The sequence below is a fragment of the Mya arenaria genome, chromosome 2 (assembly GCF_026914265.1).
Source record: "Mya arenaria isolate MELC-2E11 chromosome 2, ASM2691426v1".
Classification (NCBI taxonomy): Eukaryota; Metazoa; Mollusca; class Bivalvia; order Myida; family Myidae; genus Mya; species Mya arenaria.
The window spans coordinates 47,139,090-47,283,268 of NC_069123.1; the positions used below are offsets into that span (position 1 = coordinate 47,139,090).

General features: G+C 35.4%; 3 protein-coding genes across 6 annotated transcripts; 2 read left to right on the plus strand and 1 right to left on the minus strand.

Moving 5' to 3' along the window:
• The first annotated feature begins 4,060 nt into the window (after nucleotides 1-4,060).
• On the plus strand, nucleotides 4,061-15,428 carry LOC128241650 (heterogeneous nuclear ribonucleoprotein A0-like). Its single transcript, XM_052958674.1, has 11 exons — nucleotides 4,061-4,104; nucleotides 5,786-5,849; nucleotides 6,235-6,382; nucleotides 7,999-8,138; nucleotides 8,444-8,503; nucleotides 8,810-8,930; nucleotides 9,287-9,402; nucleotides 9,638-9,823; nucleotides 11,544-11,592; nucleotides 13,862-13,986; nucleotides 15,077-15,428. The coding sequence occupies exons 2-11, from the start codon at nucleotides 5,792-5,794 to the stop codon at nucleotides 15,148-15,150; spliced, it is 1,077 nt and encodes a 358-aa protein (XP_052814634.1). The 5' UTR covers nucleotides 4,061-4,104; nucleotides 5,786-5,791; the 3' UTR covers nucleotides 15,151-15,428.
• Nucleotides 15,429-23,414: 7,986 nt separating this feature from the next.
• On the minus strand, nucleotides 23,415-60,661 carry LOC128209167 (uncharacterized). 4 transcript variants are annotated; one of them, XM_052913084.1, is made up of 11 exons: nucleotides 59,544-60,661; nucleotides 41,275-41,455; nucleotides 39,123-39,241; nucleotides 38,652-38,835; nucleotides 37,547-37,665; nucleotides 35,632-35,652; nucleotides 33,550-33,649; nucleotides 31,529-31,584; nucleotides 28,699-28,801; nucleotides 27,132-27,279; nucleotides 23,415-26,510 (listed from the first exon to the last, which is right to left on the minus strand). In XM_052913084.1, exons 1-11 carry the CDS (start codon nucleotides 60,013-60,015, stop codon nucleotides 24,891-24,893), a joined length of 3,123 nt encoding a protein of 1,040 aa, XP_052769044.1. In that variant the 5' UTR covers nucleotides 60,016-60,661; the 3' UTR covers nucleotides 23,415-24,890. The 4 variants fall into 4 exon arrangements, with proteins under 4 accessions (XP_052769044.1, XP_052769037.1, XP_052769063.1 ...); XM_052913077.1 differs by lacking the exon at nucleotides 31,529-31,584 and adding an exon at nucleotides 32,620-32,687; XM_052913103.1 differs by lacking the exon at nucleotides 35,632-35,652.
• A 19,488-nt stretch (nucleotides 60,662-80,149) lies between these two features.
• Nucleotides 80,150-81,380, plus strand: LOC128222834 (uncharacterized). The gene has a single exon (XM_052931970.1). The coding sequence runs from the start codon at nucleotides 80,177-80,179 to the stop codon at nucleotides 81,263-81,265; it is 1,089 nt and encodes a 362-aa protein (XP_052787930.1). The 5' UTR covers nucleotides 80,150-80,176; the 3' UTR covers nucleotides 81,266-81,380.
• Nucleotides 81,381-144,179: the final 62,799 nt, after the last annotated feature.

Here is a 144,179-nt window from a genome sequence, read left to right on the forward strand (position 1 = left end):
CTATGCTAACACCAACCCTAACTGGTAGTGTATATGCTGCCTTAATGTTTCTTTGCTGCCACCATTCTAAGCCTGTAGTGTATATGCTGCCCGAATGTTTCTATGCTGCCACCACTCTTAAATAGTAGTGTATAAGCTGCCTTAATGTTTCTTTGCTGCCACCACTCCTAGCTGGTAGTGTCTATGCGGCTCGAATGTTACTATGCTGCCAACACTCTTAGCTTGTAGTGTATATGCTGCCCGAATGCGCCCATGCTACCACCGCCCCGAGCTTGAAGTGCATTAGCTCGCGAAAGTGTCACTGCTGCCACCACCCCTAGCTTGTAGTGTATATGCTGCATGATTGTGTCTATGCTACTCCCACCCCTAGATTGAAGTGTTTATGCTGCATGAATGTGTCTATGCTACCAACACGCCTAGCTTGAAGTGTTTATGCTGCATGAATATGTCTTTGTTGTCACCACTCCTAGCTTGTAGTGTATATGCTGCCTGAATGTGTCTATGCTACCACCGCCCCGAGCTTGTATTGTTTATGCTGCACGAATGTGTCTCTGCTGCCACCACCCCTAGCTTGTAGTGTATATGTTGCCCGAATGTGTCTATGCTACCACCACCCCTAGCTTGTATTGTTTATGCTGCATGAATGTGTCTTTGCTGTAACCACTACTAGCTTGTAGTGTATATGCTGCCCGAATGCGTCTATGCTTCCACCGCCCCGAGCTTGAAGTGTATTTGCTGCCTGAATGTGTGTATGCTGTCACCTACCATAGCTTGAAGTGTATATGCTGTCCGAATGTGTCTATACTACCACCGCCACTATCTTGTATTGTTTATGCTGCATGAATGTGTCTATGCCATCACCACGCCTAGCTTGTAGTGTTTATGCTGCATGAATATGTCTATGCTACCACCACCCCTAGCTTGTAGTGTATATGCTGCCTGAATGTATATATGTTGCATACACTCCAAGCTTGTAGTGTGTATGCTGCCTGAATGTATCTATGTTACATACACTAATAGCTTGTAGTGTATATGCAGCTCGAATGTGTCTATGCTACCACCACCCCTAGTTTGTAGTGTTTATGCTGCATGAATGTGTCTATGCTGTCACCACTCCTAACTTGTATTGTGTATGCTGCCCGCATGTGTCAATGCTAATACCACCACTAGCTTGTAGTGTACATGCAGCCCGAATGCATCTATACTTCCACCACCCCTAGCTTGAAGTGTTAATGCTGCATGAATGTGTCTATGCTACCACCACTCCTAACTTGTAGTGTATATGCTGCCCGAACGTGTCTATGCTACCACCACTCCTAGCTTGTAGGGTATGTGCTGCTCGAATGTGTCTATGCTACCACCACCCCTAGTTTGTAGTGTATACGCTGCATGAATGTGTCTATGCTACCAACACTCTTAGCTTGTAGTGTATACGCTGCCCGAATGTGTCTATGCTACCACCACCCCTAGTTTGTAGTGTATATGCTGTCCTAATGTGTCCATGCTACCACCGCCCCGAGCTTGAAGTGCATTTGCTTCACGAATGTGTATCTGCAGCCACTAACCCTAGCTTGTAGTGTATATGCTGCCCGAATGTCAATCTCATTAAAATCATATCGTGACGTTCACTTCGTTTCATTACGTTATGTACATAGCGTAACGTCGTGAAGCGTGTATTGGGGATCTGATTTTAATGAGATTGCCCGAATGTGTATATGCTACCACCGCCCCAGGCTTGAAATGTATTTTGGTGCCTGAATGTGTCTATGTTGTCACCTACCCTAGCTTGTAGTGTATATGCTGTCCGAATGTGTCTATGATACCACCGCCCCAGCTTTTACTGTTTATGCTGCCCGAATGCGTCTTTGCTACCACTACCCCTAGCTTGTATTGTTTATACTTCATGAATGTGTCTATGCTACCACCACGCCTAGCTTGTAGTTTATATGCTGCCCGAATGTGTCTATGGTACCATCACTCCCAGCTTTTAGTGTATATATATATATATGCTGCACGAAAGGGTCTATGCTACCACCACCCTTAGCTTGTAGTGTATACGCTGCCCGAATGTGTCTATGCTACCACCACTCTTAGCTTGTAGTGTATACGCTGCATGAATGTGTCTATGCTACCACCACCCTTAGCTTGTAGTGTATACGCTGCCCGAATATGTCTATGCTACCACCACTCTTAGCTTGTAGTGTATACGCTGCATGAATGTGTCTATGCTACCAACACTCTTAGCTTGTAGTGTATACGCTGCCCGAATGTGTCTATGCTATCAACACTCTTAGCTTGTAGTGTATACGCTGCATGAATGTGTCTATGCTACCAACACTCTTAGCTTGTAGTGTCTATGCTGCCCGAATGTGTCTATGCTACCACCACCCTTAGCTTGTAGTGTATACGCTGCCCGAATGTGTCTATGCTACCACCACCCTTAGCTTGTAGTGTATACGCTGCCCGAATGTGTCTATGCTACCACCACCCTTAGCTTGTAGTGTATACGCTGCACGAATGTGTCTATGCTACCACCACCCTTAGCTTGTAGTGTATACGCTGCACGAATGTGTCTATGCTACCACCACACCTAGCTTGTAGTGTATATGCTGCACGAATGTTTCTTTGCTGTCACCACTCTTAGCTTGTAGTGTATATGCTTCCCGAATGTGTCTATGCTGTCACCACTCTTAGCTTGTAGTGTATATGCTGCCCGAATGTGTCTATGCTACCACCACCCTTAGCTTGTAGTGTATACGCTGCCCGAATGTGTCTATGCTACCACCACTCTTAGCTTGTAGTGTATACGCTGCATGAATGTGTCTATGCTACCACCACCCTTAGCGTGTAGTGTATACGCTGCCCGAATGTGTCTATGCTACCACCACCCTTAGCTTGTAGTGTATACGCTGCCCGAATGTGTCTATGCTACCACCACCCTTAGCGTGTAGTGTATACGCTGCCCGAATGTGTCTATGCTACCACCACCCTTAGCTTGTAGTGTATACGCTGCCCGAATGTGTCTATGCTACCACCACTCTTAGCTTGTAGTGTATACGCTGCATGAATGTGTCTATGCTACCACCACTCTTAGCTTGTAGTGTATACGCTGCATGAATGTGTCTATGCTACCACCACCCTTAGCGTGTAGTGTATACGCTGCATGAATGTGTCTATGCTACCACCACCCTTAGCGTGTAGTGTATACGCTGCCCGAATGTGTCTATGCTACCACCACCCTTAGCTTGTAGTGTATACGCTGCCCGAATGTGTCTATGCTACCACCACTCTTAGCTTGTAGTGTACACGCTGCATGAATGTGTCTATGCTACCACCACTCTTAGCTTGTAGTGTATACGCTGCATGAATGTGTCTATGCTACCACCACTCTTAGCTTGTAGTGTATACGCTGCATGAATGTGTCTATGCTACCACCACTCTTAGCTTGTAGTGTATACGCTGCATGAATGTGTCTATGCTACCACCACTCTTAGCTTGTAGTGTAAATGCTGCCCGAATGTGTCTATGCAAATAACTCTCCTAGCTTGTAGTGAATATGCTGCCCGAATGTGTCTATGCCACCAAACCCCATAGCTGCAACGTATACAATTTTCTTCCCTTTTCTTTTCTTCCCATTTTTTCACTTTGCATATAGTGTATACATTTGCTTCCCCCACCCCTACAGCATGTAGTGTATACATTTGCTTCCCCCACCGCTAGCATGTTGTGTATACATTTGCTTCCCCCACCGCTAGCATGTAATTTATACATTTGCTTCACCTCCCCCTAGCATATAGTGTATACATTTGCTTCCCCCACCCCTAGCTAGCATGTAGTGTATACATTTGCTGCCCCCACCCCTAGCACCCCTTGTGCATTGGTGCCTACACCCATAGCATGTAGTGTATATGCTGTGCACCTTTACCTATTACTTACAAGCTTTGTGATCACGAGTGGCGTACAATTACCCACAATTTATCTTATTTTCCTAGCTTTGTCAAAACCAGAATTAGTGGTGTGTGACCGAACAAACTTTTTCTTTATGGTAATTGTTATTTGTGTTCATACGTTTTCTTTGCTTAGTCCGGCGTGGAAAAGACAAAAGTAGGTGTTGGTTAAAATCTATTTTATCTTACAAAATGATGCTATTTAAATTAGATATCATGATAAAAAGAATGCCAACCAATTTGTCTTTGATGTGCAAATAATATTAAACACCTAAGATTTAATGTTACCGACATAAAGTCAAATAATTACAACTTCCGGTTTTAAGTTCATTCTTCCAAAAACATTAGGCCTAAACAATTTGTAGTAATTTCACTAATGTTTGTGTAACCGGGAATTGAATGTATTGTGGCCCTTATACTGTCTCGCTGCTGAGCTAGTAAAGTAAACTTGGGTGGAAAAGTGTGCCATGTGGGGGTTGCTCGAACTCATTGCCACCAGTGCCGGAACACTGGCATGGCGCTCTTACCAAATGAGTTAACCGGGTGGCTGGTTCTTACCTACACACACACAACCCTCCTCCCCAATTGACCTATGTGGCTGACGGATGCACTCCTGCCGTTTACAGCTGCCACCATTAATCGCAGAACTTAAGTTTATACTCACTTTCAAGCTATTGAGCTGGCTCTTGTTGCAAACCAAGGGTTGCAGGTTCTTTCCCCCCCACCAGAGGTACAACAGGCTAGTGAAACTTGTCAAATCAGGACCCATTGCTCGGTGTTGGAATTATTGCATGATCAAGCAATAAATAGAACAAAGAGTTTTGGCGTAAATTATGATGAAACATTAAATATAACTTTTTTTTTCTTATTATTGCTCATTCTGGCAATAATTGCCAGATTGAGCAATATTGCCTGATTGGACAAGTTTTATCACCCTGCACAACGCATTTTGAGGAACATGTCATTGCTCAATCACCAGTGCATATTAGATTTTAAAATAAAAGTTAAGTCTAATGAGTGACATTTTTCTGTAAAAGGTTAGAATATTTTAATCAGTATATTTTTCCACCAAGGCTTACTTGTTTGATTATTGTAAGTAGTGAAAGATAGCATATACTTGGTGTTTGCAATTTTGTGTTGGCCAATCATGAATGACAATCCAGGATTTTTCAAATTTTCCGTTTATGAATTCTACATAGATGGATTCTAACAAATGCACCAACAAACATCAAATAAATTACAATTTTGATGATGTTCATAAAATAGAGGGGGCTCCATCAGAATGTGGTGTATATATGGTTCCTCGTAGTTCCAGCTCCCAAAGCTGTCGTCAGAATATCCAGTGTCCGCTGTTGCCTTCTGTTAACCTTTGTTTAGTTAACAACTTCACAGTATCTTATGAGTTATCTGGTAAAGATGTTTAATCGTAAGGCCTAAAAAAAATAATACATTTGGTTCGGGTTACCCGACCCTACCTACGGAATAGGCGCCGACCCTACCGTTTTTTATAGTCAGTTTGAAAAAAAAATGAAAAACTAAAAAAAAAATAATATTTTTTTTTTCGTTTTTTTTAATTGCTTTTCAATATGTAGTTTAAACGTTAAATGCTTATACAGAAGATAGCTTTAACACCATTCTCCAATGATGAAAATGATATTCTTATATAAAGCCTAATAAAAAAAAATAAAATAAAAAAAAGCCTACCTACCCCTACCTATTTTTGAAAAGGATGTAACCCTAACCAAACAATTTTTTTTTTTAGGCCTAAGACCAGGATTTTAAGATGGGTTATATTAAGCATGAATTTCTAAATGAAGCTTTTTTCTACAATTTTTCAGAAAATCATGGCGACTTCTGCTGAAAATGGGGTTGAGGAAAAAAAGCCTGGAGTTGTGAGAAAGAGTAAGAAGGAAATCCTATTCGGATTCAAACTATATAGAAATTAAAGTTTATTTCTGAAATACATCAAGGCAAAAAGCCAATGGGTATTACTATACATAATATTGTTGACAAGTAGATTTATAACATAGCTAAGGCAAAGATGTATTAATTTATGGAAAGAACTAAATATTTTACAACAAATCATATGAGTAATTGGTATTAAAAATAGGAAAAATATTTTTTTGTTAAAATTCTTTTGCTATCAAGGGGGTCATATTATGTTTTTATAAAGGTTATTTTGGCATCATATCATTTAATTAAGCATTTGATGGAGAAGGCCCTTGTGGCAGGCCTTGGATTGATAAATATGTTTCATACCAAGTAAACATTATGTACATGTTTTTAGTCACGAAGATCACATTCACGGTGGGCCCAATCCGACAGGAGGATCTGTCAACACCAGAGCTGAACAAACTGATGGCAATGGCCCAGAGGTTCGAGATCACATTCGACACCATCCCTGTGCTAGACTCCAACCAGACTGATAAACTGGGGTGAGTACACTCACTTGTAGAATGATTGTTTCCTTTTATATTTAAATGAATCTTAAGTTGCAGTGTCTGGTTAGCAGTCGTTAGCAAACTCGCTTCTCACCTAGGTGACCTGGGTTCGATTCCAAGTGTTGTGCATATGAGTTTGGTTTGTGGTCTGCCCAAGCTGGACAATTGTGTTTCCTCAGGGTACTCAAGTTTCTCACACAACACATGACCACTTTCTCGCGTAATATCTTGCCGACGAGAGTGATTAATATAATGTTTTAATAACTTGTTTCACAAAAGTTAGTAAACTAAGTTGCAGTGTTTCAATTCCATGGCCATGTGATTTTATAAGTAATAATTAGGGATGGAAACCGGATACTAAATTGGTATCCGAATATTCGTATCAAGTATTCGAATACTATCCGGATACTCGTATCAAATTGTTTTCATAATAAATAAATTCCCTATTATATGTCACCCACCTTCTGTTATTTGACATAATTGTCCACTTAATTTATAATTTGTCCTATGACAATTTCACTTTTTCATTAATTCTTTCTCAGTCTTAATAATTTATAATGTTATAATCAAAGCTAAACATCTCATTTTACGTCATAAAACTCATGATGAATACCACATGAACACCTCGTGAATTTGATAGTCACTTCGGCCGAGGTGGTTGCTTGGTTACTGCCACGTGCTATCAAGTTTGTTATTTATCAGCAGGTTTCATGTTAAATGACGCTTTGATTATTTGATAGTCGATTGTAATTTTGTTTCATTACATTGTTTGATTTAATGCAATACCTACAATTTCTGCGGTGTTTTGTAATGAAGGATATAATTGCGGAAAAGATAAGAAGACAAAAAGAAGATCTGATTTTTCTTAATTTACATGCATGTCCTTTTTTTAATTTATCAATAGACTAAACATGTTTACATATCGTATGAAAAATAAAATACACTACACAAAATAAAACGTGAATAAATACTAAATAGGAAATAAATCATTTATATATTTGATAATTTAATTAAACACTGTACACACACTACTTTCAAGTCCGAAATGTTCGAATACTTAATAATTCCTTCATGCATATTCATCAAAAATATGATTGGTCATTAATAGCTTTGATTGCACGACCCTTATCTTGTGATTTGACGATCAATTAGTGTCAATTAAGCACATCTGAGATCATAAAACAACACTTGTCATTGTAAACAAGGTGATAGAACTTTACAGGGTGCTGCACAAGGACACAATATCACGCCTTGTGCAAACACCCAATTAGCAGACAATGTTTTACACATTCCCACTTCGCGACAGACACTGTTGATCACCTGAAATATTTCACCTGTAAAGTTTTATAACAATTGCTATGTCTCTGCTAAGCTATTTCATTGAAATTTTAATTCTTAACGAATATTCGAATACCCATTTTGGTATCCGAATACTTGCGTGATATCCGGATATCCGGATACTCGGATATTCGCTTCCATCCCTAGTAATAATACATATAAGGTATCGCCATTGGTGTGTTGGTGAGTTTTCTGTCTACACCCTTTACCATGCTCTAGTGTCAAGATTATGAAAGCTCAAGGCTACTTATAACTATTGTTTTGTGTTGCAGATACATTACCCTGCCGTTTGAGATCCGAACACAGGACTACCTGCTCGTGATATTTGACCGGCTCCACAACCTGAAGCTTGGACGTGGAGATCGTGAAGTCTCTGTCAAGTTCCCTGACGAGCTGCGTAGGCACGTTGATGGTAAGTCCCTCCATGAATCTCAATTAAGTCAGGCCAAGATTGGACCAAAATATGACAAAGCAAACTCTCAATCTTTTCACATTTGACCACATAATTGCAAGGCAGGATTTGTGTATGGCTTGTTATCCTTTGTTTTGTTGTATATTTTAAGGTATTCAGACTTTTGCTTCATACAATCTTTTAAAGCATACTTTGAATAGCCTTGACTTTGAAAGTCCTTATAAATACCTTTAAATCTTAATACTTTCTATTTGTTATAACCTTATAGCTGTTGAATTACTAGGCATGTTATTTGACATTTCCAGAGTGCAGGGCTCATAACTACGAGATGAAAAAGAAAAGGATAGAGGAATACAAGGAGAAAGGTATTGAATTAGGAAATAACACTCTGGTCCCAATATATCAAATGTTTTAAGCGTAAACAAACTTAAGAAGCATATTTTTATCAAGCCAAATTTCTTACTTGTGTATTTTTATTTTACTAAATGAAAATATAAGCAAAATTTATCAAAACTAAAATAATTTCATTTTAATCTTGTAATAATGTTCACTTATGTTCTTGGAAATATCGTTCATGGCATATAGTCCCATGGATTTTATGTTCTAGGAAATATCTATCGTGGCACATCCCATCCTTGCACATGTTACATTGTTATTTATTTTGTTTCCAGAGGAGAAGTTGAAGCGATCACTGTTTGCCACATTTGTGGACAAAGACACAGGACGGGACAGTCTTGTGGAGAAATTCCCGGAGGCAAAGGATATCACAGTCCGTCAACACAACTTCCAATGGTAAATGTAGAAATGTATACAAAAACAATGTTAAGTTACAAATAAATGTTACATTTCCATTTTAATGGTGTAGTAAAATCAAATTAAATGATTGTGAAAATAAACAAAAATATCGGAGCTTTAATAGATTTAGGACATATAATATAAATAAGGGTTATAACATTCTTAAGACGTATGGTAAGGTATATTATATATAAAAATGCACCATACAAAGTCAACTGCCTACCTTATCTTACGTCTTAAGCCTTACGTCTTAAGAATGTTAACCCCCGACTATCTATATTTCAGAGTACATTTACCTTGGTAGTGTTATATCAGATCTTCTTGTATTTGAATGATTGTTTTAACTGTTACAGGTTTGGATGTATGGAGTTTGAAAATGCTGACGAAGCCCTGGCAGTACTGAAGAAAGGCAACCAGATTGAAATAGAAGGCCAGAAAGTCAAGATTGTACGCCAGCCTCCAGACTTTGGTGAGCTTTGCCATACATGTTTCTGTTAATTACTATAACCTTAATAAATCATCAACTTTGTGGTCTGCTATAAAAGGAAATTTGTGAATAAAATGTAATGACCTGCCATTTATTTTAATAATGAATAGATGTACTTCATCTTAATGATTTGCAGGACCCATTACTGGGCATATTAATAAGATTGATTTGATGACCCCATAAGCATTTTAAATGGATATCCTTTTTCTGTCATTAGAGGAAATGCAGAAAAAGCAGAGGGAACAACAGCAGCAGTATCAACAAAAGGGTCACCGGGACAAGCCTCGCCCCATGTCGAGCCCTGGGGGCATGAGGGGAGGTGGGGGTCGTGGAGGAGGACCCCGTCCATTGCTCTCCAACATGGGTGGCGGTGGGGGATATAACCAGAGGGGTGGCTTTTCTGGTATGTTCTAGACTTAGTTATGCATCTCTTTTATTTGATCAAAATGTTGGCATTTCATACTCAGATCTAGATTCAGGGCTCGACGTTAACTTTAAAATCCACTGGTCCATTCGGACTAGTAGATATATTTTCTACTGGTCCTGACCTGATATCCACTGGTCCTGACCAAATTGATACTTTTTGATGATATGATTTTAATTCTTTGCCTGTGAAGGTTTATTATATACACACATGATGAAAATAATAGTGAGCTTTTAATTTTAATATAAAACTTTAACTGGTTAACATTACAACAATGAAACAATAGTATGAGGATTGACTAGAATATACGTTGGATTATCAGGCAGCAATAAAAGATATATAGTACATATCTGACTTGAATGTACATTAAAATTTGTCAATCACATTAGCAAATGGCAATAATTGAGTAAGTTCAAAACATATATAATGGTATGACTAGAAATCTGAATGCACATCAATACTGGTTAGAAAGTTACATAAAATCATGTAAAGCAACAACAATCATACATTGATGGACTAGTATAAAACTTCAATGGTCAGTAATAACAGAATGTATACCATACGATAAATACTTAAAAACCAAATTCAATGCTATTAATATGGACGAAATGATTTGCTAAAATAAGTTATTGGAATTTTACATCGTAATAAAGATTGACCTAATTCCGATGATTTCACAGCTATAGTAAACTGTTCTGTGCTGTTTACTTCCGGTCGCAGATGTAACGCATGCGCAAGGGAATGTAAATAAAAACAACGAACGCTGCTTGCACTGCATTTATTTGTTGGATTATACATATTGTCAGATTTAGTCAGGGATCTTGCTTAACATTTCTGATTAAATTATTTCTTCTTGGAAATTTCACTGGTCCAGTCGGACTAGCCAGAGCTGGTTTCTACTGGTCCGGACCATGAATCTGGTGGTCCCGGACCATCGGACCACCGTTAATGTCGAGCCCTGAGATAGATAGCATAAATGTTATAAGGGATTCATGTTGTCCAGCAACATCATGCGCAACCCCAGCACCAACTCATTATCATATCGAATCTATTATAAAGTTACAGTGCAATAATATGCTGATTGAGTTTGATATATACCACCAGGTACAGCTGTCAAAGTATATACATGTAGTGCATGAGATTAAATGATACAAATGCATTACAAATTACTGATGTGATGTTGATTTTTTTAGAAACTCCATTTATAGAGTTTCAACATGTCACATGTACATGTACTGTTACTACATATTTTAATCTGCAAGCATGTTTTAAAACTGTTCTTTTTTCATTTGCATTTGTTTATTAATTATTTATGGAATGTTTCAAGTTTATTTCCAAATACTAATTAACAAGTTATTTCATAATCCTGTATTGAAGGCACAAAAGAAAATCATTTTTTATTGTCAGATATACTAAGTGACTTGTGAACACACACTTCTCTGATACAGCTTCACAGGGAAGTGTGTGTTCACAAGTCACATTATGTATATCAATAAATACCTTGATTGAGAGGAAGAAGAAGTCACTTCTCCATAAAATTTGACCCTAGGATGAGCCCAGTCTTATTTGAGTAAAGATTGTTTCAGCATTTTTTTTCTGTTGAAAAGCAGGAAGCAAATATTAGTCAATAAAGAAATTTATAATTATCATAGAGTCCTACAAGTTTACATGTGATGTTTATTTTGTTTATCTGTTACAGGTCGAAGTGGTTTTGGGATAGGAAGTGGGATGGGAGCAGGTGTGACTGCGTAAGTATCTCACCATAACACACATGCATGTACATCTGTGAGATTAATGGGCTCAACAGTGAGATGTTTGATCAACCCAGGTAGCAATAAATATTATAAACTATATAAGTTGTAAGCAAGGACAACTTCATGGCCTATAATCTTTTTCAAATAAGTCTAATGCACAACATTTTTCTGTAAAGTCTGATTGAAGTTATCTACTATTTTAGGAATGAAAAGATAGCCTAATACTCTATTTCAAAACAATGTCTCATTGGTTGATTTGTTTTGAGCAACAAATAGTAAGTACTGTTTAAAATCAGTGTTTGGTATGATCAACAACATTGCAGATTTAGAAAACTAAGTCAATTTTTAGCAGACCAGAAATCATGTCTTAGCCATTGAGGGTTGAAAAGCTGTGTGTTTTGCAATTTTTTTATGGGTACCAAGTTTGGGGGGGGGGGGGGCAAGAACATGTGGTACATTTTTTTTCTGTTTTGACTGTAAACTGTACATGTATGATTTTTAGCTCGACTATTCGAAGAAGATGAAGGTCTATACTACTCACCCAAGCGTCGGCATTGGCGTCACCCCTTGGTTATGGTTTTGCATGCAAGCACACATAGGTTAATATCTCAGCAACTACTTGAGGCATTGCATTGAGACTTTATACAATAGTACTCAACCATCCAACCTACTTAATTAACCAAATTAGATAACTACAGTTTGCATTTAATGCAAATAATAGGCCTTTATTATTCAACTTAGAAATTCTGGTTAAGGTTTTGCATGTAAGCACACATAGGTTAATATCTCAGCAACTATTTGAGGTATTGCATTGAGACTTTATACAATGGTACTCAATCATCCAACCTACTTAATTAACCAAGTAAGATAACTCTAGTTTGCATTAAATTCAGATAATGGCCTTATTTTTTGACATAGAAATTCTGGTTAAGGTTTTTTGCATGTAACCACTTTTAAGTCAATACCTCAGCGAATACATCATGTATTGCATTGAAACTTTACACACAGGCTCCCAACCATTTAACCTTCTTTAATCAAGTAAGATAACTCTATCTTTCATATTATATAATTTTTGCCCCTTTATTATGCGACTTAGAAATTCTGGTTAACGTCTTCCATGTTAGCACACATAGGATAATATCTCAGCAACTACTTGATATACTGCATTGGGATTTTATACAATGGTATTCAACCACCCAACTAATTGAATAACCAAGTTAGATAACTGTATTTTGCAAATAATGGCCCTTTATTATTAGACTTAAAAAAAATTGTTAAAATTTTCCATGTAGCCACATTTATGTCAATATCTCAGCACATCATGTATTGCATTGAAATCTAATCTAACAGTGATCCATGCATGTTTCGCCAAAACATTTCAATCCTTAAACTGAACAGCGGCGGAATAGTCGAGCGCGTTGTCTGTGACAGCTCTTGTTTATCAAATTAGGACTTCCTTGACCTTTGTTAAATGAAACGCAAAAGCCCTCTTGAATAAGTGGACAACACTAGTCCAGCTACTGGAGCAAAGTTTCACTGCAATAGCTCTGATAACATTATGATTGTCTAATATAGTCCAAAATTAAGAAAAAATATCCTATTTTTAGCTGAAATCTACTTTACTGTATTTTTATACGAACCATGAAACTGTTGAGTGTAACACACCAAATCTACTTGTTATTTGAAGGTAACATTTAAGGACATAAAACTGTTTCTGAGAATGTGTCGGATACTTTTATAACCCAAACATGATTTGTATCTGAAGGGAAGTGGTAATATAAAAATGTTTGTATAGAAAGTGTAGCTATATTTTACACATAATCATTATCAAGACTGACTTTGATGGCAGAATATTTTGTAAGAGAAAGATGTCACACAGATATATCACCACAATTTACATTACTATATAATCATCATTTCTTGTTCTATCAATTTCTATTAGTATAAATTAGTATAAGCATATTTTGTGACAGTTTGCTCTTTTGTTTTCAAAGTGAAACATGCTAAAATGAGACAATACTGGAATCAAATTTAGATTATCAACAGTTTCTAATGGTGAGTTTATCAAGATTATAATCCTCAATTATTTTTCAATTAACTCATGGAAAGCATGAAATAATGATACATATATATCAGGGCTATCAACTTTAACAGAGGTTGTGTCAGTCCTTTCTGTGAATTGTCTTTTAAGTGTAGCTCCAGTTGATGTATGTTTCTAGAATGTTTCACGGTAGTGCGTTCAAACTGCCATCCTCTGTTGCAGGTTTAATCAGGGCTACGGCGGTGGCTACAACCAAGGTGGAGGAAACTATCAACTAGGTAGCAAGCGCAAGACTGATATGGGAGATTTTGGGGGGTCAACTAAGAGACCTTATGATAATAAGCGAGGTAAAGTACGGGTGCCACAATGCCCCGTTACCTGCAGTCTTCCATACTCTGGACAGTTGATGTACCTAGACTCATGTAGCTTTTTAATCCACTTACATGCTCTCCAGAGGTTAATCATCCAAATATACATGTGCTTTTATTAAAACCAGTTTACACTCCTGATTTAGTATCTAGACAGAGAAGCATAGAAACTTCATGGTTGCCTGTTGGTACCTGAGCAGTAGTGAAATGTTTTACAACCTGTTTTGTTAACTTAATATTCAATGTTAGTCAGTACTGTGCGGCTCTGATGCAAATAAACAAAGAGATCACCACCCCGAGTCTGTCTGATAATTTAAGATGCAACTGATGTTACCACTGTACCCAACATTGTGCTTAGTATATACTATTTTTTTTAGCTTGATAGCTTATAGAATTACTCTCGAGTCTGTTACCTGGGCAGAGTCCAGTACAGTGTCTTTTTTAAGAGGCATTGAGATAGTACCCCTAGTGGGGATCGAACCAACAGCCTCGTGGGTGAGAGGCGGCCCCTATACCAATAGACCACTGTCACATTTGCTGGCCCTGTATTTTCTATTGTCATTGTGTACAAGACTCAAAGCTTCACATCTTCCATGTTATTGTATTAAAATGCTTAAGCTGGCAATATACCTGTGTATGTAGCATATACAATATTTAACAATTATTTACGCATTTACTGTCAAAAGGAATTTCATTAGTTAAAGATACTTTATGACCTTTAAGAATACATTTTTCTGAGTTTCAAACTTAGCCTCCCAACAGTCCTGTTTTCCATGTACTCCGTAGTCCATAAGCTCATGTGTTTTAGCTCTTCTGTTGTTTTGAGGATTTCTTACTCTGTAATGTGATAGCCTTAGTGTTGTTGTAAGTGTCGCAAACATGCAGTAACTTGAAGTCTAGCCATAACTGAAAATACTTTAAGATATTCACATGAACTTATGTTCCCACATGTGTAGCAAGGCCCACAACTCTTATTTGATATTATGGATGTGAAAGACATTGAAAATAAATAGTGTTATGTAACCAAACCTGGTGATTGTAACTTAATATATGCCTGCTTATTTTCAAGGTGGGTATGGCGGTGGCGGTGGTGGTGGCCGAGGTGGACGTGGGGGATGGGGAGGAGGAAATAGCCGCTGGTAGCCCCCTGGGATTCAAAGGCACACAAACACAGCACCTGCAGTAACCTAGCTACTGAAAACTTACAGAAGCAGACTTCTTTTGACAACTTTCGGGGAAAAAGATCTTGACACTTTGTTTCATAAACAATATTTGAATTATCATTTCAATTGTGTGAAGAGTCATAAGATGTGTAAGTTAGGCTACCTTATTATGTTGTATAGTATCCATGTTGTTTCAATGATTTCTGTGTATGGAAAGCCATTTTGTACAATTATGTGGAATAAATGTTGTATATTGTTTGAATTTGTCTGTCGGTCTTTGTCTCTTTTGTATGGTATATGCGGATATCAGTTTATAGGAAAAGCGTGACATTTACTAGTGTCTACTTAAAAAGTCATGGCGTTGTGAACGTTCACCGACTAGCACTGAAAAGGACTAGACTGGTAGTGCACAGTTCTCAGTCATGAGAAAGCGTTTGGTCGTGGGATAATTGTAATTGTAAGTACCATCGTGATTGAAACTATACATAACTCGTTTTCCGTAAGTATTAGTTAAACCGCCGATATGAGTATATTGCAGTTGAGTAAGTGTTCATCTGTTTTTTTGTAACGTTAGCAACCTACTTCTATAAATTGCTGATAAGTATGTGGGTATTTGTATAATGCTGTTCTGCTTGGATTGCACAATATTTGAATATATGCTAAATTTGCTGTGAAATCGACTAGGATGCATCAATCGTAAAACAAAAAACAAAAGCTTTGAATGCACACAGTTGTTGAAGTGTGTCTTTTTTATCCTATATTTCAACTGAAATAAGAGGTAAAACCATCCTTGCCATCTTCTTAGGCCAAAAAAGCTTGCTTCTAAAATTGTTTTTTGGTATTAGATTAACAAATTATCCTCTTCACTTAAAACCCATTCAAACGATACCAAATTACCAGCTGAGGCATCCAAAAAACACGTTCTTTTACAAATGATGGAGAAAACAAAAAACAACAATAATTATTATAAAATGACAAAACCATCAACAAAGAGCAGCGGCTGCAGTCGTATTGCTGCTTAGTTCTTACGCGTACACATTTCAAGGGTAAAATGTAAGGAAAGTGTCCCAACTTATCCATTTGAGAAAAGGGCTTATCAGTTTATGGAATAATCAGGAAATTGAACCAATCAATTAATCAACATTTAAGATCTATCCTACTGGGCTGTTTATCTTGTCTTGTGTTTCTTGTTTTGACCAATATTGCAGTATTTGAGCATTTAGTTGTCTTGTTTTAATTGTCATCAGATCATCTAGAGGGTTGAATACAGCAAGGCGTTGGTGATGGATATGGACGGCTTTGTCAGTAAAAAATCAACATTTAATAAATAATCATTGATTTGGTGGTCTAAGTTTGTTATATCTACGTAATCTCCTTTTATGTAGAGTTGATATTTTCAGTATTTCATGGCATTCGACACGATACTTCCGGCTATATCCATCTCGAAGAACGCGCACAAAAATCACTCTGGTGAGGAGCACAAACATCATACATAAGTCTATTAAGTTAACACCAATAAAAGTAAAATTTGAAATGGAAATAATTTGACCTAAAATCTCTTTTTTAAATTTTGCTTACATTGACGTTAATTTCTTCGCTAAAGTAAGACATTAATTTCAGTAAAAAATATTAACGCAAAAAACCTCATTAAGCTCACGTTAGCTATAACCGTGAGACGATACGCACTGCATATGCATGTAGCTCATACTCTTTATATCAGGAATTATTTCTCCGTCCTTCCGGGGAAGACATTGTTTTTGTCCTATCCGTCAGTCAGTCAGTACGCCACACTTCATTGCCTCTCAATAACAAAAGAACGCTTCGACCCAGGAACTTCAAACTTGGTACGGAGGTTGGTCATGATTCATATTGATTTTGAGGTCAATGGTAAAGGTTGCGGTAATCTTTATGTGAAAAAGGGGTTTCCGCCCAATAACTAAAGAACCTTGGAACTTTATACTTGGTATGCTAGTTGGTCATGATAAGAAGATGATCCCTGTTGATTTGAGGTCAAGGTCACACTGACCTCCAGGTGTAAAACGATTTGTTGGTCACCAGTCCGTACGATTTAGTTTCTGCTCAAGAACTAAAGGACGCTTGGACCCGGTAACCTCATACTTGGACCCAAGTCGTGTCCAGTCCAAAAGTACAAATTTCATGTCCACCATTGATCATTTCTCACTCACGACCACACAATCGAGTGACAAGCGTTGTTTTTTTTTATTTTACATAAGAGCTAACTCTAGTCAATCAGGCGGTCTTACAGCGCTTCCGACAGAATTCCAGTTCTATGCAATAACAGAAGGGCTTGGGTAAGATGGGTGGAATACTTTTCGCTTTCTAGAATAAAAACGCAGAATAACTCTTTGTTTCAGATTTCAAGAATAACTCCAGTAAATCATAATAGAGAAGTGTCCAGTGGACCAATTCTCCACTTAAGATAAAGCCAGTACGTGCAATCGAGGTTGTTGACTGTTTGTACATATTTAAGGGTAAACAATAGTGTCTGTCAGGAGGACAAGGGCATCCTCAACAACACTAACAATATCAACTATGGCACTGAAATAACACACGCCTTTCAGCGCTTAGTTTTTAGTAATAGCTACACAGATATACTTGAGTTACGAAAGTTCATTCAAACTCGATAGTTAATGCTTTGCTCTTTTAAATGGGTAAACATCATCAAAGACTGTTATCCGAGTTTTTATGTATTAAAACAAAAGCACTCGTGTACATAAATGCACACAAATTTCAATGAAAAATATGGCCTCGACATGAAGATTATGTACATGTATGGTCGTTTAAAGTACAATTTCAACTACAGGAATCACATACATGTAGTCGGATAAACACTCTTGGGGGAATCATTTTTAAGTGTCATGCTTGAATGTTATTTCGTAAAAGTGCGTTTTCTGACCACAGTTTCGTTTTATATTTATCACACCTACAGACCAGACCACATCCCCATATGCGATTACACACAAACACGTATCTAACGTAGTACTAGTATTCGTTTTATCTTCTATTGTAACCTTGGTTCTATGCCGTAATTTGATAGAAAGTCATCCCCCTGAATTTATTTTTTGTGCACATTTTTATAATATTGCGATATATTATAATTTTCAGTGGGCTATTATGATCGAATTCTTTGTGGTTGAGGCATCCACATTATCTGAGCTCATTCTATATATTTACTGAAGGCCTTCTAGTCAGGTCCGCTTTTGATGATTGTATGGAACAAGCCCATGTGGACTTTCTTAGGCTACCACACATTCAATTCGGATATAAAACCTAAAAATGTTCTAGTTTTATTAATTGTAAAGCATGACCCCAAACTCTTTCTTAAGAAGTTGTCGAGTTCTGCCCCTTGTTCGACTAAAGAAATAACACACCCCAGACGGGCGTTGGTATTCGTTCCGTGGCGCTCTCGTCTAGTTAACGATTTTTATGGAACCTGGCCAGAATTTTGGTCTTTAAATTTGTATTCGTCCTTCAATTATCATATTTGAAGAACATTGGCTGTCAGCTGCAAAAAGAGAAAAATAAATACACTTGTGTTCGTCCTTCAATTATCATATTTGAATAACATTGGCTGTCAGCTGCAAAAAAGAGAAAATAAATCCATTTTTTGGTGTTTCTAAATTTAATTAATGCACACGCGTTTGAAATAAAAGCGTTTTCCATTTTATAACATTCAGGAAATATTACAAAGCAACGTAAGGAACCTTTATGATTAATCAGAAAAGTTGGCAAAATCTATTTTTTGTTATGATACTACTTACATAGTGACCGTTGATATTACTTACATGATAACAGTGAGCTGTTAGCCGATGATATCGCTTACATGGTAAAAGTGAGCTGTTAAGCGTTGATATCACTTACATGGTAACAGTGAGACATTAACCGATGATATCACTTACATGGTAACAATGAAGCATTTACCGATGATATCACTTACATGGTAACAACGAGGCATTTACCGAATATATCACTTACATAGTAACAGTAAGCTGTTAACCGATGATATTACTTACATGGTAAAATGAGGCATTTACCGATGATATCACTTACATGGTAACAGTGAGCTGTTAACCGATGATATCACTTACATGATAACAATGACGCATTTACCGATGATATCACTTACATAGTAACAGTGATCTGGTAACCTATGATATCACTTACTTGGTAACAGTAAGCTGTTAACCGATGATATCACTTACTTGGTAACAGTGAGCTGTTAACCGATGATATTACTTACATGGTAACAATGAGGCATTTACCGATGATATCACTTACATGGTAACAGTGAGCAGTTAACCGATGATATCACTTACATGGTAACAGTGAGCTGTTAACCGTTGGTATCACTTACATGGTAACAGTGAGACATTAACCGTTGATATCACTTACATTGTGAAAGTGAGCTGTGAGCCGGTTATATCACTGACATGGTAACCGATGATATCACTTCCATGGTAACAGTGAGCTGTTAGCCGGTTATATCACTTACATGGTAACCGTGGGCTGTTAGCTGGTTATATCATTTACATGGTAACAGTGAGCTGTTAGCCGATGCTATCACTTAAATGGTAACAGTGAGCTGTTAGCCGATAATATCACTTACATGGTTACAGTGAGGCATTAACTGTTGATATCACTTTATGGTAACAGGGGGGTATTAACAGTTGATATCACGTACATGGTAACTGTGAGCCATTAACCGTTGATGTCACTTACATGGTAACAGTGAGCCATTAACCGTTGATATTACTTACATGGTAACAGTAAGCCATGAACCGTTCATATCACTTACATGGTAATAGAGAGCCATTAACCGTTGATATCACGTCCTTTGTAACAGTGAGCTGTTAACCGATGGTATCACTTACATGGTGACAGTGAGCTGTTAACCGATGATATCACTTACATGGTAACAGTGATCTGTTAACCGTCTATATCACATACATAGTTACAGTGAGCTGGTAGCCGTTTATATCACTTATATTGTAACAGTGAGGCATTAACCTATGATATCACTTACATTGTGACAGTGAACTGTTTACCGATGATATTACTTACATGGTAACAGTGAGCTGTTAAACGATGATATTTGTTACATGGTAACAGTGAGCTGTTAACCGTTGATATCACTTACATTGTAACAGTTAGCTGTTAACCGATGATATCACTTACATGGTAACAGTGAGCTGTTAGCCGTTGATATCTCTTACATTGTAACAGTGAGCTGTTAGCCGATTATATCACTTACATTGTAACAATGAGGCAATAACCTATAATATCACTTACTTGGTAACAGTGAACTGGTAACGTTGGAGATCACTTACATGGTAACAGTGAGCTTCTAGCCTGTTTAAATATTTAAATGGTTACAGTGAGCTGTTAGCCATTGATATCACTTACATGGTAACAGTGAGCTGTTTAGCGTTGATATCACTTACATGGTAACGGTGATCTGGTAGCCTATGATATCACTTACATGGTGACAATTAGTAGTTAACCGATGATATCACTTACATGGTAACAAATAGGCATTAACCGATGATATCACTTGATGGTAACAGTGAGGCATTAACCGTTGATGTCGCTTCATGGTATCAGTGAGGTATTAACCGTTAATATCACTTACGTGGTAACAGTGAGATGTTAACCGATGATTTCACTTACATGGTAACAGTGAGTTGATACAACTTACATGGTAACAGTAAGTCATTAACCGTTGATATCACTTCCATGGTAACAGTGAGCTTTTAGCCCATGGTATCACTTACATGGTAACAGTGACCTGTTAGCCGTTGAAATCTTTTACATTGTAACAATGAGCTGTTAGCCGATATTATCACTTACATTGTAACAATGAGGCAATAACCTATAATATCACTTACATGGTAACAGTGAACTGGTAACGGTTGATATCACTTACATGGTAAAAGTGAGCTGCTAGCATGTTAAATAATTTACATGGTTACAGTGAGCTGTTAGCCATTGATATGACGTACATGGTAACAGTGAGCTGTTTAGCGTCGATATAACTTACATGGTAACAATGAAGCATTTACCGTTGATATCACTTACATGGTAACAGTAAGGTATTACCGTTGATATCACTTACATGGTAACAGTGATGTGGTAACCTATGATATCACTTACATGGTGACAGTGAGCTGTTAACCGATGATATCACTTACATCGTCACAGTGAGCTGTTTACCGTTGATATCACTTACATTGTAACAGTGATCTGGTAACCTATGATATCACTTACATGGTAACAGTGAACTGTTAACTGATGATATCACTTACATGGTAACATTGAGGTATTAAACGTTGATATCACTAACATGGTAACAGTGAGATGTTAATTGATGATATAACTTACATGGTAACAGTGAATTAATACAACTTATATGGTAACAGTAAGCCATTAACCGTTGATATCACTTCCATGGTAACAGTGAGCTGTTAGCCGATGATATAACTTACATGGTAACAGTTAGGTATCAACCGTTTATATCACTTACATGGTGACAGTGAGGTATTAAACGTTAATATCACTTTATGATAACAGTAAGATATTAAATGTTGATATCACTTACATGGTAACAGTGAGATGTTAACCGATGATATCACTTACATGGTAACAGTGAGACATTAATCGATAATATCGCCTACATGGTTACAGTGAACTGTTTACCGTTGATATAACTTACATTGTAACAATGACGCATTTACCGATGATTTCATTTACATGGTAACAGTGAGCTGTTAATCGATGAGATCACCTACATGGTAATAGTGAGCTAGCTGTTAACCGATGAAATCACTTTCATGGTAACAGTGAGCTATTAGCCTATGAAATCACTTTCATGGTAACAGTGAGCTATTAGCCTATGATATCACTTACATGGTGAAAGTGAGCTGTTAACCGATGATATTACTTACATGGTAACAGTGAGCTGTTTTCCGTTGATATCACTTACTTGGTAACAGTGAACTGTTAACTGATTATATCACTTACATGGTGACAATGAGCTGTTAGCCGATGATATCAATTACATGGTAAAAGTGAGCTGTTTACCGTTGATATCACTTACTTGGTAACAGTGAACTGTTAACTGATTATATCACTTACATGGTGACAATCAGCTCTTAACATATGATATCAATTACATGGTAACAGTGAGCGTTTAACCGATGATATCACTTTCATGGTAAAAATGAGCTGTTAACCGATGATATCACTTACATGGTAACAGTGAGCTGTTTACCGTTGATATCACTTACATGGTGACAGTGAGTCATTAACCGTTGATATCATTTACGTGGTAACAGTGAAGCACTAACCATTGATATCACTTACACGGTAACAATGAGTCATTAACCGTTGATATCATTTACGTGGTAACAGTGAAGCACTAACCATTGATATCACTTACATGGTAACAATGAGTCATTAACCGTTGATATCATTTACGTGGTAACAGTGAAGCACTAACCATTGATATCACTTACATGGTAACAGTGAAGCCTAACCGTTGATATCACTAACATTTAACAGTGAAGCACTAACCATTGATATCACTTACATGGTAACAGTGAGCCATTAACCGATGATAATACTAACATGGTGACAGTGAAGCACTTACCGTTGATATCACTTACATGGTAACAGTGAAGCCTAACCGTTGATATCACTAACATTTAACAGTGAAGCACATACCGTTGATATCACTTACATGGTAACAGTGAAGCCTAACCGTTGATATCACTAACATTTAACAGTGAAGCACTAACCGTTGATATCACTTTCATGGTAACAGTGAGCTGTTAACCGATGATATCACTTACATGGTAACTAACAGTGAGCAATTAACCGTTGATATCACGTACATGATAACAGTGAGACATTTATCGTTGATATCACTTACATTGTAACATAGAGCCATTAACCGTCGATATGGCTTACATGGTAACAGTACTAATGCGTTGTTCGCCGATGTAAGGGGACAATTTGATTGAGGTGAAGGTCAATGTTTCTTTAAATTCGTCTTGTTATTAATATGTAACCTCTTGTAGAACGGTATATTACGTATTCTGGATTCAATAACATTAACAACAGACAACAGTTTCTCATTGATTTTAATATGCTTCACATGTATAAATATGTAACCTTTTGTAGAACGGTATATTACGTATTCTGGATTCAATAACATTAACAACAGACAACAGTTTCTCATTGATTTTAATATGCTTCACATGTAATATTTATTTAAACAACATTTATTTTTTCACACAGCTTTATATAAAGATATCTTGTTTTACCACGAGTTCTGATAGCACAGAGTGAAATAACAATATTTCTGTTATACATATCTCTGAATGTGATAGAAAGATATATAATATTTACTCGACATACTTATATTCAAAATACAAAACGCCTTCACAATATGCACACCCATTGCACTGAATACATTTAAATAAATCACATAAATGTTGCATATGTGTACATTTTAACTTATATCACAATAATCATAATGAAATATGTCTTAACAAAATGACATTTCAGTTCATATGTTCACATGTATTAAATGTAAATTATATATACAGCAACGTACAAAAACAGAACAGTAGATTCATATAGTTGGCAGTGTTCCGAAGTGCAATTTTTACAGTTTTACAATTTAACAAAATTGAACTATGCTCTAATTTGAAAGAAAATAATCACTGTTTGAAATTCAGTTCATCATATTGTATTTTTACCTTCAGTAAATTTTCGATAACTTGCAGTTATTGCAAAATAAAATAAATCGCAATGGTTAAGATGTAAAAATAAGAAATAATTAACGCGCATTTCTTATATTTGCAACTATAATGTGTATAATCCATTTAGCGCATATAGTCATATTATACGATAACATTTGCTTGCAATTTTCATGAAACAATATAAAATAATAAAAATGTTGGTGTATTTTAAAGAGTCTATATGCACAACAAAGCTTTGAGCTAAACAATGAAACACAAACAATACTTATAAATGCATATTGGAGGACAGTCATAATAAAATATTAAATATTGAACCGAAATTTACAAATATGAAAAAAACATAAAACAGAGCTTAACATACAAATTATCAAAATGCCATTACTTAATTTCTATTTTACACTAACTGTTCAACAGTTGTAAATATAAATAAAATGACGTATTTACATGGAATGGTAAACTTGGATGAAACCTTCCTTCCGGTATAGAGGTTGCCATGGTAGCAGCAGTTGGTTAATGACTTTTGCATTGAAACGTAACACGACACATATTTGTTTACAATTTGAAAGAAACAACAACAAAATGCAATATTAATCGACACTGACTTTAAGATTCTTTCTGGACATTGTTTCAATTTTAATGAATATATTTCATTCTTATATGGAAATAATATAAACGTCATTTACTCTCAGAACTAACCACTGTACCTGAACAACTCACCCACTGGAAGGATGGCGTTTTGTTAATATGGACTCGTCTTTCTTTCAATTCGAAATATACCTTACATAAACTTACTTTCGAAACGTTTTATCTTATCTTGATCATAAAGCAAATATGATACACATTGCAATTAATCACAAAAGCAGTAGCAATTTTCACGTACTAAAAACCATCATATACAAATGTTTCTATTGCTATAACAATATAAATGCAAATACACCTAAATGGCAATAGAGAATTTATCTTTTAATTTTGTTCGACCAACTTCTGGTGGCAAATTTTTCTGGCTCTTAATATTTGGAGAACTAGAAGTTCTTGGTTCCATTTTCGGGAACATTTTAAAATAGTTTTCCGGCCCTTTATTCTGTAGTTTTGCTGGACCATCATGAGGACCATTCCAGGTCCTGTTGGGGTCTGGAGAAGGCGCTTGATCGGAGAATTCATACTGAGCATTATGCCATGCAGTAGTAGGCGAATCACAGCCTTCGGTTGAACTACTGGAACTGTCATTCAGTTCGTCATTGGCACCAGAAGCTGTTGGATTTGCATTTGATTTATCGCTTTGAGGATGTGTGACCATAGTCAATGAGGAAATATCTGGCTTGTTCTCTTGTTTGTTGACTGGCTCTGTTCTATCGACCCTTTCTAGTGCAGGCTTTGTCTGTGGAGGGATTGATTTAAATCGTTCATTGTTGACAGCCTCCCGGTCGCCTCTGCTGGGACCTTGAAGCCTGTGTTTATCTGGTTGGGTTAATGGAAGTCTTCTCCGTTCCCTCTCACGATCCCTGTCCCTTTCTCCTGGGGCCCTCTCTCGATCAACCGGGGTCCTGTCGCGTTCCATTTGGGGCCTGTCCCGCTCCACTGGCGGCCTGTCACGTTCCACTGGTGGCCTGTCACGTTCGACTGGCGGCCTGTCCCGTTCAACTGGCGGCCTGTCGCGTTCCACTGGCGGCCTGTCCCGTTCCACTGGCGGCCTGTCCCGTTCAACTGGCGGCCTGTCGCGTTCCACTGGCGGCCTGTCCCGGTCGACTGGGGGCCTACTCCTGTCCGAAGGTGGTGGACGTGGTTCTCTTGGTCTATCCCCCCTTTCCCCGTGTGGATGTAGCTTTCTCCGTTCTCTATCCCTCTCTCTGTCACGTTCGCGGTCCGACCTGTCAGCCATTGGTCTTTGTCTTTCTTTCTCTGGGTGAGGAGGTTGCTTTGGCCTGTCATTTTCCTCGTTTGACTGTTTGTCTGTTGCCAGAGATTCTTTTGATTTGGCACTTGTAATGTTTTCAGGTGAGTTCAAGTTAAAAGAATCAGCTATTTTGGATTTGCACTTTTTGAATATACTGCTATAGTCGTCCGCGTTTTCTTCGTCTTCGCTAATATGCAATGGAGTAAGTTGTGCTACATCGGTAGGGATTTCTTCATCGCTGTCAGTTTCAATGTTAAATGCTGGGGCCAGCGATGAATCAGGACTGGGTATGTTGGCCAATGTGGGCTTAGCAACGACCGGTTGTACAGTTTCGCGTTGCACAGGCTTTCTCTTTGGGCTCAAATCATTCAGGTGCTCGTTGGGAGCGCCATCAATATTTAAATCGTTATCACTATTACCAATACTGCTAGGATGGCCAGGCATATGTACCCGGAAGTTTTGATTACTGTTCTTATTGTTCTTGTTCCGTATATTCTCATCCTCAATGTTCGCACCATGCCCATCTGGTCTGGGCTCGTTTTCGAGAGACATAGCGTCCTTTCTGGACCTGGAGTTTCGTTCTCCCCGATAGTTCTCGTTCGGATTGATGTACAGGTTTGGATTGTCCTGGTTCAGAAAGCACGTCTCGACTGTCTGGACACTCTGGAAATAAGCATAGTAAATGGAATATATTTTTGTTTCATTAATCCATATGATAAAGCTGCACTCTGACAGATTGACCTATTTGACAAATGTTTCATTTCTTGTCGCAGAATCAGCTAATTTTGGCAGCAATGCCTTCAATTCAGTCATATAATATAAATCACAGTTATCAGATCTCAATTGTTTGGAAAACTGTCGATGTTTTCTTTTTTGTCTTAAAGCGATAGAACATCAATTTTCGAGAGTAAATAATAAAAAACTGCGATCTGATCTGTTTTCAGCAGTCTTATACCACCGGTTTTCAGACATTTACGCACAACTTGGCCCATTCCAAGACAGGAAAATAAGAAGTTGTCAAAACGGTCAATCTGTAAGAGTGCAGCTTCAAATCACTTGCGGGCAACGTTTATGGCACTGATCACCATATCCGGTTAGAAATTTAAAACTAAGGTAATATTTAAAACGTGTGGGTTTTCAGAACCAGGTAATATGTTGTTCTTGTGTTTAATTATATACCTTTTTCTGGTAACAGGCGATGGGGGCATATCCCATAAGACATATTTGTAAACTAAATGTATTTTCAACAATACCTCTAAACTAGCGCTCTATCAAAACAACTACCTTTTCAATCACATCAGCGTTCTGTTTCTTCGTGAGTCCATCAATGTCATCACAGCCAATGAGAGGTCGGTAAACCTGTGGAATGTTGTCTTCGACGGTGCCATTTGGTCTCTGCCTCCGTCGCCGGAGAAAGCGGTCCCGCCGCCTCCTACAAACAATCATCAGGTTGTTGAATATACAGAAATACAAGTTAGAAGATGCATGCAGTCAGTTCTTGTCAAAGTGGACTCACTGACCAAGTTAAGCGCCGGTAACTCGAATGTTTGACATTACAGATTAAATATATGCTTTGATATGTGTGCCCTTAAACAAGATCACCTCAAGTGTTTGACTGGTCGGTTTGTCCACGTAGTGGTCAAAGCAGTATCCCCGCTTAGTTTGAATTTTATTCCGCTGCAGTCATATGGACGTGGTTTGAATAACATATATAAGGTATGCGGCTGATACGATCCCTGTGTATTCGATTTAAATTGAAGTTTTTTTTGTCAATTGACTGTTTTAAAATACTTCTCATTATATGAAGCTGCGTCATTATGCTGTTCTCTGAAGTTTGCCTTGCAAAATTCAACTATTCAAATTATACAGATTACAGAATGAAGTCAATTTAGTTCTCATTGAAACCTTGTTTTTTAAGAGGAAGTTACCTGTAGCTCTGGTAATGCAAGTTTAATTGTAAATATATCTTCAATGAAACTTTGGAAACGGAATGATACAATCTAGGAGATGTTTTATTAATGATTTAAAAACACCGAGTCCTTGATAGGCAAATGTTGCAATCAAGTAAGCAATGCATTTCTCAATAATTACGAAAGTTGGAAATAACTGTACATAAATACACTGAACTATATAAACCTATAGGATGAAACTAGGTATACGTAAGTATGAAGTGTGGGGAATGTCTGGTTATCGTATCATTTTATAATTTCTCCGTAAACATCCGATCAACATCCCAGACACACATATCAGCCGCGATCGCAAGCATCGCTACATTTAAATTATCATCACTTTTTGCGTCTTACAAATCTTGATTTATTTTCATCAAACCGATACACGGGGATAGCATTCGTTTTTACCTCGGTTAACTATATCCCTGAGATCAAAATATTTGATTCAATGCACTAACGTCTAGTAAACAGTTTTATATCTGTTCTTCTTTTTGGAGAAGGCACATGACTTCAAAAGCGGGCATTATTATTATAACTGGCTATGCACAATATTCTTTCATTCACCGAATCAGAACTGCGAGACACCTAAACTATCAGTTCATGGAAATGCTATTGTCTGACACGTAAACCTGGGGACGTTTAATTATACAATTGAAAAATGAAAATGGCATGTCTACAAGTGAAATCTAATGGATTTGCTGCTCAATTAGGCAAGAAAGGTTCTTTGTTATCACTTACATTTCCAAAAAATCATTTATTTTGAGAACCTAGATTTCTGTTCACCCTGGCAGGTTTAGCGGTACCAGGCTATGAAAACATACACGCACACAAAGTCCTATTTAATAATCCTAATGAACCAGCAGATAAATAACTACCATATATAAGCCGGAGTGTTAACTTACTTGGCGAGGAAGTAGGAGACGACGCAGATGCCGATGAAGAGGAGGATGCCACTGATGATGCCGACGACGACAAAGGTGCGGTCCTTCGCCAGCTTACCCTCTCCTGCACAACACAACAAAATCATGAGATACATTAATTCACTGGTAATTATTTCACATATTGCAAAATATCCTGCATGTTTTACATTTATAAATACAGTTTGATGAAATATTATAGAAATAGCAAATGCTACAATTAGACGACACGAATATAGATCAATTAAAATTGTGTCAGGTAAGTCTAAAAATAAGTAAGAATGCTATACATTTTTTATCTTGATTTTAAAATTTTGTTGAATATGTTAGATGTCAAGTTTAAAAACGCCTTGATATTTAAATTAGCATTAAAAAGAAGAGAGCGTTGAACCGTTTAAAGTTGGCCCGGCACTTGCGAACTGTTGCGTTGAAATGTGTGTACGTTTATAAAGATAAGGGAGATCATGAGGCTGCAAAAAGACATTACGAAGAAGAGGAGCAGAGATTTATTCCAACTGAGGCAGATGGGCGAGAGTCGATTATAAGCTCTACTTTCATGATAAGAAATGAAGGCGATGTTCCGATGACCTACTGTATCATAGAATATGGGAGAACTGGCGGTAAATCTATGTAAATAGCATAAGCATCGCTTTGAAATATTACCTGGACAATAGGACCGGGGAGATGGAGTGAATTTATAGATATTATCATATTATACGTGTGTCTATTGTACTGATATTTCTGTTGATTAATAGAGAAACTGATAACAGACTTTCGTAGATATTCTAAGGAAAATGTAATGAATAGGTTATATAAGTAGTTTCAAGATATCAATGATTATATGTTTTTAGAGATTTTACTTATATGTATTGATTTCAATGTAATATTAATTTGTATGTATAGTTAGTAGATTGGTTATTTGTCATTGGTTAAAGCTGCATTAGATGCTTATTGTCCATCAATTTAAGAGCTTGTATTGGTTCATTGTTTACCGAAAGCGCAGATTATTCTATGCAAGACAATCACACAGCACACACGGCACAGCAGCAATAGTTTCAATATAACCAAATCACACGTGCAGCATGTTTACTATTCATACTATTACTATATACAATATATTACTCATAGCGTATACACGTTACGATGATTTTTTTAAGTTAACATCTCAAAAATGAAATTATGAAGTATATATTTAGAAGCTTATGCGAGCCTAAAATATCCTCGGATACTGATGCGTATATATACATACCTCCGGTTGGCCCGACTTTTGGCCAGCTTCAATACACAGAAACTACTCGCATTACTAGTAATAATATTGAAGTTAATAATATTCCTGTTTGAAACCCATCGTCCAAACTTTACGACTTGCTGTATGTATAAAAGTCAAAGTTGTACCCACCTTCTGAGGCGTAATGGTGTCAAGGAACGTTAGACTAACCGACTAAACGACGACACAAACTATACAAATCTACAGAAATATCAAACAGTTAGACATGTATTGGACTGTTAAAGGCAAACAAAACCATCAACTAGTTAACACATGGAGACAACACGAATGAAAAATGCTACGTATGGTAAATTTGAGTAAAATGTACGCCAACATGATTTGATGGCAGCCGCAGGAAAAAAATGCATGACAACATTATTCGATGGCAGCAGCAGGAACAAAATGCATGATAACATTATTCGATGACAGCGGCAAGAACATAATGCATTACAAATGATTCGATGGCAGCAGTAAGAACAAAATGCATGACAACACGATTCGATGACAGCAGCAGGAACAAATACATTACAACATGATTCGATGGCAGCAACAAGAACAATATGCATGACAACATGGTTCGATGACAGCAGCAGCAATAAAATACATTTCAACATGATTCAATGACAGCAGCAGGAATAACATGCATATAGCATGATTCGATGACAGCAGCTGGAACAAAATGCATGATGGTAAGATAACAACAGCAGGAATACAATACATGACAACATGATTCCAGGACAGTGGAAGGAACAAAATGCATAACAACAACATGATTCGGTGACAACAACAAGAACAGAATGCATGATGACAATATTCGATGACAACAGCAATAACAAAATGCATGACAGCATGATTAGATGACAGCAGCAGGGTAAAAATACATGACAACATGATTAGACGAAAGCAACAGGAACAAAATTCAGGACAAGACCATTCGATGACAGCAGCAGGAACAAAAAACATGATAACGAGATTCGATGACAGCAGCAGGATCAAAATGCATGATAACGAGACTCGATGATAGGAACAGGAACAAAATGCATGACAACATAGTACGTTGACAGCACCAGTAGACAGGAGTCATGCCTCTGTTGGATCCAGGGTGTCGGTATCGTGTATACGGTGATCACTGATGTAAAATGCTGTGCACACAAATGACATTATATGATAAAACAATGCCGACTGATTATGGAGTATTTGAAATTTCGTTTTGGTGAATGTAACGAAAACAAAGAAGGTCATGTGAAGATCAGGTTCATGCCAGATATATGACCGTTTGCCTTGTTGGGGAACGCTTGCCTGTATTGTGAACGCTTGCCTTTTTGGTGAACGCATGCCTATAAGGTGAAAACTTGAGCAAAACGCGGCTACATCAATTTTTATGTCTCTGTTGCTTCAGAAAACATACCGATGGTCAATGAGTGAACAGACACATGCAAACACATTCACGGAAGTTAGACATACGTTACACACGCTTCTAAAGTAAATGAAGCTACAATAACAGCCACAAAGGGAATGGTTTATGTTCTCAACACGAGCGATACATACTGGTTTTGTCCCACATGAGCTTCATACATCGATCGCCTCCGTACGGATACTTGCACCTACAGGAGCGAAGAAATACATATGTATACAATGATTCGGATTATACAGGTAAGACTTGTATAGATCGTCCCAGATACACCAGCTAGACAAGAAACATCTAAATAAAAAGCTAATGAAATTGAACTCTCTGAATGTTTCAACATGTCTGATATAAGGTTTTAACACAAACAATAATGTAACAGTCTGAGAATCCCGATTGAAGAACTCCAAACACTATATTGATTTCTGGTACAGTCGTTGTTTATACAAATCTACATGATGTATAAAATGTGCATTTTCATGCATTCCATGCGGCAACATTACAACAAACGGTGTTAAGACTTCTAGAGTTCAATTTCAAAATGCAGGAATAGAATGGGACCCCATTGCCATAGAAACAGAAAGAACAAACGGAAACCTTTCTGACCGTCCAACGTTTCAGAAAAGTTTCGTTAAACAGAGCAGCTTTTGTCTTTCTGAATTATTTTTTGTAAGCCATTAAACATACAAATTAGTTGAAGCATACCTGTTTAGTTTACAGAGCAGGCTGTAGATGTTCAATACGAATGAGTTTAGTAAATTACATATGTTAAACGTCTAAGCAATGCAAGCGTTTGTTGTTAATACATGTATGTAGTTTGTTACACATTCAGAAAGACAAGCAGAGAAGAAAGCATTCCATCAGCTCCACAAAGACTCATGATGAGCTCTTGGCAACACTCAGATAAGGTCATTGATCGGCTCATGTGTAACTTGTTAATTATAATTTAAATGATTTTATAATTAAACATGCATTTTAGACCATGCGCATGCAATAATAATATAAACAACTAAATGGAAACATGCAATATAGGATTTTATTATTTTATATATCGATTAACGATTATGAAGACTGTTTTCTAATGTTTGAAATATTTATTGTTAATAAGCCAAGTCATGTGTTTTGTGCATGCGCATGAAAAGGTTCCGTTCAATGGCGCTATCTGAGAGACGGGTGAGAGATATGGGGAGAGAGAGGATGCAATGGCGGTCATCCCAAGATGCTGGTCGCATACCAAGGTTTTTCCGTACGCCTTCCGGGACAAACACGTTACAACGTTCCCCTTGGTAATTCCTCGGGCATCTGTGAATCCACACCATGTTTATATGATATTAAATATAGTATTAACATAGTACAATAGGTTCTGTTCAAACTGGTAAGATGATTTTAAACCACACACGTTTTAAATCTGCCATAGAGTAACAAGATGTCCAGTAAAGCCACTGCATTCTTGATACCATACAAGAAGCTGTTAAAACTTTTGTTATAAGCGTAAATAAGAATAAACAAAAAAGCAATAGGTATTCGATTACAGACACAAATGAGCACACACCAGGTTTGGTTTTAAATTTCAGAGGCACACCAATCAGCTACATATTATAAAGTGATATTTTAAATATCTAGAAAACCTTATATGTACATCCCACTACTACACATGACACACTCTAGTTCAAACATAGTTCCTGTAAGTAGCTTTTGAATATCTTGTCATGGCAACCAGAGTGACTGTCGAATAATAGAACTACTTCCAAACAAAAAACGTATTACAATATCAAAACATAAATCTATTATAATTGAGAGTGATGAATTTCACACAAATAAACTTAATGCTATACAAAAAAACCATTTATATAACTGAAATAGTCCACGCAAACAGATAGTGTTGTACATGCCTACATATTGAAATACTCACTCGCAACAAATCTCGCCACACGAGTTATTGCCATCGCAAAAATCAAAGAATATCGGGTTTATGATTATCAATTTCAAACACAAAAAATAACAGCTGGACAACACCTAGATAAATCAATGAGGCGCACAAGGGCATGTTAAAATTGTATTATTTTTTGAACATCGGATGTGTAAGAATATTTAAATATTCAAGTAAAAAGCATGTCCAAAATATCAATTTGCTCAAGAAAATGTCTGTGTTACTGGTACTCACGTGCAAAAAATCCGATCGAGTTCCACGTACTTTTCACACGTGGCATTATTGAGGCAAAACGACGCCTCCTCCGCTGTACATTTGACCTTCTTCTGGGGTGCTGGAAAATGAAACAATTCTATGAGGGAAGATTTACCTTAACATTTATTCCTTATGTAATAAATAAATAATCAAAGGCAATATTTGTTTTCGAATTGGCATTAAACAGTTACAGAACATAAAATTATTTCAACATGGAAATTAACAGAAACAGCATGTCTTATATTGTATATTTTACAGCTTTGATACGTTTTATATAACCAATGCTATGTTGAAATATGAATTTCCCGGTTATTTAAATAGGAAAAGAAAAAGCAGGATAAGTTTATTCCAGTTTAATACGAGCAACACCAACGCCACGTAGCAAATACCCATGATCTCGTCTAGCGATAATTTGAACGTAGGAGTTTCCAAAAAGCTGGAAAAATTAATGTAGCGATATATCCGTGTTGTTGAAATAAAAACACGTGGTATTTGAAAGTGGTTGCCATCCATACCCTTGCTACATATAACACTAGTTGGGTTTTGCTAAGCTTACAAAATAAAGATAAAGATACAGTTGATACTAGTAAGTGACTGTTTACATGTTTACAATGTTGGCAAACAAAATAGAAGGCAGTTTTCTGTCATAATTACAGAAAGGTATTTTGTAGTAGGCAGTGAAAAATATTCGTGCACAGAAATAGCAACTATGTAACACCCCCAAAACGTTCATATAGAAAGGTGATGATACATGTGTCGCGTGTGGCTAAACGTTCAATAACTCTACAAATAGAAGGGTGATGATACATGAGTCGCGTGTGGCTAAACGTTCAATAACTCTACAAATAGAAGGGTGATGATACATGAGTCGCGTGTGGCTAAACGTTCAATAACTCTACAAATAGAAGGGTGATGATACATGAGTCGCGTGTGGCTAAACGTTCAATAACTCTACAAATAGAAGGGTGATGATACATGAGTCGCGTGTGGCTAAACGTTCAATAACTCTACAAATAGAAGGGTGATGATACATGAGTCGCGTGTGGCTAAACGTTCAATAACTCTACAAATAGAAGGGTGATGATACATGAGTCGCGTGTGGCTAAACGTTCAATAACTCTACAAATAGAAGGGTGATGATACATGAGTCGCGTGTGGCTAAACGTTCAATAACTCTACAAATAGAAGGGTGATGATACATGAGTCGCGTGTGGCTAAACGTTCAATAACTCTACATATAAAGGGGTGATAATACATGAGTCGCGTGTGGCTAAACGTTCAATAACTCTACAAAGGGGTGATAATACATCAGTCACCTATGGCTAAGGACAAAGGTACCACTACTTCATGCCCTTGCTTAAGAAATAAAAAACCCAAACAGATTTATAAAGTGTGCATTGTTAAGAGTTATCACACAATTAGTTATGGGTAGTGTTATTGTGGCAAACAACAGGAAACATACCGTCTGCATATCATGGAAGGAAGTAAAAAAAAAATTATAAAACAATGTTACACAACACAAATTGATAGAAAAATATCTACTAACTATAAAAATTGTATTTGGACTACAAATGCAAAAGAACACTTGTAGCTTTGCCCTATTACAAAGTACGTTGTTGGCAATGTTGGGCACACGGTGTACAGATACGGGAGGTCGGGAGCGCCCCAGACACCTGTACCACCATTTTCTCCACGGTGGAGGTCGTGTTATTCTACTCACACATAACTAGTCTATTCTGGTGACAAGTTAATGGCAAAATTTCCACACCATTTCAGAACATCAAACAGTGAGTCTAAAACTACGGAACACGGCTTGCCTTGTCATGCCTTATTCAAAACATTAATCATTACTCGCATGTGTTTGTGTTTTTAATAAAGTCGTTTTTTTTTTCAATCGCGTTATTTCAACAACACGTAAAAATGCGTTATGAAAAAGGGTGTTGTTTAATGAGGAGTACATATTTGTATTAATTAGTATAGGTTGGATAATGAGTGTGGTGTGCAGCTTTAGAATAACACAAAACAAAGCAAAAATGGAAAAACGCTCGAAGGCGTTCTTACCTTGAATATTGTCGGGTTCAACTAATTGGCAATATAAAACGTTTCTTAGCATGCCCGTGATACATACCATTGCAATGTGATCGTACCACATGCAGATATTAGACTTGCAAACATAACATTTAAAGCAGGTATATTCTGTTTAGGTTTTGTTAATACAGAAATCAGATTTGTTTTGTTTACGATTTGTATTCTTTGTTTGTTAAAATCTTAGCTTTAAACTGTAATGCAAAATGTTACATTATTTGTACAAGTTAAGAGTGTTTCTATGAATTAAGGACATGATATGAGGCGATAACGCTTTTCTCCGGAGGCTTACGGACCACGAAAGGGGCGTGCTTTTTGCGTCATTTGGTTGAATTTACCTTTGGCGTTTGCCTTTATTGAATTGACAAATGGTTAATTAATTACTTTAACGATTTAAATCCACATACTCTGGTAAAGGAACTGATCAACACTGGGTAAAGGAATTGCATTACATTATATGTAAACCGATACGTCATAATGTTAATGTAAACTCGGTTGATCACAGACATTTTGACTTGTAAGCTGACCCGAGGAACAGGAAAATGTCAGGCAGTACACCTGTTGATTGAATCCAAGATTTAGATCACACGTTAAGCTAATACTTAATGAACTAAAATCGAAGGTCGAAGACAGTGAGTGGCAACTGGAATTTTAGGCTTTTGAACAATGTTTGTTGGCTTTCTGGCGCATGTTAGGCCGGGGTCTCAGCGGGTGGTCCCGCGCGCCCGTGGCAGATGGCCCCCCTGGCGGGAAACCAGTCCTCGCACGTGAACAACGCTCTGGCCGTTGTCAATTAGACAATTAGATTAGCAATTAGCTTTGTTATACTCGTTCCCCCACATGGAGTCAACATTTCACACAATACCTGAGAAGTTTATAGTGAAATGCATTGGCTTTGCGTTATCTGTACCCAAAGGATCAGCGCCTTTACGATATTTAACTTTAATCATGGCTATTGTATTCGGGGCTTGCGGAAAGTACATTAAAAACAACCTGGTGAATGTCTATAACATTCTTTCAATTTCTTTCCAGTTGTAATAACGCATTCAGGAAAATAAATGTCGCCAGTTAAACAGCCTATTGTGGAACGAGAGTGCGTGCGCAATCTCCTTAATGCTGAAAAGTCCTCAACAACAGACCGTGTATGATCATAAACCAGCGTGGGGTCAGGGTTAATGCCATGTGGGACAGCTATTTTAACGAGCTTTTCTGAGCCCCCCTCTCACTGTAACGTCGCACGGTTAAGCCGTACTAACAGTGAGTTTATACTTTATGGCTAATGACTTCTGGTCTACATTCCTTTGGTGAAAATTAGAATGTCTAGAATTATCATATTACATTTACTTCATATACTATACACACTAATCATAGTCCTATAATGTAAAAGTGATTGGGCATTGATAAGTCTATGCTGGGGGTATGGAGATTTGTACTGTCAATGCAGTAAGACGAGAACACTTGACTGATATGCTTTGTCATAGTTTAAACGTTTATGATTCAATGTCATAAGTTATTAAACAACTGTTTATCGTGCATAGTGTGCATGCAATATATTGAATACAAATAAAATAGAAACCAGATAAAGGGTTTTGTGTTAACACTAATTTATTTCTTGCTGGGGCATGCATAAATAAACGTAAATAACATAAAAACGTACTTGATTTAACAAAATGAACGCTGGATACAAGCACTGTCCATCTTTTGCAAGTAGAAAGAACTATGTGTTTATACATACGTACGGGACCTTTGTTGAATTTGTAATTACTATTTAAAGCGTTTCACAATAGAGAGTAATCCAGCGTTCATTTTTGCTAAATTTCAGATGATTGCAAAATGCGTGCTACTTTATTTTAATATCACAGGCCACGAGATACCCGTGCTTGCTGCTTACCTCCGGTGACGGTGACGTTAGACTGCTGGATTAACTCCCCTTGTGGGTTGCTCGCCACGCATTTGTAAACACCCTGGTCAGACAGAAGCGTGTTGTTCTTTCGAAGTCGCGACTCCTTCCTGAAAATAAGTGGATACACATACAGTCGATACAACAAGCGGACACATACACAGCTGATACACCAAGTGGGCATATATACAGCTGATTCACCAAGTGGGCACATATACAGCTGATTCACCAAGTAGACACACGTACAGTCGATACACCAAGTGGACACACATACAGTCGATACACCAAGCGGACACACATACAGTCGATACACCAAGTGGACACACATACAGTCGAAACACCAAGTGGACACACATACAGTCGATACACCAAGTGGACACACAAACAGTCGCTACACCAAGTGGACACACATACAGTCGATACACCAAGTGGACACACATGCAGTCGATACACCAAGTAGACACACATACAGTCGATACACCAAACGGACACACATACAGTCGATACACCAAGTGGACACACATACAGTCGATGCACCAAGTGGACACACATACAGTCGATACACCAAGTGGACACACATACAGTCGATACACCAAGTGGACACACATACAGTCGATACAACAAGTGGACACACAAACAGTCGCTACACCAAGTGGACACACATACAGTCGATCCACCAAGTGGACACACATACAGTCGCTACAACAAGTGGACACACATACAGTCGATCCACCAAGTGGACACACATACAGTCGCTACAACAAGTGGACACACATACAGTCGCTACACCAAGCGGACACACATTCAGTCGATACACCAAGTGGACACACAAACAGTCGATACACCAAGCGGACACACATACAGTCGCTACACCAAGTGGACACACATACAGTCGCTACACCAAGCGGACACACATACAGTCGAAACACCAAGTGCACATACATACAGTCGATACAACATGTGGACACACATACAGTTGATACACCAAGTGGACACACATACAGTCGCAACACCAACATGAGCTACAGTACTGTACTCACATTAAAACAAGCAAGTGAAATCCTCGTTTTTAATAGTTGTAACTTGTATTATTTACCCTTTAGTTTTTATCGAAAATGACCCATCTTTGTAGGCGGTGTTGATTTCTTTGCCATCCTTGAACCAGGTGAACCTTGTTTTAGGTGCCGTCTGCTCCTTAATTCGGCAGTTGAGTTTCAGTGTGCCGCCAAAACGCTGTTCGATATTTTCCATTGGCAGGTCACCGACTTCCGGTCGCGATTCTGAAGTTAAAATGCAAAAATTATCTTTCGTAATTATCGGAGGTAGGAACTAAACAATATTGGAAACTGCAAATTAGATATATATAGATTAAACTACAAACTTAAGATCAAATCATGTTTAAGTAATTTCTAATAGCCTTCTTTATCACGATTCATGCTAAGAAGACTGTTCACAGTAAGGTAATTATTGTGATATGCAGTGGCTTCCTGTGTATCAGACAAGAGAGGCGTTGGTGCACGCGCCTGCCGCACGTGCGGGCAACGAACCACGCGTTTCACGTGCTCACCTTCTGCCACGCGTATCGTGGCCTCTTGTCGCACTTCTCCACCCACATTCTTGGCAATGCACGTGTACGTCCCCGAGTCTGAGATGGAAGTCTTCCTGATCCGTAACCGCGAGTTCTTTCTGCAAGGAGACAATCACCAACATGTTGGATAACTCATACGCCAGACTAACATTCAGGTTAGATAACACTGATAACACTAACACAGTCTTAGTGGAATATCTTTGCTGATCCTGATGAAAGCCTACATTTCTCTTGATGATTGGCTTATAACTACTTTTCCAAATTGATATTTGAATATAATTCATGTAAATAGGTTTATGCCAGTAATTTTCTTTAATTATTTTCACCGCCTGTTCCTTTCAAATTGTTTTTTTTTCTTTTTCGACCTAAGGAAAATTCAAGCTAAAATAGCAAATATTATAGCATATGTACATGTTTTTACTTTTTATGCATAACTTATGCTGTAAAAAAACTAGGCTTATCAAGATTTTGTTTATTTTTTAATAAATTCATTGCTATTTTATTCATTCACAGGATCTGTATTCAATAACTTGGGAAAACATCATGAAATTTTGGGAAAATGAACACTATTTCGCTAGGGGAAACCGCCTTGAGAAGGCAGTAAATTGAACTAAAAACAACTGTATGCATGTGTTTTGTTACTTTTGTAATTGCTTATAATCAGGATTGATCAAAACTACCAGTAGCGCTGTTCTAAAGTTAAATTTGTTGTTGCTGGCTTTGCAAGTCAACTAAGTCGATTTATTTGTTTGAAGTTGATTGTTGTCTGTCTGGATACCTGTGAAAAGACACTTTTCTCCAGAGATTGCATGATACATTATAATTAATAAATTATACATAATAAACCAAAGTGTTGGAAGAATCTATTGCCGGTGAGATCATTTCAGATATGCTAATAGATGGGAATAGCTTTCTCGGATAACCGCTAATGCGTTTATAAAAAAGAAAAATATTTTTGCAAAAATATTGTTTTCAAACAACAAAGTTTAATATGACAAAAATATGGCAGAGTCCAGGTGCCAAATAGAAAAAAAATGTTTTCGTGTAAACTATCTCCTAATTAAGAGATACTTACTCATAATTTAGGATTTATTTATTAAGTTATACTAACTTATGATTATGAATTACGAAGTACTAATTAAGAGATACTTACTCATAATTTAGGATTTATTTATTAAGTTATACTAACTTATGATTATGAATTACGAAGTACTAATTAAGAGATACTTACTCATAATTTAGGATTTATTTATTAAGTTATACTAACTTATGATTATGAATTACGAAGTACTAATTAAGAGATACTTACTCATAATTTAGAATTTATTTATTAAGTTATACTAACTTATGATTATGAATTACGAAGTACTAATTAAGAGATACTTACTCATTATTATGATTTTCTATGTCATAATTAGGAGACACTAACTCATAAGTCTGACTTACTATGTCATAAGTATGTGTTACTATCTCCTAATTTGGAGATAGCATACTGTTAACCATTTTCCACTCTGGCACCTGGACGCTTCCATATTTTTTTCACATTAAACTTCGCTGTTAAAAAGTGTTTAGGTTTGCATATACATGCCAACACCAAGACGTAATGGAACGACAAGTCAAAGATAAAAAACAACATACAATGCTAAGAAACTGTGAAGAAAAAAATCCCCAAAGAAGTGAACACTGATGGTTCCACTATCCATGTGAGGTGAAAAGTAAAAAAAACAAAAGCTGTTAGAAAGGATGCACAAGTGCGATTCGTTGTTTCCTTTTTAGGCCCAGTACAAAGATTGATTTTTAAGAATGTTTCGCTGCAGCATTGACGGATGGACGCTATTTTACATTTGCGCATGTCATTTCTAAATACCAGCGTGGTGGTTGGCAGGTGTGTGTTTGTTTAGTGTGTTTGGTGGGAGAAACGAACATATTTTTAATGTAATTTTCTTCAAACCATGTCTGCTCGTTTCGAGTATTTCATTATAAGCTATGCAAGTGATTGTATAAATATTCACCATTCATAAAAATGTAGTTGCTGCTGTAAATATTTCGTATAATTTCATATTTCGTTATAGCTGGAGAAAAATACTTAAAGCAACGATTTTGTTTTCCAATTTGTATGATGTATACATACTTGCTGTTTTTGATAGCGGCGTTTGGGTTGGCCGTGGCGATATCCGTGCCGTTTTTGAGCCACACGAAGACATTGGGTGGCATGGAGCGGCTCTTGAGGCGGCAGTTAAGCTCCAGCTTCTCCCCGACGCCAATCTCCTCGTCCTTCATTTTCCGCTTCCTGTGGAACTCCGGGATCTTATCTGGAATACAGAAAATGGGAATCCGTAGAAGATTTAAACAGTTGTAATTAATCTTTTCGATGGATACATTATGACAGGTTATTATACTTGGTAAAGTAAATGTAAGAAAGAGTGTTAAAAGCACGTGCATTGATATGCGAGGATTCAACTATCGTATACAATTATACACGCAGCACATGCACTTATAAAAATAAAACCTTTCAGTAATGAAAAATATATAAGTCGGACCATCCCTAAATACATTCATGTGTAATGAAAATGAAGATACATTGGCGTTGAAGCTGTCGCTTGGTTTACACAAACAACATTAAGTATTTTTATGGCTTTGCATAAATTCACAGCCTTACGGAGCATACATGTATTATAATAGCTCCATTGTGTTCTTACCGAACATAATTAAGGGAAAATATATGAGATGCTTTAATTCTCTATTGCCAATGGACTGGACTATATATCCGATCAGTATATTCATCAGCAAATAAACTTCTTTTGAATACAAGCATTATATACTCCACATTGCGCAATCGCTCCAAAGTGATTGACCATGCGGTGATGTCATAATTCTTAATTTAAAATATGAAATACTTCATGTTGGAATATGACCTCGTTCAGTGTAATGATCGGATATGATAAAATCTCATTAAAGACCTGGCTTCTTTAAAAGATAGTGTGTTTAATTAGGCATTCATCCAAGGCTGAATAAAAATGAATATGCTATAATACCTATTTTTATTTTAGATTATAGCATATGTTTCCAGCCAATGAAATCGGCCGTAAAGTTACAACTTATTTGTTAAAACTTGCATTTCTACATATTAAAAGAAATGACCTCATGATTTTGTTCGCTTCTCGCTAAATAAAGAAGTTAAAATCCAAGACATTTAGAAAATATTAAGTAAACTCTTAATAACTATGAAGGGCCGCATCTTCTTTATCTGCAAGATTTTACCTAATATGCTCAAAATATTACAGTTTTACCATTATTTGGTCTTGTTGGGATGCAATGAGACTAGTTATTTGGTCATGTTGGGATGCAATGAGACTAGTTATTTGGTCATGTTGGGATGCAATGAGACTAGTTATTTGGTCATGTTGGGATGCAATGAGACTAGTTATTTGGTCATGTTGGGATGCAATGAGACTAGTTATTTGGTCATGTTGGGATGCAATGAGACTAGTTATTTGATCATGTTGGGATGCAATGAGCCTAGTTATTTGATCATGTTAGGATGCAATGAGACTAGTTATTTGGTCATGTTTGGATGCAATGAGACTAGTTATTTGATCATGTTGGGATGCAATGAGACTAGTTTATATGGAGATCATACAGTTCGGTTACAATTTCAACATTTATTATATCACTATGCAAATAGTTTCCCACCGTTAACAAGATAGAAATCAATGTGTGCAAGTAGAATAAATTATCGCGTGATCTCGCGGGACCTCATTTCCCGTGTACTCCGCAACAAGCGCGCACATGATTTTGCAATAATATCGAAGGAGAGAGCTTTTTTGAATGAGATAAATGATGAATGGGACAATCATCTCTACTTGTAGGCGTACGGGTGAAATTTGCGTGGGTGGATCCTCGAAGGTGACAAATGGTTAGGTTAAACACTTCCATTGTACATACCCGCGACTTCGAGGTCGCGCGACGCTTCATTTGTATAAGTAACATTCTTTAAATTTTAACACCCGAATCTGAAAGGCGTAACGCAATATTATGCATCTGTAGCCATTTAAAGAGAGACCACTTTATAACATACACTAGCCATATAGCTTTATATAGGATTAAAGATTATTTATTTATCTAACTAGTCATAAAACTGTACGAATCAATGTATATTTATTTTGACAAATCTGAAGCTATTAAAGTTAAATGGTAAATTAGATCAACCACAAAAATGCTACCAAAAGAGAGGCTAATCTACCAAACATAGGTTTCAATCGCAAGTTGGCGTTGAAGAATGTCAGCAATATTAATTTTGCTTATTGAAGCCATAATATTGCTCATTTTTAAATAAACTATAAGGAGAAGTATTCATTTATTGGGCGAAAGAAATATGCCTTAAGAATGAATTAGACGCCAGCCCATCCAGCTACTAAATAATAGTATTTATATGATATACACAAGTAATCCAGTATAGTAAAACCACGCCTTGATAATTCATTATTTTCATTTGTCATACAACAATGGCAAAATAAGCATTGTTTTATCCAAACCTAAATGAAATTACATGTATTATTATTTGGTGCATTATGTACCGTGTTCAGAATAAATATATACACGAACCCGTGTGCTGGTCCTCCGCATGCACACGTACTTGTTTTGCGTTAAAGAAAATTTTAATTCTTATATTATTCCATAACAATCTAAAATCTAAGTTTCGGAGTATTTACCATTCTCCATCCTTCTGTTTGACTGGTGAAATATTCCAAACACGACACTTATACAATATACCCGCCGCAATATAATACTCGTATTGTTGAGATGTATAGCTTTAAATACCTATTAGTATTACACATACCATTAAGTAAATCTCAAATACTTAAAAAGGTCAAATTAGTCGTGAAAAGAGCTTATTCAAGTCATGTGGTTACGGTTAGTTACTTGTTAAAGAAATTGCGATGTTAATGGTTGCATCTCAATCTCTTACGTCAGGCGCGTAGCTGCCTTTACGCGAGTACGCGTGTGAATCCACATGATTCTGATAAAAAATCAGCCAAAGATGCAGTATGTGTACTTTACTACATGATCCCAAAACTGTCCATTTTCCAGTACTAAATGCAACACCTCAGAACACCCAGACTGCACCAATGGTTTCAACATTTTCCGCGATGGGCATGCCCCCGGACCCCCCATGCACAGTTATGAATCCACATAAATAGAGGGCTAGCTAAGCCCCTGTACGTTGCTCATCCTGCTGACTGGTGTTGGAGAGAAATGGTTGATGCAGCATCAAGTCATACCGCCCGTTAGACATTTCATAGTGTGTCAATGTTTAGGTGTTTATACCCGACTTACAGCTCGGAAATAGTTGGCACAATGTGCCATTACCAAAAGCGGCGAACAGACGGACACAGAAACGTTGGTATTGGAATGTTGTGGAAATACGTGCAACCATGACGATAATTTATTAAACTTTGACCTTGACGAACAGCTCGAACATTACGCACGTGTCACGCCCACCACCTTCATTAGTGATATATCCGGTAAACCAACTGTTTCCACCTCTTCCAAACTAATATGAGCAGATCTTTTTGTCATATCGCTTCTTTGAAGATACCGCGCCTTTGACATGCGATTCGATTTGTAAAAAAACTAATCGGATTGCAATTAAATCCGCATCAGACCTGTTGTGATCTTTAATACTGACACATCTCATGCAATTCAAAAAGCTTTATAGTGCTTACTTGTGGCATGGAATACGGCCTGAACCATTGGTGGTTGAGTGTTTAGATACGTTATTCCTCTATTACATCAGGACTGTGTGCACCGATTGCCCGGCCATGCTTAGGTTAGATTATTGTCAAAACAACAAAAGAGATGAGTCAGAGGTACCCTGAACCACAGCAAGACTGGACACAACGTGATTTGGCGGCCAATGCCCGTAAACAATCAACACATTAACCAAACCTAACGAATCAGGGATGGAACGAACTATTTGGTCAACAGTTTTTGGGAAATATGATCTTCGGGCTTCGATACGCATATAGATTATAAACTGTGATCTATTCGCAGAAGTATACTACATGTATATATCTTAAAATAAAGCAAAAATACTAATGCTGTTTTATTTTTTCCATCTTAGTGCATACATCATTTTAAGTGTAATAGGTACATGTGAATATACAAGTATTTTCAGGCTATTTCATTTCTAATCGAACAAGTGTCCAAGGGACGTTTGCAAAATTAAATAAATAAATAACACAACACAAGTGATATACAAGATTAACATTCTGATAGGTATACTTTTCCCATTTATGAAAGACTCTTTATGTTTCACCTCACTAAGTAATCTGCCGTTAATATGCCGTTAATCCGCCGCTAAATGTGCTTTAACAGCTTAAATCAACAGAGAACGGCGCATTCCGAGATTATCTGTTCCGAAATTTTATTCAAAGATAAGAATAAAGGTTTAATAACGTAAGCGATAATACAGAAAGTTTTCTGGGTACACGGTCTCGTTTTGATAAAATAATCTACGGTCCCGCTGCTATAGGAAATGTTCCAATTTGATAGGAGAACGATAGTAACATCAGCAGAATTCATGGGCTTATCATGCCCATCTTCAAACAGGTATTACGGAACTATTTGATTCTGAAAAATCGCTTGTAATTCCTATTTTTCAGGAGGAGACCCACTTTTACCAGTAGCTTTATTTAAATGCAAAAATGGTGTTTGTTTGTAAAAAGAGAATGCAAATGGTTTATCATGCAGCAGACTTACTCAGACCTAACAGGGACTTTGCACAGATGAATACAGGCATATCAGAAGCTTAGATTTGTGTTTCTATACACCTAACAGCCTACATCGAGTTAAAGCAACATATTGTCGAAGATGATGTATTATACATTATGTTGCAAGTGTACATTGTATATGCATCTAAATGGTAACCATGTATGTTATTTTCTAAAGTTCACGACGACGAATGATGACATATAAATACTGCCAAGGACTGAGACTAGACTGGTTTGCATAAGAATGCCTCCATAGTCGCACTTATCTCCAGGAAGATTTCTAGACAGTCCCAATTGAAAAGATCGGAATCGTACATCGATTTAATGCAAATGAAAGAGAGTATTTGCCAGAAAGTATTCCCTATTCATGAGATAACTGCTACAGGCTTCTTGAAACTTTGCGATTATGAGAATTATTTAAGTAACCGTAAATTATAAATGTTCGTAACGTTAGTCTGCTTACACAAGCAGTTTCAAGAAAAAAAGTGGTAAACACCGTCTGTATTTTCGATTATGGGACTACAAGTCGGGGTAGCAGCCTGGTTCAGGGCCGTTGACAACGGGAAAACAACACGTGTTACCTGCAGCTGCTGCTCAAACTGCACTTGCATTATTTTATTATACAAGGCCATGCGTGTCATAGAAACTATATTTCAACAAAAAAGTTAATGAGACAGATTTAGCGCAGGCCGTCCTTCCCAAGATGACCTACATGCATTTCATTCCAAGTAGGGTATATATCGCATTTTTCAGTCCAATGTGTTTTAAGCAGCTATCCAGCGCCGATAACAGCGACCAGATACGCCCTTTCACCGGTGGAATAGACATACTACCCAAAGAGGACAAAAACGTGACGGTATTTTCTAGAAAATCAACAAAGTCAATCATTGGCCAGCCTCCAATAATCCCATGATGATCTCTTTTATCTTAATCGGATTAACAGATAACCTCTTCAGAGCAATGTATCTTCAATATTTCCCACTTACAGTAAAGTTTACAGTCATAATAATGTTTGACATGCAACACACTTCAGGCTGTGAGAGACGCTCGTGGTATTTGAGAGGTAAGAATATGATGAACAATATCAGGTTTAGGTAAACAGCAATTTATAAGAGCGATCGATGACCTTACGAGCACGACCAAAGAGGAACAGTAATGCACTCGCCTAGATGCAAGCCTTGAATCTGCACACTGATAGAACAAACGCAGAACTAGACAGTATACCTGTTGATTCAATTATAAGTCGATTATAATTCATTACATAAAATTAGTTATGTTCTCGCCAGCCAATTAGAAAGAAAGCAACTTCACTCGGAAGCAATAAGCGCTCATAAAAACGTAATTCTAGGAAGATTTTGCCCGGTTGTAAGTTAACTGCGGGACTGCCGTTTCCTGGTGCGGTGGCCTCGGCTGTACCGACTCACACCCATTAGAAAACCACCACCACCGACCTGGATTCCCTCTAGTCTGGCGCCACAACCACGGTCTCATAGTCTGTGATCTTTTATTACATCATACTATTGTAAATATAATGGGCAAAACGTGCAAAACGGTTAAACAAAGCACGATTGCAATGTCATGCAGCTCCATAGAGACAGTCATTCTGTACCGCCTCCTAGGTAGCTTCGAACCGCCAGTTTCAGCTCATCCATTTGTCACTGACCGTTCTTGTGAGTGTAAGATTTAATTGGACGGTTGAAGCGAAACCAAGGCAACATATATGGATGTTTTGAGGGTATATGAGCATATATATATTAAGTCGATTGACGTACCATATATGTTACACTTAATACGAAATTCACATGTGGGCGGAGCAAAATTCGTGATCATCTAATGCTATAAAACCTTGATATGCTAAGTACATTTGCAAACAGCAGTTTATAAAATATTACATTACAACACATGGCGTTACCAAAAACCATTAACATGAACAGCCAATCAATAAAAGTAACACATAGAAGTTTGACTTATGTAGCGTCAACACTTCAGAAGCAATTCGTACGGATGTGATTGGTCCGCCACCATGCAACTCTTACATCGCGATAAGCGTCTTACTAAATTCGATTGCAATTGGAATATATTGTACTGTAACAATATTGAAATACAGTTGTACTGCCGTGGCCCACATGCATTTCAGTTGGCGGTATAGGAATACCATACTGACAATGTTCTGGCTGCCCACTTCGAAAATGACTGGTCATCTCTTTAATGTCATCAGAACATATCTGCATGTATACCAAGATAAAACCTTTGCCAATACAAGAGAGCCAGGCTATCCTCTTTTGCAACAGTGGTCTGCTTGGAAGTCGGCACATCGATCCCGGGAAACAATACATCATTTATGTGTTTTCGGAGCCACAGGGAGATCGTTCTTAAGCATGAAGAACCAGCTGTTCTTTAATGATCGATCTCTTTCCAAACTCTTTTGTTCGCGTATTTTACAACAAATTATATGTCTGTACACGCGCATTCGAACAGATCGCTTCCAACAGGTGATAAAAATATGCAATGAATAGTGTGCTGGAGTGAGAGGCGTCTATTAACTGATCTCTCTGAAAACTGTGTTAATAACTTAATACTGTATAATTATATCATGATTTAATGATATGAAGTAATTTCTGCACTGGCCTACTTTGAATTTATTGCTACATATGAAATTTGGTGGTAAGTTAAGAAAGTACACAGTGATTAAATACATAAACTTTAGCCAGCCACATTATAGACATAATCTTCTAGTAACACCATCAACGACTTCATAACAGCATCACGTCCTGTTTAAGACACATAATTTATTATATACAACAAAAAAGTAACTAGGTTGGCATCAAAGTGCTAAAATGTGTGTCTATGACTGTAATATGTATCTGGTGTCTACTGGCAAATAAAGACTATTTATTGAAATTAATTATGATGTACACTCACTCCCGGTTATTGAATTCATCAATGCAGACAATAATTGAGCCAGCCAGCAGTGTGCCCAATATTTTGCAACCACCATCGATTGACCGGAGATGTACGACGTTGGGCCGGCGGGTCCGCGCGTGATGCGAATACACGGACACGGCGAACCAGGAGCGTGGGCAAATGGCCAAATGGAATAATGAACACATAACAGTGTTTAATAACTTGCGGGGGACAGTCTATCCGAAAATTACCCCGATGAGAAAACTTCTTCAAAGGCAATGCAAATAATATTTATATACTAAACTATACGAACACTTTTCCTGGATTTTTTCAGGCGATTGCTTATTTTGTTTCCCCCCTCTGACCTTGGTCTACCAGTTTATAAAACATCAACGACATCAGTTATTAACTTGGGCGGCAAGATCAATTTATGAATACCGAGCGAGTACGAGGATGGTCAATAATCGGCAATAATTTTCTTATATGATGTCAAAGCTTCTGAATTTGTATAATTTCCTTTGAACAACTCCGTAAGCCTGATACCGACAAACATCATGCATAATTATTAACGTCCAACAGAATCTTCATTTCATACACAGTTCTACTTCTATAGATGCGAGTTTGGCTTTGGAAGGAAAATAAACAAATTCGCACGCGTCCTAATTAAAAAATACACGAATCGCAGAAACTACTGTATTAGCCTATTAACATTTGATATTGTATAAAATGTACGAGAGGAAATGTATACAGTTTAGTCTAGAGGTTCCTGGAATATTTACAGAGCGAGCCTCCAGCTTTCTGCAGGGGGAAGCGAGATGTCTTACGGCGACAGATGGTCGTTACCTGTCTAATATGATCTCAACACTCCAAATCTCGGTTATATTTATGTGTTTGCGTCCAATATGTGGCGTTGTGAACTACATATTAAAGAAATAAATCTTTATCGCTAACAATTGCCATCGTTATGTTCGATTTTTTTTTCAAAAGCCATTTCCTAGTTTTATCGAACAGTGAGTAAGCATGGCAAGAAAGAAAACGAGTTTTTCCAGACCTGTTAATATGATTTTAAAGATGTTCCGCTGTGCTTTTAATTTTGTTTAAAGATAACATATTTTAAGATATTTTTTTCAAAATATCTAAATATCTTAATTGTGCTTCCATGATAAGCTTTTCTTGAGAGGTTAAATGGGATCATCTTGTGGGAAAATCCGATAAGCCATCTGCAGCCTATTTATATCAGAAACCAGCAAAAATCTGCGGAATTAAATGATGATTACCATTTTCCAGCAGACCAGACCAATTTGTTCCTGTTTTTATCCGAATACAACATCAAAATTCCATTGCGACTATGATTTACAATGCAGAAGTCGGAGGCTGGCTGGTGCTTGGTTTTAGATAGTGTATTTTTGATCGATCCTGCCTGCCGTGGTTAGCCTGGAATCAATACACACGTACTCAAATATGGCTGTATCATTATACAAACATTTTTAACTAAGAAAGGGAGTTTCAGAAGTACAGAAATGTTTTTTTTTCTGTATGAATCAAGAGCTATCCGTCAAGTGACAATCATAAGAGATCCTTTCTTATGTCATAAAACATGCATTGTGTATGTTTTGTTCCCTGCAGCCTTTCTATTATATGAACTCAACTAATAGTCAGAACGAACACGAAAAACATGAATCAAAATTAAATGCACATGCTGCTCATAGGGCATGATGCATTTCTAAAAAAACATGCTCCAAGAAGGACCGAGAAGGAGGCTCCACTGTCCGCTTCATTAGCAGCCTAATAGCCATTTCAAGCAATAATTGACTGGATTATAGATCCCCTTATTATCTGGATATTTTTATTCTTCATTATATACTGCTCTTATTTTGCCTAGATTGGAACGAAATTTATTAAACTGATACCATCACGAACATAAGCAATACATTGGAAAGAAGTTCGCCTAGCAGGTTCTCAGCGAACTCTCAAGAGAAGCGCAGCACAGTTGAAGGTGGAAATTAGCTCATTTTAATCTCCACTGGGACCCGAGCACTCATCCTTGGACGTCATCCATGAAATACTCGTGTACAGACCTGCTTATCGCGGACAACTGTTTAGAAGTGGAGATATCGACGGAGAAATCGAACAGACTTCTATCGACCAGCAAGTCATCAAGTGTGATTTTATTTCCTGGAACTGTTCCGACCACTAAATATCTTATTACCTAGCCATCTTGAGGCAATGGTTCCAAGCAAAGCTATGCCATTGCTGCCGCAATTAAATAACACTATACCTCTCTGTTCTTGTAATACATAAGTATTTCTATTTATACTGGTAATAAAATGTTATTGTTCTTTATTAGCACGTCTCTCAGATCAATGTGCTGGTATTGGGCTAGATAATTTCGGTTAAACATAATTGTCGCGGGTCCAATTTAATAAAAATAACCATGCCCACCACAATAACAATATTTCGGACCATGTTTTTACAGACTAATTTGCTTCATTGACGTACAGTAAAATATTTTGAATAGACAAATAGGTCGGTCGTCTTGCTGTATTATTGGACCTAGATTAACAGATTGTTTGTATTTCAAACACAATTAGCGTTTTGACAGATTTAGTTTCATCATAGGGCAACAAACTAATAACACAAAACAAACCGACACACATGTAAGACGACTTTATGATTTGTTTTATTGGTTTAAGTAGAACGAGTGGATGAAGAACTAGACGTTACTAAATGGCAATTCTTAAATTGCTGAAATTAACATAATTTAAAACTGTATTATTTCACATTTCGAAAAAGCAACTAAACGAAATGTACATTACGCGTTCCGTGATTCAACTATCATACATGGCCACCTCAACATGACCAGCCTACACAGTTGCGTACAGTGACCCCGAACACGTGCCACCAACGAACGACATATCGTGCCATGTGGAGGACGTTTTGCTGTTCGAAAACATGCTAAAGTATAAATCATGCAAAGGAATCAAGATACTTCTCTAGAACCATCTGTCATCAAAGCGACACCTCCGGCTTCTCGTACTATTCATTGAGAATTTAAAGTCCCCGATGTGTATGTATAATTGATATCCAATGCGCATAACAGACACCACAGGAATGACTTTCTACGAATACACTTTTAGTTAATGATCCTGAAAAATCCCATTATGAGCCATTCAAACTATGAACTATCGGTGTTCAGATAGAATTCTATATTTTCTGTTATAAACAGCAATTCCCAAATGGCTTCAAAATCAATATGTATAAGGGATAATGTGAACATATATGAATATGCGGCTGCGATAGCGGAAACTTGTGGGTGCAGGGGATTCCACTTAATTTTCGTCTGCTCCGAGAAACCGCAGAATCAGCAGAAGAAGCGCCGAATATATCTCCTAGGAGACAATAGGAAATGCTACTTTAGGATGCCCAGGGAAGCATAAGAATATGAAAGGAAAGCAGACATAAAAGGCAAATGGTCTTTGCAAATTACACGCGTTGCTTATCCTCGACACCTCGTGTCCGGATTTGGCGCCAGGCTTTAAATGGAATGTGTTTTGAAGATAAGGTGAATGCACACAGTACACATGCCAACTTTATATGCATAATATCTCTTGCCATGTTTTGTTTTCTACGGACAATTGATTCTGAGAAGTTTGAAATCGACATCATTAAGTTGAAGAGAACAACTGACCCCGCAACTATTAAATTACATTGTTATCAAGATTATAGAAAACCGTCTGTACACTGAACAACAAATGGAACAAGTGAGTGTACATACGAATACAGAATTCCTGATAGACAAGCGGATAAGAAATCTAATCTGGCTAGTCGTGACTTTATCTCTTTTCACTTGGAAACAATTGATTGGTAAACAAGGTTCTTTTCGATTGTCCGCCTTAATCAAATGGACCTGATATAAAACCATACAAAACAAACAACACGAAATGAGGATTAATAGCACTACTATGCAGCTGGAGAGGAGAAATCGATCAGCGAATATAACGTTTCCAATTAGATTGCGAATGGATGAACAAATACTACAACAGAATCCCCAAACAGGGTGAAATTGAGGCGTCAAAGACATACTTGGAGGATGAATTACTGAGAATGGGTTCACCACAAATGTCATTTCGCCGACTGAACATTTATATTAGGCTCTTCTTGAGAATAAAGTGTGTCAATTTTGCCACTACATCGGCCTATGATTTGACAAGAGAAAACCAAACTCTCTAAATGTCTTTATTCAAATTGGACTTATTTCCCGAACCAAAAACAAATACAACAGATAGCACTGTAAGTGTACATTGTATTTCAAACCAATGATCGTTTCCATATTCCTACTGTGAGTTACGCGCCTTTAATGAAATACAACATAAACTCGAGGGTAGATAGTACACATACTCTGACAATGTTAATATGAATTGGCCAAACCCAATAGCCAAAACCTTCACGGCGCACAAGGCCTAAAATACATTCAAACAGAGACACACGACATACAAAACAACAAAATGCATCATGATATTTTCATTAATAAACGTTAGTTACCTAACAGAATAGCTGTCATATTTAGTGTTGAACTGAACTCCAAGTCAATGACCTCTCTGTGTTGACCCTAACCTTAGCCGCCACCAGTAGCAATCAAGTGATATGAGAACATAAGTATAATTATTGTGATATGAAGGTAATAAATACATCGCCCATGCTAACATCAAACGGCTCTTGTTACTACTGGCCTGCAGTAGATCAGGAAGAGACTACCACTTCAATTGGCCGTCGAGTTCAATTAGGGAAATATAAGGGGAAATGATAAAATAATGACTAAGGATGCTATTTTGTTACAAAAATGGAAGCTTTCCAAAAGAGCTTTCAGAAAGCGCTGTTAATGCATTTCCATTGAAGTAATTCGGTCTGATGACCTAATGGCCCAACCTTACATCACAGTTTAAGGAACTAGTATAACTGTGGTCTGCCTCGCATGGGTCTTTGCATCTTTATCATAAAAAACATTTGTCATAGGCTAACAGTCTAGGTTTAAGACAGGTATTTAAAAAAAAAATAAGTGTGGGCTTTCAAGAATTTAAAAAATGTGTGCATGTCAATGGCCGTCACTGACTCGGGTACTTGACTCTTGTATGTCACAAGAGAGTGAGAGGATCTAATCAAACAGTTCCCACCCATCGAGCATTTCCGCTGTGTCGCCCATATACAGACGTGGGTAAAGTGTGAACGGCTTTACAACTGCTAATAAACTACCCCCGCTATGTAAACAATGTTCACATTCTTGAGCGTCTTAAATGTTATGCAAAGTTTTTCCATCGAAATATTGTGAAAAAAAAAATCACAATTTGAATGAAATTTTAGGATCGGCGTTCAACCACAAATGTGTAAACGTTCTTTGATATGTATCTTTCTTCATACTTTTTTGCACTCGTACCATGTTTATTAATGAAATTACCGGAGACACTGTTCTGCAATGCAATCAAGAACAAATAAAACATGAGACGAGTAATAGTCCTCGTAAAAGGCATTAACAATATATATTAGTGCTCTTTGACCACGAACATCCAACCGCACTAGTTTTATGGTCTATCAAACATGAAATGAGTGACTCTACTTTGTTTTGACTGAAATATGTAAGATACAAAGCTTCTGCTATTTCTCATCCTGGAGACAATAAGATACATAGCTTCTTACGTATGACATGATACCTTGAATATGCCAACACACTCAATGACCTTCAACATACAGCCAAGGTCACAGAACCAAGGATTAGTCTATCAGGTGGTGTCTGCACGGAACGAAGGATCGGAACTAGAGCCCTTGTTCAGTAAAGATATAAGTCGTAAATTGCAAATCGAGCTTTGCTTGAGTCTTAAACTTGATCCTAGATTCGAGAAATTAGACGAATCACATATCACCAAGAATGAGGTTCTTACAGATTTAAGTCCTTAGTAGAAACGTTGTCCAGACGTGCATGTAAGCGGAGAGGAGATACGGAGAGGTACGGAGAGGAGGTACGGAGAGGTACGGAGGATCTAGCGACAGGCGTTTTGACCTTTCCTATTCACAATATGTTCTGAATGCTACAGTTTTGCAGGTCACTTCTTTTGACTGTAAGCCATTAAATTTTAAATATTGTAATGTTCACCTATGATAAATGCATTAATCGATATTTTAAGTAAGTTTAATGCAGCTATAAAACAGATGATTTTGCAGCGTAATAGATAATTACTGCACGTTTTTTTTTCTCAAAATGAGTGGTGAGGTTATGCCAAGCTCACAAGGTACCACTGAAGGTCCCCTGTCGCTTGTTTGCTCCTCGCTTCAGGCAGCAGAGTTGAAAGAAAGTGTACCGTTTTGTTTTGTATCTGCAAACCCGAAACGTAATGTTATGGATAATAAAAGTAGAATAATATTTGCAGCTAGGATAACAAAAGATTACTTTTATTATTTACTTCAAACAGCGCTGTCAAATAATTGCGTTTAAATTAGGCGCTGAAATAATAATTCACTGTCATAAAGTCTCTATTGAAATATTGAATGTGATTAACGCAAGAAGCTAACGGGGTTATATCAGTTCACAGTTTTTGGCGAAATAACGATGACTTTGTGGTTTTCATTGAAATGTCAGTTAAAAAGTAAATTCTTTGATAAAACAATGAAAGTGTATTTTGAAACCCGAGGCAATCGAGAGTTGTGTACGATCCTTTAACGTCCTCGGGGGTATGGTGCGTCCTGTTTATTATGTCAATTCATTGGTTGGGGTATACATTTCTTTGAAATGACAAATGTTTTGTAGGAGTTGAGCAAAAGTACGATTACAGCTTAAGTTGTAGGAAGATAACATTTGCAATTTGCTAAAAGCAATCATTACGGTACATGGTGGTACGGCGGGAGATACCGAGCTACTTCATTACTTAAACAGGAGATGTAGCTTTTATCAATCGTTTAAAAGCTAAGTAAATTACACTTACAATATAAATTTCATTTTAAATAGTAAAGAAAAAAAGTTCATGTCTCGATATTTTTGGCAAATGTTTGCAAAATGCACTTTAGCTTTCCCTATCAGTTGCCAAACTTTGAGATAAAATAGTTTAAGACAATTTAACGGCATTGTACTCGGTTGAAAATGGCCCGTGACGCAGCATGCTGCAATAACGAGCATCAAACTATGACCTTGCCACCCTCCGCCCCATTCCATCACCATGATTAAAGAAGCCTGACAGTTTCATACCGGTTTGTATCTAATTATATTTTGTAAGATACCCAATTTGATCCCACACCGGAAGGTCTGTTTTGCCTCCTGGCTAAAATGCACCCAGAACCAGACGTCCGTGTGTGTTTGGCTGTTTATTGAGGATGGATGGTCACCATTATGTGCGGTGAAAAATATCTATGTGCATCAACCCTCTTACATATCTGAGTCACAACCAGCCGCCATCATACACTTGGTTGACACCCTGTTTGTAACTTATGTTGTATATATATATGTAGGGGGAGTATGCTCTTACTCATAAACCACCAAACAAAGACTTTCTACAGGTCTAATTAGCCATACAATCATTGCTCATTCTTAATGGCCAGAATCAATAAGGAAAAGTTCGACATACAAACGGCAAAAGAAAGCTGGTACAATTATAAATTATGCCGGAGACAAAAAACTAATAAAAGTCATAGGAACTCAGCACGGACGGATTGATGACTCATGTGCTACCCCAATAACTATTGTGAGTTACGCAGTCCCCGCATCATACCTCCGCCCAGACATAGACTTCATAAAACTAGGCAACAACTCTAGTTAATCATACGAAAATACCACCTTTGAAAATGGTGAAGGCTTTTGTTAATGAGGAATCCAGACGGCAGTGAATGCTGTTCAGGACTAGGTGGTTTGTGCACACCACCCGGTTATTGACATTAGTACAAAACAGCGTCAATGTAACAAATTTGACTATGCAATTCCGCTTATAAAGATATAGATGGGTGTTTATAAAAGTCCATATGGCGTTCTGGAAGAATAGTTTGTGAGACAATTTAAGTTATATATTATAAATGTATAGGTATACTTCTAGTCTGTTTTTTGAGGTAAAACTCACTTACCGTTGCCAGGGCTTAAATTCCCTCGAAAACAGACGAGGCATCAATACCATCAGAACTGCTATCATAGAGAAACTACATCTTCTTAAAATTTCCTAACGATGTATGCGGACAAATCTTGCTGTAGGAAATTGCATTTGAGAAATTGAAATTCAGTTTGAAGAAACTTTTAGATTAGAAAAATAAATTATTTATTCAGCGAATATTTCACTCTCTCTGTCTCTCTGTGTCTCTCTTATGGAAAATAAGGATTTCGATCATTTGATAGAATGACAATACACACAATATCCCCGAGCAGATATAAACTGTACACTCAATATTTCTGTCTGCTTTTTCTTCGTTTTTCATAATTGTAATTGTTTTAGCTGCAACTGTGGTTCATTTAGTTAGGAAAAAGCTGTTTGATGCTGAATTCATTCTTGATTACAATTTACTATTTGTGTGCGGTTCATTACTTAAAATGATTCGTCGAAAACAATTACCTAATGGATATCGTTGTTTAAAATCAAAACATGAGACGTGAAGTAGTTCCATTGAACCTCATCACCAGATATTCTGTTGTTTTTTTTACTTTCTTTTAATCACTTTGCTTATTTTTATTTCGGGTTTGTAAAAATAGTAAATGAACAAAATCAATCACTGGTTTATAAATGGATGACATTAAAGCGAAGTTTGGCACGAATCACATACATCATTCATATAATATACGTCTAGGTACTGGAACAACATACTTCAACAGAAAAACATGCTTCCCACGGGACTGCTTTTGGAAAATGAAACTAGGAATCTGAAACCGGGACATAATCAAATCGATACGAAACGATTAATGGACAGAGTGGTATTAAAACAATGAGGCCTGCGTGCCGATAACAAAGGTCAAGGTCACTCCACTATGACCTCCTATCTGAAAACAGCTTTTTCATAACAGTTCCATTGATAGTTTATCTATAAATCATATTTCATAGTAATGAAAAACAAAGCAGCACCATGATTTTATTTAACACCTTAGCAATCAATTATAATTTAAATTGATTTTCCTGTCAGCAGAATACCGTTTGATCAATTTTAAAACAGAGCCTAATTACATTTATCGGTAGCGATATTGAGGCAACACCAATTTGCATATATACAAAAAAAATCTCACTTTTTCTGAGATTGATTATTCTTTCAAAGAAAACTGACAATTCCGCTGTGTTGTTTCCCTGTTTATTTCGAAATTTAGGAGGAATTTTAAAGCACAAGTTGAATCGTATTTCAGGATGGTGAGAATACCAAATAAAGATGACATGTCTATCAATTGTAAGCTTAAACAGGATGTGTTCAAGAAACTAAAACGAGTGTCACATTCCGAATTCTATAGTTTTCCTTGTATGCACAATGGTGCATCTGATAAAGAATCGTAAAGATGAACTTAATCCGCAGGCGCAATTTACTTCCGGATAATTAACTACGTATATAGTAGCACTTCTTAGTGAAAAACGTAATAATTACGCCGGTAATTAACCTGACAGGCGTACAGCGCTAACGTCATATCTAGCATACGTTTTCTTGATTTTAGCCATCAACGTAAAGTATTTATCTATCAGCTTTATAATAACTGCGTGTCTTGCATTTGTCAGTGAGTTTTATTTATGTAGTATGCGCGTCCTGTAACAAGTTTTGTATTTCAATTTGACAACAAATTTAGATGCACGTTCATAAGGAGAACAGATACGGATTTTGAATATGGCATTCTATTCATTATTTCATCTGTAGGATGAATTCAAAGGTTTCATAAATTCACACACCTGAAATAAACGTTCATATGGGAGACGAATTTATAATGAAAAACTGCAGCGGGTTTCAATTATTTATCGTGACACGATTTTCAAGTGTTTTGTTTACAATGTAAATAGAATCCATTTTCATTAAAATGGGTCTTATCTCTAGATTAACAAATACAATAAACGTATTAACAAATTTAAATTTGGCCAGACCAGGTTTTTTAAGTGTATGCAGAACTGCCTTATTTACGAATATTTCGGCATCTCTCCTAATAGTTGACCTTCCCTAACAGTAACTTGATACACCGGAACGAAAAAACGTTATCAAAATCTCAAAAACGTTCTGTTATATTTCGTAAACGATTAATTAAGATTCCCAACATGATTACACAGGATTCTATACTGCCTTGTGCAATACCTCTTATTGTGTCTATCTATTTTATATAATTACAGATGACAAATTCTTTAAATATTTGATAAGACCACGGTACAGTTAAAGTGTTTATATGAATTTAAGTTGTTAAATATTGATAGGTGGTATGAGTATTTCAGGCTTACAAACATTATACAGTATACAGCTTGCATATTTTATCTTGTCAACAAGATATTCATATCATCCTATGACTCGAATATACCTTAAATATACATTGCGTTTAACATTAAGCTCAACTTTCTTTAAGTATTAAAGGCAATCCCTTTTAGATATGCCGGTTTAATGATTAAGTATGTGCCTCTTTAATAACCGTACATTGTTGAATGGCCACTGTGTATTAATTAAGGATATCGCGGTGACTTTTCGACTTAAATTTTCTTTCTAAATATTAAGCCCAACGTCATTTCAATAAAATAGCAAATGAAACACTTACAGCATGGTGGTTTATTGCATAGTATTTTCTTGATGTCCTTCTTGCCCCGTTTAAAGTTCTTCCGGTCCCTATTGGAGATGGGCATGGCGGACGTTCGGAAGAAGTCATGTTCCACCGTCCTCTGCAGGAAGAGGATATACTCGGCACCTTTGTCGAGGTTGGCGATACAGGCGCGCGGGTCCTCCAGCCCGAACTCCCCGACCGTCACGAGGCTCGGCCCCCGCCGGCTTAACAACGGCTTTAACAGACTAGAACCCTTTAAAATACTCCGTTTGTTTTTTATTAGCACTGTTGCATTATAATGACGATCTAACGGTGGTAATTTTTGAGACAATTTGACTAAAATTACAATATCAGCTAAATATGCACTTGACGCTGGGTCCACAAATTCCTTTTCACAGTTTAAGCACCAGACGTGGTACAAACATAACAGTAATCCTAATAGTATGAATCTCAACCTAAATAACTTCATTTTCAGTGTCTAACTTTAGCACAAAACAACCTGAAGATTAACACACTCTACACTCCAATTGAAAAATCCGAATAAAATATTTATAAACCTCTTCAATGAGACCAGAAGACAAGATCATTTTAAACTGAATGATCGAACTCTCTAAATTACTCGATCGAATCAAAGCATTCATTCATTCTATCTTAACTTTCAGTTATTGATATCGTTCAGTGTTCAGTCTGTACACACAGATCTTTACTACAAATATGAGCGAGCCGCATTGACTATTTCGTCTATATATATTTAAAAGCGTTATCATACTACAGCCCGTCTCGTTTGATAGCCATCTACCTGGTGAGTTACATAGAGCATAAAACCACTTTGCTTTAAAACAGTCTAACCACCGCTGAACGTTAATGATTCGTTTTCTTCAAAATTAACCTCCAATTTTGCTATTCAATTATCCTTAAGTATAATTTCTAAGACTTTAATTATGTTTCTGTTATTACTAATGTGTTTTTATTCTTTTCGCAAAACAGTAGTACAGTACGTAAAAGCTAGCTCGCTTCACTTTCACAGTTTGTTCAGTATGAAGTATAGACTATGAATAAACCAAGGAATTGGAAGCTGTATTTTTTAGCACGCACTCTCCTGAGATGTCTGCTACATACAGTACGTCCAATCCAGCCTTCCCACCACAATCAGATGATTTTCTTCTCAGCAATTTCTTGATATCGCCGTAAACAGACTACATTGATTTGCTTCAATACGACCACTGCGGAGTGGGATTTAAAACTTGTCTCTCCAACTCAGGGCACTTATATCTAACCGATAGCCTGTTTTGTTTTTCTACAAAAGCAATTGCACGAACCAATTGCCACCGTTTTAATCCCTCTCAGCCTGTTTTATCACGCTATATCACTTGGGCTGTACATCGTGCCCAATTGCCATCTATTATGCTTAATTTAACATTAAAATATTCGATACAAACTCACTTCTGCAGAACCGCCGAATAAATGTTTTGGAGAATGCTCCAGTTATATACAAAAATATCATCATTACAAAGACATATCGATGATTCCGAGGCAACTCATCAGCGAGTTATTGTCATTTAAAGCTTATCGATAACACTTGTTTCGTAGTTCTAATCACTGCTCCGTACACTAGCTATATTGACTTGTAACACATTGCCGGAGAGTTTCTCATGCTACAGGTGTTGTTCAGCTCATTAATCCATAATAACTACAACAATGAAACTCACAACATTATTTGGCAATAAGGAAACTCGAAGTTTCGCAACCAGTACCTTTCATCCTATTATCTATTTTGTACACGTCACCCTGTTCACGCTGTTGTGTTTGAAATGAAGCAACGTTTTGGGTAACAGGTACGTTAGAACACGAACGTCATTTCAGTGAACTATATTCTACCATGGTTCCGTTCGTCAACTGTCAGTAGATATATAGATTGACTGCCTGCTCAAAATGACCGTACCAGCTATCATGAGAAGGCCGAACAGCTTTCCAATAGCTTGTTAATCGACCACACCACCACAGATAGCCCATACACACTTGTCATATGAATTACAACAACTAGACAGTAATTCACTTTTCTTTATGCATGTTAAGATGGACTGCGTTGGTGATTACATTGAATCAGTTCCAACAACAATCAATTAAAGCAACATTGTAATCCGCAACTAACCATTCCAATTACTTTAATTTCCCAAATGGAATTATGCAATGAAATTTTAAGACGGCTCGCTGAATCAAGTCAAAGGCAACCGTTGATATCACCGCATCAGGAATATAAAACTGCCTGGAACAGTCCCCTCAAGTATTTAAATTCAATGGTTTGCTTCAAGTAATTAAATTCAATGGTTTGATTTTCAATTTCTGGTGTCAACAAAGATTACGTTTGATATCCAAATAAGGAAAGCATTTAATATCTGAAATATTAAAACTGTTGAAATTAAAATAAAAAAACACACTATTAAGTAATGCTTTCATAAGCGTTTACAAAAACGTTGTTCAGTTAAATAGTCCAGTTTGGCACTGTTGACTTCAAACATCTGTTGGACTAATTTAGGTTATCCTCTGTGTCATCCAGTGATAAACTTTTCAATATATTTACAGTATTCAAGCAGTTCTATTATTGGTGATATCCCCATGGTTTAATAGCTTTACAGTGGCATAGGGACACAGTTAAAATAGTAAAAGAACGTAATTGTAGTTTTTCATTCAAAAATCATCGTTCATTGATAAAGGTAAACTCGCATTCATAATCGGAAGTAGGCCAAGTACAAATATTCATCAATATGTCAATACTTAACAATCTTGACAAAATTTAAAAATACTGAATGGAATGACGTTGGAGAATTCGTTTAAAGCTATTTCCATATGGGTTTGTAATTCACAAGCCCAAAGGTAATCAGTTACACCCGATGACTCAAATGTGATACAGTGAAAAGCAATTGTAGTAAATTAAATAAGAGGAGATCAGTTGAGGATTAAAGGCGGGATGTCACGTGTTGCGGTGAATGGAGAGGCATTGTTTTGGGAGTATGCTAATGACTGATGGCTGTCATCAACAATTACATACTGACGAGACTCAATTCTTACGTATACTACTTTAATAGTGATTAACATTTTTGTTTGTAAAAGTGAATGAATAGTAAACTTGAAATAAACCAATAATGTTATTTGTAACAACAATGACAATTTGAGGTATTATTTGTGTTGAGTAAGAAAATGGCTTAAGGTTGTACATACGCTGTATGCCTTCCCCATCCAATACCTTGCTTCACTAAACAATGAATAACGTGTTTAATCAGGCTTGAAATGTTTTCTTTTAAAATGCTACTTCCATTTTCTTAAAGTAACTCTCCTATTCAATATCTCTGCATACACATGTATAACAAGCATACATTTTCACTGATATACCTTTAACTACTTATTTAATAATGCATTTATGGAAAATATGATTTTCTGATAACAAGATTGTAACCGTGCACTTAAAAGCTGAAAAAGCAAAAATATTAAATGATTGGTGAATGTTAAAAGATTTAGTGTGATTTACTATAGTCTCATAAGGTAGAAATACTGTGTTTTATGCATGTTTCTTTCAAATTAAATATGTATCCTTCATTAGAACCATTGTTTTCGACATTTATTCATCCTTTTTGGAATAATAAAACAATAGTATTAATTGTGGTAAATCTTATGTGGGAGTAAGAGTGCATCTTTAAATGTTCGAAACAGACAAAAGGCGTTCCATTCAAAAAAATAATTTGACATCCAACGATATCTCATTACATGTGCTATAGTAATTTTGGCCTAACTGAATTATATGTTACCATAATCTAAATTAACATATGACGCAACTGTTACATTAAATACGGGGCGTTATTCCTTACTTGATGTATCAGGTATACCCACAACAGGTGGGGCATTTGTAACTAAAGATAGGGATTCTGTATACGACGTAGATATAATTTTAAGTTAGAATTTCTTTAAAAGCAATAAATGTGAGGAGTCACACATGGCTAAGACGGTGAAATGTTTCTTGCTGAAAATTATCGCACGATTACATTGTCATCGAATATAGTCTTCTATGCTATGAACTTTATCATTGTCATTCACATATTCCATTTGAACGTTCATTTTCCAATATTTACTTTGCTTCAATCGTTTATCTCAGTTTTTAAATGAAATTTATCTTTAACCAATAAAAATCGTAGATTACATTCGTGCATTACATCATAATTTTCTTGGAAAGCTTTGTAAAATTGATATTCCAAAAGTGAACAAGACCACGTTTACAACTCCCCGAAGACCTGGCGCATCAAGTCTTGGTTGTGAGTCAGTTATTCGATACAACTAGTTTTTATGATATATTCACCTACAATGCCAGACGAGGATGAAGTTGGTTGTCGTATACCATCTAAACAATATGTTAATTGTTCGTTAATGAAAAAGGGTTATTACTCAGCCATTCAAATCAAAATGTAAGCGCGGTTCTAAACATCCACAGCGGCGAGTATGATTGTGTCGATGTGTGAAGGTCTGAAAATGATTGTCTTGTACTTGGAAAAGACTACATCAGTGTCGGTGAATGTTTGCCTGGTACCTGGGAGAAATCTGAATCTGTATCTATGGATGATGGCATGGTACCCGGGAGGAGAATACATTTGTATATGTGGATGATTGCCTGGTACCTGGGAGGAGACTACATCTGTATATGTGGATGATTGTCTGGTACCCGGGAGGAGACTACATCTGTATATGTGGATGATGGCATGGTACCCGGGAGGAGACTACATCTGTATATGTGGATGATTGTCTGGTACCCGGGAGGAGACTACATCTGTATATGTGGATGATGGCATGGTACCCGGGAGGAGACTACATCTGTATCTGTGGATGATGGCATGGTACCCGGGAGGAGACTACATCTGTATCTGTGGATGATGGCATGGTACCCGGGAGGAGACTACATCTGTATCTGTGGATGATGGCATGGTACCCGGGAGGAGACTACATCTGTATCTGTGGATGATTGCATGGTACCCGGGAGGAGACTACATCTGTATCTGTGGATGATTGCCTGGTACCCGGGAGGAGACTACATCTGTATCTGTGGATGATGGCATGGTACCCGGGAGGAGACTACATCTGTATCTGTGGATGTTTGCCTGGTACCCGGGAGGAGACTACATCTGTATCTGTGGATGTTTGCCTGGTACCCGGGAGGAGACTACATCTGTATCTGTGGATGATGGCATGGTACCCGGGAGGAGACTACATCTGTATCTGTGGATGTTTGCCTGGTACCCGGGAGGAGACTACATCTGTATCTGTGGATGATGGCATGGTACCCGGGAGGAGACTACATCTGTATCTGTGGATGATGGCATGGTACCCGGGAGGAGACTACATCTGTATCTGTGGATGATGGCATGGTACCTTGGAGGAAACTACATCTGTATCTGTCTATATATGTATATGAGGAAGATTGCATGGTACCCGGTAGGAATCTATATCTGTATCTGTGGATGATGGCATTGTATCCGGTAGGAATATATATCTGTATCTGTGGATGATGGCATGTTACCCGGGAGGAGACTACATCTGTATCTGTGGATGTTTGCCTGGTACCCGGGAGGAGACTACATCTGTATCTGTGGATGATGGCATGGTACCTGGGAGGAAACTACATCTGTATCTGTCTATATATGTATATGAGGAAGATTGCATGGTACCCGGTAGGAATCTATATCTGTATCTGTGGATGATTGCATGGTACCCGGTAGGAATCTATATCTGTATCTGTGGATGATTGCATGGTACCCGGTAGGAATCTATACCTGTATCTGTGGATGATTGCATGGTACCCGGTAGGAATCTATATCTGTATCTGTGGATGATTGCATGGTACCCGGTAGGAATATATATCTGTATCTGTGGATGATTGCATGGTATCCGGTAGGAATATATATCTGTATCTGTGGATGATTGCATGGTACCCGGTAGGAATCTATACCTGTATCTGTGGATGATTGCATGGTATCCGGTAGGAATCTATATCTGTATCTGTGGATGATTGCATGGTATCCGGTAGGAATCTATATCTGTATCTGTGGATGATTGCATGGTATCCGGTAGGAATCTATATCTGTATCTGTGGATGATGGCATGGTATCCGGTAGGAATCTATACCTGTATCTGTGGATGATTGCATGGTATCCGGTAGGAATCTATACCTGTATCTGTGGATGATTGCATGGTATCCGGTAGGAATCTATATCTGTATCTGTGGATGATTGCATGGTATCCGGTAGGAATCTATATCTGTATCTGTGGATGATTGCATGGTATCCGGTAGGAATATATATCTGTATCTGTGGATGATTGCATGGTATCCGGTAGGAATATATATCTGTATCTGTGGATGATTGCATGGTATCCGGTAGGAATCTATACCTGTATCTGTGGATGATTGCATGGTATCCGGTAGGAATCTATACCTGTATCTGTGGATGATTGCATGGTATCCGGTAGGAATCTATATCTGTATCTGTGGATGATTGCATGGTATCCGGTAGGAATCTATACCTGTATCTGTGGATGATTGCATGGTATCCGGTAGGAATATATATCTGTATCTGTGGATGATTGCATGGTATCCGGTAGGAATATATATCTGTATCTGTGGATGATTGCATGGTATCCGGTAGGAATCTATACCTGTATCTGTGGATGATTGCATGGTATCCGGTAGGAATATATATCTGTATCTGTGGATGATTGCATGGTATCCGGTAGGAATCTATACCTGTATCTGTGGATGATTGCATGGTATCCGGTAGGAATCTATACCTGTATCTGTGGATGATTGCATGGTATCCGGTAGGAATCTATACCTGTATCTGTGGATGATTGCATGGTATCCGGTAGGAATCTATATCTGTATCTGTGGATGATTGCATGGTATCCGGTAGGAATATATATCTGTATCTGTGGATGATTGCATGGTATCCGGTAGGAATCTATACCTGTATCTGTGGATGATTGCATGGTATCCGGTAGGAATATATATCTGTATCTGTGGATGATTGCATGGTATCCGGTAGGAATCTATATCTGTATCTGTGGATGATTGCATGGTATCCGGTAGGAATCTATACCTGTATCTGTGGATGATTGCATGGTATCCGGTAGGAATCTATACCTGTATCTGTGGATGATGGCATGGTATCCGGTAGGAATCTATACCTGTATCTGTGGATGATTGCATGGTATCCGGTAGGAATCTATATCTGTATCTGTGGATGATTGCATGGTATCCGGTAGGAATCTATACCTGTATCTGTGGATGATTGCATGGTATCCGGTAGGAATCTATATCTGTATCTGTGGATGATTGCATGGTATCCGGTAGGAATCTATACCTGTATCTGTGGATGATTGCATGGTATCCGGTAGGAATCTATATCTGTATCTGTGGATGATTGCATGGTATCCGGTAGGAATCTATACCTGTATCTGTGGATGATTGCATGGTATCCGGTAGGAATCTATACCTGTATCTGTGGATGATTGCATGGTATCCGGTAGGAATCTATATCTGTATCTGTGGATGATTGCATGGTACCCGGTAGGAATCTATACCTGTATCTGTGGATGATTGCATGGTATCCGGTAGGAATCTATATCTGTATCTGTGGATGATTGCATGGTATCCGGTAGGAATCTATACCTGTATCTGTGGATGATTGCATGGTATCCGGTAGGAATCTATACCTGTATCTGTGGATGATGGCATGGTATCCGGTAGGAATCTATACCTGTATCTGTGGATGATTGCATGGTATCCGGTAGGAATCTATACCTGTATCTGTGGATGATTGCATGGTATCCGGTAGGAATCTATATCTGTATCTGTGGATGATTGCATGGTATCCGGTAGGAATCTATATCTGTATCTGTGGATGATTGCATGGTATCCGGTAGGAATCTATATCTGTATCTGTGGATGATTGCATGGTATCCGGTAGGAATCTATACCTGTATCTGTGGATGATTGCATGGTATCCGGTAGGAATATATATCTGTATCTGTGGATGATTGCATGGTATCCGGTAGGAATCTATACCTGTATCTGTGGATGATTGCATGGTATCCGGTAGGAATCTATATCTGTATCTGTGGATGATTGCATGGTACCCGGTAGGAATCTATACCTGTATCTGTGGATGATTGCATTGTATCCGGTAGGAATCTATATCTGTATCTGTGGATGATTGCATGGTATCCGGTAGGAATCTATACCTGTATCTGTGGATGATGGCATGGTATCCGGTAGGAATCTATATCTGTATCTGTGGATGATTGCATGGTATCCGGTAGGAATCTATACCTGTATCTGTGGATGATTGCATGGTATCCGGTAGGAATCTATATCTGTATCTGTGGATGATTGCATGGCATCCGGTAGGAATCTATATCTGTATCTGTGGATGATTGCATGGCATCCGGTAGGAATCTATATCTGTATCTGTGGATGATTGCATGGTATCCGGTAGGAATCTATACCTGTATCTGTGGATGATTGCATGGTATCCGGTAGGAATCTATACCTGTATCTGTGGATGATGGCATGGTATCCGGTAGGAATCTATACCTGTATCTGTGGATGATGGCATGGTATCCGGTAGGAATCTATACCTGTATCTGTGGATGATTGCATGGTATCCGGTAGGAATCTATACCTGTATCTGTGGATGATTGCATGGTATCCGGTAGGAATCTATATCTGTATCTGTGGATGATTGCATGGTATCCGGTAGGAATCTATATCTGTATCTGTGGATGATTGCATGGTATCCGGTAGGAATCTATACCTGTATCTGTGGATGATTGCATGGTACCCGGGAGGAGACTACATCTGTATCTGTGGATGTTTGCCTGGTACCCGGGAGGAGACTACATCTGTATCTGTGGATGATGGCATGGTACCTGGGAGGAAACTACATCTGTATCTGTCTATATATGTATATGAGGAAGATTGCATGGTATCCGGTAGGAATCTATATCTGTATCTGTGGATGATTGCATGGTACCCGGTAGGAATCTATACCTGTATCTGTGGATGATTGCATGGTATCCGGTAGGAATATATATCTGTATCTGTGGATGATTGCATGGTACCCGGTAGGAATCTATACCTGTATCTGTGGATGATTGCATGGTATCCGGTAGGAATCTATATCTGTATCTGTGGATGATTGCATGGTATCCGGTAGGAATCTATACCTGTATCTGTGGATGATTGCATGGTATCCGGTAGGAATATATATCTGTATCTGTGGATGATTGCATTGTACCCGGTAGGAATATATATCTGTATCTGTGGATTATTGCATTGTACCCGGTAGGAATCTATATCTGTATCTGTGGATGATTGCATGGTACCCGGTAGGAATCTATATCTGTATCTGTGGATGATTGCATGGTATCCGGTAGGAATATATATCTGTATCTGTGGATGATTGCATGGTATCCGGTAGGAATCTATACCTGTATCTGTGGATGATGGCATGGTATCCGGTAGGAATCTATATCTGTATCTGTGGATGATTGCATGGTATCCGGTAGGAATCTATACCTGTATCTGTGGATGATTGCATGGTATCCGGTAGGAATCTATACCTGTATCTGTGGATGATGGCATGGTATCCGGTAGGAATCTATATCTGTATCTGTGGATGATTGCATGGTATCCGGTAGGAATCTATATCTGTATCTGTGGATGATTGCATGGTATCCGGTAGGAATCTATATCTGTATCTCTGTATGATCGCATGGTACCCAGGAGGAGTCTAGATATGTATATTTGGATGATTGCCTAGTACCCGGTAGCAATCTATATATGTGGATGGTTGCCTGGTACCCAGGAGGAGTCTTCATCTGTATCTGTGGATGATTGCATGGTATCCGGGAGGAGTCTATATATGTGTCTGTGGATGATCGCATGTTATCCGGGAGGAGTCTATATATGTGTCTGTGGATGAGTGTCTGTTACCTGGGAGGAGTCTGTATCTGTGGATGATTGCCTGGTACCCGGGTGGAGTCTATATATATATATATATATATTTGTTGGTGATTGCCTGGTTCCCGGGAATAATCTTCATCTGTATCTGTGAATGACTGTGTTTTATCTTGAACGAGTTTTCAAGTTGATTGATAAACAATTTAAAACTGTAAACCATTACAAGTAGTATCTGTTTCGGGAAGCTCCACACAATCTAATTATTTTCTCGCTTTCATCAATATGCCCCTTATCAAGAAAGCAGTAATATTCACAATGTCTCCGACATTAAGCCCGAGAACCATGATAATTTGAGATTATAAAGCAAAAATGTCGGTACAGCCAGTAAGACTAGTTTTATAGCATTAAGACAAACATAAGTCATGTAGGACTTGTAACAAACGTGTAAAATGCATTTCAATCATCATTAACAAATGAAATTGAAAACTTATCGTTTAGGCTAACACATTGAATAGTAAATTGATTTGTGGATTGTGGGTTTGTATTTCTAATGCGCCTTTGCTGTTTCCAGACGTTCTCTGGAGGCCAAATTTGGAAGGCTTTCGTCATAAGGCTTCTGTCGTCTTGTTAAATATAACACTATTTATCTTATATGTCTAATAGGTTTCGTAGGTTAACTAACATTTATAAATTCTACTCAAGCTCGATATCGTCTTCATATATTCTTACAATTATAAAACAAACACCAAATAACTATCTGAGAATGTTGAATAACAAAGCCGGAACAAGAAAGCATATTTCATGAAAAACTTAATACAGAAACAAAACGACCATTCAAACGACTGTTAGGATTTAGGACTTATGGATATAGTCTGCAAGTACTGTATGAACATATGGATATAGTCTACAAGTACTGTATGGACCCATGGATATAGTCTTCAAGCACTGTATGGACCTATGGATATAGTCTACAAGTACTTAATGGACCTATGGATATAGTCTGCAATCACTGTATGGACATATGGATATAGTCTACAAGAACTGTATTGACGTATGGATATAGTCTACAAGTACTGTATGGACCTATGGATATAGTCTACAAGTACTGTATGGTGTTATGGATGTAGTCTACAAGTACTGTATGGACCTATGGATATTGTCTGCAAGTCCTGTAGGGAGTTATGGATATAGTCTACAAGTACTGTATGGACTTATGGATATAGTCTACAAGTACTGTATGGACCTATGGATATAGTCTACAAGCACTGTATGGACTTATGGATATAGTCTAGAAGTACTGTATGGACCTATGGATATAGTCTACAAGTACTGTATGGACCTATGGATATAGTCTACAAGTACTGTATGGACCTATGGATATAGTCTAGAAGTACTGTATGGACCTATGGATATAGTCTACAGGTACTTTATGGACCTATGGATATTGTCTACAGGTACCGTATGAACAAATGGATATAGTCTACAAGAACGGTATGGACCTATGGACATAGTCTACAGGTACTCTATGGAGTTATGGATATAGTCTGCAAGTACTGTATGGACGTATGGATATAGTCTACAAGCACTGTATGGTTATATGGATATAGTCTACAAGTAATGTATGGACGTATGGATATAGTCTACAAGTACTGTATGGACCTATGGATATATTCTACAAGTACTGTATGGACTTATGGATATAGTCTAGAAGTATGGATATAGTCTGCAAGCGCAATATGGACTTATGGATATAGTCTACAAGTACTGTATTGACCTATAGATATTGTCTACAAGTAACTTATGGACTTATGGATATAGTCTACAAGTACGGTATGGACTTATAGTTATAGTCTACAAGTACTGTATGGACCTATGGATATAGTCTACAAGTACTGTATGGACTTATGGATATAGTCTACATGTATTGTATGGACCTATGGATATAGTCTACAAGTACTGTATGGACCTATGGATATAGTCTACAAGTATTGTATGGACTTATGGATATAGTCTACAAGTACTGTATGGACATATGGATATTGCCTATAAGTACTGTATGGACCTATGGATATAATCTACAGGTACTGTATGGACTTATGGATATAGTCTACAAGTACTGTATGGACTTATGGATATAGTCTACAAGTACTGTATGGACTTATGGATATAGTCTACAAGTACTGTATGGAGTTATGGATATAGTCTACAAGTACTGTATGGACATATGGATATAGTCTACAAGTACTGTATGGACCTATGGATATAGTCTACAAGTACTGTATGGACCTATGGATATAGTCTACAGGTACTTTATGGACCTATGGATATAGTCTACAAGGAATGTATGGACCTATGGATATAGTCTACAAGTATTGTATGGACCTATGGATATAGTCTACAAGTACTGTATGGACCTATGGATATAGTCTACAAGTATTGTATGGACCTATGGATATAGTCTACAAGTATTGTATGGACCTATGGATATAGTCTACAAGTACTGTATGGACCTATGGATATAGTCTACAAGTATTGTATGGACCTATGGATATAGTCTACAAGTATTGTATGGACCTATGGATATAGTCTACAAGTACTGTATGGACCTATGGATATAGTCTACAAGGAATGTATGGACCTATGGATATAGTCTACAAGTACTGTATGGACCTATGGATATAGTCTACAAGTACTGTATGGACTTATGGATATAGTCTACAAGTACTGTATGGACATATGGATATTGCCTATAAGTACTGTATGGACCTATGGATATAGTCTACAAGTACTGTATGGACCTATGGATATAGTCTACAAGTACTGTATGGAGTTATGGATATAGTCTACAAGTACTGTATGGATATATGGATATAGTCTACAAGTACTGTATGGACCTATGGATATAGTCTACAAGTACTGTATGGAGTTATGGATATAGTCTACAAGTACTGTATGGAGTTATGGATATAGTCTACAAGTACTCTATGGACCTATGGATATTGTCTACAGGTACCGTATGAACATATGGATATGGTCTACAAGTACGGTATGGACCTATGGATATAGTCTACAAGTATTGTATGGACCTATGGACATAGTCTACAGGTACTGTATGGGGTTATGGATATAGTCTGCAAGTACTGTATGGACCTATGGATTTAGTCTACAAGCACTGTATGGTGTTATGGATGTAGTCTACAAGTATTGTATGGACCTATGGATATAGTCTACAAGTACTTAATGGACCTATGGATATAGTCTGCAAGTCCTGTATGGACCTATGGATATAGTCTACAAGTACTGTATGGACCTATGGATATTGTCTGCAAGTACTGTATGGACCTATGGACATAGTCTACAGGTACTGTATGGGGTTATGGATATAGTCTGCAAGTACTGTATGGACCTATGGACATAGTCTACAGGTACTGTATGGGGTTATGGATATGGTCTACAAGTACTGTATGGACCTATGGATATAGTCTACAAGTACTGTATGGACCTATGGATATTGTCTACAAGTACTGTATGGACTTATGGATATAGTCTACAAGTACGGTATGAATATATGGATATAGTCTACAAGGACTGAATGGACGTATGGATATAGTCTACAAATATTGTATGGACCTATGGACATAGTCTACAAGTACTGTATGGAGTTATGGATATAGTCTACAAGTACTGTATGGACCTATGGACATAGTCTACAAGTACTGTATGGATATATGGATATAGTCTACAAGTACTGTATGGATATATGGATATAGTCTACAAGTACTGTATGGACCTATGGACATAATCTACAAGTACTGTATGGAGTTATGGATATAGTCTACAAGTACTGTATGGACGTATGGATATAGTCTACAAGTACTGTTTGGACGTATGGATATAGTCTACAATCACTGTATGGATATGGTGATTTGGCCAACAAGTAATATATTGATAAATGGATGTAGTCTGCAAGTTTTGTATGGTCTTTTTTATAGTCGTCTGCAACTATGTGATTACAATTACACGTAAACAAGAGGCGACATTACGCATGATATGTCTCCATTGATATACTTATTTGACACGTAGCGTGCGTATGTCTCCTTTTATAGCTATAAGTCACATAGCTGTAAGTTCTATTGTGTCATGTCTGGAGCATAAAGTTTAAAAAAATATATGTTAACTCTAGGGACGACTTTAAAAGGTCACAGTGACTGTGTTTAATGGCGAAATGATCATTTAACACGGGACACACAAGACATTTTTCTTGAAAGATATGAAAATATATACCAAGAAGACAAAAACTGTAAAAAATATATAATGAATGTTATAGAGAATGAATTTCACTTTTTTAAGTGTGTCCTCATCAAAGAGACTTACGTTTTACATATATCTCACAAAGACAACACTTTTGTTATAACTATAATATAATGTTAAATCATTATCGTTTGCTACATATAAAAACATTTACATAGCTTAATTTAGTTGATATGGTTTAATATATTCCACGTATGGTTGTGGTTTATACTTACATTCTACATACTTTCTCCTTCGATGAATTGTTGCAAACACTATTTCATTTTTTTTATTTCATCTATATTTATCTCAATTGATATTGCCATTAAATATCATCAAGTATATATTGGCATTGCTATACTTGAATTTGCTTATAAAACTTTGACTTGTTTGAATTCAAATAAAAATACCCACTTGTATCGGATGCGGTATGTTTGGTTAATTGCTTTATTGTGATAATCAACTACATTACGGACGCCCGCAAATACGTTTATGACCGAGAGCGAATGTTATCTTTAAATTAGCTAAGTATGATTAACTCATATGCACTTTTTTTAAATCATTTTTTATCGAAGTATTAACCTAATGCTTCCGTGACTTTTACTAGAAGAATGGTTATGTGGTAGGCTAACGTAAAATGGCGGTGGAGGGGGGGGGGGTGCTTATTTAACCTTACCATCGGGTAATACCTATTCGGCGAGCACATTATGGACCTAAATGGCTCTTATTTTATACCTGGTTCTACGACCATCGGCAAGAATCATCCATGTTTGTGTTTCGATTTTAAGCGAACTGTACTCGACCATTTAGTAACATATATCGTGTACTCTTAACAACATACTTAAGCCTTAAACGTCTTTTAAACTCGTTTTGTACTTCAAGACAAATTGAAAAAGACATTCTGTTTATTCTAGTGATAGAAAATAAATAATTCAGATACATATCTGCTTCAAGTACGATCTGCAGCCTTAAATTAACAAATGCTGTTGCACCATACTAAACTTGGGTTTGTGACTTTTAAAGGAAAGTCGATGCGGACTTAAGGGTCAGAGTAAGATCGTTATTTCGCCAACAAGTATTTTTTTTGGTAACACGGAACTTCACCGCCGCCCCTTTACCGTAACGTACCCTTTAAATAATTCAATATTGACGCTGTCTAGTCAAAGACAGTTTCTTGATTGTGTTTTACAACCCGCATCTGTCTCTTCGGCAAATGACTTGAACGGAACAGCGCGGGATGCTCGACATGTTTCCTTTGGAGAAACTAGTAACTGAATTGGATTAACCGTATGAATAGCGTACTAACGAACATATGATTTTAGATTATTTAAGACTCTAGATGTTGATAATAAAACTTGCAGTGCCCAAAATATCGTTTTCATTATGATACCATATTTAACATGTGGACAGAACACCGCAATTTTAGCGATGGACAAATAATTATTCCCACCTATATGCAAAGATATGTTAAGCATGCCACAAGAGAATAAGTCATCGATGTGATAGAAATCACCTGAAACCAAAACACGCAATATAACTTGGAATATTATCCCCTTCGGTGTCTCAGTCGGCTCTACGAAATGCCAATGTTATTCGATGTAGTCTATAAGATGTTATTTCGGCCGTCAAACGTCATAGTATGGCTCATCTTTACTAATTAGATCATTAATTAATGCCACGCGTGAAGTAATGAATTCCTCTATGTGCCGCATTGCTTCACAAAAGATTGCATTCAATAAAAAAACAAACTGTGAGTAAACCTAGAAACTGATTATTAAATTGATCTTGTCGGGTAGTTATATATCAAATCTTTATCAATGTACCACAGACATTGTGGCATTTAATCGGTAGATGTAGTCGGTAGAACTACAGAGACACACGGAATCATTTGATTGCAGACATCATTATTCAACAAAGGTCATTACATCATGTTTGCATTATGTCGTTGTCTTTGTCAAACTGATTGCCATCATTGCATATTTGAAATTCTTGATCAATAAGACTTATAAATTCGTCAGTAATATCAGGGCCTGTAATTAAAACATAACATGATTTCCCAATGTTTATAGATGGAAGATTTAAAATCTACGATAACAGATTAATAAAACTTCATTGAAGAAATATTTATTTGATATATTTATAAATAGTTTCTTGTTTTGACAAAGAACCGTGTGCAGGTCATCGAGTAATAGGTGGATACCAGAACAATATAAACACATATTACAGAGTTCACATAGTCGGTTTGGACTAATCATAAGAATCTTAGGCTTTCAGATGTAAATTTATTTCTCTCAATTATAAACAACCCAACTAACACCCTAATATACCATACCAGAAATAAGTAAAACCGTGAATCCAAACAGGTCATTACCTAAGTATAAGATCTTATTCAAGATCCTTTCTACCTCAGTAGGACGACTTCTTGCCTATCAAACACAATGAAACCCCGTGGGTAAGGGATACTATTTTTATCTCGTTTAAAGTCCCTAGGTGCAAAAGTCAACTTGTTTCATGGAATTTATATCTTAAGACTAATAAAACATAAATCTATTGTCACCTGCACCAGAATAAGAAATCGCAAACAACTTATATAGAGTAGATTTTTATATTATAATCGATGAATATGGGGAAACTGCCGTAGAAACGACTGACTATTGGTTTAGAAAACTCAAATAGTTGAGCGCATATTATAGGTGAGACGAGATGAAATGACATCGATATCAACACTAACGATTATTTTATCAATAGAGATGTAAAAATCCCTACGGTCTAGTATATTTTGATAAAAGAACATTATGTATTGTCCAATTATTTTGCTGGATTGCCAATAAAAATGAATTTTTCATTGATTCTGTCACAGAAACAACGGGATAGAACACTATCGTGGATAATTTCTTTGGTTGTTATAACCTGTATACAAGTAGTTCACATTATTAGTTTTATATACTTGTAGGATTTTTCAGTTTAAATTACATTGTCAATCTCTGACGGTACCGGTTGTACAGACAAAGCAACATACCGAGGGGACCGGTATAACATACCGAGTGGACCGGTAAAACCGGTAAAAATATCGAGTGGACCGGTAAAACCGGTAAAAATACCGAGTGGACCGATATGGGGCGTAAACATTGCCATAACAACACTACCGGAAGACTCGTGTAATAAAAACAACAGTACTTTCCATACAGTGACACAAAAGAGATGGACAAACACGAGCTGGTATCTATATTTGGTATATATTGGATAAATTGATCATATATCTTGATCTTCCTACATTCCTGTCAGTAATCTCTGACTGGAGGGTATCACTCGGAATACCAGAGTTAGGAATTCCATGTTATCTACTCAATAATTTTATAAGGATAGACTACTTGTCGTATCTTAATAAATTTGAATTGAGAATTGTCTGTATAGTGAATTTATCATTAAATACGATCCTCTTTCTGAATTAATATTCACGAAAGTACATTGTATTTGCATAAATTGACATCTTAACTAGATTGATTATTCTGGAAATGCTCATGGTTCGGTCAACTCTTTCGCCCGTAGTAAGTTCCAAACACTGCATTAATAGCCTGGCAAAGTTAAACGTCAATCCTATCAATCCGTGATAAACATTCCTAGTTTTTTTATATAGTATATATGCACTGCCTTGTTTATGGAGTTTTGTGCTGTTGTTTCCATGTTTCTTGTTAGTGATTTTTGTGTGTGTTTTTTGTGTTCTATAATAATGTCTTTGGCGTTTACCCTGTGCCAATAAACGGGGTTTATGTTTAAAATTTTGGCTACTGAGCTTGTTTCAGTGGTTTTTCACATAAATACTGTTAAGGATACAATCACCAGGACGATTGAATATTATGAAGTCTTGTTTAAATTGTCAAGCAAAATACCTGAAGTATATCTATTGTTGAGTATGTCATTAACAAATGATGTGCTATTCACTCAAATACCATATTTGATATGAATGCTCGACACATTTTTTTATTATTGATATCATTAACACCTTACTGTCTAAACTTTATTCCAAGAAAATGATATTCTTTTGTTTACTGAAACATGGTTAGATGACTCTTTAGATTATAATGTTGATAATTTTAAATCATTTGTATTGAATAGAACAATTAAAACAAAAGGTGCTAAGAGAAGTAGTGGTGGGATTATTGTTTATATAAATGATAAAATTTCAAGTCATGTTGAACTTGTTAAAACTACTGATGACTGCATTTTGTGGTTGAAATTAAAAGGTGTATTTTTCCATATGAATAAAGACATATTTGTTTGTTTGTTGTATAATGTGCCTCATGGTAGCAGTAGAGAAGTATATCAGGAAATTAATATATTTGACTTATTGACTAATGATATTATTTATATAGAAAATAAGTATGGGGATGGTTGTAACTTTATTTTGACTGGGGATTGGAATGCTAGGACAGGTGAAAAGGCTGATTATGTTGATAATGAAGATATACATGTTTTGAATTTATTACCTGATGATTATGTTATGGATGATGCTCTGCCTAGAAATAATAAAGACAAAATTGTTAATGAACATGGGAAAAATATGTTAGAATTTTGTAAAACAACTGGTTTGAGAATTTTGAATGGAAGGTGTGGTTTAGATGATAAAAATGGTAATTATACATGTATAAATGCACAAGGGTGTAGTGTAGTGGATTATGTTTTATGTAAAACAGACTTGTTTGAATATATATCAGCATTTGAAGTCAAAGAACCAAATATCATATCAGACCATTGTGTGGTCAGTTTTAGCATAAAAGCTAGTGTGCCAGATGATAATATCCTTAATAATGATAACCATGCTATTAACAGTGTACCCTTTAGATATAAATGGGATACTGATAAGAAAGATGTGTTTTTACAGTCTTTATGTGAAGAGTGTAATGTTGATAAATTTGCTAGGTTACATGAAGAAATAAATATTTCTAGAGACAATAATGATTTAGATGTTAACCTTCAGTCATTAACAGATATTATGGACAATATATGTAGTCCTTTGTTTAAAAAAAATATCGGAAAAAGTAAAAATAAAAATATTATTTTAAATGATGTAAAAAAAGATGCAGACTATTTTGATGAAGACTGCAAAGACTTGAAAAAAAGGTATTATAAATGCTTGAATAATTTTAGACAACTTTCTAGTGATGAAAATAGAATAAATATGGTGCAGGCTAGAAGTAACTTTAAAAAAACAATCAGAAAAAAGAAGTTTTTGTATGATAAATCACAATCACATAAATTGGAATCAATGAGATTTTGTAATGCTAAGTTGTATTGGAAGATGTTAAAAGGTCGCAGAGTACAAAAAACATGCTCACTAACATCAAATGATTTTATTGAGTACTTTAAGTCCATAAATGATCCTGAATCTGTATTTTATCAGCCGGATGAAGATGTGTTGCATTTTAATGAAAGGTATTTAGATGGTGAGTTAAATATTATGTTCCAGGAATTAAATGTCCCTTTTGTTGTAGAAGTTAGAAAAGATTGTAAAAAACTTAATAATGGTAAAGCCAGTGGGCCAGATTATTTTATAAATGAGTTCTACAAATCTGGATGTCATAATGAAGCATTTTGTAATGTTTTATGTGCAATGTTTAATAAGTTATTTGATTGTGGTTATTACCCAGACAAATGGTCAGAAGGATTTATTATACCACTACATAAGAAAGGGGCTGTAAATGAACCAAGTAATTATAGGGGTATAACTTTGTTAAGCTCGGTGGGAAAATTGTTTACAAAAATATTGAATACTAGACTTAGTGAATGGGCAGAAAATTATCATGTGTATATTGAGGCCCAGGCTGGTTTTAGGCAAAATATGGGCACTATTGATAATATATTTGTATTACATAGTATAATCACATGTTTACTTGATAGCAATAAGAAATTATATGCAGGATTTGTTGACTTTTCCAAAGCTTTTGATTATGTTGTTAGAGATATACTCTGGTATAAATTGATAAAACTTGGTGTTAGGGGAAAGATGTTAGATATTATACGTTCTATGTATATGAATGTTAAGTCAAAAGTGAAATATAACAATGAATTAAGTAATGATTTTTCATGTTTATTAGGGGTACGCCAAGGAGAATCTCTATCTCCGTTTTTATTCTCAATGTATCTTAATGATATAGAAGAGTATTTATGTACTAATAACTATCAAGGTATTGATTTTGATGTGTTTAAAATATTTATATTACTCTATGCTGATGATATAGTTTTGCTATCTGATACAGAAGCAGGATTACAAGAAGGGTTGTTATTATTAGAAAATTATTGTGAAAGATGGAAATTATGTGTGAATCCAGAAAAAACGAAGGTTATGGTGTTTAGAAAAGGAGGAAGATTAAGTAGAAATGTAAAATTTATGTATAAGGGTAGAGAATTAGACATAGTGGATAGATTTACTTACCTTGGTATAGTTTTCACACCTGGAGGTTCTTTTTCAAAAACCTTTGATGCTTTGTCAGGACAAGCACTTAAGGCGGTTTTTAGGCTTAAAAGTTGTATATCTAAATATCCTTGCATTTCAATCAAGCATAGATTGGATCTTTTCGATAAACTTATTTATCCAGTCTTGAGTTACGGATCGGAAATATGGGGTCTTAGTAACAGTCTTCAAATTGAACGAATACACTTACGTTTTTGTAAAGAATTGTTAGGAGTGCGATTACAGACCCAAAATAATTTTGTTTATGGTGAACTTGGGAGAACCTCATTATTATGTAAAAGGTCGATTAATGTCATAAGATATTGGTTAAAGATTGTAACAATGGAAACTGTAAAATATGTTAAACTTATGTATGATAAACTTTGTATGCACTTAGAGGAAAATCCACATTTCAAGTCCTGGGCTTACAATGTAAGACAGTTGTTACAAGCATTAGGTTTTAATGATGTATGGCTTAGTCAAGGTGTTGGTGACATAAATTTGTTTCTAAATATGTTTAAAAGAAGGGCTACTGATAATTATATACAAATTTGGCAGTCTGAGCTCAGAGAGTCTAGTAGAGCTCGAAATTACGTGCATGTGTCGTTTATTGAATTACAACCCTATTTGTGTAATGTAAATATAACAAAATATAGATATGCATTGTCTAGGTTAAGAATGTCAAGTCATATGTTGAGCATCGAAACAGGTAGATGGCATAAACCAACAGCAACACCTTATAATGAAAGAACATGCTTATTTTGTAACACTCTTGAAGACGAATACCACTTTTTACTTGAATGTCAATTGTATGCTGAACTACGAGAAATGTATATCAAACCATATTACTTTAAAAGACGGAATATGTTTAAGTTTATTGAGTTGATGACCTCTCAGAAAGCTGTTGTGAATAGAAATTTAGCGATGTATGTGTATAAAGCGTTTGAATTACGAAAGACGTTTCATATGTATTATGAGTAAAAAACATATCCTCTTCGCTGTTAATACATCATGTCTTACGACCTATGACTTATTTTGCAATTAATGTACGTTTTATAATATGTATACTCATGGACATATTGTCTATTGTATTATGAAATAAAACTGTCTAAACCGACAAGCACAGACAAGAACAAGATCCTATCACACACCTCTTACTAGTTAGTCTTACCGTTTGGCATTGAGATAATATTAATACTCGGCAGGATGCACATACATTGCAAACAGAGATGGCTAAAGCAACTCACCCAGATTTTGACAATTTCTGTGATAAGGTTTAGAAGCCAATTATTAAACGTTTATTTTCATCCATAAACAAAAGTGAACATATCAAAGAAACTGGAAGCTAATAGTTTGTTAAACCTTTTCTTCTTCATTTTTTTTATCTGATAATGATTTAGTTGTCGTTTAGTTTTGATGCGACATAAAACTAGCAAAGATTACATTAAAGATCGACATTGATCGAAACGATCCACAAACCACTGTAAAAATGTTGCAGTTAGGCGCTTGTAACGAACTATTCTGTTACAGTCTCAGTATGTGAACCTTTTGGATGTTTCTGACTGCACGTTAGCCTCGAGGTGGATATGGCAGACTGTTTATTTCTCTCTAAAAATCTGGAAATTGTAATACTTCTTTCAAGCATACAATAAACAATTTCTAGCGATTCTGTTGCTATGAACTGTGTTTGATTTTGTTCCAAGAAGAAAGGCTTGAACCTCAAACACTAGATTTTAGAACAATGCATAAATCCACATGACATTGATGAAATCTGACATAAAAGCAAAAGCATGTTTCATTGTCATCGTTGTCATGACACTGTACTGCAGCTGCACAGCTTTCAATCCTGTGGGACCTTTTATGATCACTCGGAGCACGCCATGATTCTGCACATAACTCACAAAAAACAACTTGATCACAACGTGGGCTGTAAATGTTGCTCCAAAAAGTAGGCAAACATGAGATTACACTCTCGCAAATGTGAAAACCTTCGAACCTGACTGTTCAATTAAGAATGTATAAAAATGTTTAAAGATAATATTTATGTAATAATGTAATAATGTTGATTTGTTTAAGGTCATTCAAATAGTGTATTTAGGGGGACAATCTTATTGTAGGTCTAAGTTTACTTGCTTATTTTCATTTGAGCTCTTAGTGCTTTCATTTAAACCTTTAAACATTGTTGAGTTTATTTATAATATTATCAATACTCGTGTTATAAATAGGGTGTTAGTTCAAAATTTGTATTTATTGTACTAAGACCTGCTATTTTACTGATTTAATATTTTTGCGTTATAATGGTTCAGACGGTATCGAGATACTGTTGGTTTACTTTCAGATTATTTTTGCACTTTTGTTTTGCATTTTTGTTTACAGCCTTTTATACGACTCTTTATGATCGTATCGACGATATCAAAATCATTTTGTGGGCTTTATATTAAAATGGATTTTTAAAATTCCTAGCATTGCATATCGACTATCAATCTTAAACAAATAATCTAGCTGAAAAATCTGGTAAAGGACCGTTAACAGACTATGGATATTTTACCATTGCTTGTAATGTGCTTGCTCAAAACCCATTGGAAGTATTTCCTAAAAAAAGTTCTTCACATCACATGGACGTGGTACACGAATGCTATGTTATACAATATAATTAACATGGGTAAGCTCGGCGGAACACACGTACCATCGTGATAATAACCATTACCTTTATAATGACACAATGATCAAATGCCAATACAAAACAAACAATAAACAAAGGTTACACACAAGACAATAAAAGTCCATAAAATTATAATAATATTGTTACCGAATTTCTTTGCACAGAATGGTTGAATATTATACACATGATGATAAACGTTTCCTATGTGAATACATTCATGTAGGATTTTTAACGATTTGGAAAAGTCGCAAGATCAGCAAGTGACATGACATGTAATTCAGTAAAACTATACTGACGGCATTGCCATTTATTTTTGTCCAAGCAATTACATCTGATTTCGCTGCACTCGACGGCGGGGTAGTGGGCCAACCACCACAAAGCCTTATCGATATTTGAAATTCCGGTTCTTAATCATGAACTAACAACAATTTCCGTTCATTTTGGAATAGACAAATAGCGTTTCTAAGTAATCGATCCAGCTTTATTCTGGCAATTGTAACTCATTTATATTCCTGAGAATGTTCAATGTAATCATTGCCATAAAAATATGTAAAGTACCCAATAATTCGAAAAGTACGTCTGCAGCAAATATTTTTCCGTTTGTAGTGCAAGTAACATAGCCGTGCAGCCAAGCCTTTATTGGATTTAGATAAATGAGCACAAGAACGATGAACAATAATTACAAGGACCTGTTTTGTCCTTTAACAAACCTTAGTTCATCTAACTAGCTGTGTGATCTTCTGGAATCTGGGACAGAGATCTAGGTCATCTCGCTGCCTCGAAGATTTTTGTCTCAGTATGTGAACCTTTTGGATGTTTCTGACTGGACGTTAGCCACGAGGTGGATATGGCAGACTGTTTATTTCTCTCTAAAAATCTGGAAATTGTAATACTTCTTTCAAGCATACAATAAGCAATTTCTAGCGATTCTGTTGCTATGAACTGTGTTTGATTTTGTTCCAAGAAGAAAGGCTTGAACCTCAAACACTAGATTTTAGAACAATGCATAAATCCACATGACATTTAGATAAATGAGCACAAGAACGATGAACAATAATTACAAGGACCTGTTTTGTCCTTTAACAAACCTTAGTTCATCTAACTAGCTGTGTGATCTTCTGGAATCTGGGACAGAGATCTAGGTCATCTCGCTGCCTCGAAGATTTTTTGTCTCAGTGTTTGGTTAAATTGTTCTTACCATATATATAAGAGATCATTTTATTGTCTGGACAAGGAAAAGGTTTATCTGATTAAACCATCATTAATTTTATCGATCTCATTTTGGCATGCGACAGTCACACAATTGGAGCAAAGTAATAAATACGTTCAACCAAAGAGTATGGTATCGGTTGTTTCCCCTACTTATAGGATTCTGTGGTCGGTTGAGTTAGTTTCGTTCAGCAATTTCCGTATGCTTCTTATAAACATCAAAATTTATCAGTGAATGAACAACGACCAGTTAAGACTGGTTCACTTTCAGCAGTTACTGCCGGAAAAAGGTTTCAACTGGTATCAATCATATAGGAACATGTAGAGACTCTGCATAAATTGTATGCCTTAAATTGAGGTGATCGGAATGACTTAAAATACACCCAAATGAGAGCAACCCATGATGTTTTTTAAGGCAGGGTTTTGATGTTTAAGCGTTTAGCCATTAATTGTTATTTATCTCATGTCATTTTAAAATTAAGTACAATTTGTAAAAACATTTTTGAAATAATAGTAGAGCTTATTCCTTTTGTTTCTACTTTGATTATGACAACACATATACCACTTAAATAATAATTGTTGTTATGGATTTTGAAGAACTTGTTTACATTAAATCCATCTGAAAACACCTTAATTACTAATAAATCTGTTTTAATTCCCGCAGACAAAACCCCTTTCAAGTACAAGACGGCAAAAAATCTGCGATAATTGATTTTGAATGATCATTGCCTGGAGACCAATTACTCTTCCTGTGAATGTACCTAGCACCAGGGGACGCCTTTACGCTCGCCGTAAATGACGAGTAACACACCTAATTGTAGTCTCACTCATATGCCATCTTCGACAAGAATGATATTTTATTGACATTATATATTCCTTCAGATGTCAAAACATTTAAAATCATCTTAATACAATACTCATTTTAGGCGACAACAAATGCTTGAAAAAGGCCAGCATCTCAAAGCATTATAATTCATTCTTTGAAATAGTGGTAAGCGAAATCGCAAACTCAGCAAATCATCAATGAGGTAATAAAACGAATGCTAGCTTTTTGATTTGCAGTAAATTGTGGTCTTTCTTCTAACCATAGTTCTTTGAAGTATATACATTATAAATACTGGGAGCAATGTTGCGGTCAGTAGCTCTATATTGAAATTATGGTACATGTATGTGTGTTTGTGCTTAATTAATTTCAAGAAAAAAATTCTGTTCAGTGCTGCCTCACGCAGAAAAGGTGAATAGATGGCAAATAAATAAGTACATTTGCTGGTCACAAAGACAAACTAAGGCCTTGTGTTCAACGGTTATATAGGAAAATAGCTATGTAGAAGGTCAAGCCATTTAGTTATTATGAACATTCTGAAAGCAGTAAACTACAACAAACAAATGCCATAAAACTCAATCGGTTTTCTCTAGCACCCATTTATGGTTTTAAACTTGATCAAGTTATTCTTGCTCTTTACCTCGATCCTGCCGGATTCTGCGAATCGTGCGTTGTTCAAAACAACGCCATCCCTACTACTCATTTTATAAACACCAGCAACTCGATTGTTTATTTTTCTCGGTTTTAATACCGATTGTTATTACACTTGCACTCAGGCCTTGGGGTTAAATTTACGCTTACTACTTTCGCAAACTGTAAGATCCAGACCGTTTAATTACTTTAGTGTTAATCATCTACAGACGCCCAGAAAACAATGACGCACAATTGTTCTCTCCCAGAGTTTAATTTTCCAGGTGGAATTGGTTTATCAAATATTAATTATGGACAATGTAATTTGAGTAATTATTGAATCAGCAGTACCAAACAAGTTCGAGTAAAGATGTCGGATCGAAGTAAGTTAACATCGCAATTTTGCACCGACGACGATGTCATAATATACAGCCAATATTTATACGAAAAACTACAGAAACAAGCTCAGTAGCAAAACGTTTAAACATAAACCCGGTTTAATGGCAGCACTGGGTAAACACCAAAGACATAGAACATAAAAACAAAACATCACAAACAAGAACAGTCAAACGGCTTTGAAGTCGTGTTTAATGTCACTGTTGAACGCTGTCATGTTAATGTTTGCATATTATAAACGGTAGTAGTATATCGCAATGATTACCAAAAACAACGTACAAAACATATTTTTTTTTACTTATGTTCAATTACATGTATTCAATTAAATGACTGTGGTATTTACGACTGCAACTCAGGTTAACCGTCCCAGCTTCTATGTGTGCCCTCTTACTAAGGGCATCCAATGCGTGTTTTCTTGTGGAAAGAACATTGAGCTATTATTAAATGGTAAAAATAGTAAAAAGTAAGAACTCTCGTATAAAACAAAAATATAATATGTTATACACATTCCGTCTTCTGTCGATGTGGGTATGTTGATAACTGACGCCAGTTAAGGATTAAGCCGACTTTCAAAATCCTGACATCTGTACGTCACAGATATTCCATCAATTAGTAGGAACATATTTAAAAAATCCGAAAATCCGAAAATCTTGGAATTCATAAGTGAAGCATAAATGACTCGACAATAAAATGCAAACGTCACCTGTAAATGGATGAGTTTGCGTATCAAAACGTCTAAATTTAATTCATTTATTTAACATTTCATCTAGCAATTCTTCCGATTTATAAAGATAGCGTTTAACAATACAAACAGACGTGTTCGCTTTTATTATCGATCATTTATAGCAGCATGCATTTTTACAATTATGGAAAATGTGTATATTAATAAAAGTTATGAGTCTAGGGGTCCAACAGAAGCCTAAACGGCATAAGCCTTATCGAGTTATTCGGATGATAAATGCGTAGTCGAAAGCAAGGAAACATTAAATAACCTCTAAAACAAACCATGTCATGAGCTTAAAACATGTGTCATCATTTACTATTGGTTAACATAGTAAAGTGTCCAGGAAATAAATGTTTCACATATCTTATTGTTTGCCTTGATAATATTTGCTTCTATGAGTAATATTGCTTTTTACAAAGGTGAAAAAGCTTTTTTGGCCGAGCTCGTATCTAGAAAAAAGATGCTTTTTATCATCATGCCCTTTTGAGAAAATACAGCTAGGAATGCAATCTGCAAGTCATCGACAAAGCCAAACCAACAAGGTAAAAGGCTCTATTTTTTTAAAAAAGCACGTTTTATTTTAAAGGTAAACTCTAAGTTCCTAGCTATAGTTATACTGTATAAACATTAGCATACCATTGATTTTCCTTTAAAATACGGATACCAAATAATGCATTATTTGCATTGGTTGGTTAGAGACAAGTCTCCCCTTCTAGAAAAAAAAACTAACAAAGCTATTGCCTTTGTCTGATATCGAGGTAACTTTTATATTGTATACTGACGTTGTGTAAACACTTTTCAAGGAAAAACAAACTTGACCTGTTAAAGACGGCTGTTTTCGTCACAGTAGATATAAAGTGCGGGGAATCGCCGGGGAAAAACGAGGTCAATGCTTGTTTTGTCTCGAAAAATATACCAAACTTTTTTCTGATTAACAGCACATTGTTAAGAAGTGTGATGTTCTTGCAACTCGAACCAAAACACGTATGTATGCTGCTGACTTGTTAATAAAAATACCTTGAATAAAAGGACAACAACCATTTGACTTGATGAGTTTTATTTCCGAGTTTGAGACTAACGTTTCTGCACACCGAACATCGGTCTCACGCTGAGATGCAGTATGTATGGATACTTTACTGTTTTTCGTGTGAAATAGATAAATGTAATAAAGCTGTTTAATACAGGATCATACATAACTAACTTTTATGTGTTTCCAGTTTCTTCTAGAACATAAACTAACTAGTTCTACGAAAGCCACTTGCAGTATCGTTGCATCTGTCAAAAGATAGGTGAATCAAGAAATACTTCCCCTTCCAGGCTAGTCGCAGGCGATATAATGAGAAACAACAACATTCAAGAACCAAAGTAGATGATGGAAATCATGCAACTACAGGTGCAGGCCAAGGAGGCCACCATATGTTAATGTCTTTTTAAATTACACAATTATCGAAAACTAAAACTTGAGAATTTTGTCATGGAATCAATCTGTTAGAATGTATATTTTTAGAATTTTAATATAAGTCATAAATAATAAAAGTGTTACTTGATGAATGCTGGGGGCCTTCCAAAGATAGGAATATGATTGACACGCATACGTTAACATGGAACGAGAAGAAATCATTGTAATAGTTACAGAGATAAAGAAATTCACACGACCATGTATATTTTGATAAAAGAGTAGTAGTGTGTTGTCCGAGACTTTTGTCAAATTCGTTGTATTAAAATGACTACTTCATATGTTATCCTATCAATAATGTCATAAGAATTGACTGCTTGTCGTATCTTAATAAGTGTTAATAGACTGTATAGTAAAATTGTCAATAACTGAGGTCCTCTTTCTGTATACATATACATATTGCGAGAGCACATTGGATTTGCATAAATAACCATGTTAACGGGATTGCCTTTTCATGGTTAAGTTTACTATTTAGTCCCAGGCCGGGCTATTTCTAGAAACTGGTCCGCAGAAAAAGCCCTGTAGGGCTTAAGCTTGAACTGTGCTCCAGTTCAGCATTCAGTAAAAAGGGCGATTAATAATTATATCGTCAGTTTTCATTTATAATGCAAAACATATTCAATATATTGTCTGTCGTCTGTTGAGCATGTCATTAACTGAATAATGTGTTTGTTACATTCACAACACGTTTAAAATGCAAATGCTTAACACAATTTTGTCATTTTTTACAAAAACATAATGGACTTAATATGCACAAGCATATCTAGTTACTAGATCTGTTACTAGTAACCTTCACCATTTTTGCATTTTACGACATGTAGTTAAACATTGCAAACAAAGATGAATAAAATAGCCTTCCCACAATGTGACAATTTATGTGATACCAATGGCCGATGCAATGATTTGATTCAAATGTTATTTAAACAGAATTCATCACTTCAAATATAAAATTAAAGATAACATGTTGTAAAATACGTTCTTTCTCACTAAATATATTTTTATTTATGATTTAGTTGCTGTTAAGATTTAATGAAACAAACAACACTTGACATAAAACTGGTTAAAATGACATGAACGGTCTACATTTATCGTAGCCGATGTAAAGACTGCTGAAGTCATACGTCTATAACTAACTAACTAACTGTGTGATTTTTAGATCTATTTGAGTAAGTTATAGTCCCAAGACACAGGTGTGAATTTCAAATTGTTTTTCTGTAGAGTTGGTAATTATGGTACTTCTGTCAAGCGTACAGCTAGCTAAATGTGTTTGACTTTGATCCAAGAAAGACTTGAACATCAAACATTTAACTAAAGACTAATACACACATCCACTTGAAACTGATGGAATCTGATACAAACGCGGAAAGCATGTCAGGACAATTTGCTGCAGCTGAGCGGCATTCAATCCTGGGGGACCTTGTTTGATCACTCGGAGCACTTCATGATTCTGCAAAAACCTTGAACTTTAGCAGAACACGGACTTTCAATGTTCTCCAAAAGGTAAGTAAACCTGATATTAAATAAGTCTATACTTCATAATTAAATTGGTTCATGTGATACAGTCTTCTGAAGAACGGCACATATCCATTTGAAAGGCAAATTTAAAAATAAATTTCAAATGTTCTATTCTTCTGTTATTTATACTTGATCAAAATAAATGATTTCAAAATATTCAACGAATACTATAGCATGGTTGGTCGTATAAAGAATAAAGATCAGTGAACTGTTTCAACTCGAAGACAATATATAGTTTCCGATCAAACGCTGTCAAAGACTACGATATAATCATAAAGCTATATAAAGAAGAACAAGCAGATCCTTTTTTACCTTAAACGTCCATGGATATCAGCAAATAGCATCTTTATAGCTCAAAACGACGCCTGGAAGGCCATGCAAAGGCTAGTTGAGGATGAATCTCCTAATCTGAAAGAAATTGATAGCAATAAAATGCATTTTTTATTGCTCGAGCATTGCTATTCAGTTTTTTGTAGTAATTCCTTTATTTTCGGACCAGTATACACACCATTTAATAATACTGTTTAAATTAAAAGTTTATTTTAGAGAAAAAATTGTAAAAGAAAATTCCAAATATGTGTACGTTCTCAATGTGCAGTATGCTTTTTATCATCATGAGCCTTTGGGAAAGCACAGCTAGGAATGCAAGCTGCAAGCTGGAAGTAATCTACAAAGCCAACCCATCAAGGTAAAGGGTCCATGTTAAAATATATTTTATTTAAATAAAATCAAAGTTCCTTGCTATATAAATGATTCATATACATAAGCATGGCATTAATTTTCCTTTGAAATACGGATATACCAATTTATGCATCATTTGCATTGGTCGATTAAAGACACTGCCGTAATTTGTTCTTCTCATAAAAAAATGTCGTGTGTATTTCCGTATCTACTACAACTTAGTGCTTACGATAACAAAGCCACTAATTGTATCATTGCATCGGTCCATAAATAGGTCAATCAAGCAATACTGCTCCTTCAAGGCCCGTAGCAGACGATATATTGAGAAACAACAATAACTCAAGAGACATTATAGATAATTAGATATATGCAACTACAGGTGCAGGCCAACCACCTATTGTCGTTTTTTTCAATTGCACAATTATCGAAATTAATGAAATCGAATTCATAAAAATCGATCTAATAATACCATGATAGCAATAAAACAATGACAAGTACTATCAATTTAATTAAAAAGAAAGGTTATTTGAAAATTAAAAACGTCTGTCTGTGTCTGCATTATAATGGTATGCTCCTTTTAATATGTTCAAAAGTTATTGTTCCTTGTCCCTTCTCATGTTATCCCCCAGTGTTTCGATACCATCCATATTATTGTTGTTAAGAATAGACAAAAACTAATCAGCATCATTTGTGCTAGACGCCTTCAATTGTAAGAACGTTGATTTTGAATGTTGTAATTCAAACTAATGAAGCATGTTAAAAGGGAATATTTGGATTTAAGTCTTTGTGCAATTTAGCGAAATGTTTGTAAATTGAAACACATACGGTATTGATACTTTTTTGCTGAGTTTGTACGTATATTAATAAGTTGCTTTGTTTAAGACATGATATATGACTGGAGAATGAAATAGTTGTATACCTAAGTTTCCTTCTTACTTTTATCGAGCTTTTAGTGGTTTCACTTAAACCCTTATACTTTGGTAGGTATATTTGTTATATCATCACAATTTCTGTGATAAGGTTCAGAAGCCAATTATTAATCGTTTATTTTCATCCATAAACAAAAGTAAACATATCAAAGAAACTGGAAGCTAATAGTTTGTTAAACCTTTTCTTCTTCAAAAAAACATTTTATCTGATAATGATTTAGTTGTCGTTTAGTTTTGATGCGACATAAAACTAGCAAAGATTACATTAAAGATCGACATTGATCAAAATGATCCACAAACCACTGTAAAAATGTTGCAGTTAGGCGCTTGTAACGAACTATTCTGTTACAGTCTCAGTATGTGAACCTTTTGGATGTTTCTGACTGCACGTTAGCCTCGAGGTGGATATGGCAGACTGTTTATTTCTCTCTAAAAATCTGGAAATTGTAATACTTCTTTCAAGCATACAATAAGCAATTTCTAGCGATTCTGTTGCTATGAACTGTGTTTGATTTTGTTCCAAGAAGAAAGGCTTGAACCTCAAACACTAGATTTTAGAACAATGCATAAATCCACATGACATTTAGATAAATGAGCACAAGAACGATGAACAATAATTACAAGGACCTGTTTTGTCCTTTAACAAACCTTAGTTTATCTAACTAGCTGTGTGATCTTCTGGAATCTGGGACAGAGATCTAGGTCATCTCGCTGCCTCGAAGATTTTTGTCTCAGTGTTTGGTTAAATTGTTCTTACCATATATATAAGAGATCATTTTATTGTCTGGACAAGGAAAAGGTTTATCTGATTAAACCATCATTAATTTTATCGATCTCATTTTGGCATGCGACAGTCACACAATTGGAGCAAAGTAATAAATACGTTCAACCAAAGAGTATGGTATCAGTTGTTTCCCCTACTTATAGGATTCTGTGGTCGGTTGAGTTAGTTTCGTTCAGCAATTTTCGTATGCTTCTTATAAACATAAAAATTTATCAGTGAATGAACAACGACCAGTTAAGACTGGTTCACTTTCAGCAGTTACTGCCGGAAAAAGGTTACAACTGGTATCAATCATATAGGAACATGTAGAGACTCTGCATAAATTGTATGCCTTAAATTGAGGTAATCGGAATGACTTAAAATACACCCAAATGAGAGCAACCCATGATGTTTTTTTTTAAGGCAGGGTTTTGATGTTTAAGCGTTTAGCCATTAATTGTTATTTATCTCATGTCATTTTAGAATTAAGTACAATTTGTAAAAACCATTTTTGAAATAATAGTAGAGCTTATTCCTTTTGTTTCTACTTTGATTATGACAACACATATACCACTTAAATAATAATTGTTGTTATGGATTTTGAAGAACTTGTTCACATTAAATCCATCTGAAAACACCTTAATTACTAATAAATCTGTTTTAATTCCCGCAGACAAAACCCCTTTCAAGTACAAGACGGCAAAAATTCTGCGATAATTGATTTTGAATGATCATTGCCTGGAGACCAATTACTCTTTCTGTGAATGTACCTAGCACCAGGGGACGCCTTTACGCTCGCCGTAAATGATGAGTAACACACCTAATTGTAGTCTCACTCATATGCCATTTTCGACAAGAATGATATTTTATTGACATTATATATTCCTTCAGATGTCAAAACATTTAAAATCATCTTAATACAATACTCATTTTAGGCGACAACAAATGCTTGAAAAAGGCCAGCATCTCAAAGCATTATAGTTCATTCTTTGAAATAGTGGTAAGCGAAATCGCAAACTCAGCAAATCATCAATGAGGTAATAAAACGAATGCTAGCTTTTTGATTTGCAGTAAATTGTGTTCTTTCTTCTAACCATAGTTCTTTGAAGTATATACATTATAAATACTGGGAGCAATGTTGCGGTCAGTAGCTCTATATTGAAATTATGGTACATGTATGTGTGTTTGTGCTTAATTAATTTCAAGAAAAAAATTCTGTTCAGTGCTGCCTCACGCAGAAAAGGTGAATAGATGGCAAATAAATAAGTACATTTGCTGGTCACAAAGACAAACTAAGGCCTTGTGTTCAACGGTTATATAGGAAAATAGCTACGTAGAAAGTCAAGCCATTTAGTTATTATGAACATTCTGAAAGCAGTAAACTACAACAAACAAATGCCATAAAACTCAATCGGTTTTCTCTAGCACCCATTTATGGTTTTAAACTTGATCAAGTTATTCTTGCTCTTTACCTCGATCCTGCCGGATTCTGCGAATCGTGCGTTGGTCAAAACAACGCCATCCCTACTACTCATTTTATAAACACCAGCAACTCGATTGTTTATTTTTCTCGGTTTTAATACCGATTGTTATTACACTTGCACTCAGGTCTTGGGGTTATATTTACGCTTACTTCTTTCGCAAGTAAGATCCAGACCGTTTAATTACTTTAGTGTTAATCATCTCCAGACGCCGAGAAAACAATGACGCACAGTTGTTCTCTCCCAGAGTTTAATTTTCCAGGTGGAATTGGTTTATCAAATATAAATTATGGACAATGTAATTTGAGTAATTATTGAATCAGCAGTACCAAACAAGTTCGAGTAAAGATGTCGGATCGAAGTAAGTTAACATCGCAATTTTGCACCGACGACGACTTCATAATATATAGCCAATATTTATATGAAAAACTACAGAAACAAGCTCAGTAGCAAAACGTTTAAACATAAACCCGGTTTAATGGCAGCACTGGGTAAACACCAAAGACATAGAACATAAAAACAAAAAATACTTCTTCATTAGAGTTGTTTAAGTAATGTATATGATATGCTTCCGTTCAATGGATGTGTGACGTCCATACTGTTATGCTACTATTGAACACTGCATTCTTACACACATCACACGTGGTATTTACGACTGCAACTCAGGTTAACCGTCCCAGCTACTATGTGTGCCCTCTTGCAAAGGGCATCCAATGCGTGTTTTCTTGTGGAAAGAATATTGAGCTATTATTAAATGGTAAAAATAGTAAAAAGTAAAAACTCTCGTATAAAACAAAAATGTAATATGTTATACACATTCCGTCTTCTGTCGATGTGGGTATGTTGATAACTGACGCCAGTTAAGGATTAAGCCGACTTTCAAAATCCTGACATCTGTACGTCACAGTTGTTCCATCAATTAGTAGGAACATATTTAAAAAAATCGAAAATCCGAAAATCTTGGAATTCATAAGAAAATCAGAAACGACCCGACAACAAAATGCAAATGTTAGTAACATTTTTTGTGTATCAAAACTACTAAATTTGATTTATTAATTTATCATTTCATCTAGTATTTCTTCCAATTTCGAAATATAGCTTTTAACAATACAAACAGACGTGTTCGCATTTATCATCGATCATTCATAGCAGCATGTATTTTTACAATTATGGAAAATGCGTATATTTATAAAAGTAATGAGTCTAGGGGTCCAACAGAAGCCTAAACGGCATAAGCCTTATCGAGTTATTCGGATGATAAATGCGTAGTCGAAAGCAATGAAACATTAAATAACCTCCAAAACAAACCATGTCATGAGCTTACAACGTGTGTCATAATTTACCATTGGTTAACATAGTAAAGTGTCCATGAAATAAATGTTTCACATATCTTATTGTTTGCCTTGATAATATTTGCTTCTAAAAGTAATATTGCTTTTTACAAAGGTGAAAAAGCTTTTTTGGTCGAGCTCGTATCTAGAAAAAAGATTGCACTAATTAAAAAAGAAAGCCAACCTGAATGTAAAGGTGGTATAAGGACGAATTTTCTAATCTGAACGAAATTGATAGCAATAAAAATAACTGTATTTCGAGCATTGGAATTCATATGTTTGTATTAAATTCTTTATTATCTGATCTATATACACAATACATAACTATTAGACCTGTTCAAGTTTAAAGTTTTTGATGCATTGTATCCATTCTTTCAGCAAAGATGATGCAAACGAGAATTCCAAATATGTGTACTTTCTCAAAGTGCAGTATGCTTTTTATCATCATGCCCCCTTGAGAAAATACAGCTAGGAATGCAATCTTCAAGTCATCGACAAAGCCAAACCAACAAGGTAAAAGGCTCTATTTTTTTTAAAAAAAAACGTTTTATTTTAAAGGTAAACTATAAGTTCCTAGTTATAGTTATACTGTATAAACATTAGCATACCATTGATTTTCCTTTAAAATACGGATACCAAATAATGCATTATTTGCATTGGTTGGTTAGAGACAAGTCTCCCCTTCTAGAAAAAAAACTAACAAAGCTATTGCCTTTGTCTGATATCGAGGTAACTTTTATATTGTATACTCATGTGTGTAAACACTTTTCAAGGAAAAACAAACTTGACCTGTTAAAGACGGCTGTTTTAGTCACAGTAGATATAAAGTGCGGGGAATCGCCGGGGAAAAACGAGGTCAATGCTTGTTTTGTCTCGAAAAATATAACAAACTTTTTTTTCTGATTAAAAGCACATTGTTTAGAAGTGTGATGTTCTTGCAACTCGAACCAAAACACGTAAGTATGTATGCTGCTGACTTGTTAATAAAAATAGCTTGAATAAAAGGACATCAACCATTTGATTTGATGAGTTTTATTTCCGATTTTGGGACTCACGTTTCTGCACACCGAACATCGGTCTCGCGCTGAGATGCAGTATGTATGGATACTTTCCTGTTGTTCGTGTGAAATAGATAAATGTAATAAAGCTGTTTAATACAGGATCATACATAACTAACTTTTATGTGTTTCCAGTTTCTTCTAGAACATAAACTAGTTCTACGAAAGCCACTTGCAGTATCGTTGCATCTGTCAATAGATAGGTGAATCAAGAAATACTTCCCCTTCCAGGCTAGTCGCAGGCGATATAATGAGAAACAACAACATTCAAGAACCAAAGTAGATGATGGAAATCATGCAACTACAGGTGCAGGCCAAGGAGGCAACCATATGTTAATGTCTTTTTAAATTACACAATTATCGAAAACTAAAACTTGAGATTTTTGTCATGGAATCAATCTGTTAGAATGTATATTTTTAGAATTTTAATATAAGTCATAAATAATAAAAGTGTTACTTGATGAATGTTGGGGGACTTCCAATGATAGCAATATGATTGACACGCATACGTTAACATGGAACGAGAAGAAATCATTGTTATAGTTACAGATGTAAAGAAATTCACACGAGCATGTATATTTTGATAAAACAGTAGTAATGTGTTGTCCGAGACTTTTGTCAAATTCGTTGTATTAAAATGACTACTTCATATGTTATCTTATCAATAATGTCATAATAATTGACTGCTTGCCGTATCTTAATAAATTGTAATAGTCTGTATAGTAAAATTGTCAATAAATGAGGTCCTCTTTCTGTAAACATATTATTGCCAGAGCACATTGAATTTGCATAAATAACCATGTTAACGGGATTGCCTTTTTATGGTTTAGTTACCTATTTAGTCCATGAACGGGCTATTTTTAGACACTGGTCCGCAGAAACAGCCCTGTAGGTCTTAAGCTCGTACTGTGCTCCAGTTCAGCATTCAGTAACGAGGGAGATTAAACTGGTTAAAATGACATGAACGGTCTACATTTATCGTAGCCGCTGTAAAGACTGCTGAAGTCATACGTCTATAACTAACTAACTTTGTGATTTTTAGATCTATTTGAGTATGTTATAGTCCCAAGACACAGGTGTGAATTTCAAATTGTTTTTCTGTAGAGTTGGTAATTGTGGTACTTCTGTCAAGCGTACAGCTAGCTAAATGTGTTTGATTTTGATCCAAGAAAGACTTGAACATCAAACATTTAACTAAAGACTAATACACACATCCACTTGAAACTGATGGAATCTGATACAAACGCGGAAAGCATGTCAGGACAATTTGCTGCAGCTGAGCGGCATTCAATCCTGGAGGACCTTGTTTGATCACTCGGAGCACGTCATGATTCTGCAAATAGCTTGAACTTTAGCAGAACGCGGACTTTCAATGTTCTCCAAAAAGTAAGTAAACCTGATATTGAATAAGTCTATACTTCATAATTAAATTGATTCATGTGATACAGTCTTCTGAAGAACGGCACATATCCATTTGAAAGGCAAATTTAAAAATGAATTTCAAATGTACTATTCTTCTGTTATTAATACTTAATCAAAATAAATGATTTCAAAATATTCAACAAATACTATAGCATGGTTGGTCGTATAAAGAATAAAGATCAGTGCACTGTTTCAACTCGAAGACAATATATAGTTTCCGATCAAACGCTGTCAAAGACTACGATATAATCATAAAGCTATATAAAGAAGAACAAGCAGATCCTTTTTTTACCTTAAATGTCCATGGATATCAGCAAATAGCATCTTTACAGCTCAAAACGCCGCCATGCAAAGGCTAGTTGAGGATGAATCTCCTAATCTGAAAGAAATTGATAGCAATAAAATGCATTTTTTTATTGCTCGAGCATTGGTATTCATGTTTTTGTAGTTATTCCTTTATTTTCGGACCAGTATACACAATATATAATAATACTGTTTAAATTAAAAGTTTATTTTAGAAAAAAAATTGTATAAGAAAATTCCAAATATGTGTACGTTCTCAATGTGCAGTATGCTTTTTATCATGATGAGCCTTTGGGAAAACACAGCTAGGAATGCAAGCTGCAAGCTGGAAGTAATCTACAAAGCCAACCCATCAAGGTAAAGGGTCCATGTTAAAATATATTTTATTTAAATAAAATCAAAGTTCCTTGCTATATTAATGATTCATATACATAAGCATGGCATTAATTTTCCTTTGAAATACGGATATACCAATTTATGCATCATTTGCATTGGTCGATTAAAGACACTGCCGTAATTTGTTCTTCTCATAAAAAATGTCGCGTGTATTTCCGTATCTACTACAACTTAGTGCTTACGATAACACAGCCACTAATTGTATCATTGCATCGGTCCATAAATAGGTCAATCAAGCAATACTGCTCCTTCAAGGCCCGTAGCAGACGATATATTGAGAAACAACAATAACTCAAGAGACTTTATAGATAATTAGATATATGCAACTACAGGTGCAGGCCAACCACCTATTGTCGTTTTTTTTCAATTGCACAATTATCGAAATAATTGAAATCGAATTTATAAAAATCGATCTAATAATACCATGATAGCAATAAAACAATGACAAGTACTATCAATTTAATTAAAAAGAAAGGTTATTTGAAAATTAAAAACGTCTGTCTGTGTCTGCATTATAATGGTATGCTCCTTTTAATATGTTCAAAAGTTATTGTTCCTTGTCCCTTCTCATGTTATCCCCCATTACAGTGTTTCGATACCATCCATATTATTGTTGTTAAGAATAGACAAAAACTAGTCAGCATCATTTGTGCTAGACGCCTTCAATTGTAAGAACGTTGATTTTGAATGTTGTAATTCAAACTAATGAAGCATGTTAAAAGGGAATATTTGGATTTAAGTCTTTGTGCAATTTAGCGAAATGTTTGTTAATTGAAACACATACGGTATTGATACTTTTTTGCTGAGTTTGTACGTATATTAATATGTTGCTTTGTTTAAGACATGATATATGACTGGAGAATGAAATAGTTGTATACCTAAGTTTCCTTCTTACTTTTATCGAGCTTTTAGTGGTTTCACTTAAACCCTTATACTTTGGTAGGTATATTTGTTATATCATCAATAATAGTGTTTTCCATAGGGTGTGAGTTCAATATTTGTATTAATTCAAAACCTGCTATTCTAATAATTGTATAGTTTGTGTTATAATGGTTTAGACGGTTTCGAGATACTGGTGGTTTGCTTTGTGATTAGTTTTGCATTTTTGTTTTGCCGTCTTTGTTTACAGGCTTTTAGGACTCTTGATAATATTGACGATATTCATTTCACGGGTTTTTATATAAACATGAACCTACCAAATGATACGCATTGTATATTGACTATCAAAAAGTATCAATTAAAAAAAAACATTCCTTAATTTGTGAATAGACACACGACTTTACCAAGTAATCAATCGAGCTGTATTTCTGGCAATTGTAACTTTGTATTTCTCAGAAATTTCAATGTAATCATTGCCATAAAATAATGTAATACACACAATCATTTGAAAATTACGTCTGCAGCATATAATTTTCCGAGTGCAGAGCAAATAAAATGGCCATGAAATAAGACGTAACTGGATTCAGATATTTCAGCTTAAATACGATGAACAATAATGTTGTGTCCTTCAGAAAAATAAGTACATCTTTCAACCTGTCCGATCTTCTGGAATCTGGGTTAATTGGCGGTTTTCAGGACACGGAAAGAGATCCAGGTCGTCCAGCTGCTTGTATACCTGTCTGGACAATATTTGTCTCAGGGTTTGTTTATGTTTGGTTTCAATATTGTTCTGACTAGATAAAATCAATCATTCATTGTCTGGACACGGGGCAGCTTTACCTGATAAAACCACTAACTTTTATTTATCCGATTTGGCCATGCGAAAGTGCGTCAGTACGTTCACTTTCACCAGTTACTGCGGGAATAAAGTTTATCATTTAAATAGGGACTTGTAGAGATACGAGTTAAATTGTATGCTTTAAATTCAGGTCACATGTAACAATTATGGATTATGAAGTATATGTTAACATTGAATTCATCTCAACACCCAACTCCTAGTAAATATGTTTTGATGTCCGCAGACAAAAAAACACACTTTTAAGTACAAGACGGCAAAACTTATGCGATTATTGATTTGGAATGATGATAACATTGCCCGGAGACCAATTACTCTTCCTGTAAATATACCCGATGAATCTCCAAATCTTAAAAGAACTTGATAGCAATAATAAAATGTATCTCGAGAATAGCTATCCATGTTTGGTATTAATTCCGTTCATTATGTACGAATACACACACAATATAATTAATTGATCTGTTTATATTTAAAGTTTAGGGTTTTGATGCATTGTATTCATTCTTTCAGCAAAGATGATTTCTCAAAGTACAGTACGCTTTTAATCATCATGCGACCGTGAGAAAACACAGCTAGGTATGCAAGGTGCAAGTCATTGATAGATCCAAACAACAAGGTAAAAAGGCTCTATTTTAAAACATTTTATTTCAAAAATTAAAATCTGAGTTCCTTGATATAGCTATACGTCATAAACATTAGCATTCGATTGATTTTCCTTTAAATTACGGCTGTACCAAATAATGCATTATTTGCATTGGTTGGATGCAGACATTGCCATAATTAAGCCTCCTCATAGAATAAAAACTAACAATGCTATTGCTTTTGTCTGATATAGAGTAAACTTTTATAGTGTATACTTACGTTGTGTAAACACTTCAAGGAAAAACAAAATTGACCTATTAAATACCGCCGTTTTCGTCACAGCCGGGGAAAAACGAGGTCAATGCTTGTTTAGTCTCGAAGAACAAGGAACTCAGATTTTAATTTTTGAAATAAAATGTTTTACATCTTTTTTCTGATTATAAGCACATTATTTAGAAGTTGTATGTTCTTGCAACTCGAACCAAAACACGTAAGAATGTATGTTGCTGACTTGTAAATAAGAAAATAAATTAAGGCACAACAACCATATGATAACCTTTTTAAAGTTTTACTTTCGAGTTTGAGACTCACGTTTCTGCTCCCCGAACATCGGTCTCGCGCTGAGATGCAGTATTTATGGATACATTCCTTTTGTTCGTGTGAAATAGATAAATATAGTAAAGCTGTTTAATACTGGATCATACATAACTAACTTTTATGTGTTTCTAGTACGCGCTAAAACATAAACTACTTAGTTCTGTAAAAGCCACTTGCAGTATCGTTGCATCTGTCAATAGATAAGTGAATCAAGAAATCATTCCCCTTTCTGGCTAGTCGCAGGCGATATAATGAGAAACAACCTACATTCAAGAACCAAAGTAGATGATTGAAATCATGCAACTACAGGTGCAGGCCAAGGAGGCAACCATGTGTTGAGGTCTTTTTTAATAACACAATTATCAAAAGCTAAAACAGAAGATCATGGAATCAATCTGTTAGAATGCATAATTTATGAATTTTAATATGAGTCATAATTGATAAAAGTGTTACTTGATGAATGTTGGGGAACTTCCATTGATAGGAATATGATTGACAATAATACCCCAACATGGAACGAGAAGATATCATTGTTATAATTACAGATGTGAAAATTTCACACTACCAAGTATATTTTGTTAAACCAGTAGTAATGTGTTGTCCGAGACTTTTGTCAAATTCGTTGTAATAAAATGACTACTTTATATGTTAATTAGTCATTGTTTTTTTTCTTGTCTTTTTATAAATTTTAATTGTCAATAGAGCAAAATTGTCAATAAAACAAGTCCTCGTTCTGTATTCATAAAATGGAAGGAACCCATTGAAATTGCATTAATTACAATGCTAACAATATTGACTATTCATGGTTAGGTAAACTCTTTAGGCTCATTATTTTTCTAGATACAGGTCTGCAGTTACAGCCTTATTAGGTAATACCTCCTTTTGTGTCCAGTTTAGGAATAAGTAACCAGGACGATGAATGAATATAACGTCTGTTTTCATTTATCTTGCAAAAATTGTATTATAAATATACCTACTTTCGACTGTTGAGCATGTTCTTTACTAAATAGTGTGCTTGTTACACACATGAAACAGATAATACGAAAATGCTCAACTCTTTTTGTCGGCCGAAGCAGAATAGACTATATATGTACATGACCAGTTAAGAACAAGAACATGGATCCTAGCACTTACTTCTTACTAATCATCTTCACCAGTTTTGCATTTTAATAATATGCATTTTGGCAAGATGACCAAAGTAACCTACCCACAATGTGCTCGTAAATAGGATACAAAAGTAAGGTTATCAAATCAGCAAATATCATCTCAAAGACACTAGAAGATAATATGTTGTTAAATACGTTCTTCTTCACAGAATATTTTATTTATTAATGAATAAGTTGTTGTTTAAATTTGATGGCACATACACCACTTGGCATTAAGCTGGTTAAGATGACATTAACGGTCTACATGTATTCACAGCAAACCGCTGCAGTTATACGTCTTTAACTAACTAACTGTGTAACTTTTGGATATATTTAAGAATGTAATAGTTCCAAGACACAGGTGGCAAGTTCTTTTTGTTTTTCTTTGTTAAGAGATGGTCATTGTTGTACTTCTGTCTAGCGTACAGCTAGCTATGAGGTGTGTATAACTTCGTTCCAAGTAGAAAGGCTTGAAAATCAAACATTTAACTTGAGCACCAATGAGCACATTCACTTGAAACTGATGAAATCTGACACAAACTCAGAAAGAATGTTCATTGTCAGGACATTGTATTAAAGCTGAATGGCATTCAGTCCTGTGGGACCTTGTGTGATCACGTCATGATTCTGAACATCACAAAAAAGTTGAACTTAATCATAACGTGGGCTTTTAATATTCCCCAAAAAGTAATTAAACCTCATATTAAATAAGTGTATGCTGCATATTTAAATTGGTTCATGTCATACAGTTAACTGAAGTGTGGCACTTATCCATCTGAAAGGCAAATTTAAAAATGAATATCAAATTATTTTAAAACTGCCAAACTAAACTCAACGAATATCATAAGCAAGGTTGGTCATGTAGATCAAAATTAGTGTACTGTTTCAAATAGAAGAAAATATATAGTTTCCGATTAACGATGACAATTATTTGCTCATAAAGCTATAAATAAGCAAAACAACTAGATCCTTTTGACCCTCAACGTCCATAGATATCAGCAAAAACATATTTACAGCTCAAATCACCATCTGAAAGGCCATGCATTACAACGAAATGAATGAAATCGAAATCATAAAAATATGTGAAAGATACAATAGTCCATTGCGCTCTAATAATACCATGAAAGCAGTTAAACAATAAAAAGCATTATTAATTTAATTAAAAAGGAAGTTTATTTGAAAATTAAGAAAGTTTGTCTGGGTTTGCATTACAATGGTATATATCCCTGTCCCGTTTAATAAGTTCAAAGTTAATTGTTTCTTGTCCCTTCTCATGTAATCCCCGTAACAGTGTTTCGATGCCATCAATGTTATTGTTGCTAAAAATGGAACCAAAAAAATAGTCAACGTCATTTGTGCTATAGGCCTCAAATTTTGATACGTAGATTTTACTTGTTGTAATTATAACTTGTAAAACATGTTTAAGAGAATATTTGAATTTAATATTTGTGCAATTCAGTAGTGTAGTTATAATTTGAAACACATACTGTATTGATAACTTTTGCTAAACGTGTACTTGTATTTTTATGTTGCTTTGTTTTAGAAACGATAAATGGTTGGAGAATAAAATAGTTGTAGGCCTAAGATTCCTAGCTTTTTATCGAGCTTTTGGTAGGTTTCATTGAAAGTTTTTGGTAGGTCTATTTATTTTATCATCCATAATCGTGTTTTCAATAGGGCGTACGTTCAATATTTGTATTTATTGTAACAAGACATGCTATTTTTGGAGATTAGTTTTGCAATTTTGTTCTTCCGTCATTGTTTACAGGCTTTTATAAAAAAAATCATGGGATTTATATAAACACGAATATATCAAATCGCTAGCACTGTATATCGGCTATTAATCTAAACAAAAATCCGTTCATTTGTGAATAGACAAACAAGTTTTCTAATTAATCAATCGAGCTTTATTTCTTGAGATCTAAACTTTGTATTTCTCAGATCGTTCAATGTAATCATTGCCATAAAATGCTTTAATACACCCAATCATTCCAAAATTACGTCTGCAGCAAATAATTTTCCCAGTGCAGAGCAAATAAAATGGCCATGAAACCAAGACCTAACTGGATTAAGGTATTTGAGCTCAAACACGATGAACAATAATAACATTTGCAGACTGTTCAGTTCAGCAAAATGAGTACATCTTTCCACCAGTGTGATCATCTGGGTCAATTGGCGGTTTTCAGGACACGGATATAAATCCAGGTCATCCAGCTGTTTGTATGCCTGCCATGACGATATTTGTCTCAGTGTTTGTTTATGTTTGGTCTCAATATTGTTCTTACTAGATAAAATCAATCATTTGATTGTCTGGTGAGGGGTCAGCTTTAACTGATAAAACCACCATCATTTATTTATCCCATTTGGCCATGCGAAAATGCATCACAAAAACAATCTTTCCGTTTTTTTAAAATGCATATTTGGTACCTTTTTTGCAATTGGTTACCAATGTTATACAGTCAATGCTTTTATACAAATGACATTAAAAAACTAATCACACACTTGAAGCAAATTAATAGACATTTTAATAGAGTTTGTCATCGGTTCTTGCCCCTTCTTATCGGCAAATGGGGTTGGTCAAGTTGGCTTTGTTTACTTCTTAAAAATCAAAATTGAACTAAATTAACAGAGATTAGATGGGCCATGTGTGTTTACCTTCATCAGTTATTATCAGTTTAAAGTTCCAATTAGTATAATTTTAATAGGGACTTGTAGACTTGTAGAAGTACTAGTCAAATGGTATGCTTTAATTTCAGGTGATTGGAATTACATTAAATTCACACAGTGGAGGGCAACCCGTATTTTGTAAAGGCACGGTTTGGGTGTTTTAAATTTTATTAATTAATTGTTATTTAACTCCTACCATGTTTCAATTAAGATTTTATTGTTTGTTTTTAAGTGCTTCTATAGTTTATTATAAATTTATTTTGTATGTTCTTTGATTATGCCTCATATGTAACAATAAGAAATTAATTGTTATTAAGTAGATACGGATTATGAAGTATATGTTAACATTGAATCCATCTCAACACCTTCATTACTATCAAGTATGTTTAATTGTCCGCAGAAAAACACCTTCACGTACAAGACGGCCAAACTTCTGCGATAATTGATTTAGAATGATGAGAACATTGCCTGGAGACCAATAACTCTGCCTGTAAATGTACCCAGCACCATGGGGCGCCTTTGCGATGATGAGTCACAAACCGAAATTTTTCTCACTAATATGCAACATTTTGATTTCATTGACATTTTAGATTCCTTCACATGTTAAAACATTTAAAATTATTTAAATACAACATTAAGGCCCTCAAAGCATCACCTTTTATACATTGTAATAGTGGTAAGCGAAATCGCAAATTCAGCAAATTACCAATGAGATAAAGAGCTATGAGGACTTTTTGATTTACGGTAAATAATAGCCTTTATTTTAACAATAATTATTTGAAGTAAGAGTATTGACACTTTACGCACTGGGATGTTTGTTGCAGTCAGTATTTGTTTTCTAGAAAATATGGCAATTGTTTTTGTTTCTTCAATGAATTTCAAGACTAACAATATGGAGTCGGGGCATTCGTATTGCGGCTGTAGAGGTGAAGTTATTGGACCTTCGCAAGACGAACTACAGAGAAAGCATTTGCATAGCATGTTTTCTTTAATCAATGTAGTGCAGCCACATGCAGACAAGGTGTGTTAATCAATGTAGTGCAGCCACATGCAGACAAGGTGTGAATATGGCAATTAAATGTGTTAATTAGTTGAATACAAAAGCTTGATCTAGTAATATCTGCCTTTTATCTCGATCTTGAGGATGCGCGGTGGTAAAAATCATAACGACGCCAACTCGATTAATCATTTCAACAACACCAGTGACACGATTGTTTATTTTTCTCGGTTTTAAAACAGATCGATATTACACTTGCACTCCGGCCTTAAGGTTATATTTACGCTTACTTCTTTCAACAGTAAGATCCAGACCGTTTAATCACTTCAGTGTTAATCATCTCCAGACGCTCAGAAAACAATGACGCACAATTGTTCTCTCCCACAGTTAAATTTTCCAGGTGAAATTGGTTTATTAAAAAGAACATATAGGGCTCATGCAACTTGAGTAATTATCAAATCAGCCATACCAAAACGTATTCCTTCTGAAGTATAGTTTTCAAATATACTGAGTAAAACGTTATTGTCAATCGGAGCAAGTTAACATCGCAATTTTGCACCGATGACATTGTCGTTATATACCGCCCAAACTAGAAAAGTCAATCGGATCTGAAGTGTTGTATGTGACCGTTCAACATTGGCATTTGTAGATGTGCATGTTATGGACTGTCGATCACATTGGTAGCCTATTTAACAATCTCAGATGTTTGTTCAAGTGCTCTCTGTTAGTTTAAATTGAGTGGTATTTTCACGTGATACGTATACACCTATTACTGTCGAATTATCGATGTTTCGTTCATTTGACTATAGCGGATTGCTTCTCGCAAACGGAAGTAGCATATCGAAATGATTAGCAAAACAACGTACAAAACATATTTCTTGACAACTGTTATATTACATGTTTTGACTAGTGTCATTTTAATGATATGGGCGTATAAAGCACTTAATTATTTTATTTTGTATTAATAATGAATAAGATGGTCTTCCGTCCAATTGATGGCTAACGTCCATACTGTTATGTTAGTATTAAACACTGCATTCTAACACATCACACAATAAGTGGGATGATAAAGTCTCAGCATTTCATTTAAGACTGCAACCCAGGTCATTTTCCGTTCCAGCTACTATGTGTGCTCTGTTACTAAGGGCATCCTAATGCGTGTTTCCTGTGGAATGTACATTGAGGTATTATCAAATGGTAAAAAAACGTCAAAAGTGCACCCGCCATTCTTACACACATCACACAACAAGTGTCAGCATTTCATTTATAATAAAGAACTGCAACCCAGGTTTACTGTCTAGCTATGATGTGTGCTCGCTAACAAAGGTTATCCAAATGCGTGTTTTCTATGGAAAAAATGAGCTATTATGTAATGGAAGAAATAGTAAACTACAGCAATTTTTATATTAAACAACAATTTATTTTATACATATTAACTACTTGGGTACATGTGGGTGGTGATGATAACTTACGCCAGAAGGTGATTTTGCCGATTTATTAAGAACCTTACCTCACAGTTGTTCCAGCATTTAGTATCGATGTATAAGAGTCATCAGTTCAGCATAAAAAAAAACAACCAAAAAAACCAACAAACAAAAACGGTCTGAACGGTCCGAAAATCTTAGAAGTTAAATATGAACCTACAAATATTTGACTACTAAATGCAAACATCACCTGCTACTGGATCAATCCGGTTGGAACAAGAAACATTGCCTGCGTATTAAAACATAAATCAATTTATGAAACGTTTTGTCTAGTTTTTTTCCGATCTCGAAATATAGTTTTTGACTAAACGAACAGACGAGATTGTCTTTATCATTAATTGATTAATAGCAGCATGTAGTTTTATAATATTGCAAAATATGTATATCAATACAAATTATGAGTCTAGGAGAAGCATAGAAGCCTCAAACGGCACAAAACCCTTATCCAGTTATTCGGATGATGATCGCGTACTCGCAAGCAAGCAATCATTAGATAACTTCCAGAAGAAACAGACATCGTGTATCACCATCTACCATTGGTTAGCAAAGTAAAGATTTCAGAAAATAAACGATTTACATATCTTATTGTTTGCTTTGATTACCGAAACAGATTTGCTTCAATTAAGGAATGAATTGCGAGATTAAGGGGTATGGACGAAGTTGGGCTAGTTAAAGTGTGTGGAGACAGAAGGACTCCACGCGTACTTTAACAAGCCAAACTGCGCTCATACCCCCGATAATGACATCAATTCATTACTTATATTTACACCAGTTCTTCATCATCTTATTCAAGAATTGTTAAAAAATACTTCATTTCATTAAAAATAATCGTTCAGTTATTCTTTCTCACCCATTTTTGTAATTAGAATTACCCGACCGTAACCGGAAAAAAGCTTTATCAAATAACGTCACGTGGGAAAATATCAACCAGTTGAATCCAGCTGAAATCACGTTTAAAGGTAAATTGAAACACTAATGACAAAAATACATTTAACATATCATAAATCAACAATTTCTTAACTGTTGATTTCAGTTTTTCGGAGCCATGTATAATGGTATGCGATATGGTTCGCGATCCGAACATATCCGAAAATGTTGCGGTCAATTTATTTAAGGAATGGATGTTGAGGTGTATATAACTATATATATATATATATATATATATATAACTATATATATATATATATATATATATATATATATATATATATATATATATATATATATATATATATATATATATATATATATATATATATATATATATATAAAGTAAAAATGCACAACTAAGGTGAAAAAGAATTTATTTTTTCTGGAAAAATGTCTGCACGTCACTTATTCACTAATAAAAGAAGAAAGCCAAGCTGTATGTAAACGTTTTAGGCATAATCTCCTAATCTGAAAGAAATTGACAACACTTAAATGTGTTATTTATCGTACGTGCATTGGTATTCCAGTTCTTTTATTCATTCCTATATTTTCGGGCCTATATACACAAAATATAAGTATTTTACCTGATAATATAATGTTTCTCTCAGTAAAAGATGCAAGCATAAGTGAATTCCAAATATGTGTACCTTCTCAAAGTGCAGTATGCTTTTATCACCATGCGTTCATGAGAAAGCACAGCTTAGAATGCGATATGCAAGCTTCAAATCATCAACAAAGCCAAACCAACTAGCTAAACGGTCGTTTTTAAAATATAGTTTATTCTAAAAAGTAGAATCTATGTTCCTTGCTATAGTTATACTACATTAACAAAGGCATAGCATTAGTTTTCCTTTAAAAACCGGATTTACCAAATTATGCATTATTTTCATTGGTCGGTTAAAGACACTGCCGTAATTTGTTTTTCTCTTAGAAAAGTTGTCGTGTGTATTTCTGTATCACTTTAACCTAGTGCTTACGAAAACACAGCCATTTGTTGTATCGTTGTATCTGTCAACATGAAGCAATACGTTCCCTTTCAGGCTAGAAGCAGGCGATGTAATGAAAACCAACAACATTCAAGTGACATAATTGATAATAACATCAAAATTAATGTGAAAAACTACAGAAACAAGCTCAGTAGCAATAAGTTCAAACAACAGCCCCGTTAAATGGCACAGGTTACACGCCATAGACAAAGAACACAAAAAACAAAAACCACAAACATGTAACAGCAGCACAAAAGCCTTACTGAAGTTTTGGGTCATGAAAATTTCAGTTGGTTGAGTGTCACCAAGACACAGCAGAAAGTGTATCTTGAGAAATGTTGGGGAACTGCCATTGATAGGAATATGTTGATAAAGCGTTCTTTCCACATGCAACGAGGATATATTATGGTTATCAACATTATTTATTTTTATTTATTTAATTCACGATCAATTTATTTTGACAAAACATCATTATTGTGTTGTCCCAGACTATTGTGAAATGTGTTAGAATAAAATGTCTACTTCAAATGCTATCTAATCATTAGTGTCAAAAGGATCGACTTCTTGTCGTATCTTAATAAATATGAATTGTCTGTATAGTAAAATTGTCAATAAATGAGATCCTCTCTCTGTATTCATATAATCGCCAGATCACATTGAATTTGCATAAATTACCATGTTAACTCGATTGCCTATTTATGGTCAGGCCAACTCCTTTCTCCCTTGATATTTCTAGACACTGGTCTGCAGTTACGTCCCTGTTAGGTAATTACTAGTACTCTGTCCAGTTTAGGAATAATTAACTAGGACGATGAATAAATATAACGTCAGTTTTCATATATCATGCAAATACTTTAATATACCTACTGTCGTCTGTTGAGCATAACATTGACTAAATATTGTGCTTGTTACACACATAACAAATTTATGAAAATGCTAAACACTTTTTTTCATTTATATGATACCAAAGAAAAGTTATCAAAACAGTATTTATCACCGCAAAGACACTAGAAGATAAAATGTTGTTAAATACGTTGTTCTTCACAAAATATTTTATTTATTAATGATTTTGTTGTTGTTGTAATTTGATGGCACATACACCACTTGGCATTAAGCTGGTTAAGATGACATGAACGGTCTACATTTATCGTTCAACAAACCGCTGTAATGACAACTGCGGTCATACGTCTTTAACTCACTAACTGTGGAACCTTTGGATGTATTTGGGTTTGTAAAATTTGTTTGATTATGTTCCAAGAAGGGTTTGAACATGAAACATTTAACTTAAGACCAATGAACACATCTACTTGAAACTGATGGAATCTGACACAAAGGCGGAAATCATGTCAGGACATTTTGCTGCAGCTGAGCGGCATTCAATCCTGTGGGACCTTTTGTGATCACTCGGAGCACGTCATGATTCTGCAAAGAAGTTGAACTTTAGCAGAATGTGGGCTTTCAATGTTTTCAACGCCCCAAAAAGTAATTAAACCCATTAAGTCTTTACTTCATATTCATATTGGTTCATGTGATACGGTGTTCTGAAGAACGGCACATATTCATTTGAAAGGCAAAATTTAAAAATGAATTTCAAATATAATATTCATCTGTTATAAATCCTTGATCAAAATTAGTGATTTTAAAATATGCCAAACTAAACGCAACGAATACGATCAAGTGCAGCAAATGGAGGGCGGTTTAGTGCACGCGACCGGTCTATGTCAGATAACAGTAATTTTTATATATCAAGTTGTTAGAAAGGGTCTTTAGATTATGGAACATGATTTCATTTATACCGAAAGTGCTGGAATCTCCGATAATCCAAGATGGCTTCCAAAATGGCCGCCAAAAACGAAACAAATACCCCTGGCCTTTAACCATGATTGGTTTAATTTTATGGTATAAACAAGCAGAGATTCTACTCAGGTCATTAACAAATAGTGAAGAATGTTTTACATATGATTTCAAGCCACTGTTTTCATTTGTAATGAAAATTTTGCGGAAAGTATGAAAAAATTACCTAAAGATATATATTTTTGCGATCCAGTTATTACAATTTTCTATTATTGGTTTAAAACATAGCGAATTAATTAGTTTTCATTGTTAGGAACATCTGTTGGCTTTAACATCTTGTGTCTAGTCAGTTTGAGTCACCAGGGCCCATTTGTCTGGGAACAAATGTGTTCTAAAAGTGGGTGGAGAAAAATGGTATTCCAAAAAGCCGAAAAAATATAAAGATTATAAATGCTCAGTTTTCGTTGTGTAATCATCACTAAAATGGTTTTATTCATCAACAAGAAAAAACAACACAAAAATGCATGCAGATGACGATTTTTTTTACCAAGTTTCTTTAGCAAAACATGATGCATAAGAGAATTCAAAATATGTGTACTCTCTCAAAATACAGTTTGCTTTCTATCATCATGTGCCTTTGTGAAAGCACAGCTAGCAATACAAGCTGTCAGCTGCTAGTAATCTACAAAGCCAAACCAACAAGGTAAAGGGTCCATATATACTCACCCAAATAAGAAACGATACCGTATCAATATGTTAATTATTTCTATAAAAATAAGTAAATATCCTTTAAAGTTAATTAGAATATAGTGGTTATAGTTCCTACATGTATATCATAGGGATTAGCTAAATTCATTGAAGCATTTAAGTAAACGACCTAGCTTTAGACTTTTACGTGCTGCACGGGGTACGCGGTACATGGTAGATGGTGAGTTTACTTGAATAATGATTTGTGTAAGGGTTGAATTACAGTTAAAGAAAAAAACATTAATTATCCGGTTTCTTTTGTAACGGTATGCTACGTTTGTCTACTGATAAACGTAATCGGGCTATTGGTATGCTACAGGCAGTTGCACGTCATGGTGACGTCGCTGCACGTTTTTGTTTGTCGCGTGTGACAATATCTCGTCTGGCAGGTCGTTATCGAACAATTGGCACAGTTAATGATCACCATAGATCTGGCAGGCCGCGAGTAACGACCCCTGCTCAAGACCGCTATGAGGACGTCACATCTACGTAACATATTTTTGCCGGCAACGACCACTGCAGCTATAACACCTGGACGTACCAATGCCAGGACATGTGCTCAAACGGTCAGAAATAGGCTTGCCGAACATGGACTTAGGGCTAGACGCCCACATAACGACCCGTATCTTACCGCGTAAACGTCGGACTCAACAATAGTGGAACACCGTGTTATTTAGCGACGAATCACGGTTTTGCTTGGATCACGCTGATGGATGTATACGTTGCTATAGACGACACAACGAACGTTTTTCGGACGCATGTGTAGGTCAGAGAGATCGATTTGGGGGACCTAAAGTTATGGTGTAGGTTGGAATATCCTTTCATTCTCGAACCCATTTAGTGGAAGTGCAAGGTAGGCTAACATGACAACGATATCGAAATGAGATATTGGAGCCAGTTGTTGCACCATTCATCAACGCCAATCCGAACGTAACTATGTTCCAACAATACAACGCTAGGTACCGCTCGAGTTTCAACCACCTACCTTCAGGAGAGAAATATCCAAGTTCTTCCATTGCCTGCATTCTCACCTGACCTGTCTCAAATCGAGCATTTATGGGTCTTGAAACGCCGTGTTCGACGGCGTAATCCTTAAAACGCTGATGAGCTTGCACTTTTTGTGCACGAAGAGTGGGCAGCGATACCACTGGAGACGATTAACACCCTGAATCGCCCAATGCGACGTCGCTGTTTTGCAATTAGAGATGCACATGGTGGACATACCAGATTCTGATTACTTGTGATTTGAGTTTTCGCATTTTCGTTGTTACAGCAGCAAATGATAGTTGTCTACTAATGTTATGAAATTTTATTTAAATGGTTGTTAAACATTAGATTTAAAAAAATATTTCAGATAAGTGTCATAGAGAGAAGAAATAAAGTGTAACAGTTTCTAGGTATCGTTTCTTTTTTGACTGAGTGTATTTTATTTTAAATAGTAAAAACAAAGTTCCCTACCATAGTTATATTACATAAACATAAGTATACAATTCAGTTTCCATAAAGATACGGATATACCAAAGTATGCATTATTTGAATTGGTCGGTTAAAGACACTGCCGTAATTTGTTCTTCTTTTAGATAATTTGTCATGTGTATTTCCATATCTACTACAACCTAGTGCTCACGAAAACACAGCCATTTGTTGTATCGTTGAATTGGGAAACAGCAAGCAATGCTTCCCCTTCAGGCTAGTAGCAGGCGATATAATGAGAAACAACAACATTCAATTGACATAATAGATAACAACTGCAATATGCAACTGCATGTGCAGGCCAACCACCTATTGTGGTATTTTCAATTGCACAATGATCAAAAGCCTTACTGAAGTTTTCGTCGTGGAATAATTCTGTTACCATGAATTGAGTGTCATTAATAGGAATATGTTGATAAAGTGTACGCTCAACATTGAACGAGGAAATACTTTTGTTATCAACATTATTATTTCTCAACAGAGGTGAGGAAATTCAGGAACAATATATTTTGAAAAACAGAATTAACTTATGACCAATGAAAGCGGTGATATCTGACACAAACACAGAAATATTACATTTTTTTTCAGCTGAACGGCATTCAATTCTGCAGGACCTTTGATCAATCGGAGTACGTCATAATTCTGCGCATAATTCAAAAAGAACTTGAACAATGTTCCTTAAAAAGGGATTAAACCTGATATCAAATAAGTCTTAAGTACACTCTAATTGGGTTGATATGATACAGGGAACTGGAGAACGGCCTCTATCCGTTTGAAAGGCGAATTAAAAAATGTAGGATAAGTTTCTGATTTAAAAATATGCAAAACGAAACTTAAAAATTATATTGCAAGGGTGTCGTATTAAACTTTAAGATCAGTGAACTGTTTCAAAAAGAAGGAAATATATCGTTTCCAATTCAGCCATGTCAAAGTCTATGATATTGTCATATAAGTATAAAAAGAAGAAAAGAAGATCCAATTGTGACCTTGAACGTCCATGTATGTCAACATTTTGAGAATGGCGTCTTTACATCTCAAAATACCGTCTGAAAGGCCAAGCATTACAACGAAATTAATGAAATCGTATTAAAAAAATATCTGTGAAAGATCAAATGGTACTTGGTGCTTTCCTATCAAAACATAATAGCAATAAAAAATGAAAATTGCTGTTGATGTTATTTAAAGGAAAGTCATTTGTAAATTAGGAAAGTTTGTTCAGGGTTTGCATTATAGTGATACATATCCTTGCACCTTTTAATAAGTTCATAGTAAAATTGTGCCTGCCCCTTTTTATAAAAGCCTCGATTGCAGAATTGCGACACCATCAAATTATGTTATTGATGTTATCATTCGCCTTCAAATGTAAATATGTAGATTTTTACTATAGTAATTCGAACTTCTAATATATATATTTTTTTATTTCATACTATATTAATACTGATTATGCTTAGTATGTACGTATTTAAATATGCTTGAGAATGAAATAATTGTGGACCTAAGTTTCCTTCCTTATTTTCATTCGAGCTTTTAATGGTTTTATTTGAACCCTCCGATTTTGTAAGGTCTATTTATTATATTATTCATACTCGTGTTATAAATAAGTAAGTAAAATATAAATTGCAATTATTGTACCATGACTTGCTATTTTAATGATTCAATATTTTGTGTCATAACGGTTCAGATGGTATCGCGATACGGGTGGTTTACTTTGAGATTAGTTTTGCATTTATGTTTTGCACTCTTTTGTATACAGGCTTTTGTGACTCTTGGTTATCATATTGACGATATTCTCTTAATGGGCGTTTTACATGGAATAATCAATTTTCTTGCTTTGCAAATCGACCATAAATGTAAAAAAAAAAACGGTTGCAAATTTTATTAGACAAACGTTACCTCGTATTCGTATTTGTAATCCCCAGAAAGTTCAATGTAATAATTGCCATAAAATGCTGTAATATACGCACTAATTCGATAATAACTTCTCCAGCAAATGTTATTCCGAATGCAGAGCAAATAAAATGGCCATGAAACCAAGACGTAATTGGATTCTGATATTTTAATACAAGAACGATTAACAAAAATAAGGTATTTTGGAATCTGGATCAATTGGCGTTTGCAGGACACGGATAGAGATCCCGGTCATCCAGATGCTTGTATATTTGCTAGGACGCTATTTGTTCCATTGTTTGTTTATATTGAGTCTCAATGTTGTTCTTACTAGATAAAAGCAATCATTTCATTGTCTGGACAAGGGACAGCGTTACCTGATACAGCCACCATCATTTATTTATCCCATTTGGCTATGCGGCAATGCGACATAGACTGTGCACTGTGGTATTTGGCCGTTTCAAATCATTTTCTTTAACTGAAATATATTTTTTTATCTTTTGAAATACATTTTTGGTAAATTTGCTGCAATTGATTACCAATGTTATATCCTTTATTGTATCAAACAAATGACGAAACAAAATAACCACACATTTAGAGCAAATTAATAGATACCTTCTATCAATGAATATGATATCGGTTCTCGCCCCTTCTTATCGGCAGATGTGGTTGGTTGAGATGGTTTCATCAAAATTGATAAGTGAATCAACAGAGAACGGAGGGGACATCTGTGTTCACTTTCATCAGTTACTGTCGGTATAAAGTTCAACTTAGAATCAATTAAATAGGGACATGTAGAGATACTAGTTAAATTGTTCGCCCTAAATTCAGCCGATTGACTTAACGTACACCTAAATGAGAGCAACCCATGATGGTATGTTGTTTATGAAGGGTTTTGATGTTTTTACATTTATTAATTTATTTTATTGCTACCATTTTGCAGTAAGTTTTAAAGTACAACTTGTTAAAACATGTTTTATCTCTGAAGTGCCAGTAGAGCTTATTTCTTTTGTTTCTACTTAGATAATAACAACACATATAACAATAAAATACTAATTGTTCTTAAGAAGAAATGGACTATGAAGTATTCATTAACATCGAATCCACCTCAAAACTCCTTCACTTGGGTCAGTTATGTTGCGGTAAGTGGCTTTTTTAAAACTATGGTTATTGCGTTTTGCTTTGCTAAATTAACTTCACGGCGAACATGTGGAGTGCGGCCTCATACGGACAAGGTGAATAAATGCCAATTTAATGTGTATTTTAGATGATCGCACAGACATGGTTAGGCATTGTGTTTGACGGTTATACAGGTATATTGTTTACATAGAAAGTCAAGCCATGAAGTGATAATGAATATTCTGAAAACAGTAAACGAAAACAAAAAAATGCCATACAACTCAACTGATTTTCCTATATCACCCATTTTTGGTTTTAAATTTGATCTAGTTTTTTTGCCTTTTTCCTCGATCCAGAGAATGTGCGAACTGGCGTTGTTCAAAACACAATGTGACGCAATCTCAACGATTAATTTCATTAACACCAGTTACACCAGTAACACGATTGTTATTTGTTCTCGGGTTTTATGCCGTTTGATTTTACACTTGCACTCATGCCTAGAGGTAGTACTTACGTTTACTACTTTTGCAAGTAACATCTAAAGCGTTTAATTACTTCAGTGCTAATTACTTCCAGGCGCTTAGAAAACAACGACGCAGAATTGTTCTTTTCAATGTGAAATTGGTTGAAGAAAGAGAATTAAGCGATAATGTAACTAAATTATCAAATCAGCCGTACCAAAACGTATTCCTTCTGGTGTATAGATGTAAACTAACTATGAAAGTGAATTGTGACACAATATGAAAAAATAAAACGTACATGGTAAAAGGTATATGATGGCTATTGTTTTAAATAGTGACCTTGAAGTTTAAAATGCATATACTTACTAAGAATACTACTACAATCTTCAAATGAACTGAGCAAAACATTATTGTCAATCGAAACAAGTTAACATCGTAATTTTGCATCAATGATGATGCCGGTATATACCTCCAAAACTAGAACAGCCAATCAGCTTTGAAATAGTGTTTTATGTCTCCGTTCAACACTGGCATTTGTAGATGTGCATGTTATGGATTGTCGACAATCACATTGGTAGCCCGTTCATCAATCTCATATGTGTGTTCAAGTGCAGCCAAGTAGTTTAAAATCAGTGGTATTGTTACACGACACCTATTACCAGGGATTTATCGATGTTCGTTCAGCAGAAAATCGTGAATAGCTTCTCGCAAACAGTAGTAGCATATCGCAATGATTTTAAAAAAACAACTTCAAATAAAAAAAATATTTATTGCCAACTGTTATAGCACTACTGTCAGTGTAATGGCATGGACATATAAATTACTTTCTTTTCATTCAGTTTGTATTCAGGGGCGAATTCAGGATTTGACGTTAGAGGGTGCGTAACTTAGGGGCGATACCTTTTGACTTGCATATTCTGCTTATGAAAACTACATTACTCAATTCCTTAAATACATCATCTAGTTTTCCTTCCGTTTTCGAAACATAGTTTTTGACAATACAAACAGACTTGTTCGAATTTATCATCTTACAATTTATAGCAGCATGTGGTTTTACAACATTGCAAACTGTGTATGTTTATAAAAGTTTTGGAGTCTAGGGTTCACACAAAACCCCCAAATTGCCTTATTTAGTTCTTTGGGTGATAATTACGTAATCGCAATCAAACAATCATTACATATCAACAACAAACCATGTAATAGACACACAAGGTGTGCCATCATATTGGATATGTTTCCCGACTTATATGAGGACCCGTATCAGATAAAAAAAATCCGTAAATTTGAAAAACAAATAGTAAAAGAAAAATCAGCTGAATAATATTCCAATCCAAAGACGTAAAAATTTAAATCACGTATTATCAAGATATTAAGGAAATTATTGTAAGTTGTTATTCTAAAATATTTTCCGGAATTTTCCCATGAAAGAATTAACGTTTTATTTCAGAAAAGGATTGTTTGAGGTAATGCAAAGTCGTTGTAACAGCCTTCTTGCAATAATGTTTTAACTTGTATGTATCGTTTTCCATAGTAGTCTTTTATAAAGGTAAAACAGGAACTCGCAAAGGCGATTCATTGGCGTGAAATGAGCGCAAACACAAAACATAAAAACAATGAGGTAATTCATTACACAATATGTTCAAAGAAGCATCATCACGTTAGTGTTTGTGAGCTGGCTTGTATGGTGATTTAACTAATTGTCTTGGGGATACTCAACATAGAATTTTGTGCGGCTTATTACTTACCGTATGGTTGATAGAGACTGTGCGTGCGTGTGTACGTATATGTGCTTGTTTGGTCTCTTTTGGCGTTTGCATTTGTCTATGTTTATGTGGTGCATATACGTTTGTGTTGTTTATCTAGTTCATATTCGTTTTGGCCCTTTCCTTGTGTCTCTTGTTGCGTTTTTTTTTTTCACTACGTGGTTCGTCCCTGTCGTTTCCACTGTATGATTGTATGAAAGATAAATGGGATGCCCAACTTTTAGCTGGCTATATAGATTAACATTACCTTGATCGGAAATATAGATATGATAGATATGATAGACAACAACAACAACAACAACAACAACAACAACAACAACAACAACAACAACAACAACAACAACAACAATAACAATAATAATAATAATAATAATAATAATAATAATAATGGAAAGGTATGCAGAACACACATGTTTTACATATCTTATTGTTTGTTTTGATATTCTAAAAGTATTTTCTAAAAAGCAATAGGATTGTTCTTTTCAAAGATGAAAGAAGAAAAACATTTCAAGGTGAGATTTTATTTGGAAAAATAATTTGTACGTCACTTTCTTTTTGTAAAGGCTTTTTGTGGGAGTAAAGAAGAATGAATCTCCTATCTCAAAGATAGTGATAGCAATCAATTGGTATTATTGTTCAAGTGTTGGTATTCATGTTACTGTAATCATTCTTTTATTTGCGGAAAAACTTTTCAGTAAGTTATTACTTGACCTGTTAATACATAAAAATATACGTTTTGATGCAATGTTTATACATACTTTCATGGATGATGATGGCACTGATGCATACCAGAATTCCAAAAAGGTGCACTTAGAAGAGCAGTATGGTATTCATCATAATGCGCCCATGAGAAAGCACAGCTGGGAATGCAAGCTGCAAATCATCGACAGAGCCAAACCAACAAGAATCAAGATCCATTTTAAATATATTTTGTTTTGAAAGTAAAATGTTAAATCAAAGTCCTTTCTATAGTTACACTAAATGAACATTAACATAATTCGCCAAAATACCATTGCTTTTTTCCCTTTAAAATACGGATATAGCACATAATACATTATATGCATTGGTCTAATACAGAAAATGTCGTATTAGGTTTTCTCATAAAACACTAACGAACTGTTGCTTTTTTTGTCTGACATCAAGAAAAACAAAATATAGTTTAATTACGGTGTGTTAATATTTTACTTGTTTATACACTTTCGATAGAAAAACAGATGTTTTGAAGTCTGCCGTTTCTGTTAGCGTTGATATAGAGTGCAGTAAACAGTGGAAAAAAATGAGGTCCATGATTGTTTAGTATGTCAGAACACATCAACATTTTTTATCTGATGGTTTGGATCAATTATCATAAAATCACATAATATTTATTATTTTGCACTTCAGATGGAAATGCGAATGGACGGCATAAGAACATTACCATCAAACTACATACATTATGAAAAACGAGCACGTTGTTATGAAGTGGCATGATCTTGCAGCTCGAACAAAAACACGTAAACGTGTACGCTGCTGACTTGTTATTAGGAGCATAGCATCATTGAAGGCACAATACGAATTTGATAGCTTTCAAGTTTTATTTTCGGGTTTCAGACTCACGTTTCTGCACTCTGAACATTTATCTCACGCTGACATTTACGAAATGGCAGCAGTATTTATGGATACTTTCCTGTTGTTTACGTGAATTATGTAAATGTAGTCAAGCTGTTAAAGACAGGATCATCATTAACTGTTCTTTGTATCTGCTTAAACATTAACCATCTAGTTACTACGAAAACACAGCATTTGCAGTATCGTTGCATCGGTCGAAAGACCAATGTATTAGAGTAACTTCCATTCCAGGCTTTCAGCAGACGAAATAATCGGTAACAACAAGGTTCAAGAGACATAGAAAATAGTAATCATGCAACTACAGGGGCAGGCTATGTAGCCAACCACATGTGGTTGTCTCCTGGCGCAATTATAAAATACTTAAGTTTTGTGTCCTTTGATCAATGTGTTACAATGCAGTTTTTAATTTGAGTGTCACCCAGACAATGCGAACACAGTAACAGTGCTGCTATTAAAAATTGTTTCTTGGTGAATGTTTGAAAACTGACAATGATATGAATATGAAAGTCTAGGATACGTTCCAAATGGAACAAGTCGATATTATCTACGTTATATTGTATTATCTAAAGAGATAAACAAATTCACTCTATCAAGTAAATATTTTATTAAGTTGCCCTAAACTTACCTCGAATTCGTTGGAATAAAATGTCTACTTTAATTGATATCTACTCAATAATGTCATAAGAATTGTCGTCTTGTCGTATCTCATACATTTTAATAGTCTGTATGATAAACTAGTCAATAAATGAGGTCCTCTTTCTGTGTCCATATATTCGCCAGAGCAGATTGAATTTCCATAATTACCATGTTAGCTAGAATGACTTTTCATGGGTCGGCAACTCTTAAGTCCCAGGAGATTTCCAAACACCGGTCTACAGCTCTGCAATGCTATAGTTCGTATATCAGTGCTGTTTGGGATTCAGTTACCAGGAATTATTTTAACGTCAGTTTTCGTTTTTAAGATAAATACTTGATTTATATCCATTGTCGTATATTGAGTATGTCATTTACAGAATGGTGCGCTTGTTTCACAAATAACACATTTATTATGGAAATGCTTAACATGTTTCTGTCATTGGTAACATGAACACAACTGACTCTAGTGCACTTGGCATACCCTTGGCAAAGATGAACTCCAAGGTCTACATAGTTGTTCAAACATTGCTGTGAGCACTTGAATCGTCACCTTAGTGCAAGAACTCATTATCCGCTTCTTTTTTTATACGCAGTTATTGAGTTATTGCACTAAAGTGACGTGTTGCAGTCATATGTCAGTAGCTTACTTTTCGGTTACAACCTAAGTATGTTGAATTTTTGGATGCTGCTGTGTTCGTCAACTAGCTCCAAAAGCAGGAAATAGTAATACGTCTGTCAAGCCCAATATCAAATTCCGTTGCTATGAACTGTCTTTGATTTTGTTTCCGATAGAACATGTAAACGCTAAATACACAAATTAACTTGAACATGATGAAATCTGACACAAACGCAGAACGCATATTTCATTGTTGGCAGGTTTTTTATACAGCTAAAAGAATCTAAATCCTACGGGACCCTGTGATGATCATTCGGAGCACGTCATGATTCTGCACGTAACACTCAAATATCTTGAAGTTCATTAAAACGCGGGCTTTCAATGCTTCTTAAAGAATAATGAAATGTTATATTAAATATGTCAATTGTTTGAATTGTAATTGGGTGATAAGATAACTGGAGTACAGCACCCATCCTTACAAGTTCCACATCTGTTGTCATTTAACAAAATAAAGATCAGTGAACTGCCAAACACGGAAGGAAATGTATCGTTTCTGATTCAACAAAGCAAAACACTATAATTTGCCCATAGAGCTATATAAGTAGGAACGGGTATATCCAATTGTGAGCTTGAACGTATATAGCTGTCACTTAGAGCAACTTTACATCTAAGGACACCGCATGTGAGCCATGGTATTGGTGTCATTGCTTATTTTCATTCGAGCACTTAACCTTCAAATGTTGTTGAGTATATTTTTTGTATTACCCATACTCATGTTAGAAATAGGGCGTTTAAAGGTTCAAAATTTGTATTGATTAAACACAGACATGCTATTTTACTGATTTAATAATTTGGTTTTATAATGGTTCAGAGGGTATCGTTTGCTCAACGATGCTGTCGTTTTTCTGTGCCGATTCAGCCTCATTCGGAAAGTTTTCGAATCATTTCGTTTTTATATCTCGAAGGTTATTCTACAGCATTTACATTTTTTTTATTGTTTTATTCTATTTCATTGTGTTTCTTTCTTCTAATAGTTGGTACAAAGATTCGTTTGTTATGAGACTATATAAAGACATAATTTTAAACCTTGTTAAGGCGAGCTGTGTCAGATGTCTTTAAAGAACTATATCGTACATTTTAACAGCTCAAAGTTTTAATGTTTATTCATAAAATCAATTCAAACATGAGGTAATAAAAAATACAAAGAATAAAAAGGCTTTATGCAAGCACATAATGAATACAAATATAAAAACGGATGCATTGTATTTAATTTTGTCCGAAAAGAATTATAAATTGATTTTCTGGTTGTTAAGTTACCAATGGAAGTATATAGAATAATACTTATGTCGATATGAAACATTTTGATAAACATTTGAAAAATCAACATTATACCAATTACCAAAATTCTCTGGAAGAGAATGTATATACAATCTATAAAACATAGTTTATATCATGGGATAATTCTCCAATTATAATACTACAGAGAAACGAGTGATATATATTTATATAGTAAACAGTTTTTAACGCTAAGTGCACATGTTTAACAAAAAGTGATAGTTTTCTTATTTTATTTTTATTTTTGTAAAGACGTTCAGGAATTTAACATAATCAGTGTAACATAAAACAAAGGTTTTGTAAATGTTTTTCTCAGATTAAGAAAAACAATAACAGACAATTTTATTATATGGTGGTATTCGTCACTTATCATTCTTGCAAACGTGTGCATTTTCTATTCCCGTATGGGATATTATCCATCGAGTTAGCACAGTTGATTCGACTTCATTACTTCGTTTACAGGGCTGAAAATTCTGCATCAGTTTTATGTTACTTTTACTTTATTCTTCATTGTTTTCAAGTTGATGCGTGCTCTGGCGAGGCTTATACTTTTAATTTAGTTATTATTGATTATTGTTGAGACAAGTGTGAGTTTATGGCCATGCAAACTAAATTAATCCTCCAGTGAAATCCTTAGCGTTTTCAATGACATTTCCAAGTCTGTACCCCAATATTGATCATTAGACTGCTTGATTCTTTGTATTTTATTTGTTCTTCTGTCTTCGTTTGTGGTTGTTAACTTTCCTGTATATTTTTAATTAGGCAACTCGTGTTTCACCGACCTTATTAAGCGGTAATCCAATCCATTATCGGTAAAGCTATTTTGATGAGTTAAAGGTCTGTTTAAAGTGTTTGTGTATTTTGTGTTTATGTATTTGTGTTTCTAGTTGATTATCGTTTGAGCAATTGCGTTCACTCTAAACAGTTTTTGTGTTGTTGTTTTCTTTTCTTTTAAGTTGTCATTATATTATTTGTCTACAGACTCTTCAATGACTCTTGATAATCTTATCGACCATATCAAATAATTATTTTCCGGGCTTTATATTAACATTGACTTCTCACATTCTTAGAATTGCACATCGGCTAATAATCTAATCTATTCCAAAAATGACTGTCTAGAAGAAGTCAAATGATGGAGTGTACATCGCATGCAATATGCTTGATAAAAACCTCATTGATGCTGTTCTCAGTCAAATGTTTTGAACTTATTCAATTCATATCGACGTGTTACACCAATGTGATGTTACTCAATGTAATCAACAAGGATAAGCTCGGCTGAACACACTTTACTATTATTGTTATAATGTCACAAGGATCAAGACCCATACATAGCAACCAATCAACAATAAACATATCACACAAGACAACAAAATAGTCCATACAGCCATTATTATATTGTTTCCCAATGTCACCTTGCAAAAGTCGGTTAAACATTATGAATATGACGCTAAACATGCATTATGTTAATATATTCCTGAAGTTTTTTAGCGACTTGGAAAAGATGCAAGAAGAATATAAGTTGTATGACATGTAATTCTGAGAAAAAACATACAGACTACATTGCAAGTTATTTCGGCCAAAGAATTACATTTGACTTGGCTGCACTCGACGACGATGGGCAGGCAGCCAACCAACTACAAAACCTAGTCGGTTTTTACAAGTCTGGTTCTAAATATTTATACGAAAACCTACAGAAACAAGCTCAGAAGCCGAAAGTTTCATCATAAAGTCGTGAACTAACAATATTTGCCATTCATTTTGGAAAAGTCAGACAAAGTTTCCATGTAGTCGATCGACCTTTACATCTGACAACTGAACTTATTCCTCAAAATGTTCTGATGTAATCATTGTCATAAAAATCTGTGAGTTAAGCAATAAATCGAAAAGTACGTCTGCAGCAACTATATTTCCAAATACAGTAAACATAAAATAGCCATGAAACAAAGACGTTACTGGATTAAGATATGTGAGTAAAGAAAAATTAACAATAACCACACTGGACAGTTGTTTCCTTCCACACAGTTAAGTACACGTCACCACCAGTTTAAGAATCAGAAAGACTGTGAGATTTAGGTCATCAAGCTGCTTGCATGACTGTCTGACAGATATAAACAACCAGGCCCCAGTATCACGAAAAAGAAATAATGGCAAATCTCAAACTCAATCTCAACTCATTTCACCATATAAAAGCATAATATTCTTCAAAATCTTGTATGGTTTATACTTTTTGAAAACGTATTTTCTCATAGAATATGTTGATAAAAAGATTTTGTCAATATTTCAAAGTAAACTAATTCTAGAGCAAAACAATATACTTGAGTATTTTATAAAGAAAAGAGAATGTACTCAAATACATTTTTGGATGTAGAATATATTTCGCTGGGAATTTGACCAAAGGCTTTTATCAGCATATTCTATGATAGAATGCGCTTATAAAACTGTAAAAAAACATATATGAGTTTTAATGATTTTTGATGCTTTATGGTAAAATGTGTTTAGACTGAGTTTGAGATTTGACTTAAGTATTTTCGTGATATTGGGGCCATCTCATTCTCCTCTGAACACGAGCCACTGATTGAGTTATCATGTATCCTGTTTGGTCATGCGACAGTTCATTAGGAACTGTGCACTATAGTTATCGACCATTTCATTTTTTTATCCAGAATACACCCTTTTCTTTTTTAAATGCTAGTTTGGTATTTTTTATTTGAAATTCGTTGTATAGGTTTTTGTATTGAACAAAGGACATGACCAAAATAATTACACAGTTTCAGCAAATAGATAAAAAAAGTCCAACCGTACAGTGCGACATCGGTTGTTTCTACTTCTTGTATCCAACTAGTCATGGTTGCGATGGTTTCATTCAGCAATGACCGCATGCTTCTTAAATATCAACATTGAAAGTGAATTAACAGAGAAGGGATTCGACAATATATGTTGCCTTTGATACGTTTCTGCCAGTTTAAGGTACTAAATAGTAGCATTTATTATTGTCATGTAAAAACACTATATAAAGTGTATGCCTAAAAAACAGGAGATTGAAATACCCCCAAAGGGCAAGGCAAATTGGACTTTTGAAATTATGGAGTTGATATGGATTTTTTCAGTATTTATAAACATTTATTTAGTCTCAAAACACATCTATAACTAGTAAATACTTGTTCATTGCCGCAGACAAAACCACTTATATCACAAGACGAAAATTACGTCTACGAATAATGAGAACATTGCATGGAGACCTATTATTTTTCCTTGAAGTAAACGTAGCTCTAGGATGCGCATCTACGCTTGCCGTAAAAGATAAGTTAATAGCTGAAATTTGTTCCCACTCATATGCAATCTTAGAGAATTTTTTTTATTGAAATTAAAAAATTCTTCACATGTTATAACATTTGAATTCAGTTAAGCCACTAATCGTTTTAGGTGACAAGAAATGCTTGAAATGCTCCTCAAAGCAATATATTTTATACAGTGGAATAGTAGTATAAAGCGAAATCAACAAATCATGAAAGTAATGAAATGTAATGGATATAAATGTTATGGCTGTTATGTGGACTATTTATTGCATGTTTTGGTTTTTCTTCTAACCAAAACTCTTTGAAGTTAGAGTATACACATTATTAGAACTGGGAGGTATGTTGAGGTCATGTTCTTTCATAGAAACTATTGAAGTTATGTGTTTTCCTTAATTAGTTTCAATGCAAACATCGTCGAGTGCTTACTCATGCAGACACTGTCTATAAATTACGATCAAATTGTATACCAGCTGAGCACAACGGCAAACTAAAAACGGACGGTTCTATAGGTATATAGTTCACTTAAAAGGTCAAACCACTTAGTTATTATGAATATTCTCAATGCAGTTTACGCAGACAAAGGACACACAACACAATCAGTCGCATGAACTCGTATTGAACATTTCTGGTTTGAAAGTTTATCTAGTACGTCTTTGCTTTTCCTCGTGCAAGAAAGATGTTAACATGTTCCTCAATAGCACAGGCTTTGAAATCACAGAAATGCAATATAACAAAAACACCGGGCTGAGCATTTCAATATGTATAATACTATTTTTTAACTGAATATTTAGAATGCAACTAATCCAACGTAGTTTCAATATTGGCGTCAGTGTTTTACTTAAAGAAGTGTTATGAATATGAAAAAATCTCTCATTAGGTATATGCTGTATAATGTGCATTGCTTGAATACTTCATGACCCAGAAAATAAATAGCAAAAACGTGTTTAATTAAAAAAAAAAACACAACTCAGTATTGTTCACTATTTTTAAATTCAAAAGTTTCCCCTGTACATATTAAAAAAACTCGTAGGGCTATTCATTGACACATGCACGAAGAAGCATCAAGAATGACCCTGCCACAATTGCAGTGATCACATAATAATAATAATAATAATAATAATAATAATAATAATAATAATAATAATAATAATAAAATCAAGTTAGGTATTAAAAACAGTAACAAGGATCAAGAATATATGTAAATACTGAGATGTCGTTCAGCAGACAATCGTGGACGGGGCCAGACTTATCACTGTTACTATTGAATGCTTTAAAACTCCACGTAAAAAAGTAGTAGCGTATCGCAACTGATTAGAAAAAGCAACGTGCAAAACGTATTTCTCGACAATGTTTCAAGGTCACAGGTATTGACTAGTGTCATTTTATTGATATGGGTGTACAAAGTATTAGTGTTTGTGTTAATTATGAATATGAACTTCTACCGTTTAATGACATGGAGACGTCCATACTGTTATGCTTCTAGTGCACACTGCATTCTTACAAACATCACACAACAAGTGGGATTATAGAATTTCAGTATTTCATTTAGGACTGCAACCCAGGTTTACCGTTCCAGTTGCTAAGTGTGCTTTCTTACTAAGGTCATCCAAATGCGTGTTCCGTGTAAAAAGTACATTGAGCTAATATTCATTCAGTTTATTGCTTATTACTGATGCCACAATATAAAATTTGGTATGATAATATTCATAACCATATTGATTTACGCTTTTCGTGATAATCTAATTGCTAATAAAAAGATAAATATTAGATAATCGTTCTGTTATTGCATGATGCATGCAAGAAATTCAGCGGTTCGCGTGATAAGCCAACATAAAAATTATATCTGAGGCCGAAGTGACTGGCCGTTTTGCATACAACTGACACACTTGCCATCTGATTGGGATTAAATCCGACATCCTTTAAATCTATCGATTGAGTGAATATACATTATTTTATTGAAACATATTGGCATGATTAATCAAGCTTGACTTTTAATCATGATAATTAATAGAAACTATGCGAAACTCTGAATAAGTTTTTGTATACCACGTGATGAATTGCGTCATAAATGCTTCGTCGGTATCTATATTTTGCTTCAAAGGAAGACTTTAAACAAATATTACTTTTCTATTTTTTCGACATTTTAAATAAAAAAGCGCAGTCTACGCCGCTTACAGAGCCCCGCCTTCGGTCTTTTACCAGAGCTTGAGTGATAGTGTAAAACACTCTTTAAACACTTCGACAAAGCTTTCACAAAAAGCCATCTGAGGAATCACTGTCAAATTATTTTTTAAAACAGGTTGGTCGTGCGGTTTGAGGAACTTAATCACCTAATCAAACTACGGTAATAACATGAGGCGGGACTTTTTAAGCGGCTTGGATTGCCCTTTGTTCAATTCAAAATGGTAAAGAAAACTAAAAAAAATATCTTTGTTTTAAGTCTTCATTCGAAGCAAAATATTGCATTCCGACTTAGCTTTTTTGACGTTATTTACCACGTGGTAAAAACACTTTTAAATTTCACTCAAGAAGAGTTGGGAAAAAAGCCGTTGTAACTATTGAAACATGAGCTATGAAACTGTCATAAATCGTCAAGAAAATGGATGTTCGAATGAAAATCTTTTAAAAGAAAGACTTTTGAAAGATTTTACATGATAAATCACGTTGAAAAAATCCAAAGTTTTAGGTTTTTTTTATTGAAGTTTGTACTAATTATTTCAAAGGCCCAACTCCATGTGGTGCGGTTCACATGCGGCAAATAATCACGCCACACAGTTTAGAAATAATGTATCAATTGCATTTGGGTTCCCGCCTTGGGACGGTCAGTCAAGCATTCGCTTGTAGTTCATACGGAACCAACTGTCTTTAACAAGTTTAGAACAAAATTCAAAGGATATTTTTTAACGGTCATGTATAACATATATTTTACACTAATGCAAAAACGTATCCTGAATTAAAGTTATGAGTTCAGGACTATCCAAGTCCCCCCCACACACGCGAATAAAACGTGTTATACGCTAACAGCGTGTGCATATCACACAGTTACACGCACTGTACGAATTGTTTCGTAACGTGAGTTTAATGAGTATTTATCTAGCACGATAATATTCCAGTAAAAACTTGTAACGGATTATGACAATTATTAACGAGACTTTTCTAAAACAACTTTACTGTGCATAAAAATATCATTTATATCCGGTATTTTAAAATCGGTTCTGTGTATGACATTGACTTACGGCAGAGCGGGACTTGCGGAGATCATGTAAATTCGGGCTTATATTACTTGTAATTCGTGGTACTAGCTAGTGTATTCTGTCGTCAGAACGGGACTTGCGGAGATCATATAAAGTCGGGCTAATATTAATTGCAATACGTGATAATTACTAGTATATGTTGTCTCCAGAACGGGACTAGCGGAGATCATGAAAAGTCGGGCTAATATTAATTGCAATACGTGGTACTAGCCAGTGTATACTGTCGTCAGAACTGGCCTGGTCGAGATCATGAACAGTCGGGCTAATATTGATTGCAATACAAGCATTAACAAGTGTCTTTTTTGCTTCCTTAACTACCGGTGGACATTAGCTATACGCAGCCCAGTAAAAATAAAGCATCTAATGACAAAACAAAATTTGTACTGGTCGTTTCGTAAGAGACCTTTTAAATGCGGTTAATCAGAAGTCCCTGGCGATCCCATTAGCGGAGAATTGAGTGCAAACACTGATGTTAGAAACAATATGATGACGTATATCGCATTTAAGCACAGCTAAGAATAAAAGCTGCAATACATCGATATAGCCAAACCTACAAGAGTCTAGAGCCTATTTTATTTTTTATTTTTTTATTATAAAGTAAAAAGTGCCAAACTTGAGACTTACTGTACAAAACAGTGTGTGTATACCACGTGATAAATTACGTCATAAATGCTACTTCGGAAGGCAACATTTTGCTCCGAATAAAGACTTTAAACAAATATAACTTTACTAGTTCTTCACCGTTTTAAATGAAACAAAGCGCAGTCTACGCCGCTTTCTGGGCCCCGCATTCGGTCTTTTACCAGAGTTTGATTGAGAGTATAGTTTCTAAAAAGACTTCGACAAACCTTTTCACAAAACAGCCGAATGACGGAGCACTGGCAAAACATTATTTGGAAAATGGTTTATCGAAGTGTTTAATTGAACTAATCACCTGATCAAACCCCAGTGATAAAACGTAGGCGGGGCTCTTCAAGCGGCATAGACTGCCCTTTGTTTCATTTCAAATTGTGTTGTTAAAGAAAAGTTATCTTTGTTTTAATTCTTCATTTTAAGCAAAATGTTGCCTACCGAGTTGGCATATATGACGTAAAGTATCACGTGGTATACACACACTGCAAAATCTGCGTAGTGATCGTTTTGAACTGGTACAGGAATGAGACATTGTGACTACAATGGCAGTCATCCGAATATTTACAGGTAAACAAATGACGTCGCTAATGTGCTTCGGTGGTGGTAAATGGATGGCGGTAAACCACAAGATGTTAAATCTGTGAGGTCTATCAGCCATCGTATATAGCAAGGTTATTCAATATCAAAAACTTTTATATTCAGAGTACTAAGAAACAATGTTTACATCAAGAAATAACAATCAAATACGATCATTCGAAAACAGTGTGTGTTTTTAAGTTACTACTGTGTTAAACTATTTCGAAGTTGTCAATTAAAGACAGGCTAATACTTTTCATGATATTAATAAGCGTTTACTGGGTGTTGTGTTTTTAATGTTTTAGCTGGGTCCTGTGTTCTAAACGATTTAAATTAGTTATGTCATTATATTTCAATCATTATATTTCTATTTTTTCTTTTTTTCCAAAAGTATGTACAACGCACATGGGGACAAGCTTAGTAACCAATAGCTTCATGTGATTTTGTTTAGTAAAACAAAGCCACGCAGACAAAATCCAATTTCTCTTTATGATATTTTATTACATTTGTTTACTGTGTTTGATCTTGTCTGGTTTCTTCTTGGCTTCGTAATTGTATTCTTTTTTTTCATTTTGTCAGTTATCGATTTGTTTTTTGTTACAGTAGTCTTTCAGCACCATAAGACTAAAATAATTGTGTTCACCATATTTGCATAGGTCGGATCTGCTGAATGACATTTAGTTTTCTTATACGATAAAAAAACATTGCTTTCTTTTCACCTGACATTTAGTAAACCAAAATGTATAAATCACGTTGTTTTTTTCCAGGAAAAAAACACTTGACCTGTTAAAGAGCGCCGTTCCTATAAACGTACGTCACTTAGGGAAATGCAGTGCGAAAAAACGGCGGATAAACAATGTTCATGGTTATAGGCTTGAAGAACGTAACATTTACTACTGCACTTTCAACACGAACCAAAACACGTCAAGATGTATGCTGCTGACTTGCAATTAGCATAATAGCATCGTTGAAGTCACACTAACCGAGTAATAGCGTTCAAGTTTGAGGATCACTTTTCTGCACTCCGAAAATCGGTCTTGCGCTGAAATGTACGAAATAAAAGCAGTAATAAAGAGACATTCCTGTTAATTAGTGTAAATTCGTAAAATTGCAGTAAGGCAGTTAAAGAAAGGACCAGATTAGTTCTTATAAAAACACAGCCCATTGCAGTATCGTGGTGCATCGGTTCAAAGATAAGTGAGTCAAGTAAAATATTTCCCATTCCCTGTTAGTAGCAGACGAGCCAAAACAAAACAACTTTATTTAAGAGGCATATTAGCCATGCAATTACAATGAGGGGCCAGGCAGACAATAATAACCTATTGTGGTCTAGTTAATGGCAAATATATATATATAAAAAAGTACAAGTACACATGTTTGGTTGATAGGATACATATGTTAAAATGTATTTAGCACTTTAAAATCAAGTGTGACCATCACCACAGTCACAGTAAGAACTGCTTGTGAAATTAGTTAATTGATAAATCGTGGGAAACTGCCATGGATAGGCCTTTTCATTTCGGAAAAAAAATCTATTGAGCAATCGTACCACAAAGAACGAGGGGATACATTATCGTTACCAACATTTATTATTTTCAAACAAAGATGAACATAATTTGATCGAGTATATTTTGATAAAATAACATTATTAAGATGTCAAATTAGTTGGATAGAATAATTAAAGTATGCCTCATGTAAGCTCAATAACAACTAAAACATCTAGTTTTAAAACACACACACGCGCGCGCGCTCACGCACGATTCAGAGATGTTTCAAATATATCAGAAACGGGGGCAAATGTCAACTTTGTATTACACTTGAGGACGAAGTCCACAATATAACAATATTCCTATACATTTCTCAATCCCCGACGCAGTAATCTTCCCTGGCGAAGAACATCAACGACCCTAAAGCTTAATTGTTGGTTTTGCAAATTTCAATCAAATAAAATAAAATCGGGATTATTCCGTCATAATGTATAGTCTATTTTATCCCCGTTCAATTTAGTCATAACTGTAAAGTGTTTTCACAAAAACAATTATAATTGTTACAATACTATCAACAATAATGTATTTCGAACATATGTATTCTTAACATGTCACCATAAAAGTAAATAAAGTTACACGGTATTTTAACAATTTCCTGTTGATTAAACCTTAATATAACATTTATAAACTACTTCTACTGATGAACCGGCATTCTTGAAAAAATGTGTTGACTTGTACATCCGAAATTGTTTATGATGGAAATGGCAGAGGTAGATCCGAATGTGTTTTTTTCTTCAATATCTTACGCAGTAGTCTCCCTTGGCGAGCAGCGACAAAGGGAGTTTTGAGAAATTAATATGAAGTGTTTCTTTTGATAATGCCATTCAAAGAAAATAAATACCTGATCATTTCCATAAAATGTAGTCTTTTTTTTTTTTATCTCCGTTCAATTTTCTCATAACAGTAATGTGTGTCCAAAAACAAAACAATTCATTTTTATGGTATTGTGAACAACAATGTCTTTCGAAAATTTCGACACTTAACATGGAACAACTTTTTAATGGTGATCTACGCGCATGCTTGATTTTTCTCCTGTTTTTTTTTCTCCTATTTTTTATCGTGCCGTCTTGATGTTATGCATGTTGCATAGCATGGTTAACATTATGATTATGAAGAAAATGTGTTCTTTATCAACATATTCTTGTTGGCTTTTAAGCGATCTCTAAAACACGAAAAACACAAGATGTATTATGTGAAATTCTAAAAAACCCTCCACAAACGACAGTGCCAGTTACTTTTGGCCAGGGTATTACATCTGATTTGGCTGCACTCGACGACGGCAGCTTAGCAAGCCAACCTACACAACGGCTTATCGATATTTACAATTCCGGTTCTTAATCATGTACTTACAATATTTTCCGTTTATTTTTGACACCCCCACCAAGAGTTTCCCAGTAAATGATCGCGACACCGTATTCCTCAAAATTTTCAATATAATCATTGCCATAAAATTCTGCAAAAAACGCAATAATTCGAAAGATTACGTCTGCAGCAGATATATTTCCAAATACAGTACACATAAAATAGCCATGGAACGTTTAATATGGCTTAGTACATTTAACCACCTGGTTGATGATCAACAAGACTGTGAGATAAGGTCATCCAGGTGCGTGCATACCCGTCTGGATGATATAAACGATCAACTCATTCTCTGAACACGTGACACTTGACCTTGATTAAGTTATCATTTATTGATCCCGTCATGCGACTGTTCGTCAACAACTGTGCACTATAATAATCGACCATTTAATTGTGTTTTCATCCACAAATACATCCTTTTCTTTTGTGAAAAACATGTTTTGTATTCATTATTTTCATTTTGTTATTCAGTTTATGGTATGGAACAAACGTCGAGACCAAAATATGAACACAATTGGAGCAACCAAAAAATATGCCATCGGTTGTTGCCACCTTGATACCCAACTGGTCATGGTTGAGTTGGCTTCGTTCAGCAATGACGTATGCTTCTTAAATATCAACATTGGATGTGAATTTACAGGGAACGGAATGGGCAATATGTGATCCCTCGATAAGTTTATTCCCCGAAACAGGAGATCGGAATTACCCAAAATATTACCCCAAAACAGGTCAAGTCAAGCTGACAGTCTTTTGTAGATTGTTATTTTCCTCCTAAAATATAAAGTTAAGTTCCATTGTAAAATATTTAAGATCTCAGAGCATATTGTTTGAGAGTATGAAATAGCAATTTAATAATAATTGTTATTAGGTACATATGGAATTTATTATAGTTTAATGCAGCTCAAAACACCTTCATTACTAGTAAATACCTAGTAAGGTACCTTTCATTGCCGCTTACAAAACCACTTTAAAGTACAAGATTGCAATTACTTTTACGATTGATGAAAACATTGCCTGGAAACCCATTATTTTCCCTTGATTTGTACCCAGGTCTAGTGGGCGTATTTACGCTTGTTGTAAATGATGAATAACACGCTGAAGTTCGTTCACTCATAAGCCATCAAAGCCAAGATTTTGATTTTATTGAAATTAAAAATCCGTCACATGTTAAAACATTTCAATTAATTTAAGACAGTAATGCTTTTAGGTGACAAGAAGTGCTAAAAATGTTCATCCCCTCACAGCAATATATTTTATATACTATGTTCATTGGAATAGTGGTATGAAGGGAAATCGCAAAATCAGCAAATCTTTAATGAAATTTAACGGAAATATAGGTTATGCTTGCTTTGTGGACAAATTATTGCATGTCGTGATTTTTCTCTTAACCATAACTCTTTGAAGTAACAGCATACACATCATTAGAACTTGGAGCAATGTTGCGGTCATGTCCTTTCATAGATTCTATGGTAATTAGGTGTGCTCCCATTTATCAAACATTTCTGGTTTTAAAGTTTATCCAGTACGTCTTTGCTATTACCTGGAGCCTTCAAGAAAACGTTCAGATTATGCAATTCATGCGGTGGTAAAAATAAAAACAAAGTCATCTCAACTACTCATATCCTAAATATTGTTTAGAAAAGGTGTGCAAAACAAACGTTAACATGTTGCAGGAACAAATAATCAAGAGGCACAGGCTTTGAAATTACTGAAATACAAAAGAATCAATGGGCCGACAGTTTAAACAATTAAGTTTTCCTCAAAGTGCAGTGATTCTGACGTATGTTTTATATTGAATGGAGTGGTTTGCTTTTAAGAAGTGTTGAATGTAGAAACAGACCCTAACTAGAAACATGCTAATGGGTGTTGCTTGACCACACCATAACCAACATCCAAATACATAACATTTGTTCACTATTATAAATTAAAAGGTCCCTTTGTACAGATTAAAAAACTCTTACGGCAATTCACTAACACATTAGCTATGAAGCGTCAATAATTAACCTGACGCAATTGTTGTAGTCAAAAAAATATAATGGCATCAATTTATGAATTTAAAAATCCCATCAATAACAAGGAATCAGACTTTATGCAATTACTGAAATGAGGTTCAGCGGACAATCGTGGATACGCCCAGACGTATCACTGTTACTAATGAATGTTGTATAACTCCACTTGAAAATAGTAGTAGCGTATCACAATGATTAGAAAAAAAGTAACGAACAAAACATATTTCTCGACAAGTTTTCATATGATGAAGGCAACAGGTATTCACGAGTGTCATTTTAATGATATGGATATATGAAGTACAGTTATTAGTGTTTGTGTTAATTATAAAAATGAAATTCTACCGTTAAATGGATAGGTGGCGTTCATATTGTTATGATTCTAGTGTTATCGCCATTTGTACACACATCACACAATTTGGATTATGACATTTTAGAATTCCGTTTAGGGCTGCAACCTAGGTTTTCCGTCCCATTTACTGTTTGTACTCTCTAACTACACGCCTGCGAAACAGTTGGCTCCAGCTCTTTTTAGGAGCTGTGTATAAAAAAGAGCCAATGACACTTCCGAGCTAGAACGGATATCATCATAAAACGTTAGTATGACACGTTATTTTATCTAATATCACAACTATGAGGGCCTATTAGAGAAATCGGGGAATGCAGTGCCATATAAATATGTTTAATCTTCACACGTATTTCGTTAATTTAGTAAAGATATTGTTTATGGAGTTATAAAACCGATTCTCCCATCAAACAAATGCATGTTTACAAAAGAAAGTAGAACATGTTCACCAATTTTCAGCTGATTTTTACTCAAGAAGCTTACATTTAAGATAAAACCAGTATTATCGAGTGCTTTTCTTTTGTCTGGAAAAAAATAACCGCCTGTTTACCGGAATAAGCATGTTTATACTCTTTTTCTGGGTTGAGCTGGAGCCAAAAGCCAGGGAGCTGGAGCCAAAGCGTGGAGGCCGAGCCAATACGCTGTATAATTATGCACGTTTTGATGAGAAATATCGGCAAATTCCGAACTCTAAAGTCTTTATTAATAAAGATTACTTAATAAGAAAATGTTATATGTATTACTCCTCGATATGTTCCAAGTCAGAACGCCAGATGTGAAGCAAAAACTGGGATCTATTTTGTTCTGTAAGATATATGTTTATTCATTTAATTTTATATATAAAAATGGGCGAGGTGTTTATTTCTTTAAGTTATCGTAATAATAAAGCAAACCCTTGTTGTGTTATATTATGATAAATTGATAAGTTTGACAATATCCGCATCATTAAAAGGTTAATAAAAGGGATTTTAAAAAGTGTTTTAATCAAAGTCGGATGGTAAAAAAAAGAATGCGATGAACTTCCATGTACAACTTTTGAACCGTAATGTAAACAAATACATTAGTTTTTCAATGACAAAAATGTACACTTAAACCAGTTAGTAATTCGTTGTAAGTCTGGCGTTGTGGCTGTACTATCGGGTACCATCAGTATACCCACAATGTATAGCAACTAACTTTGTCAAAACTTTCCGTAAAGAGCTGGAGCCACTGTTTCGCAGCCGTGACCTAAGGACATACAAATGCGTGTTTCCTGTGGAAAGTACATTGAGTTTTTATTTAAAGCCTCATTTCAGTTTATTGCTTATTACTGATGCATCAAAATAAAATTTGGTATGATAATATTCATAACCATATTGTTTCACGCTTTTCATAATAACCTTATTGCTTATAAACTGATAAATATTAGATAATCGTCCTGTTATTGCATGATGCATGCAAGAAATTCAGCAGTTCGAGTGATAAGACAACTTTAAAATTACATCTGAGGCCAAAGTGACTGCCGTTTTGAATACAACTGACACACGAGCCATCTGATTTGGATTGAGTCCGACATTATTTAGAATTCATCAAAAGAGTGAATAACATCATTTTATAGAAACATTATTTAATGGTTAATCAAACTTGTATTTTAATTATGATAACTTATATAAACTACGGATTGCACTCGTAAAAGGTTGGGTCGAAAGCCGTTGTAAATATGGAAGCATGAGCTATGTAAGTGTCATGAACTTATTTTAAAAGAAAGAAGTTTGGAAGATTTTTAAAACACGATAAGAAATCACTGTTTTATGGATTGGTATTGATGTTTGTAATAATTATGTTAGACAACAGACCAAACTCCGTGTGGTACGGTACATATACAACTGACAAATTCGCCACACAGTATAAAATAATGTATCAGTAGCTTCCGCCTTCGAACAGTTAGTCAAGCATTCACTTGTAAGTTATTTGCTTTAACAAGTTCAAAACCAAATTCATCACATTTTGATGAATACATATATTTTTTTTAATTACGTATAACAACACTTTTACATTAAAAGCATATCATTAGCATTATAAGCATATTTATTAGTAGAAACAGTATTTTAAAGCAGCATATATACTACACAACAATACAGTAAAAATACGTAGTGATGTAAATGTATTGAAAGTAGAATGGCAAACCCTATTAAAGAAGCCACTCCAGTCCAAGTGTGTGGTACTATATCGTTATAAATACGGCCGAAAAAGGACACACCATATGAGGATCACAGTGCATCGTGTTTGCATTAGACATCAACTCATCTACTTGGCAGCATATACTTTACATTAATCCAAATATACATCTTTTAATTAAAGAAATGGGTCTAGGACCTAGACAGGACCCAACCCCTCCAAATAAAACGTGTTGTAGACTAACAGCATGTGCATATCACACACACAGTTACACGCCGTTGACTCATTTCTTCCGTAACGTAAAAGTAAGTATTTATCTTGCAAAATAAATGTCCAATAAAAAGATAAAGGATTTTAACAATTATTAACAAGACACTTTTTAAACAACTGGGCTGAACATAAACATAACATTTTTATTTCCGGTATTTTCCGGTATCTTCCAATGCATGGTCTGTGCATGATATGCGTATGGACTTTTGTCAGAACGGAACTTCCGGAGGTCATGTAATGTCGGGCTAATATTGATTGCTAACTTGGTACTAGCCAGTGTCGCTTTTGCTTCCTCAACTTCTTGTGGACATTAGCCAGACGCAGCCCTGTAAAACTATAGCATCTAATGACAAAACAAAATGTGTTCTGGTCGTTTCGTAAGAGGCCTTTAAAAGCGGTTAATCAGAAGCCCCTGCGACCAAATTGGCGGACGAAATGAGACTAATATAATAATGATGAGTTAAAGCAAAGACGCACTATCGCATTTAAGTAAAGCTAAATATACAATCTACAGGACATCGACATAGGCGATTACACAAGAGTCTAGAGTTTATATGAAATAAAAATTGTTTTTCTAATTTTTGAATAAAAATATGCCAAACTTTAGACATACTGTACAAAATATGTCTAATGATTGTTATGAACTGGTACATGAATTAGATACTCAAACCACCATTGAGGTCATCCGAATATTTACAGGTAAACAAATGACGTCCCAAATATGCTCCGGTGGAAGTAAATCGACGGTGGTAAATCACAAGATGTTAAATCTATCATACATCGTATATACCAAGATTATAAAATAACGTATTCACAATACTATGAAATTGCCTACACATCAAGCAATAACATAAAAATACTGTATTTCGAAAACGATGTTGTTGTTTCTCAAGTTACTATATTGTACAAGTGTTTCGTCGATGCTGATCAAAGACTGGGTCATAAGTTTTATTATATTGATAAGAGTTTACTGAGTCCTGTGTTCTAAATGATTAAAATTAGGTATATCATTATATTTCATTCACTTCTTTTTCGTTTTCTAAAAGTCTGTTATAAAAGCAGTACCTTTTTCCAATTAGTATATGGAATTATGAATGGTATCATAATACAATGGAAAAAAAACAAGCTCAGAAGCCAATGGCTTCATGTTATTTTGTTAAGTGCAGAAAAGCCAAGTAGACAAATCAAATTTATATTTATGATATTTCATTACATTTGTAAACAGTGTTTTATGTTGTCTTGTTTGTCTGCTAGGCTTTGAAAACGTGTCCTTTATCTCATTTTGTCATGAACGAATTTTCTAGTCACAGTAGTATTTCACAAACTAAAGCATCATGAGACTAAATATAATTGCGTTCATCTTTAAAATACGGATAATAATACAGAATGCATTATTTGCATAGGTCGGATCTGGACAAGGACATTTGGTCTTCCCAGACGATAAACAAATACAATACAATTGCTCTTTTTATCTGACATCAAAACAATAATGTATTATACGCATGCCGTTGTTTTATCCAGGGAAAAGCATTTGACCTGTTAAAGAGAGCCGTTTCTATATGCGTACGTCATATGGGGATACAGAGTGCGGATAAACGGAGTATAAAGAGTTGATATGGTTAGGCTCGAAGAACGCAAAAAAACACAGCCCAATGCAGTATCGTGGTGCTTCGGTCAAAAGATAAGCGAATCAAGCAAAACCGTTCCTTCTTGGTTTGTAGCAGACGAGTCAATACCAAAGAATTTCATATTAGAGGCATATTAGCCATGCAAATACAGGGAGAGGCTAGGCAGACAGTAATAACCTATTTTGGCCTTGTTAATTGCAACAATATCAAAAGTAAGACAGATTTTTGTTTGATGGGATACATATGTTAAAATGCAATTTTCAAATTAAATTTTAGTGTAACCAACACCACCACACTCACACCAAGTACTGCTATTGATATAGGTTAATTGATGACTCTTGGGAAACTGCCATAGATAGGACTTTTATTTCGGAAAAAAATCATAGTTGAGCAATCGTACCACAAGGAACGAGGGGATACATCATCGTTATCAACAATATGTATTTCCCCACAGATATGAGCACAATTTGATTTAGTATATTTTGATAAAATAACATTATTATGTTGTCCCAGACTATTGTCTACAAGACTTTGTCACATGTAAGCTCAATAATATAAGAAAACATCTAAATTAAAAAAGAAAAACACGCACGCACGCGCACGCACGCACGATTCAGAGTTGCTTCAAATAGATCAGAAATAAAAATGGACTAATGTCAACTCTGTAATTCACTCAAGGAAAAATTCCATTTTCCATATAATGTTCATTATACTGTGATTAAATACTTTTTTATCAAGCGATACAACTACCGCAAGCCAAACATTCCGAAAGTTATTAAACATATCTTGAATACGAAACTTCGTTTTGTTGGCAAGATCTTTGAAAGGCGTCAATATGTATTTCTAGTATACAGTATCAACAAGTTAAGAGATTGTTGTAATATAGGTATTCTATAAATGAAGTGGAGTTGATTAAAACTGTTATCTTTCGTCGTAGCATATTATTATTATTAATATATTTATGTTTAGAATAATGTTCATTGGTATAAGTTATTGGAATTATTTTCTTTATAAATACTTACATGTACACATGTAGTATATTGTTTAATTGCACTTCATACTCGACGGATTCAAATGTATTTGGTACAGAAATGATAAGCATTCTTGAAAAGTATTTTACCGAATGTTGTTTTTTATAAAATAATGCACATTTTTAAATCATATGTTACTTATGATTTGTACGCTAAGAGATAAATTATTCTTTTGTATTGATATGATACATTGGTAATATATATTAATCTTCCAGTTGTTTTGTCAGAAATCTCTTGCAATAATTCAGCCTGCAATAGTTAAATGTCCATGTTATCTAGCCATTAATGTCATAAGGATCGACCTCTTGTCATATCTGAATAAATTTCAATTGTGTCTACAGTAAAGTTGTTATTAAATAAGGTCCTCTCTCGGAAGTCATGTTATCACCAGAGCACATTGAATTTGCAGAAAATACCATATTAACTAGATTGATTATTCTGGAAAAGCTGATAGCTCGGTCAACTTTAACGTCCAAGGCTACTTCAAAACACGGGCGTGCATTAATAGCCCTGTAAGGTAAAAGCTTGTACTTCAGTCCTATTAAATATTCCGTTACCAGGAAATATTATTAAGTCAGTGTTCATTGATCATCCGATATACCTGTGATATATTTACTGTCTTCCGTTTTGAGCATGTAATATACTTAATGAAGTATTTTTCACTCATATAGCACATTTAATACGAATTGATCAACACATGTTTTGTCATTGGTAAAAATAACACAATGGACTTTTTAAGGACAAGCCAAGAACAGGAATATGGATTTTAGCACGAACCTCTTACTAGTAATCTTCACTAGTTTTGCATTTTTATTATATAAACAATCGGCAGCTTGTACATAGATTTCAAACGATTTAACCCACTCACGGTGTATGTGCTTACCAAACAAATGTTGTAAAGCATATCGAAATAAGTTTAGTTTAGTCTAAACTATAGTTTATTATATCAAAGACACTAGACTATTATATATTGTCCAATACATTGTTTCTCAACAATAGTTTATATAACAAAGATTTAGTTGGCAAAAACAGGCAAATATGACATCAAAGATCCTCTTGGTATTAGACTGCCAAATATGACATCAAAGATCCTCTTGGTATTAGACTGCCAAAGATGACATCAAAGATCCTCTTAGCATCAAACTGACAAAGATGACTTCAACGATCCACTTGGTTTTAAACTGGTCAAGATGTCATCAAAGATCCTCTTGGTATTAGACCGGCAAAGATGACATCACAGATCCACTTAGTATTACACTTGAAAAGATGACATCAAAGATTCACTTATCATTAACTGGCAAAGATGATATCAATGATCCTCTTAGTTTTAAACTGGCAAAGATGACATCAAAGACCCTCTTAACATTAAACATGCAAAGATGACATCAAAGATCTACTTGGCATAATTTTCAAAGATGACATTCTTGATATCGTTGAGTTTATAAATAAGTTTACAGCTAAATGTTCGATGTCCCTTCTAATGTATATGTGTAATCACATCCATAGCATTGCTGATTTAGGTACAAATCTAATGTGATATAGTTTCAACCTGCATTTATTGTTGAGTGTAATGTAATATTGAATTCTTCAACGTGTTACCAATAAGGTGGAGGTCAATTATTGTATTTATTGTACTAAGACCTGCTCGAGACTCGACTATTAGTCAACTCACTTAACTGCCTGTTTATTACTATCCTACTATTACTATAAACCCTCCAAATGCTTTATGCATACGCAAATTGTAGTGCCCAAGCTGCTGATCTATACTAATAATATTGCTGAAATATCGTTTTGTATCATATGTGGCAAGGTAGAAAACAGTCATCAATTCTTTTTTAAATGTACACATTTTTTCGGCTCTTCAACTGCAACTACTTGAGAACCTCTCAGATTATATACAGCCTCTTTTTGAATGCTGTTTTGTTACCAGTCGGTCAGTCATTTCAAAAACATTCAAATCTTTATACAAAAAATAAACGGTTCTAGTTCACCAACTCAGCCTATTGTACTATAATTTTTTCTTCACTATTTTTGCTCAAAATACTTTTTACTTCTCACAATGGTCATATTTTCATAATTTGTTTCCAACTAACTTTAATACAATAATAACCTTCGCAAACGTTTATTATGTGTATACTTTTTATTGTATCTAATTGCTTTCCATTGTTTTCATTTGCAAGTAAATATTAACTCAAACTCCAAGATACGCTGAATTACTGTACAAACTGAACTAGTGGGAAAGGTCTTGCGTACGTGGTTTACCTTCTTTCAGTCCAATATATCTTGATATTTTATAAATGACCTTGCATACTTTGTATGTTTTTAAATAATAAAATACGTTTAAACCAAGACCTGCTGTTTAACTGATTTAATACTTTTGTGTTGTTTGTTTTGTGTACTTTTGTGATCTATTGGTTTAGATAATATCGATTCAGTTGTTCTTTGCTTTGGAATTAATTTTGCACTTTTGATTTTCAGTTTTTGTTTACAGACTTTTATATGACTCTTGATAATCTTATCCACGCTATCAAAATCATTTTGTGGGTCTTATTTAATCATAATATTCTCAAATTCTTCACAATGTATATCGACTTTTAATCTTAGCCAAAATTCACAAGCAAAGAAAACTTACAGACTGAGTTTAGAGGCTTTTATATGACTCTTAATAGTCATATTGACAATATCAAAATCATATTGGTGTGCAAAACCCATTGGTACTGTTCTCAGCCTAAAGTTCTTTAACTTATTCAATCCTTATGGACGTGTTACACCACTGCTATTTTACTCAATAGAATCAACAAGGACGAACCTCGCGGAATACACCTACCATTATCATTATAATGACATTTATCTTCATAATTACACAACGATAAAATGGCCATACATAAACAAAAATAAAAAAGTAAAGCAAGTCAACAAAACAATTCATTAAAATATGATAATATTGTCCCCGAAATATTGTCCTGCAAAGGATGGTTGAAAAGTATGAATATGACGATAGACTATTTCTATATTTTTATTTTCTAAATCGCTAAAAGCCAACATGAATATATATCATGTATGCGATATGGAAAAGACGCAAGATCAACAAGATGTATATCAGGAGTTTTTCATTTTTTTTAATACAAAACGACAATGACAGTTATTCTTAAGCCAGACTTATACATCTGATTTCGTTACACTCGATTTGCCCTTCCGGTTCTAAATTATGTACTAACAACACTTTCTGTTATTTTGGAAAAGACAATCAATGATTCCCAGTAATCGATCGAGCTTTGTTTCTGGCAATTGAAACACATTTGTTTTCCTCAGAGTGTTCAATGTAATCATTGCCATAAAATTCCGTGAATTACCCAATAATTCGAAAATTACGTCTGCAACAAATATTTTCCCAAGTGCAGTACATATAAAAAACATGAAACCAAGACTTAACGGGATTCAGATATGTTAG

Excerpts from the sequence above, each read along its gene's own strand:
- LOC128209167 (XM_052913077.1), bottom strand. The coding sequence starts at position 60,015 with ATGAAGTTATTTAGGTTGAGATTCATACTATTAGGATTACTGTTATGT. Across the intron at positions 41,456-59,543 it reads ATGCAATAAACCACCATGCT|ATAAGATCCCGGAGTTCCAC; the intron begins GTAAGTGTTTCA and ends TCTGTATTCCAG. Across the intron at positions 33,650-35,631 it reads TGAACCCGACAATATTCAAG|CACCCCAGAAGAAGGTCAAA; the intron begins GTAAGAACGCCT and ends TTCATTTTCCAG.
- LOC128222834 (XM_052931970.1), top strand. The coding sequence starts at position 80,177 with ATGGTGTTTAGAAAAGGAGGAAGATTAAGTAGAAATGTAAAATTTATG.
- LOC128241650 (XM_052958674.1), top strand. The coding sequence starts at position 5,792 with ATGGCGACTTCTGCTGAAAATGGGGTTGAGGAAAAAAAGCCTGGAGTT. Across the intron at positions 8,931-9,286 it reads CGTCAACACAACTTCCAATG|GTTTGGATGTATGGAGTTTG; the intron begins GTAAATGTAGAA and ends TAACTGTTACAG. Across the intron at positions 13,987-15,076 it reads ACCTTATGATAATAAGCGAG|GTGGGTATGGCGGTGGCGGT; the intron begins GTAAAGTACGGG and ends CTTATTTTCAAG.